Source organism: Lygodium microphyllum, chromosome 30 (assembly GCF_053477565.2).
Source record: "Lygodium microphyllum isolate KBCC chromosome 30, Lygodium_microphyllum_v1.1.10, whole genome shotgun sequence".
NCBI lineage: Eukaryota > Viridiplantae > Streptophyta > Polypodiopsida > Schizaeales > Lygodiaceae > Lygodium > Lygodium microphyllum.
Genome location: NC_141164.1, coordinates 36,300,519 through 36,444,697, shown reverse-complemented (window position 1 = coordinate 36,444,697; position 144,179 = coordinate 36,300,519).

The following is a 144,179-nucleotide window of genomic DNA, read 5'->3' as shown; positions in this document are numbered from 1 at the left end:
CCCTACCAGGTATTTATTTTGTGAGCTTTATTTATTTTGATTATCCCTTAACCACAATTAATTGCTAAAATGAACTATATTCATCCACTTTTCCATGCGCATTCGCGCTAAACACATAGTTTCTAATAATTAAAATAAACCAATCCTTCACTTTGCACGCACTACGTGCGCTTAAGAGGCACCTTAATTTTTTAATAAAAATGAACCAGCCGTCACAAAAAAGCACGCGCTGGCAAAAAAGTGCTCCACATCACCATTAATTTTTAATTAATGAATTTGCATTTAGAGACCCCAGTCTGGGAATCGCAGTCCGGGGTTTCATTAAAGCACTGCTTCACCCTAATAATTTGTAATCAAAATTTTAAGAAGGAACTGCTGTTTTCTTATTAAGGTTTATAACCTAATAAAACATCACCCATTGTTAATAATTTCTTAAAATGAACCCTTCATTAAAACAATTTCCCCTCACTGCACTTTTCCCCCCCTTTTTAATAAACACGCTTCATAGGATGGGTGCGTAAAGTCCTCTTAGCTGAAAGTGTTGGTCAAGGTTATGGTTAGGTCATGATGTAGATTTTTATGGTATTATGGTTTGCTTATGTGCTATGATTACGGGTACGATTTGTAGCTTTCTTTCTTTCTTGCCTGATACGGGGTTTTGGGTGTGTGTTTGTTGTATCGCATGAAGTTTTCGATCGCATATGTGTAGATGTCATGCTGAATATTTTCTAGGATATGGGTTGTTTGGGGTGGTAAATTGGTTAGTTACGTATATATGTGTGTGTCCTTATTTTGATTGATTTCTTTTTTATAGCCCTTTGGTTGTTTTGTAGGCATTTTTTGTGATTTTCTGTGTTGTGGTGTGTGTGTTTTCCATCTGAATGGTGCCTCATGCTCCTCCTCCTATCCAGCATGTCCCGTTGATCAGTAGGGATTATTCTTCCCTACTGGATTTTGAGCCTATAGCGAAAGAATGACTTGCGACTTTCGTGGCTGCTTCATTCCCATTGATTCGAGATTATCCATCCCTGTGTGATGAGTTCCTTGCATCATACAGCAAGAAGTCGGGCCTGGTTCATGCTGCTTCCATGGTATTGACACCCCGAGGATTAGGGAAGGCTTTGTCTCTTCCCTATAAAGGAGAGTCCTTTGTTATAACTAGACAATTATTCTCCAACGATGAGATTTTCAAGCTCTTACAGAAGCTGACCAAAGAGATTCTGGATGCCAAGAAAGTGATAAACACTTCAGGAGTATCTTTTTCCATAATCACTGATCCTCTTTGGAAGTTAGTCTGTAAGTTTTTCCAAGACAAGTTTATGCCTGCTAAAACACCATCCCATTACTTGTCAAAAGAGCTCTTTATAGGTTCCAGGATGGTGTTAAAAGGGGTGGGTATTGATTGGAGTACTTACCTGCTTACAAAGATGGACCAATATTTTGTCAAAGTAACCAGAGGAAATGTCACAAATGTCACCTATGGTTCCTACCTATATGCTTTCTTGACATACTCAGGCCTTAAGAAGGGTGTGCTACCACCTCCTCCATCTGATCTAGTACCTCCCCCCCCCACCTTCAGAAGAGTCAAAACCTATTGACATAGAGGATCTTGATTCCCCTCCTCCACTGGTCATTCAGCGGAAGCGCTTGAAGTGTGTGGCAAATAAAACTCCTTCAGTCACAATTCCTACTACATTTGGCACTGACCTCCCTGCTTACCTCACATGTAACAATTTGTTCAGGGCACATAGAGAGGGTTTCTTGGATATATCAGTCCCTTCACTGAATAGTTTAGTGTCAGGAGATGCTATTCCATTCCTTTGTAAAGACATCCACAACTTTTAGTGTGACAGCTTGTGCTCAACAACCGTATGCTTATTTCTATGAAGAACTAATGCAGTCCAAAGACCAGTTGCATAAGGCAACCTCAGAGTTAGCCTCTGCTAAAGACAAACTTGCAGATCTGTTTAAGCAGATGGAGAAGTAGACCCAAATGATTGAGACCAAGAGAGAAGAGATATCTTCTTTAAAGATTCAGTTAACAGAAGCTCAGTCAGAGGTCACTAAAGTCTCAGAGGAGAAAGACAGAATGACCAAAGAAGCTCAAGAGTTTCAGAATATTTTAGATGCAAAACTTTTAGCCTTATAGACTGCTCATAACACAGTGGAATCACAAGCTTCCCAGATTAAGCAGTTGCAAGACCAATTGGCACAATCACAGTCCATTCCTCCAAGCCCCAATGTTCCTATTATTCCTTCTCTCTCTAAGCAGGACTTGGCAGTTCTCCAGAGACAGGCCACACTGTGTCCCCTGTTTCAAGATAAAGTGGAAAGATTGTAGTCCAGGATGGATTTGTTATGGTCTATATTTGAGCACTTTCAGGAGTATGTTCATCCGGACCATTCTTTCTTTGTCCATTATCAATTGTAGAAGTTGGCCTTCTATATGAAGCTTTCAACGATGGATATTCCTCTTCTAGAGGATGGTTGGAGTGGGGCTTGGTCTCCTGAGTTGCTGATAGAAGTGGTCCATATGGTGTTTGAAGATTCTGTTACGACGGATACCATGTTGTTGTCTTACATGTATTTACGAGGTGATATGTTGATTTCAGATGAAGTAGATATGGCCTAGTATGTGGGGGATGTGGTTTTGCAAGCTGTTTTGTTTGTCAACTATTTGGAGTTGCACATAGATGATATATTCCAGTGTTATTCCTCAAAAGTGGCTACTTGCCCTGCCAATTCATGGCACTTAATGATTGATTCTATGGTCCTGAATCAACATCAAAATACAGCTTCTACCTATGTGCTGAGCACTAACCAACTGAGGGTGGATCTCCTAGCTTATATTTCCAAAAACATCCATTTGATTCATCCTTTTTTTATGCCGATCAGAGAAGATCTGTCTTAGGTTCCTCTATTCCTAGCCTATTGTAATACCAACAAATGGCCCATCGCTATGATACCTATCTTTCCCTTTATCAAACCAATTCAGCAGCTATCTTACCTCTTCTTTTCCAACCTCAAGGTTTTCCTCAAATTCCTATATTTACCTATTGTTCTTTTATCGAAGATCGAGTATTTTCCCCTTCTCTACCATGCCCTTCACCATCTATCCATATACCTTCTACTTTTCTTGTTTATCAATTGACACCTTTCCTTACTGATTCACTTAAATTTTCATCTACTCCTTTATCTTATTCCTCCTTTTATGATTTTGCCTACCCCTCTCTTCATCCTCTTTTACTTATTCCACTTCCATCTCCTGCCACTTCTATTTCTCAACCCCCTCAGTTGGTTAGTGAATATGATGGATTTGATCAACAGATTCCAAGAAGAAGAAGATGGAGCTCGACTGATTCTTTTACAGGACCACAGATTAACTGGCCAATAATTCCAGGAGATTGGACAACTGCCAGTCAAGCATACCAGAATTACCTTCATTTTACTCACCAAAATTCACAATCTCTAGATCCTTTAGTGAGATTGATAGCTCATTTTGCTTGGTATCTAGCATACATGCATAGGCATTCCCATAATGATCAAAAGGCCATTCCAAAACTTTGTATGAATGTCAATGTGAACATTGATTCCCAATAGTTGGATATCCTCTATTTTCATGCCCTATTTCTCCCTAGCAGATATCTTGTTTTGCTAGAAAGGATGTGCTGCTTGCAGTTCTTTCAAAATCCTCCAAAGACATTTGTAGATGAGTCCTTTTCCATGGATCGTTTTCAAAACCACCAAGCCTTCAAAAGGGATCACCTTCATTGATACCTTTGCAATGTATTTTGGATGATTCTTAATGATATATATCTATTTTTGGAGGTGTCATTCAGATGGTTGTGTTAATATTTTGTGTATGTGTTGTAATAATCGTATGTGATGAGTTCGTGCTGATTGAGAATAATTTGTTCGAGAACTCTTTTCAAACTATTGATGAAGGATGGAAAGCATATGATGGAAAGCTGAAGAAAAACCTATTATATTCTTTACAAATTTGTTATGACTTTTTAAATGATTATCAGATGAGTTAATGAATAACGAAAGTTTTCCTTTAGTAGTTTTTTCTAGAAATGCAGGTAATAAGTTGGAGTTGTGGTTTGGTGAGATTATTGAAGATAATATGGAAGATAAAATTGAGCTCTTTAATGAACTTATATTCTTCTTTTCCTTAGGTCATGAGGATGCTTCCTTTTTAATTGTAGGGATATGTTGAGAGTGAACAAAGACTAAATTTTTGACTGATTTTTGTTGTTTTTGAGGACCGAATGATTGATTTTTGATGGATTTAGAGTGATCTATGGTTGTTAAAGGAAGTGTTTGAGAGTGTTTTGGATGATATTGATTATTTTTTGAAAGTTCATGATGATTTTCAGTAGAAATATGAAGCTTTGTGATGTTCTGATAGGTTCTGTTGAGGTTCTGATTGGTTTTGTATACCTTCTATATAGCTTCTATTTTGTTTTGATTTTCGCATAGATTGATGATTGATGAATATTGAGATCTTTTGGAAGCCTATTAAATAGTTTTTGATAGTTTGGAATGGTTTGAGTATGAGTTATGAGGTTCTGATGACCTTCTGTAACCCTCTGTAGAGCCTCTGCCTCTGTTTTGTCTCTACTCTGTAACTGTTCTGTAGCTGCTTTGGTACTGTACTGTACTGTTCTGTACACCTTTTGTAACTGTTCTGTAGCCATCCAAGAAACTATAGGCCTCTTTGCCTGCCACTCTTTCAAGCATGTGCTTGGTGTATGGCAATGGATAATTGTCCCTTTTAGTAGCAGCGTTCACCTTCTTGTAATTGATGCACACTCTAATTTTTTCATTTTTCGTCATCACGATGACTATGGGTGATACCCAATCCGTGTGCTCAATTTCGTAAATGAATTCCGCTCTCATCAGCTTATCAATCTCTTCCTTGATAGCATGAGTGTGCTTTGGATTCATTGGGTACTGTTGCTGCTTCATCGGTGTTGCGTCTGGTGTCATGGATATATTATAGGTTAGTACACTTGGGTCTACCCCTTTAAGCTCTTCCAGGGACCAAGCGAATACGTCTATGTAATATTGCAAGAGAGCGACAAGACTCGTTTCTTCTTCCTCAGTCAAGTCATCACGGCAATGAAGGCTGGTCGGGGTGTCTCCCCTTCCTGGGCTAAGTTCACCTCCTTAACCCTGGCTGGTCACTCAATTGGTTTGCTTGTTTTCCCTTGCCGTTTGGCACCCAATAGGATCACTACCCTATCTCCTTTCTTGAATTTCGTAAATCGTTTAGGGAGGTCCCGCAGTTTTTGATGTTTGTCTGTTTGTGTGTCCCTAGGTTGGTTTTCCCTTTCCTGCTTCAATCGTCTACACCTCAGGTGGACGATAGGTCCCCGTTGGTGCATTGGGTCTTGTGCGGCCTAGGTATTTCTGGGTTGCTATCCGAGCTTACCTTCGACTCAGAGTCGAACTCGCCGTCTTCGCTAGAAGAGGGGGTCTCCCTTGGTGGTCGCAATTCAGATGGTGATTTTGTCCTAAGCACCGGTGTCGCTCCTGGTTGAGCTAGGTCTGCTTGCTCAAGGTCTATCGCTCCTACGTGTTCTAACCAAGTGCGATCACAATCCATGAGTATGATTCCTCGCTCTATTCTATAGACACTCCTTTTCTGTGGCTTGGAGTCTGCCCGTATTTGTTCTATTTCATGTCCCTCAGTGTCGTATTCTACTGCCTCTATCTCACCCTCACTTTTATCACTGAAGGATTAGCAGTCTTCTTACTCTTTATCAGAGGCCTCTGCGTCAGACTGCTCATCGACTCCTAGGGCTTGGTATATCTCTTATCGTTGATCAGGGACTAGGGCTCAACTGTACCTAGGGTTCAAGTCATGCACCCTGGTCCATTGCCACTTGGATTGGCCTAAGAGATCCTAGAGTGGTTTGAAGTTTGCTACTGAACTGTCAGCTAGCTTGTCCGTTAAGTATTCCAGAGCCTCCCGGAGTTCTCTTTTGTTGCTTGGCACTTGGAAGGTGATGGGCTTAGAGAAGCGTTCCTTCCATTATGCAAACTGGTACAGAGGTCATGCCGTCAAACGTGCCCATCATCTTGATGGCCTGTTCATACGCCTCTTGATTTGAGAACGGTAGGTCCACTGTAGCAAGGACATGCATCCAATCTCACTCATCCTCTAAGCATGGGATATACTTGGTCAAGGGCCCATAAAAATTCTTGACTTGAGCGTCACCCTTGAGCATCATGGAGATGGCATCCAAGTTGACTGGTGAGGTCTTCCAAGTGTCCATATCTACCCTCACAGCTTCCGTTCTATTGCCTAGGAGGATCAAGCCATTACCCCAATCTTCAATAGCTCTGGCATTGCGCATCCAAGGTTGGCCTAACAAGATATCGTAGTCCACCCCCTTCATAAAGTCAACAGAGAACTGGACACCTGCGATTAGAAAAATGGTAAGAGAACTTTGAAATAAAGAGCAAAAAGTTAAAGTCGGAAGGGAAGATTCTACATTGGGTGGGATTTTAATGCTTTCATTCAATAAACATATAGAGTCCTTCTTTTTAAACTATGACTTTTCTTAAATTGGAAGCACTAATGGAAACTTGGGATTATGACAGGAACAAAAGATGTCGCAGCAAGATCATGCCCACCAACTTCCATTCGTGGAAGAGAAAAAAGAGCACAGTACAACATCACTCTTGAAAGCCGCACCTACAACCATCTTAAGTTCCGAACCATTCACAATGTAGAGGGTGTGGCGGCCAAGGAGGAAGCGGCCAAGAGAGTCATCGAACAATGCAACTTCACCAAGTACCTCGAAAAATTTGCGCAAGAACCTGACCACACAAAGTGTGTGGAGTTTCTCAGGACTTATGACCTTGACAATGAGTGCAGCACCGTCACGGTAGGAAGGGGAGAAAACACCAAACAAGTACAGGTTCACTTAACCCCTACCTTGGTGGAGAAGGCATTGGGATTGGAGCCAAAGATAGAGAAGAAGTAGAAGAGGGATGTGTACGCCATGCTGAAAATGAAAAAGGAGGATGTGCTAACTAACGACGGCATCAACATCCAGGACATTCCGGATGTGGAAGCCAGAATGCAAGCAAAGCTAGTACACGCGCTCTTCTCTAGCCAGCGCTACAACACCTTAATGCATCAAATGAGCATGCCTGTGCTAGAGAATGTAGTGGCCCACACCTTGCATGAAGTTGACTGGAACGGTTATGTACAAAAAACCATCAACTAGGGACCTAAAGCACTAGCGTTGGGAAGCATACAAGCAGAGGGGAGTCCCCTGCGCCACGAAAAGAAAGAAGGCCTCGTCCAAGGCCTTTTTTATTGCCTATGGAAGCATTTTGACTGTGCTCATCCACGAGGCAGTGAAGGAGACAAAAGATGCAAAAGAAGGGCAAGGAGAAACGCCTGACAGGTCACCCCCTCACCAGGACCAAGAGAGGTCCAACGACAAGAAAGAGACTGATAAGGAAGGGAAGGAACAAGAAGAACAATCGGGCAAAAAGTAGGCCAAGAAACCCAAGAAGAAGACATGACAAAAGAAAAAGAAGCTGGATGAAGGCCGCAAGAAGGAGAAAAAGGATTTGGAAAAGGCAAAAAGACAATCCCTCAAGGAGGCTGAGGAGAGGGAGAAGAAGAAGAAAAAGGAAGAAGAAAAAACAAAGAAAGAAGTCAACATGGCTAAAAAGGTGTCAAAACAGCAGGCCGAGAAGAGGAAAAGGGAAGAATAGGGAGAAAAAGAGAAACTGGAGGAAGAGTATAGGAAAGCTGAAGAAAAGAGGCAAAGAAGAGCTGCTAAGGAAGAAGAGGAACTAAGAAGGAAGGAGGAGGAGGACTTGGCCGAAGCCACATGACGGTCCATTGAGCAGCAATGCACGGTTGATGATCTGGGAGCCTGGAGCCTGAGGGAAGAAGGGCCTAGTTCTAGCATGCAAGTACCAGAAGTCATGCCGCTCGCTGTCCTTGAAGGCAAAGGCAAGGCCCTTCTCCATCTTATCCCCACCCTCATGGTGCCCTCCACCAAACCAACCACCCTCACCCCTAGCATCCCCACCAGCATGGAGTTCTCCAACTTCATGGCCTAGATGCAATATTTAATCAATAAAGAAATGGCCCAAGGAAAGAGAACGAAGACCACGGCCATGGGGCAAAAGAGACCAGCCGCAGATGCTGAGTCGAGACAGGACCAGAAGCGTTAGAGAGTGGAAGACTCGACCACCCTAATCCATACAACAATGATGCTACCAGCCAACTTTGATGAGTACGTCACTGAGTTGCTCGGCTAAGGAGGAAAAGAGGATGGCTGGCTGAGTTGGTGGCGGAAAAGGAGTCAGTAGCCGCTTTCCAGCTTGAAAAAACCCGCACAATAGCCATGCAACAACGACAGATCTTTGACCTCAAGCAGGAATTAAAGGCCAAGGAGGACATGGAAGAGAGCTACAAGTAGCGGCTCGAGGATGAGAATCAAGAACTGGTGCAGATGCAGAGATAATATAAGCTCCTCTTGATGCAACATTGGGAATTAGAGGCTAAAACAGCCAACATTAAGCAAATGATGGAGGAATTGAATGCCAAAGAAGAGGAGAGAAAGCAAGAGAGGAAGCAGCATCAAAAGGAGATCAAAGTCTATGACCAACTACACTTGGGAAGGAAAGAGCACAAGAACATGAGCAGGGAGCTTAAAGCCCAGGAGCAAAAGCTCGTAACCCTGACACAGAAGCAGGGGGAAAGAATGGAAGAAATGAACAAGAGAGCAGATGAATGGGCAGTGCAAAATGAAAAAAGGGTGAAGACACTGGCACGCACCTCAACTTAATGGAGAAAGAAAAAATCCTCGCAAAAAGTAAAGCAGATGCCACCCAGACAGCCTTCAGTGCCTAGCAATAGGCCTTCATCAATACACTATTGAACATGACCTACCCAGAGGGAAAGGAGTCATTGGAGGTGGTACAGAAAAAATTGAGTATCGCATGCAGAGCCCTGCATGCCCCCGCTATAGATGCCACCCCAACCTACAGAGGTTAGGCTAAGCCTAGAAGAGCAACAGAAGTACCTACTACTGGCAGAACTAACCCCCCAAGAAATGGACACAATGGGCATTGAAGAAGGAGCGCAATTAGAAGACCGGAAGGGGGAGGAGGCTGACCTTGAGTTCGTTATGGGGAGAATTAGAGAAGAGGTAATCCCACAACCCCCCTTGCCACATGTCTAAGAACATCAACAGATTGATCCATCCGCGGAAAGACAAGCCGCACTAAGGGAGAGACGTAGAAATTTAGTTGAAGAAACCAGGAAGCAGCTAAGAGCCAAACCCGTTGTGCAGCCATCCGCATCCCTCCCACCGTGCCCCGATGACCTCCTTGTTGGATTCCACACGGAGCTGGTGATTTGGAAACGGCAAGAAAAAGAAAAAAACCAATTCACCTTCAGCTTCCTCATGGCTAACAGCCTCGGAGGGTCCTACCGATCAAGGTGATGGAAGAGGTGATCACAACTAGCAGCCGACTGGGACAGAAATGGTAGGAAGAAAGGGAGAGGAACCCCACTCTGTGGGGAAAGGAAGAAGTAGAGTTTTGGCAAGACAAGGTATTTGAAGTGTCACACACTGTACAGGGATACAACTGCCAACCCCTATGGAGGAGGCGAGTGTGACATTAGCATGCTTGCCTGGATAGCTTTTTGTAACACCCTGCCCTATGAGAGGAACGACCCCACATTCATGGCATATCCTCGTAGGGTAGGTGTGGATTTTGTTGCCACCCTCCCTGGGAGTCATGATTTCCCCATCATCTACAACTCCAATGCTGCCTCCTTCGAACATGCCCTCCTCTTCGACTCAGGAAGCCTAAATGATTCTATGATGCGTTTTCTCGCGGACTTCTCTTCATGCCCCGATCTAGCCTTTATAACTACCTGTAATTATCTTAGGTTACTTAAGTTACTACTCAAGCAGGACTTGACCCCACAAGAATGTGGCCTACCTCCCCTCTTTTTTGATCCTAACGTCATTGACAGCTGTGCCATGGCACGTTTAATGATGAGAGCTAACCTTCTCCCCTCTTTTTGCCTAGCTCTCCTAGAGGATATGAACGACAACCAGTTCACTAGGTGCAACCATCCCTTCCTCTCCACCACCTCCCTCCACGTCTGCATGAATCTCAAAGGATACATGCAAAGCCATCAATTTTTGAGCAAATCCATCCGACCCCCTTCTCCTCCAAAATCAGACGAGGAAGATTAGGTACAAGCTGTTGTTCTACTAGTGTAATACTATTCCAAAAGAAAAACAAACAAACAAAAGACAAAAAGAAAAAGAAAAAGCATCCAAGGAAGAGCAAGAGGAACATTACGCATGGAATGGACAAAACAACTCACTTATAGAAGCACATAGCACCACATCAAGCATGATCACTACGCCTAGGGGTTCTCAAGTTAGACGTGCCCGGTGGCTTCGGTCGGCTAGCTCCGCTCCTAACCCCCTAGCCCTTTTTGCTCCCCCACTTCATGCTTAGGGCCCATCAAGGGTAGGACATACCTAGGGAGGTAACACTCAGCTATGGTTAGACCTGTCACCCTAAGCTACTTGCACTGCACCTCCCTTTGCACAAATGGGGTCCTCAAACGTGGGACATCACCCAGGCTAGCCTGTAGTTAGACCCAACTCCCCATTCCACTAGCACGAGCACAATGCACTACACAATAAGGTAGACACCCCCCTTAGGTAGAGCACCGCACCTTTTCCTTCCAAGCATCACAAAGGCGACCAACCACCGACTTCGGAGGCCCCCGTCAACCACTTGCTATCCGTTTAGCTTCTCCAACAAACCTTATTACCAAGCTTCCATGAGCATTGGAGTTTACACATGGCCCTGCCCTTACACGACTACTTTGCCAACTACCTCTTAAACCCCAACAATCGCCAAGAGTGCCATGGAACTGGCACCCGTTTCGGAGGGGGGTAATGTTAACCCCAAGCCAAGAAGCCAAGAAGGCAGAAGAATACCCAAGCTGAGAAGGTGGAAGAATGAATGAAAAAGCGGGAAGAAGATGGAAAAGGAGCAAAGACATGCAGGCAGCCTTTAAAGCTAAGCCGGGGCCAAAAGTGTAATTTTAAATGAAAGGCATCTCAAAAACTCTAAAAACCCTTTTAAAAGAGCACCAAGCTCCCTCTTGTGCCACTTGTAAAAGAATAGACGGGTATAGGCTTAGGGCATGAAGCAAGAAGAGGGAATTAGAAAAAGGACCTTGCTACAATGCCCGGTCATGTAAAAAGGGATGGCCGCCCATGGGGTTTTAGGGTTTGTATATATAAAGTTCAAAAAGTGAATGGAAGCTCATTCTTTGGTGTGTGGCTAACAAGAGCTCTTCTCTTCTTCTCTTCTTCTCTTCTCCTTACTTGTGTGTGCTCTTGAGAGAGGGAGTGTGAGAGTGTGAGAGAGTGTGTGTGTGGGAGTGAGGGACCAAGAGGGTGAAGCTCTTCACCATCTCCTCTTCTCTTCTTCTCTTCTCTTCTCTTCTCTTCTCTTGCGTGCGCTGCTATGGTGGATGGAGCTTGGAGATGGAGGAGGCTTGAGGATGCTTGAACTAGAATCTAGGATCATGGAGCTACCGGTGTGTGCGAGAGAGAAGGCAACTCATATCGGCATCAAGGTAAGCTCACTACATTCGTAGGATCGACGGCGCGTCAGCTATGTGAGAGGTAGCCATTAGAGCTCACTTGGAATGCTTGAAACAATAAGTGATCTGTGGGTCTTGGCGGTTCGAGCGAAAGCTCCCACACGCAAATAGGTCAAGTTGCCCTTACATCCATATTTTTACTTAGAGTAAACATGCTCATTGGTCTCTACCCCAATAGCCAACCGCAACGAATCCAAAACACTCTTGGGTATATCATTTTCAAACTATGATACATCTTGAAGCTAACTCAGGAAAGCTCGAATGTCGTACCTACAAGAAGAGTGACTATTCGCCAAGTCACATCCAATGCTCACAACTATTTTAGAATGGTAAATAGACTTAGTTTATGCTTGACTTGCAAGAGGAGTAAACATTAATTCCTACTATCTTGAGGGAAGGAAACCCTAGGGAAAACTTAGAACCCCGATTAAATTCTAAAGATGGGAAAAATGGTTACCAACTGACCAAATAAGATCCTATACTGAGATATTAAGATAAGAACCAAAGGATAGTAATCTAGGGAAGCTATCATCCGAAACTATAGCATAATTTCTCACCACTATTACATAGAAGAGAGGTCAGAAGGAGGGTATTCTCTATCCCTTGGAAGATAATGGAAAATGATGCCAAGGCAAGGAAGACCCAAGAAGGGAAATGCTACGCGTTTAAGATGAGGACTCCACCTTAGTAGATGTCCGAGCACTCGCCTTCATTGTTGTTTATGCTTGTAACACTAGATTCAATGCCTATGAAAGGAATGTATGACCCAACTCACAAATAAAATTTGAATAATGAATCAGGTTGAATTCATGGAGGGTGTTCCATGCTACCCCCAACTGGCTACCAACCCTAGCCAAGGGGGTTCTAAATAGCCAAGAGGTCTCTTCATGGGTTAGTTTGAATGTAAGAGGATGCTTGGATGCCAAGTGGGGCTCTAGCTATAAGTTCCCTGCCTCCAAGTCATCCTACTAAAATGATCTACATGACTCAGGATAGATTCGTGAGGCCTTGTTACAAGTACAAGGGTGGAATCTTGGAGGAAATAAGACGCATCCTCACGGATTGCAGAATTTGTCCTTTTTGGACAAGATTTGTATCTTAGTTAAGATGCTGATATAAAGTTTACTTCCAAGGAACTTGTCTGAACTGTTTTTGTGTCAGTGCCATAAGTTACAAAAATGAACCCTTTTCCCTAAAAGGCTTAATTAAGGAAGCCAATTTTAAAGTCACACATAAATGTGATAGGATCTAATTAGATAACTAAAGAACGCCCATTGAGGGAAGTGGATGGGTGGAACCCCTGACGGGTTTGTCCTACAAAAGGGTGGTTCCAGAGAGCTGGGAGGATTCTCACAAGGTTTTATAGTTGTATGACCTTTAGGTAATATTAGGTTGGAACCTGATTCATGCCATTTTAGGGGACCGGGATGGGATTATGCCCTATGGGGGCAGAGAGGTTGAGCGGTTCATCCCTCTCATTTCCCATTCTCTTTGAACCAAGTGTGTCATGGGTCTACTTTGGCTTGGGTATCTATGCATAAAGTAGGATGTCCAGGATCTGCTGATGCTAGAATACTGTTAGGAGACCTTGGCCACTAGGAACCCCAATTTCAGGTCGATCCTAGTGGGTTTCAGCCACAAACATTCTGTTGCAAGGGGACTCAAGAAACCCTATGCGACAAATCCCGAAACATTCCATGGGAGTGTTGGGCAGCGACACTTAGATTTGTTTCTCTATGGACCACTAAAAACATGCTTGGATAGTTGTTATGCAGGCACGTTGTCAGAGGGGTTTTTGTCGAAAGATCGAATTCACCGGGGATCAGAGATAGATGGAAGTAGAGATAGGAGATGGAAGAGAAGATAGAGAATACACAAGTGGTAAACACGACAAAGACAAAGCACACTGAATTGAATCAATATGTATTGAAAGAACGTGGAATCTTTGCACTACTCAGAAGCAATCTCGAGGCATTAGTTCTCCTCGAGCTCCTTCGTAGGACAAAATGTGCATAAAAATTACAGCTTCTTCTCTGCTGCTCGAAACCCAAATTTGATGGCTCCATTGGCTCCAAAAGGGGGGTAGACACCTGCTCACGGATCTCCTAGATCACTCCTCCTTCTTCTTTTAGTTCAATCTATAGTTTTTAGCCTGTTTACAGCCATCGCGACATGCATGATTTCGTCAATCTGTCCTTCTTATGAAAATCCCCTAATTGGTTGAAAAAGCAACTGGCTTTTTGCATGCCATTCTAATCTAGAACTTTTTCAGATTTTTACAATAAATAATATAAAAAATAGTCTAAAATTATCCAAAAATCTAGTATTTTTGGATAATCCATGCAACTCACACTAGTACTAATGGCTCATATCAAATTGACTCTCTAGATCAATAAAGAAGTCGAATGATGATGCATTCCATACTTTTTCACACTGTGTCCTCATAACATCACGATAACGTTACAGTTGGTATCAAAGCAAATAATGAATAAAACAACCAAGATAGGAATAAATTGGGAAGGAAGAAGTTATGTTTTCACTAGGATTTTTTTTTTTTTTTGTTACTCATTTGTGGATTGTTGCTGCTTCCAAACTTATGAGGCATGGAGTAGGTTCCTTATATTTCACATCATGTTTAAGACGGCTACAAACTCGTTAAGTTGTCGATGACGATTGGACATGATGGGGATCATGGATCGAATCTACAACCCTTCATTGCTATATGTGGAAAGTCATTGGACTTGGAGCACCGGATATTGCTTTACAGATGCCAACCGACTCGCCTATCTTCAAAACAACCTGAAGAGGCTAAAATGGTTGGAATACTTGGAGATTATCAAGTTATTCATCTTCCATGAGGCTCGTGTAAATTCCATCCTACACATAGGATGTCGGCAAGTAGAATAGAATCACTACATCTATGACAAGGTGGTGAAAGTCTTGCTAGCAGACAAAATTAAAGTAATGGGGCGAAATGAACATCATGGCTATAAAAAATGGGGACTTCCCGAACTTCCCATGACTTATCGTTTCTTGATAATCCATTCTCCTAATCCATATTACTATTCTGTTCCTGCAGAGCTAAATCCAATAGGGAATTATTAACCTAGCATTGATGTATCTCCTGAAAAGAAAAGCACCAGAGCCAATGTCTATCTATTCTCAAATAATTGTACTTGAGGCTTACGCTTCTTTATGAATAAATAAGAATTTTATGTTCATTTGAATTGTTGTATAGTATCGATGAAAAATAAACTACGCATTGAGATAAGTTGTGAAGAGATGTGTAAATGCAATCTTAATGCGAAGGTTTTAAATTGAAAACCAGATACAACCCCAAGAACAGAACTAGAGTCTTGTTTCCACACTAAGCCCAGTAGAGGCACAAGAGAAGAAGTTTCTTGTCAAACAAATTAAACCCCCATAATTTGACAGAAAAGGGAAGGATGTTGAAACAAATTCCGAAGTATGGATTGAATCCATGGAAGATTACTTCAGTGTCGCAAGAACAACACCTGTGAACCAGGCTATGATTGCCAAGATCAAGCGTACCGGTGAGGCTAGACTGTGGTGGAAGCAATAATGTAAGGACCAAACAGTCTTTGAAAGCACAATAACTTGGGATAAGCTAAAGGAAGTAGTGTAGGGAAGATACATGCCACCTCCATACAGAACTCAGAAGATGAATGAGTTCTTCAAGTTGAAAGAGTTGGTCCTGCCTCTAGAGGTGTACTACTCAATATTTGTCTCCTTGATAAAATACGCTCCAACAATGAGTATTCCCCAACAACTCTTGAAGTTCTATGATGGGTTGAACCCACAAATAAACACTCGGTTGGAATCAATACATCCTTTGGGTTTGCAAGAAGCATTGATAAGAGTAGAACCTATTGCCCAAGAAGTCTAGCCAAAGCCCAGGAATAATAGACCTTGGTCTCACAAAGACCAGAATCCACGAATGTTGAAAGCTCAATTCAAAAGGATAATGTAATGAACCTGGGCACTTCAAAAGGGAATGCCCCAAACTTGGTGGAGATTGTCTCCAAGGAAAATTCAGTGGCCAAGCTAGAGCTACCCACCATGGCTGTGGTCATGCAACAATGGGAAGGGCAAAAAATTCCAATATCTCCACTAAGGGAATTATCAAGGAAGAAGACCCGTCCATGGAAGCTGAGATTGAGAGGGCATTTGTTCATGCCACTCTTCATAAAAAGGGCATGAATTGCCAATTCTTGGTGATCCAAATACCATCAAATTACCAAGGTAAGAAGTTCAAAACCCTGATTGATTGTAGCAGCACCCATTCTTTCATTTCACTAGCTTGTGCAAGAAGGTTAGGAATAGCCACTATAGCTACACCCACTTTTCTTGTCGAACTAGTAAATGGGTGAGAAATCACTTGCACTAGATAAACTACTAAGGTGGAATTCCTACTCGAAAATGAGCCCACATGTGTTAAGTTCAGGGTAATGAATTTAGGAGTCCATGAATGCCTACTCGGGATGGATTGGCTAGTCCCCAATGATGCTCACATTCATTGTGGGAAAGGACAAGTCTCCTTTCGAAATCCTAAGGGTGAGCTAGTTACAACACAAGGAGAAGTAGGTAAACCAAAGATCCAGCTAGCCAAGGCAATGCGAATAGTTCAAGAAATAAGGAAAGGATTACCCATCTACCTTATCAGGCTAAATAAACCGAAACATCTAGAGGAAACCAATGAAGAACCATCTTGGCTAAAAGAGTATCTGGATGTGTTCCTAGAAGAGTTGACTGAATTACCACCACCTAGGGAGCTAGATCATGAAATTAAGCTAACACCAGGAGCTGCACCAGTTGCAAAAAGGCTCTATAAGATTTCTTCCTGAAGCTATTGAGTTAAAGAAACAACTCAAACAGCTATTGGACCAAGGTACATACGCCCCAACAATTCTCCTTGGGGAGCTCTAGTCTTGTTCCAAAAGAAGAAGGATGGTACACTTCACCTTTGCATTGATTATAGAGGCCTGAACCAAGTAACCATCAAGAATAAGAATCCTATCCCAAGGATAGACCAATTACTTTACCGATTTCAAGGAGCAAAAATCTTTTCCAAGATTGATTTAAGGTCAGGATACTACCAGATCTGTGTCAAAGAAGAGGATATTTCTAAGACTGCATTCAACACAAGATATGGTCATTTCGAATTCACAATAATGTCTTTTGGATTGGCTAATGCCCCTGCCACCTTTAATAGGCTAATGCACGATATTTTTAGACCATATCTTGATGATTTTATTCTTTTCTTCTTTGATGATACCTTGGTTTATTCCAAGGAATAAGAGGACCACTAATCCCAAGTTTGCATCGTCCTTGAGACCATGAGGACTCATAAGCTCTATGCTAAGAAGAAAATGTGTGCCTTTCTCAAGAGGCAAATCGAATATCTTGAATATTTGTGTCAAATGAAGGAATCTTTGTAGACCCTTCAAAGGTCAAGGATGTCCAAGAGTGACCTCCACCAACTACTGTTAAATAAGTGCGTAGCTTTCTTGGATTAACAGGTTGGTATAGGATCTTCATTAAGGACTATGCCTTAATCACAGCACCCCACACAAATTTGCTAAAAAAGCAGGTTGCCATGGTGTGGACGCCCACTGAACAATCAAGTTTTGATCAACTCAAGCATGGCTTAGTGACAACACCGATTTTGAAACTCCCTGACTTGAGCAAGGAATTTGAAGTTGTTACAGATGCTAGTTCACTTGCACTAGGTTGTGTACTAATGTAAGAAGGTCATCTTATAGGATATTCTTCAAGGAATCTAAATACCCATGAAAGGAATTATGCTACCCATGACTTGGAGCTACTAGCAGTTATTCATGCTCTCAAGCTTTGGCAACACTATCTGCTTGGTAACAAGTTCTCTTTGGTCATAGACCATAAGACCCTTAAATGGATCTTCACCCAAACTAATCTCAATATGAGGCAATGTCATTGGATTGCGGTTCTGCAAGAATATGACTTTGATATTAGATATGGCAAAGAGAATGTAGTCATTGATGCCTTAATTTGCAAAGCATTCTTCAACTCTCTTATTATGGAGGAACCCTTGATGGTAGAACCATTGGCAACTATGGTGTCAATGCCTAGCAATCCTATCCTTGAATTAGCAAAGGAGGAAGCTAGTCATGACCCAAAGTATCTAAAGATGATGAATGAAATTTTGAAAAATGACCAAAACCCTAAACTCAAGGTCAAGTATCAAGAATTTTTTGTCAATGAGGGACTTGTCTATTTTAGGACAAGATTGTGCATACCCTCAAGCAAGAAACTCAAATAGAGAATACTCTAGGAAGCACATGACTCCCCCTTTTCAGGCCATCTCGGATACGACATGCCGGATATGTCAAGACCCTCAACACAGTCAGGAAGAGCTACCATTGGGAAATGCTTAAGGGAGACGTGCTCAAATATGTCACCAAATGTTTGTTTTGCCAGTGCAGTAAGGCACAACATGTCAAAATGCCTGGGAAGCTGCAACCTCTTGACATCCCCCAAGTGAAGTGGAAATTTATCAGCATGGACTTTGTTGTTGGGCTACCTTCAGTTCAAGGAGGGTACAATTCAATTATGGTTATAGTAGACATGATCAACAAGGTTGTGCACCTCATTCCAGTCAAGACAAACTATAAAGCTTCAGATATTGCCTGACTATTTGTCAAGGAGATATTCAGACTCCATGGGGTGCCTAGAAGGATCACTAGTGACCGTGATTCCCTCTTCACATCTCATTTCTAAAAAGGGATATTCGAGGCCATTGGGACCCAATTCTGTTTCGATACAGCCTATCACCCTCAAACTGATGGTTAAACAAAGAGAGTCAACCAAATCATTGAAGATATTCTTAGGGCATATTGCTATCTCGCAAATCCATGAAATGGATCCAATATCTATCATTGGTAGAGTTCGCTTATAATGCTTCCTACCAAAAAAGCATTACAATGACACATTTTCAAGCATTATACAGGCATGATTGCCATACTCCATTGAGCTTTTTAGATCCTACCTTGAGGGTAGAAGATTCCAAGAAAATGATTGAGGAGATGGATGTGCAGGTCAAGGCCATCAGACAAGACATTAGAGCCACCAAGGATAGGTACAAAGCCTATGTAGATCTAAATAGACAAGAGTGACTCTTCAAAGAAGGGGATATGGTTTTTATTTGGGTACGACCCAAGAAGAGCTCTTATCATTGGGAGAATTTAAGAGACTAAATCCAAGGTATTGCGGACCCTACAAGATCCTCAAGTGCCTAGGCCAATGCCTACAAACTCCAACTCCCTGAGAATGTAAAGGCTCACAATGTATTCCATGTTAGCCTACTAAAGAAATATGTATCCAATCCTAACCATGTACTGAATGATCAACAAGTTGTAATGTCAAGCCAAGGAGTCCTTGAGCTATGGCCAGATAGAATCCTAGACATTCGGGAAAAGATATTGAGGAGTAGAACCCTCAAATATTTTCTCATCCAGTGGAAGGACTATCCAGAGGGGGTTGCCACATGGATTGATGAGATTACTCTCAACCAACAATACCCCCAATTCCTTTCGAGATGAGGACATCTTGATTCCTTAAGGGGGGAAGGATGTAATACGTCACCATTTCGCGAGTGCCGTCAAGATTTTCCCCCCTTTTTGATGAATCAATTAAGGAAAACAAACGAAATATTTTTAATTATGTCTCCCCCTGTCAACACCATTGGTTGGTGGCGGGAGGGGGAGATGAACTCCAAGACAACAGAGGTGAGGGAAGTGACGACATTCGATGGGGGTGAAGGAGGAGATCAAGACGGAAAAAGGAGTGATGTGGTGATAGGGGAGGCCAAAGATCACGACAACACGACGATTATAACGGGGAGGAGGAGCACACGTGTGCCACCTCCAAACCCCCCAATACCCCTTCTTGATCGGTTTCATGGCAACGATCACAATGACTATAAGAGTGGAGGGGGTGGAGGAGGAGATCACGACGGTAGAAGGAGTGATGTGGAAACAGAGGAGGCCAAAGATCACGACAATATGACGATGATAATAGGGAGGAGGGGTACATGTGTGCCACCTCCAAACCCCCCAATACCCCTTCTTGATCGGTTGCATGGCAACGATCACAATGGCCATAAGAGTGGAGTTAAGGATTCCTCATCATGGTCCCTTCTTCCCCCAATAATACCCCTCTCCCCCCCTATATAAATCCCCCCCTAAAATAATAGTTGAGTGAGAGAGAGAGATAGATAGATAGAGAGAGAGAGAGAGAGAGAGAGAGAGAGAGAGAGAGAGAGAGAGAGAGAGAGAGAGAGAGAGAGGGAAGGGGAAACATAGAGAGAAAGGGAGAGAGAGAGAGAGAGAAGAGGCTCAAGAACAAATTCCTTTCTTGGGCGAAGGCTTGAGTATCCTCTCCCCTCATCACAATCCTAGTAACCTATCCATTAACTGCCTCTAATTGACAATGAGACCGTGAAAGTCAAGACAAGGCATAGGGAACTCTAGTGCTTAAAAGTCCTTCAAGAGAAGTGAAGGTCACATTCTAGTTCCGAAATGGCCCCAAAGCGTAAAATCTCCCAAGTAACTAGAAAAGTCACAACTACGGGAGAAGGATCGGGCAAAGATGCCACCATTAACACAAATGGGTTATCCGGTGTGAATGCTAACTCGACACTCCAAAACTAGGTATCGCCACCATGTCTAGTAATTGAAATTGAATATTTAAGCATGGACATCATTAAGAAGAAGTCATACCTTGCATCATGTAACTTACATAACTAGAAAGGTAGTCGAAATGCCTTAATAACCATGAATTGTCGCGAATAGATTAAGCATCTACAGGTTGTTGTAGTAATTAAGCCAAGTATTATGTTCGAACTTTCACGAATGCATCATAGATTGCCAGGGTACATAAATATTCTGTATAGGTCAATTGTATCTCGTAGACCATTGTAGTGAATTAACTCGCATTTACAATGAGCTCATGTACACTCACATTTAAATAATTAGGTCATGACTTATGAATTACGTAAATGCACTAGAAGGAATTTTTATGAATGGGGATCCCGCATTGTATCGACAACTTAGGAAAGACATGCATTTGCATGGCATTATGAATAGCCTCAGTTGCACCACATAATAGGGATGCATCTAAAAAGGTAGATTTAAGATGCGCATGTGAAGTGCTAAGCTTAATTGTAAGGGCCAGTTTGGTAAATGAAACCCTACATGATGAGTGAGGCTAAGATTTAACTCGACTCAACTAGGGTTCTAATCTCAAATAGGTCAAGTTTCCCTTACATCCATATTTTGACTTAGAGTCAACATGCTCATTAGTCTCTACCCCAATAGGCAATCTCAATGGATCCAAAACACTCTTGGGTATATCATTTTCAAACTATGATACATCTCGAAGCTAACCTAAGAAAGCTCAAATGTCGTACCTACAAGAAGAGTGACTATTTACCAAGTTACATCCCATGCTTGCAACTATTTGAGAATGGTAAATAGACTTAGTCCAAGCTTGACTTGCAAGAGGAGTAAACACTAATTCCTACTATCTTGAGGGAAGGAAACCCTAGGGGAAACTTAGAACCTCGATTAAATTCTAAAGATGGGAAAAATAGTTACCAACTGACCAAATAAGATCCTAGACCAAGATCTTAAGATAAGAACCAAAGGATAGTAACTTAGGGAAGCTATCATCCAAAACTATAGCGTAATTTCTCACCACTATTACATAGAAGAGAGATCGAAAGGAGGTAATTCTCTATCCCTTGAAAGATAATGGAAAATGATGCCAAGGCAAGAAAGACCTGAGAAGGGCAACGCTAAGCGTAAGGGGGCTTGATTCTTAACAAAGATTGATTTGAGGTTATGGTATCATCAAATTTTCATACGAGAGGGTGACGAAGTCAAGACTACTTTCAGGACTGATCGATGGCTCTATCATTTCTTAGTGATGCCATTTGGGCTTACAAATGCTGCAGTTACCTTCTAGAGCCTAATGAATAAGATTTTGCAGCCTTTCCTCTTTCAATTTGTCTTGGTTTTTTTTAATGACATTCTGATCTACAGTAAGACTTTACAGGATCACTTGGCACATATGAGGAGGGTTTTTGATGTATTGAGACATCATAGGCTTTTTTCTAAGGAGAAAAAATGTTTTTTCATGCAGACTGAAGTGGAATACTTGGGACATATTGTTAGTGAAAAAGGAATACAGGTTGATCCCAAGAAGGTGCAGTGTATAAAAGATTGGCCAACACCCACTACTACTACCTCTCTTAGAGGATTCCTTGGTTTATCTTCATTCTATCACCGATTCATCAAGCATTATGCGGCTATTGCAGCTCCTTTGATTGATAAATTGAAGAAGGAGGCTTTCTTTTGGGATGCTCTTGTAGATAGTAGCTTCAACCAGTTAAAGGGACTCCTTATCTTTGCTCCTATCTTAGTATGCCCGGACTTCTCCAAATAATTTACCATACAGTGTGATGCTAGTGGCCATGGCATTGGGGCTATTTTGTTATGGGAGCCATGGAGTGATTGCCTTTGAGAGCCGTAAGATTACAGATAAAGAAATGGCCATGAATGTTTATGAGCATGAGATGTTGGCTATCTTGCATGCAATTAAGAAATGGCACCATTACTTGTATGGTAGCCGATTCAGAGTATAGCATGATCATAGGGTTCTTTAATATTTCCTTACTTAGTCCGATCTTACTCCTAAGCAGTGTCAATGGGTAGCTACACTGCAGAATTATGATTTTGACATCACTCATATGAGGGACAAGGAAAATATAGTGGCTGATTCTCTTTCTCGCATGTGGGCTTGCAAAGTTTCAGCAATGACTGAATTACATAATGATTGGATTGAAGAACTATAGGAGACTTATATTTTGGATGAAGAATTCAGCCATATTTTTTAGAAATTACAACAAGGTCTTATGGAAGAAAACTCGCATTATCAGTTCAAAAATGGCCTTATTTGGTTGAAAGGAAAGATTGTCATTCCTTCTACCTCTTCTTTTACACGGAAAATTATGGAGGAACTACATTCTTCGCCTTTAGCTGGACATTTAGGAATTTTCAAGACCTATGACAGGATCAACAAAAGTTTCTATTGGAAAGGACTGTGGAAAGATGTCAAGGACTTTGTCATGAAGTGTATGCCTTGTTAGCAGAATAAGGATAGCACCCATGAGCCAGGAGGTTTATTACAGCCATTACCTATTCCTATAGGTAAATGGACTCATATTACTATGGATTTCATTACTGGCTTGCCTACTACCAAGAAGGGATGGAATAGTATATATGTGGTGGTAGATAAACTCACCAAGGTAGCCCATTTTATTCCAACCAAGATCGAGTTTACTGCCTCTTCAGTGGTCAGTCAGTTTATGGAGCAGATTTTTAGACTACATGGGTTACCACAGGTGATTGTTTATGATAGAGACTCAAAGTTTATGAGTAACTTTTGGCAGGCGGTATTTACATCTATGGGCACTAAATCAGTTCCATCTACAGTCTATCATCCACAAACTTATGGATAGACAGAAAGAGTTAATAAATTGTTGGAGACTTATCTTCGCCATTTCTGCTATGATGTCCAAACTTCATGGGATTCTTGGTTACACTTGGCTGAGTTTGCTTACAACAACTCTACCCACGCTAGTATTGGAGTTTTTCCCTTTGAGGCTCTGTATGGTTACAAGGTGCCCTTACCCATAGTCATTTTTAATGAAAGTATTAATCCTCATGGGAAGGAAGAGTTGGAAAGAATGCAAACCCTTCTTTAGCAATGTAAGATGAATCTTAGGAAAGCTCAAGACCAAATGAAGATGTATGCTGATGAGAAGAGGTGACCATTAGAGTTCCAAGAAGGAGAGTTGGTCTTACTGAAGGTGCCCAAGTCTAGATACTCTACATTAAAAGATGGATCTAGTAATAAGCTTGCTCACAGATTTTATGGCCCCTACCGGATCCTAAAGCGTATTGGAGACTTGGCATATAGATTAGAGCTTCCCTCTTCCACAAAGATTCACAATGTCTTTCATGTTAGTCATCTCAAACCTTTTTATGGAGATCCAAAGGATACAATTGATGACTTGCCACCTATTGATGAAGGTCTTATTTAGTATATCCCAGAGAATGTTCAGCTTGAGAAGAAGCTTTGATCTTGTTCTATCATGGAATATTTGATAAAATGGAGAGGTTTACCACCTGAGGAAGCTTCTTGGAGGTCCGATTTTATATTGGATGAGTTTCCTTTCTTAAAGGATACATTAGTGGTTGAAGCCTATTGATTATGGAGCTAGTTATGGTGCAGACAGGATCAGGACAGCACACTATTTTAGAATAGTTTTTATTATGTCTAATTTTTAGAATTAAGCTATCTACATGGGCTTAAAGTAATCTTTAAGAGCTCCGTTTTGATGTATGGCACACCTCATTTGGACACTTCTACTAGAAGTTATGGCAGATTTGGTCTAGCAGGGTCTGTTTACACAACAAGCTATCCACTTCATTTTGAGATTATTTGTTGAAAATTTTACAGCTCCATATACTCTTGAAGTATTCCAGATCATGTATATAGCTAAGGCCTACTCTTGTTTTTCAATTTTAGTCCATATGTTGATCATTTTTCATTCATTTTCCAATTTGTAAAGTTGTAAAAATAGAGTAGTACTCTGTTCTATCCATCATTTTCTAGTCTTTCAAGTTTGTTTTTTAGGACAATTTTTTTTGGAAAGGGATGGATTGTAAGAAGTTGGGAATAAGGATTTAGTGTAAAAATAATATTGATGTTATGACATATCACACTGACATTGGTATAAAAGGAGAGGACATGTAATTTTTCACATCTTTTGACACATTAATACAATTATTGTCCTTCTCTCCCATCTTGCTCATAGCTTCCATGGCTTCTCTTTCTTTCCTGTCTTTCTCTCTCCAATGCTAATATTTCTCTCTCCTCGTCACTCTATTTCTCTCTCTTACTGCAATCTTTCTCTCTCTTCTGCAATCTTCTCTCTCCTCTTTCTCTCTCTCTAGTTCTCTCTCTGACACTTCTTTCTTAAGATATCATTTATTAAGTAGTACCTATGTATGTATTTGTCAATGTGAAGTCAAATTGCTTTAGTGTTCTATGCCACTTTATAGCACAAACATTAAGTAGAACGATGAGGAAGTAAATGAATCTAATGTGCTTCCTTTTCTTCTTTGTAACTTCAACTAAGGCATCTATGGTTGGATATCTAATAGATTCAACAACAGTAGAGCACAATGATGTGATTCATGTGTCCTTGATAAGAAATGCAACACAATTATGTGTAATACTTGATCTTAATGGTCTTCTTTTACAACAAAGCTTTGCTAAGTCTAAAAAATTTCAAAGTTTTCAAATGGGAAAGAAATGGCTTGTTCTTCGACCAGGCTGTATGGAGTTTCTTGAAGTCGTAATTGCAAGATTCCAAGTGGGAGTTTGGTCAACAGCTCTACATAAGAATGCCATGGCAGTTATTAAGTGCTTGGAGATCCATGCAAAAAGGAAGTATCATTTCTTCATGATTTGGAGCCAAGAATAATGTCATAGACATTGACTCAAAATCATATATAGGCCAGATAAGATGGGAGTAGAAGCAATGTTCAAGCCTCTGAAGTATGTATGGGATCAATATGGAGATGTTTATCAGCATAACAAAAACTATTCTCATAGATGACAGTCCTTACAAAGGATGTCCAAATCTTGTTGAGAATTGCATTTATCCAAAAACATTTGATATTGATCATGGAGACTCTCTCTTGATCAAAGAACTTCTACCATACTTGACTCACTTAAGCAAATACCATGATGCACGTAAAGTCATCAAGTTTGATCGATATGGACAGCAGCCGGTTCAATATGGACATGAATTGTATGCTCAATTCAAGGTTGTCATTGATGAATGGACTAGAGCAAAGAATGATGGCATTTCATCCTCGCCATTAGCATCGCACGAGACCATGATTGATAAAGATAGTATATATGTTCAACCTTCAATTGCTTCTTGCTTCAAGAGACCATCTATTATACAAACATCCTCAACAAATGCCTCACGTCATCCATCCCTTACATTGAACAACTCACAATTATCCATGTTGAAGCAGACTTCTTTAGTCTCTACTTTGAAAGATATGGAAACAATGCAATTTGCTTATGAATTAGGATATGACAAACATTTCATAAATGGTAGTGCAGCTAAACGTTTTATACAAAATCTACAAAAGTTGTGTTTTCCCAATATACATGATGTAACAAGGCGGTGACTCTATATGGACTAATTTTGACTTTCATAATAAATATATCCCTTACATTAAGGGATTTTGCATGGCTATGAAATATATGCTTGTTAGAAATTTAAAGTGCTTTATGTAGTTACCTTGGTGTTTCTAAATACCACTAATATCAATGAGAGAATCTACTTAAAGTTTTTTATTCTTTCAATAACATTAGTTAATTGTGTTGAAATTTCTTATAAAGTGGTTTAAGTCCTATTTTGTACTTTATGGCTATCTATCATACAAACATACTCAACAAATGCCTCACGCCGTCTGTCACTTACATTGAAAAACTCAACTCCTTTAGTCTCTATTTTGAAAGGTATGGAAGCAATGCAACTTGCTCATGAGTTAGGATATCATAAACATTTCATAAATGGTAGTGTAGCTAAATGTTTTATACAAAATCTACAAAAGTTGTAGTTTTCCAATATACATGATGCAACAAGGCAGTGACTCTATATGGACTAATTTTGACTTCCATAATAAATATATCCCTTATAAGGACCTTTGCATGGCTATGAAGTGCTTGTTAGAAATTTAAAGTGTTTTATGTAGTTACCTTGGTTTTTTTAAACGCCACCAATATCAATGAGAGAATCTACTTAATAGCTTTAATTCTTTCAATAACATTAGTTAATTGTGTTGAAATTTCTTATAAAGTGGTTTAAGTCCAATTTTGTACTTGATGTCTTAGCTAACAAGTCTTAATTAATAATAAAATTTATGTCTATTTCTTTGGAAACACAAATTATTGGTTAAGTCTTTGGTCTTAGAAAAATCATAAACTTATAGCTTAGTATATAAATCTTCATTTTATGATATGAAAGCTCATTTAGCTAGTGAAAGTGTGAAGCTAGTTGATTTTGACCAAAGTCAATATCCATCTTGTCCATATATTGTCAAGATAGATAGAAATTTTGAACAAAAGACATTTATATATCATGCATATACATACAAAAAATGCAAATGGGATGAGCAATTATTTAACATACTTGTTTCTATTGGTTTACAAAAAAAAAAAGAACAATCACATCATAGGTTATCCAAGCTTATTACTATATGGTATTAGATCAAGTTATTAAACCATACCTAGTTAGTGGTGACTCTTTTAAGGTCCTAGTTCATAAAACTTATACATGTCACTTTAAATGATACTATATCTAAAAGGGAAAACTCATATCATAATATCTTTAAATCCATAACATTATAAAATTTGGCCATGATAACATATTTTCATATAATGTTTAAGGTTCTTGTATTCTAAATTCTCTCTGCACTCCTTCAAACCTTTGAATTCTTACATTAAACTTGGAAATTTCCTAGGTATATACTAGCTAAGCCTCCTTGATGTTTCCACCACCATACAACATCATATTTTGTTAATATGCTAGAAAAGATAGAGGTGAAATCCAAATCTCCTAATAGAGACATAGCTTACATTCATTACTTAAGCTCTCAAGATGTGTGATCTCATATTTGTAACATACACAGTGTCCTTTAAAGATAAACATTAACATAGTGCTCTACTTCAGTCACAAAAGTAAGACATTCATTAAAAGTGGGACTTGGAAAACTCCCAAAATATCTAGTATGGTGTTAAAGGATCCAAAAGTAGGATTGGTTGGAGTAGTAAGTGATCTCTAGCTTTGGGTTGGTCCATCCATTAGTAGGAATCACAGTGCTGGATCCATTTGCAAACATCACCATGCATTATTGGCAACCATAGTCCGACTTGTTAGATTTTTTAGATTGTGACATTGGTAATAAAGTGATCATTGGCAACTCCTTGGTGTACTTCCTCCATGATATCAGGTTGCTCCATCAGGAGGACCAGTCTCTTTAGCACTTCGAAGAGAGTGCGGTAATATAGTTAGCCCATTATGTGTAACATGTCCCCTTTGTTATCTTCAGAACATGTCTTAGCTGTCCATCGGAAAGGATGTCTAGAAAGCTCCACCCGGCACTCCCATGGAATATTACGGGGTTTGCGATCTAGGACTTTCCGTGTCTGCCACGTAGCGAAAGTATTCCGGCCGTTCCCACTTAGGACGACCTAAATTAGGTTTTTCCCGATTGTTCATTTCCTAACGGTAACTAGCATCAAACCCGAGAAAACTACTTTACGTAGAAACGCCAGGTCAGAAGCGGATTCACGCTGCACTTGGTTCAAGGAGAATGGGAAACGAGAGGGCTGCGAAGCTCAACCTCTCTGCCATAAGGCATAGTCCCATTCCGTTCCCCTAAAACAGCGTAAATCGGGATCAATTTTAAATCTAGGTCAATGCTTTTATTGTTCGTGTTCTTTGACGATCTTCTGGCTATCCATCGTGATTTGAGAAAAGTTCCAGGCCAACCGGGACCACCCATCCATAGGACGGACCTATGGCCACATCCACCGCACTTTCCTCAGGTTGTTTTAGTTATTTAATTACCTAACACATTTAGTTGGACATGTATCAATCAGCTTCCTTAAATTAGCCCGTTAGGCACTGGTTCCTTCATGTAATCATATCACTTGACATAGAAAAGCAATGTCAAACAAGTTCCTTTTTAACAGGTTATCATATTTATCTTTGAAATACATAAAGTCCAACCCATAGGCTTATCCACAATCTACCCAAAGGCTATCCAGCAATCCACATGGATCACTAATCCAAGTTTTCACCTGTAGACTAGTATGCGGGCCTTGAGATCCAATCCCAAGTCATGTTAGCCTCTTGTGCAGGGCCCAGAAGGTGAGGGATTTACGGCCAGAGCCCCCCTGGCACCCAAGCGTCCTCCTGCTCCAAGTAGTGCTTAATGGAGAGACCTCTCGTAGCGGGTTCGGTCCACCTTCCCGGCACGGTTAACAACCCCCTTGATTAGGGTCAGGCAGGCAGTCGGGGGTAATTGAAGCTGCCTCTCCCTTCAGGACTTCAACTTGAAGCGTTAGATATCCATTTATCCTTTAATTCATTGATCAAACAAAGCAAAACAGTGCTCTTAAATCTGTAACAAGGACAAACATTTCCATTAGTCGTTTATTGTTGGCCAACTACTAAGGAGTGAATCCTTCTTTTTGAATGCATTTAGCACTCAATCCGGGATGACTTGCGACTTGGCAAGATCCCCTATATTCTGGGTTAGGACCATACCCTATTAACCCAACTTGGTCAATACCTTAATTTCATATGTTATTCCAATTTATTGGTTTGTCCTTTGCTCCAAGCAATTATCTTTACCCCAGAAAGATACTATATTAGGACGATTATTCATCCTGTTGCAAGATAACTTGCGTAAGAATCTGCCAACCTCATTCCGAGAATTGGCCATTCCCTTGTGATCCAATCATAAGATCATACGACTCTACACTTGTTGCACAAGTGTCGCATCAAACTATTGTTGACATATCGAGCTCCACTCGTGATACGCCAGGGTGACCGTTGTGTATTTATGTCACCGACTTGTCAGTTGCAGACGCGGTTGGTACACCGCCCATGAATAATAGCTACATGATAGCTATCCTTATCTACTCTAGTTCGTGGCTCAGTTAGTATGCCACCTTAGTTAGTTGAGTTTGGTTTGAGACCCATATATAGGGTTCTTCTATTTCTTTGTACTAGAGTTCTTTTTGGCTTACACAACTAAGAAGATGAAAACTGTTTTTCAGCCTCCACCCTTGTGTGTATTCCCCCATTGTGCAAGCAAAAAAGCTATAAGTGAGACTCCTTCCTTCTCTCCCACAATCTTGACATGGTATCAGAGCCTTGTTCGTGGTAAGGAGCTCAAGAAAGCAAGCCAAGCTCGCGGTGTTCTGGTAAGAGGAGCAGTGTTGCTTTCATTTTCTGTTTTGGGAGCAGATCTCTGCAGGTAGCACAGCCGGAAATTGCAGGAGTGCATTGTCTCAGGTTGAGACGCCCTTCGCGGTGAAGCAAGAGGGCAGTATATGCTGCGGGAAAGGGCTTTAGCCCTTGGCGACCTTATTTTTTTGATTTGAGGCCATTTTGGGGCCTGTTTTGGAGGCGGAAGTTTTATGTACGCACTCAGGAAAAGGCCCAGTTTTATGCTGTGCAGCCACTGTTCTACAGGTCGGTGAATAGTTACTGTAGAAATTGCATCGTATGCGTGTGTGCAGAGACATTGGGAGTTACAGATTCATCCTTGTTGCCTGTTGATGTAAAATCGTCACTAGGAAGTGACTGTGTGGTTAAATACCACTTTCGCCAGTTTTGCAGATTTGCCCGTGTGAGGGTGAAGCTGTGTTTTTTTGCAGTGACAGAATTTTTTGCAGTATTCTGTAATGGCATCTGATTCTCTCTCACAGATTGTCACTGAAAAGCTTGACAAGAATAACTTCCAAGCATGGAAGTTTAGAATGACGAATTTCCTTATGGGAAAAGGATATTGGGAATTTGTTGCAGGAAATGAAGAAGAACCAGTTCTTCCTGATGTTCCCAATCAACAGCAAATGCAGGCATTTAAAGCATGGCATGAGAGAGCCAGGAAAGTTATGTATTGGTTGTCTATCAGCATTTCAGACTCTATGATTGTGCATATTCAGGATGCAAGTACGCCAAAGGAGGCATGGGATACTTTGTCAAAAATGTATAGCACAAATACGCAAGCTAGGAAAATGCAGCTCAAGCAAGAGTTGCACAATGTGCAAAGAGAAAATATGAACATCAACGACTACCATATGAAGGTGAAGAAGATTGCAGATGCACTTGCTTCCATTGGGTCACCAGTGGAAGATGATGATTTAGTTTCTGTGACCTTGAATGGTCTAGGAAAGGATTATGCACAGTTTCGGACATCCATTTCAGTTCGTGAAAGATTTCCTGATTTTGAGGAGTTGATTGCTCTTCTAATTTCTGAGGAACAGAGAAATGGTGGTGCATCTTCTTCAGGAGGAACTTCAAAAGAAGCTGTCTTCTACTCAAATGCTGGAAGAGGTAGAGGCAGAGGTAGAGGAGGCCGATTTGGAGGCCGTGGTAGAAATCAGAATATGCAGCAAACTCAAGAAAACCAGTCCTATGGAGGAGGACGTGGTAACTCTAGAGGCAGGGGGAGCCAAAGAGGTCGTGGTGGATGGCAAAGAGGTCAAAATGCAAACAGTAATGTTGAATGCTACTACTGTGGTAAAATGGATCATATGGCTAAAGACTGCTATAAAAAGCAGAATGACATCATGAATGGAAAATTGCAACAAGGGAATTATGCATCTTCTAGCAGACAGGGTGATGACAGAAATGAGCATTTGTTCATGGTGCAGCACATGAACAATTCTGTGACAAGTGCAGAAGAAAGCAATGATGTATGGTATGTTGACTCAGGTGCATCAAACCACATGACAGGTCATGCAGAATGGATGGAGGATGCAAGGAAAATGGAAAAACCAGGATTTATGGAGACTGGTGATGATACTGCACATCCTATTGTGCAGATTGAAAAAATTCCCTTGTCTATGCAGGATGGGAAAAAGAAATACCTGTCCGATGTATTTCATGTCCCGAATATCACCAAGAATCTGATTTCTGTCGGTCAAATGGTTGAGCAGGGCTTGCAGGTCAGATTTAATCCTCATGGATGCTTTGTTGAGGATATGAAAAATAAAGGTCGCTTGATAGCAAAAGGAAAGAAGAAGGGCAGAATGTTTACATTGGATGCAGACATGTCTGAATTGAGTGCAGCAATGTTTGCACATGGGACCGGTGTAGTTGCAGATATTGATATCTGGCATAAACGAATTGGTCATGTTAATGTACAGCGACTTAAATCAATGTAGGCCCAAAATATTGTTGCAGGATTGCCAAAATTCAAGGTTGCAGAAATGCATAAGGTATGTGAAGCCTGTCAGTTTGGAAAACAGGCAAGGAAACCATTTCCTAGACATGTTTAAGAGAGTGAGAAGCCATTGGAATTAATCCACTCTGATGTGTGGACTACTAAAGCTGCATCTCTTGGAGGCTGTCATTATTTTGTCACTTTTATTGATGACTATAGCAAAAAAGTTTGGGTGTATTTTATGAAAAAGAAAAGTGAAGTTTTTGGGCATTTCAAAACCCTTAAAGCTATGGCTGAAAAAGAAACAGGTCTGCAAATAAAATGCCTGAGGTCAGATGGAGGGGGAGAGTACCTCTCAAATGAGTTTGCAAAGTTCTTGCAGGAGCATGGCATAAAGCAGCAATATTCATGCAGTTATACCCCACAACAAAATGGAATTGCAGAAAGGAAAAACAGGCATATTGGAGAGGTATCTCGTGCCATGCTCAATGAAAAAGACTTGCCAGATTTTTATTGGGCTGAAGCAGTTGCTACAGCAGTCTACATAATGAACAGGACTCCCACTGCAGCAATACATGGAATGACTCCAGAGGAGAGGTATACTGGTAGGAAACCAGATATTTCTCATTTGAAAATTTTTGGTTGCATTGCCTATGTACATGTGCCAGATGAGCTGAGATCCAAGTTGGATCCAAAAGCTGAGAAGTGCATCTTTATTGGTTACTCTCTGCAGCAAAAAGGGTATAGATGCTATAACCCTTCTACTCGTAAGTTTACAGTGAGCAGAGATGTTGTTTTTGATGAGATGAGTAGCTGGTATAAACCAGTAAATGTGATTGATGATGTAGATGCACAAAATGGTAATGCTGCACAGAATTCACAGCAACAATCACAAAATATTAGTGGACCTGGAGTGTCTTCTAGCAATGGTTCACATTCTTCGCCATGGACAGGCAGATTGAGATCAGGAGAATCTTCTCAAAGTAATGCAGATAGTGGCATGCAGGTATCACGAAAAGGAAAAGAGAAGGTTGATCAGCCCATGTTTGATGTGAATGCAGGTCACTCTTATGTGGATGGTGAATCCAGTGGCTCAAAACAGAGCATTGATGATGAGTTGGGTATTCCTTCTATTGTTACACCTGGAGTAAGGAAGACCAGGGATGTTTTGAGAGCACCTGGGAGTGAACCTACTTTGCGCAGGTCTATGAGAGCTAGGTATCCTATGGATAGGCTGAAATATGATGGATTTATAGCCATTCACTATGCATATATGGTCAAGGTGATACAGGAACCAGAAACCACTTCTTTTGAGCAAGCCATGGGAAAAGAAAAATGGGAGAAAGCCATGGATAAAGAAATGGATGCCTTGGAAGCAAATGCTACATGGGAATTGGTACCTTTGCCTAAAGGTAAGAATGCAATTGGCTGTAAGTGGGTTTATAAGGTGAAGCACAATGCTGATGGTTCTGTGAACAGATACAAGGCAAGATTAGTAGTCAAGGGGTATGCACAAACATATGGCATTGACTATGAAGAAACATTCAGTCCAGTTGCAAGGATGGCAACCGTAAGAGCAGTCATTGCTATGGCTGCATCAAAGGGATGGTCTTTACATCAGATGGATGTAAAGAATGCCTTCTTGCATGGTGATTTGCAAGAAGAGGTCTATATGGAGCAGCCACCAGGTTATGTGCATGCTGTTCATCCTGAGTTTGTTTGCAGGTTGAAGAAAGCCTTGTATGGCTTGAAGCAAGCACCTAGAGCATGGTCTGACAAGATAGGGCAGTATCTTGTCACTATTGGCTTTCAGATTTCCAAGGTAGATTTCTCACTTTATGTGAGAAAGACAGAGAAAGGTATTATGCTGCTTGTCATTTATGTTGATGATTTGATTATGACAGGTGACAGTGATGAAAATATCCTTCATGTGAAAATGCTATTGAAGCAGAAGTTTGAGATGAAGGATTTGGGAGAGCTGCGTTATTTCTTGGGCATTGAGGTGATTAGATCACCAAGTGGGATACAGCTCTTGCAGAGGCAGTATGGATTGGACATGCTGTCCAAATATGGGATGACAGGCTGTAAGCCTATTTCAGTTCCTTTGGAGCAGAATGTGAAGCTGAGCACAGATGCAGGTGAGCTTTTAGAAGACCCTACTATGTATAGACGCATAGTAGGAAGTTTGATTTATATGACTATTACCAGGCCAAATTTGAGCTATGCTGTTGGATTGGTAAGTCGGTTTATGCAGGCTCCAAGGAAACCACATTTGGATGCGGCTAGACGCATACTCAGGTATGTGAAGTCCACATTGCAGTATGGACTATTTTATGAGACTGGGGTTCAGATACAGTTGCATGGATACACTGATGCTGATTGGGCTGGTAGTATTTCTGATAGACGATCTACCAGTGGATATGTGTTCTCTTTTGGGAGTGCTGCAGTCACTTGGAGCAGCAAGAAACAGCCTACAATTGCCTTGTCGAGCACAGAGGCTGAGTACAGGGGTACAGCAATGGCTGCATGTGAGGTAGCTTGGTTGCATAAGCTACTTTATGATATGCATCAGTCTACAGATGGGCCAGTTGTCATTTATTGTGACAACATGAGTAGTATACACTTGGCAAATAACCCAGTCTATCATGCTAGAACAAAGCACATTGAGGTGCATTATCACTATGTGCGAGAGAGGGTTTTACTAGGTCTTATTGATCTAGTTTATGTCAGCACAGAGGATCAGGTAGCTGACATATTCACGAAGGCATTGGGCATAGAGAAGCTGCGCAAGTTCAGAGACGTGCTTGGTGTGCAGGAATTGGGATTGAGCTCGAGGGGGAGTGTTGACATATCGAGCTCCACTCGTGATACGCCAGGGTGACCGTTGTGTATTTATGTCACCGACTTGTCAGTTGCAGACGCGGTTGGTACACCGCCCATGAATAATAGCTACATGATAGCTATCCTTATCTACTCTAGTTCGTGGCTCAGTTAGTATGCCACCTTAGTTAGTTGAGTTTGGTTTGAGACCCATATATAGGGTTCTTCTATTTCTTTGTACTAGAGTTCTTTTTGGCTTACACAACTAAGAAGATGAAAACTATTTTTCAGCCTCCACCCTTGTGTGTATTCCCCCATTGTGCAAGCAAGAAAGCTACAAGTGAGACTCCTTCCTTCTCTCCCACAATCTTGACAACTATGGGACTATTCTACCCATCAAATGGAGTCACGAAACAATCTATTCCTAATTACATTAGGCTGACGTTATCAGTCCTAGGGTTCCAAGTTCTATCTTTTTAGCGAAAGATTCTTAGGGACAAACCCTAGATCACTTCTCAAGTATGTTCCGTTGTCCCTACATTCGATGAATGTGGGCAAGTATTTAGGGTATAGAAGTTTCAGTTTTAGCAATACGTGCGACTAGGTCACGTATTAAATCCTAGTGAGTTCTTTGGAATTGAATTAACTCTTTCTAAAACGAGTACTCCGCAGGTTTAGGTGTTTAGGTTTATGCCAATTTAACCTATCTACCTTTGAAGATACTTAGGCTATCATTTCCGTAACCACATGACTTATTATCTATGCGTAAGTTGATTTTCAAATCCTAACTTTTCGGTTTAAAATTAAGCATGGGTTAGGTTATAGTCTAATTCCAATTAATCATCCTATAACTTATGAGCAAGATTCATGCTAAAACATGCAGCCTTTTCTAATAATTATGCAGTTGAAAAAACGATATTTATACCAATTGACTAGAGTAAGAATCATTTCATGCCTTGCACTTGACATGCAATTTATACTTCCATGCCTAAACGGAGTGCACTATCTTAATTCCGTTTTGTAATTGTGGACATTAATCTAAGTTTTGTTCATTGCAATGCATAAAAGTACTTGCTAGAAATGCATATCAATTTTCTGCTCACTTTATTTTCTTCATTTAAAAAAAATACTAATGACCGACTTTTCTGTCTCGTGAGCTAATTCTTTCAAAATTAACCTAAGTATGAAAAATGCATCCTTTTAAAAAAAAATCATCCATCGCACGATTGAATTATAACAACATAAAATAAAAATTAGGAAGGAAAACCTAGACTTCTCGTGAGATGTCCAAGTGGATGCTAGGAGACGATCCTCCTGCAGTTGCGCCTTGGGCTTTCTTAGGAGCCATCGCGAATGCAGCCTTTCCAGCTTGGATGCGGCTTTGCGAACTCGCTTTTGAAATACCACCATCCTTTATGAGTCTTCTGTTCCTTCCTTTCGTAGAAGCTCTTTGAAGGGATACTTGTGGAGGAGGGGAGAAACCACATAAAGGGTTTAAAACCCGGGAAGGGGGGTGTTTTAAAAACCTCCGCTAGTAAGGCCCATTAAAGCCACGGGAAGGGCTTAATGGCTTTCTAAGGACCCACAGGAAAGGGGAAGATAAAAGTTGTAAAAGACCCTTACGAGGGTTTTTGTATGGGGGAAGAAGGTGTCAAAAAACCCTTAATAGTGGATTTTCTGTGGGGCTTAAAGAGGGTCTTTTCGTTTTGTGTGGGGGAAAACAAAGATATAAAAGGGCTAAAGAAGGGATTTTTTTCATGGGGAGAAAGGGGCTTAAGGATCACTTAAAGGTCCTTCAATGGCAAATCAGAGGGCGGGGGGGGGGGGGGGGGGGGGGGGGGGCGCGGGGGGGGGGGGGGGGGGGGAAGGGGCCTAAGGGAGCCCTTAGGAGGATTTAAGGTACGGGGAGAAAAAAGGCCTATAAGCCCTTGGGAGGACTTTGGGGGGGGGGAATTAAAAGCTTTAACAGTCCTTATGAGGGGTGGCTTCTTAGGAAGCTTTAGAAGCTTCCTAAGAAGCTTCTGAAGGAGGACGTAGAAGCTCCACATGGATGCTATGGTGGATTGACGTGTCGATGGACAGGCGGCAGTTGGCGGAAGGTAGCAGGGCGGCTCCTCCTCGACAGCAGCTTAGTGCGGCACCCACTTCTCGCTCTACGGCAGCACAGCCATCTCTAGTTGCAGCGTCGCGTCCACTCCTCTCTCTCTACCTCACGGCCACCAGCAGAGTATCTCGTTTCTTCTCTCCCTCACGCAATCAGACGGCATCTCATGGTAGCGCCTTCATTCTTATGGCAGCAGCCACACCCCTCCATTGTCCCATCATCCTCGGTTTAAATAGGGGAGGGGATAAGATCCTCCTTCCCCCACGCGTCGATGCGCATGGGTCTTCCCCCCTTCAAGCTCCAGCAAGGAGCTTAGTGCCCACCCTTCCCTCCCTCTCCCGTAGCTCGACAGTCGGTTGGGGGAAGGAGGTAATAAAAAAAAATTGCCCAATTCAAAAAAAAATATTATCCCTAATAATTATCCTAACCTAAGAGGGCAAATTGCGTTTTATTATTTTGGAGTTGTTACATTATGATCTCAAAATACCGGCTCCAAAGAGCCAGTTGTTTTTGGTGGTCCTTCTATGTTAGAAGAATGGGAGAGAGATACATGCAACAAAGAGTTGACTGCTCTCTTGTTCTTCATTATTCATCATTTCTTTTTCGGACTAAAAAATACACAATAGGAACTAGGTCTAAGTGACCACACTAACTAACCATTGACTACTTGGTTAAGTCATGTACCAACTTATTAAGAACACACATGATTAACAACTACACACACCAAGTTGTCATGTCGGTAGATAGTAGATGAGTGATGGGAGCTTGACTATCTCAACACTCCCCCTCAAGCTCGAGGTATTGTACTCAAAGTAGTTATCTATAGTAATTACCTAGTGACTTGGTAAAGATACCCACTACTTGATCATCTGTCTCCATATGCACAAGATCCACTTTTCCTGCAAGTACCATCTCATGAATGAAATGATAGTGTACTTCATTCTAGCATGGTAAATAGGATTTGTTGCCAGAAGTACACTACTTAGGTTATCACAATATATTGTCACTGCTTATGCAGAACAGTTTCAATCCTAGAGCAAATAACTATTGAGAACTCTGCAACAACCAGTAGATTTTAGTTTAGTATCATGTCATACATTTCCAAACATGTGGCAAGGCATTTAGATGTAATAGCATTCCAAGAAGGTGGCATTGTGTCTGATCAGTAGACATGTAGGCATACACAATATTCAATGATAGACAGCATTATCTAACCACATCAACATTAACTTTACACAAATCAGAGTATTCTCAGCTCAAAAAAACCTCTCCAAGCATAGTAGACATATGTCAATACATTTGGGAATCAACACCCAACCATTCAAGCATCAATTCTTACTTAATTTTCAATGGCCATAATGGATAGTTTTCAGCCAATTCTATATTATGACCAGCAAGGAGTTCTTGGCTATAAACAAGGGTATTCAGACCTCAAAATAGTCAAAAAACATCTCAGAAAGTTATCACTCCATGTGGTAGTTGACAGCCGGGCATCATAGGTTGCATATACATCAAGTAGAGACACATAACCTTCCCATTGATAGTAACCAGTCAACACCCTATTGTAACCAACAATAAATCTATCCAAACTTTGAGAATTTACAACTCATAACATACCATAAGATATCCCCAATACATATAGCAATGACCTGAGCATTCATGAGTATCAATTAAGCTTCAGGAAGCTTCAAGCATAAGTTATGAGCTATCAAATTTCAGGACATCACCCTGTCTAAATTTGTACCTTCAAATCTTAGCATTTAATGTGCAAAACCTTCCATAAGCTATCCAATAACCATGTGACCTCATCCAGGCATGGTTAGACATCAATGCATACTCCTATGAACTCCAAAACTCCAAGATTCATGTTGTTCCAAGATTATGATAGTAGTATGTCTACACAGTGTACATGAAGCTCTATAGCTTCCACAAATGCTTAACCAACCAAAGGTATTTCCATGATCATTGTCAATTATTGTATCCTCTACAAGATTGGCATTCATCAACAATGGGCTACCATTAATCATTGTCAATGCAAAGAGAGCATTAGTTACATTTCAAGCCAGGATAAGTGACCTTCAAGCCTTCTTTGATTTATTCACTATTGTTGCTCAATATCTAGGACTGTTTTGATGCATTCATTGTTGCTCCTCAGTATCTCAATAAAATATCCTCTTCATTTGACTTGCTGAAATCATCTTCACAGTTCATGGAAAAATTGGTGCATTTTACCTATTGTCCACATTGATTTTTTCTACTAGTTATTATCCAAAATACTTAGTCATAAATACTCAAGATGTTGCACAAATGCTACTCTAGAGTAGCTATGAATGACATCAACCACAAACTCCATGTAGTCAACTTGAATATGCACCTTCTCCATGTGCTTTCCACACATATTTAAGGCCACTATTGGCACTATCCACGTTGGATAAAAACACGTGTTGTTGCTCTTCAATTGATACTAGTTACTTAGCTTACTCCTTGAGCTCCATTGCAAGCCATTGAATCCTCCATTTGATGCATCAACATGCCTTGAGAAAGCCACATAACAAATGCATATCTTTTCCAATTGATGCAATGGCAATCATGACATTAATGATGTAGGTCAATTCCACCTCCAACTCCTGCTTATTGCATCACCAAACTCTCTAGCTCTGATACCATGTTAGAAGAATGGGAGAGAGATAGATGCAACATAGAGTTAAATGCTCTCTTGTTCTTCATTATTTATCTTTTATTTTCTAACTAAAAAACACACAACATGAACTAGGTCTAAGTGACCACACTAACTAACCATTAACTACCTAACTATGGTTAAGTCATGTATCGAATTATTAAGAACACACATGATTAACAACTACACACACCAAGATGTCATGTTGGTAGGTAGAAGATGATTGATGGGAGCTTGACTATCTCAACATTCTGGAGAGGGGGTGGGGGTACTCCTGTTTCTAGGAAAGTCATCATCTCTTTATACCAAGACCATGAAGGGTTTGGCAACTCAAGGTCTATGTCAGTTGGCAGTACTATGACAAAGAGTTGTGCATTCGCATGTTGATCATCAATGCTAGTTGGTGGTTCTCTGGAATCAAGGCGGGACAAAAATTCCACAATGACATGCCAATATTCGAGGCGATATACTACTATGTACTCAAATTCCTGTAGCAATAGGATCCATCATGCAAGTCCCTTGGTGATGTTTTGTTACTTAACCAAGTAGACCAATGCTGAATCATGCACATATAAAGTAAATGTATGCTCTATCCAATAGTGCCAAAGCTTTTTAATGGAGTAGATGATGCCCAAACATTCTCTTTCACTAATGAAGTAATTTTTCTCCACATTGGACTCACATAAAACACAAGTAGGAACCATCCATTTTCATCTTGTTATATCAACACGCTTCCAATAGCTATGTTAAAAGCATCAATAAATACATGGAAGGGCTTTTCCCAATTGGATGGAATCATGATGGGGGACTTTTGAGAGTAATTATAGATGGATGTATTAGAATGCCACATCTTCTTCTTCATTCCATTGGTAAGTTTCTTTAGGCACATGTGCCAATGAGTGGTATAGTCAAATGCAGTGAAAGACACAAGTAACAACTATGCTAGTACATTTGGCCTAAAAACTGGAGTAATGCATATGGTAAATATGGTACGATAGCTTGCATTATTGCTGCCACCTTGGTTAGGTCAACATCTATGCCATTTTGTGAAATGATGTGGCCTAGCAAAATACCATCGTGAATAGAAAATACACATTTCAGGGGATTCAAACCTAAACTTACCTCACAACATCTTATGATGTAGAGCCAGAGATGTGTCAGGTGAAGTGTGGCAACCCTCATGAAATCCATGAGGTAGGGCTCAAAGATTTCCTACATGTCTCTCTAGAAGGATGTTGGAGCATTCTTGAGACCAAACCACATCACTATGCATACATATACTCCCTATCCAATGATGAAAGTTTTCTTAGCTTCGTCTTCTAGAGCAAGACACACTTGATTATATCCACTAAAAACATTGAGGAAAGAGTACATCTCGTGGCCAACTACTTCATCTAGTATGGTATTTAGATAAGTGATAAGGAAAGGATATGAGATTATAGTTGCATTCAACTTCTAATGATCCAACATATCCAAAACTTCTTGTCTTTTTTGGGAAAAATGATGATGGGGGGATATCCAATCCACATGATCTACTAGAGCGATGAACCCTAATCTTGGTAGTAGATCAAACTCTTCTTTGACCAATTTGGTCATATGAGGATTCATTCTGTAATGATGCATCTAAATTGGGATAGTATCCTCGTTTCAAAGGAATCCAGTGCTAATAAAACCAAGGGTCCTATCCCCTTCGTATTTGAGTACTCTCTTGCAAACACATCCTTGAACTCGGTTAGCGAATTAATGAGTTGCTACTAGAAATCTAGCTGCAGTTTGGTGCTGATCAGAATTAGTCTCTTTTGGACCAAGATACACCATGTCCAACTCATCCTCTTTGACTCTTGTGACTTTCTACATCTTTGCTTCAAACTCGTGCTCTTGACTCAGGATTTTAGTGATGACAGCATCAACAATCGAGTTAGTGATGATGTTGCCTTTGGTGCAATCTAGGTTCTCAAATCCAAGACTATCGAGACTTTTGTCCTATTCTTGCTCTTCCGAGGCTTAAGGTTGTAGAATCTAGGGTTGCATATATTGTTCACCGATTTTGAGAACATTAATGAGACACCACGGTTGCAAGTCTATATTACTATTTAAGAACTCCTCTTCTTCATCATCACTTAATCCTTTGACCACATTGGTTGTTTCAACAATAGTTGGTCTGATGTGATGCAAGTGGGGTAACATTGGTCAAGAAGACCGTTACCTTGTGTTGGTTTCTCTAGATAGTGTGTTTATCCTTATCCTAGTTTTGACTCTCTTGCTTGGCATATAGTCGAGCTCTTCCCAATAGCATATGCAATAAAATTCACTAGAATGCTCCATGTTCAGAACTACTAGAGATACTAGAAACTACATTGTGACAATTTCTAGAAGTACCAACCTAATGATGCCTAGAGGTCATACTCTCTAGTGATTGGCCATCCATACCAGGAAACAAGAAGCTTTCCAATCTATCAATATTAGTTATTGGAAAGTGGCCAACGTGATGATATTCACCCCTGAAGCAGGACGTTATGAATGATCTTGAGTCTTTGCACCAAATAAGAATTACTAGAATGGTTGGGTCAAATAGGGGGCCTATTTGCACCAGTTGGTGCAGAATTTTCCTCACTATTTCCTTTAGGGCTTGGGCTATCATCACCACTACTTCTAGCTCTAGTAGTCAGGTTGAATCATTTTTAGGAGATAATCTTTGAAAGTTGGGACTAGGTTGAGTAAGTTACCTAATGGGGCAATAATGTTGACAAGACTCCATGCAACTGATGCTTCAAATGAGTTCAGAATAGTCGAAGTGCTTGCAATGTTCCCTTCCATTGATGTAGGATTCATCTCTATCTTCTAACTTCCACTATCACCAAGGTTAGCATATGGGGTGTTGCTCTATCTTTGTCCAGGATGATCTTTGAAAATCTTCTTTTGACCTTTTCTAGGGTTATCTTTCAAAATTTAACTTTTCTACTTGTCAGGATGAGCTTTTAGTGGCTTTTCTCTTTGACTTCTAGGACTATGGCCTAGGTTCTTCACTCCACTAGGTTGTGGGTCTTCTTGTGCCACTTGTTTGTTTTTCTCTTATGGTGGGTTTGATGTTTTAAAGGACAAATTTGAGTTGAAATTCAGAGACTTCAGATGTATGCTCAAGTTGGAAATGCATTGGCTTCTTGCTAGGTGGGGTTGTATCCTCCCACTACATTACATTCCTTGAGTGGACAGGAGATGCTCATTGATTGGTTGCTACTTTGAGCTGCCAATCCAATTTCTAGGTTTAACCTCCAGATTGAAGCATGGGGCAAACACGTTGGTTTTTATCAGCTTAGTCAATCTTGCCACTTGGTGGTGGTGGACTTTCTCCTACTTGACCCACGAAGTGCCTATGGGTTGTAATGTGACATCTTTGTAGGTCTTGTTGGACTAGGTGATCAGTGTCTCACGAATTGCATGGTGGGGGGACTTACTTGAGTTGTTGCACCAAACATACACTGTATACACAAGAGGAAGCTCACTCAAGAACACAAGAAGAGAGATGGAAGCCAAAACATTTTCTTGCTAATTTCTTCTTCTTCTTCCACACACTATATAATATAGATAAGATACAACATAAAGGAAAGTGGCCTACTAAGTCAAACAATGCATAACAGACTACACTAATTGATTGGCACTATATCTTTGCTAGCTATAGGTAGGTGTAACAAACTAAATATAATAAGTGATAATTTAGTGGCCATATGAGTATCATAATGACCACCAATGTGCTAAGTGTAGATGTGCAAACCCATCTAGCCAAGTGGTCCATCATCAATGTCCGCGCATGTTGAGCTTGCCGTCTCAACACTCCCCCTCAAGCTCAACTCTATCTTTGCAACTCCAAGTAAGCTTCAAAACTTTCGAAGCTTCTCTACACTCAATGCCTTTGTGAAAATGTCAGCTATCTGATCCTGTCTGTTGACATATACCAAGTCAATCTCTCCTACAAGTACATTCTCTCTCACAAAGTGGTAGTGCACCTCAATGTGTTTTGTCCTAGCATGGAACAGTGGATTCCTAGCTAGTTGTATGCTACTCATATTGTCACAATGAATGAAAACTGGACCATCTCCCTGCACATCCAAATCACCTAATAAATTTTGCAGTCATACCACCTCACATGCTGCCATAGCAACACCTCTATACTTAGCCTTTGTACTCGATAAAACAATTGTAGGTTGCTTTTTACTACTCCATGTAACTGTTACACTACCAAGGGAAAACATGAATCCACTAGTAGATCTTCTGTCTGCCCAATTTGCATATGTGTATTCAAAGACCTGTACATCCTTACTTGCCTCATAAAAAAGTTCATAATGTAAAGTGGACTTCACATACCCCATTATACGTCTAATTGCATCCAAATGAGGCTTTCTAGGCATCTGTATAAACTGACTAAAAAGGCCAACAACATAGCTCAAGTCTATCTTGTGATAGTCATGTAAATCAAACTCCCTACTATCCTTCTGAACATAGTAGGGTCTTCTATCTCATCCCCAACATGAGCACTCAACTTCACATTTTGCTCCAATGGTACTGAAAGAGGCTTACATGCTGTCATAGCATACTTGGATAACATCTCCAAGCCGCCATACTACCTTTGGGATAGCCATATACCATCATCACATCTGATCACCTCAATATCAAGAAATTATCTCCAAGCTGCCATACTACCTTTGGGATAGCCATATACCATCATCACATCTGATCACCTCCAAGCTGCCATACTACCTTTGGGATAGCCATATACCATCATCACATCTGATCATCTCAATACCAAGAAATTATCTCAACTCACCCAAATCCTTCATCTCAAACTTCTTCTTCAAGAAGTCCTTAACTTTAGCAATCCCATTGTCATTGTCATCTGTAATAATCAAGTCATCCATATAGATGACTATGATGACCAAAACCTGCATCTCCCCTTCTCACATAGAGTGAGTGATTAGCATTGAAAATACAAAATCCAATATTGACAAGATACTCTCCGATCTTTTTAGACCATGATCTAGGTGCTTGCTTTAACCCATAGAGCGCCTTCTTTAACTTGCACACATATGTGGGATGCTATAAATCCTCATAACTTCTTGGCTTCTCCATATACACTTCTTCTTACAATTCACCATGCAAGAAGGCATTCTTAACATCCATTTGCTACAAAATCCAACCTTTGGTTGCTGCCAAGGCAATCACGCATCTAGCAGTTTCCATCCTAGCAAGTGAATTGAATGTCTCTTCATAATCTATGCCATATGTTTGAGCATAGCCTTTTGAAACTAGCCTAGCCTTATACTTGCTAATGAAACCATTTGCATTATGCTTGACTTTGTAAACCCACTTACAGCCAATAGCTTTCTTACCCTTAGGAAAGGGAACCAAATCCCAAGTCTTATTGGCTTCTAATGTAGTCATCTCCTCATCCATTGCTGCATCCCAATGAGCATGACCAACAGCATCCTCAAAACAAGTGGGCTCAACATTCTCAACTACCTTCACCATATAAGCATAATGGTGAGCTACATAACCTTTTTAAAAAAATCTTTTAACAGGGTATCTGACCCTGCTAGACCTACATACCACTGGATCACACTTAGTGGATCCTTTACATTACTATGTGCTCTTTGTACACTTGGTGTCCTGATTGAAGGAATACCAAGCTCATCATCCAAACTCTCTTAATCACTAGAATCTCCATCAAGTCCCAAATGACTAGTAGATGCATCATTACCATCCAACACTTTCTTCTTTCCTTTGTCTTTGCTAGCAACACTTATAGATCCACCTGAAGATGTGGGGCTACTCCTTAGTCTCACAGACCACATGTTTACTGTAGGTATAGTACCAAATGATGTTTCTAGTCCACTAAGACTCCATGATTCTTGCTTTTCTTTCTTCATATAGCTATCATGATCATTATCATCATCTAATACATCACCAGCAGGTGCATAGCAATTGCTCATTTCATAAAAAATTACATCCTTGCTCACTCTGAACTCACCTGTGATAGGGTTATAATAACGATACCCTCTCTTCTCTAAAGAGTATCCAATAAAAATACATTTTTTAGTCTTTGGATTAAGCTTCATTTACAGCTCATCTGGAACATGAACGTATGCAACACAGTCAAATACCTTCAAGTGTGATACATCGGGCTTCTTTCCTGTAAAGCATTCTTTGGGGGTCATTCCATGAACTACAACTATAGGGGTTTTGTTCATAATATAGACAACAGATTTAGACCAAAAATGTTTTGGTATATTCTTTTCAGCCATCAATGCCTGTGCAACTTTTGTAATATGACTATTTTTTCTTTATGCAACCCTATTTTTCTGTGGGCTATACCTGCAAGTAAATTGCCTCTTTATCCCAAAGTATTTGCTGCCACCAAGAGATACATTCTGTGTAGGCACCCAAACATTTGTATACACTATATCAAGTATATTTTTTCCACTTCTCTGTCATGCGAAAGGGTTATCTCACATGCTTACCAAACTTGTATGCTTCACACACTTTATAAAATTTTACAACTCTAAAAGAAGGCAACCCTGTAACCAATCCTTTGGACTACATTAAGTTTAGCCTCTGCACATTTGCATGTCCAATACATTTATACCATATTTCAATTTCTACAACCACTTCTTTTCCTTTAGCATACATAGCAGCATCCAATGCAGGAATTCCAACATCTAAAATGAACATGCAGCCAACTCTACTTCCTTTTGCGACCAACCTATACTTATCATTAAAGTCTTCTACAAAATAACATTTTGCATTGAATCAAACCTGCAACCCTTGCTCTACCATTTGGCCAACAGACACTAGATTATTTGTAATTGATGGCACATGTAATGCATTTGTCAAACACTTTGTCAAGCCATCATGCAAGGACAAGGGAACCTTTCTAGTGTGTGAAATTGGGTGGCATGAATCATCACCTATCTACACGTAACCTAGATTTTGTAAGTTATGCATCTCTCCAAACCATTCAACATGACTAGTCATATGATTAGATGCACCTGAATCAACATACCATACATCATCATTTATCCCCTTTCATGTAACTACATTCATTATATGCTGCATAACAAACAGGTGCTCATTTTTGTATTCATTATGTCGTGAAGATGATGCATAGTCTCCTTGCTATAATTTACCATTGTGAATATCATCCTTCGTAGCATAAAAATGGGCTACAATATGACTTGTTTTGCTACAATAATGGCAAACAATAGTAGAATTTCCAAAACCTCTATTCTGCCATCCACCTCTTCCTCTAGATCTCTCCTTACATCTAAAGTTTCCTCGGTCTCCTGAAACCTACATTTCACCAAATTACAGATTGAACTTGTTTTGCTAGTTATTGCCAACACATCCCATACCACAGCCTCTTGAAGAGAATCTACCTTGTCCCCTTCTTGAACTTGAGTAAAATGCTTAGACCTATTTGCCATTTCTTTCAGAAAAGTCACCTTGCATATTAATCTCTTTGGTAATTATGAGAGAGATCAGCTCATTAAAATCTAGAAATGGCTTCCGTACATATACAAAAGTGACAAATGATTTCTATCCCTTCTCATTATTGAGGTCACTCAAAGCGGATGAAACCAAATAATCATCATTAGGCATTGCATCAATCGTTGCTAAAGCATTTGCAATGCTCCTCACCTTCAAAACATAATCATTGACATACATTTTCCCTTTCTTCAAGGTATTCAACTCTTGCTTGAGTTGAATCTTTCGTGCCTTTGTATTTACTAAAAACATGTTCTCAAAATTTGTCCAATCTACGTGTGAAGTTTTTGCATTCTTGATATGTTTCAGCATAGTATTATCAATGACTATAGATAGGCCAATACATCACCTTTTTGTCTTTGGCATTCAATTCTTTCCATGCCTTTAATTCATATGTAGTCATCAGCTCTGGCTCCTTTACTTCACCTAAAACAAACTCATAAAGGCCCTTTCCAATGAGAAAGTTCGTCACATGAAACTTCCATGAAGGGTAGTTTTTCTTGTCAAGCTTCTCAATAAGGGTATTTCCAGTGTTCTCTGCCATTATCAGAAAAAATGATACAACACAACAAGCTAGTCTTCTACAACCTTTCACAACAAGTGCACAACAATGCACCAAGCAAACTTTTTCACTAATTTCTCAATAGGACATGTAATATGCAACCTGTTTGCAAATTAACCTTATGCTTGCTTTCTAGAAAACACCTCAAAAATTATAGATTCAAAATTTGTAACATGTGCATCCACTTTCGATCAATACAGCCGAAATCACAGTATACCCTGAAATTGCAGTCCGCAACCTTGTGGCTCTAAGACGGGGCCTAAAATGGCCTTAGATGCCCAAAAAACTACAGATTGCTGAATATATAGTGCTTTGCTTGCACACTAAATCTCATAGCAATTTGAGATTTTCACTCTACCTCGCTTCTAGTGCCTCCACAAGCACTATCCAAGAGAAAGAGTGAAAGAATGGGAGAGCTTCTTACCATTGCTGGCTTGCTCAAACCTTGCTTCTTTTCCTTCACTTCATCCTTCAAAAGTAGCCTCTCTTAGTGGCGTGACTCTGATACCATGTCACAAATCACGTGGTGAGGGGACTTACTTGAGCTGTTGCACCAAACACACACTGTATACACAAGAGGAAGCTCACTCAAGAACACAAGAAGAGAGATGGAGGCCAAAACGTTTTCTTGCTAATTTCTTCTTCTTCTTCCATACACTATACAATGTACACAAGGTATAGATAAGATACAACATGAATGAAAGTGGCCTACTAAGTCAAATAGTACATAACAGACTATACTAATCGAGTGGCGCTATATCTTTGCCAACTGTAGGTAGGTGTAACAATCTAAATATAATAAGTGATAAGTCAGTGGCCATGTGAGTATCATAATGACCACCAATGTGCTAAGTGTAGACGTTAGGACCCATCTAGCCAAGCGGTTCATCATCAATGTCCGCACATGTTGAGCTTGCCATCTCAACAATCACATGTGCCTTTGGTTTGGTACCGTTGTATTGGCTCTCTCAACAATCACATGTGCCTTTGGTTTGACACGTTAGGACCCATCTAGCCAAGTGGTTCATCATCAATGTCTGCACATGTTGAGCTTGCCATCTCAACAATCACATGTGCCTTTGGTTTGGCACCACTGTATTGGCTCCTGGCATATGCACTGGGCCTTGTTCTTGTCTCTTCCAAGCATCATACACTTGGCAATATGGGCATTCAGCTTGCTAGTGTCCTTCATGCATACAAAATAAGCAATGTTTAGAAAGGGATAAAAAATTCCCTTGGCCTCTTCCACCTCGACCACACCTACTGCGGCCATTATCAAGTTAGTGGTAGTCCTGATTAATATATGACATGGCTAGGGTAGAAACAGAATTGGCTTGGAGGTTTGTCCATTGACCACAGTTGGTTTCTCTAGTCCCTTTCCATCCTTCGGAATGAGCCATCTAGAACATGCTATTGTACGGGTAGTACTCAATGTTGTATGTGGCCATATTGCAAATGTTACACCATAGGTCACATTCAACCTGGACATGTCTAGGATTGTTACAATGTGTGCACAAGAGGTTGTTAACCTCTTTCTTCTTCGTGTTGGCTACTATTTTCTTTTCTTTGTCTTTCTTCTTACTCTTTTGTTTGTTTCTTTCTTTCTCCTCATTGGAATTACTACTGGAAGCTACTTCTAGGTCAGAATCAAAAGTTGACTTATCAATGTTATCTTTAAGTTGGTGTCTTTTGGTTAACTTGCCAAATTTCTTCATTTTTTCTAGCTTCTCTTTTGATAAAAACGGCTATTACTTGGGAGCTTTCTTATAAAGCAGATTAATGTTGGCACCAAATAGATCATTCAAAGAAAAGGCTTTCTCAATAGGTTCATTGAAACCTTGCACATATAGGATATTTAGCATTTCATCCTTTTGCTATGCATTTGAATCAATGTGACTATTCAGTATTGTGAACTTGGTTGTATATGCCCGAACTGACCTTTTGGTATTGGCATTGTATTGATGCAAGATGATCATCCAATTGCATACTTTAGTTGTAAATTAATGAAACCTTTTGAACTTAAGTATAATACTTATGATAAAGAACTTTTAGCTATAATACATGCATTATGAATATGAAAATATTATTTAATGGACTCAAAATTTATGATTAAGACAAATCAATAAAGTATCAAACACCTTCTTTCTCAATTGAAATTTTTTTATTGGTATATACAATGGGCATATTTCATTTAGTCCTTCCATCCACTAATCCAATATCAGCTCGATAAAGAAAATGTTGTAGCCGATGCATTAAGTTGTAGAACATCTATAAATAATATTTTTGTTCTTTCTACATCATCATTAGATACTATTAATAATACTTATTTGCATGACTTTGATTTTCATGATTCTTGGTTGAATTTGTCTCAAAACCAATGGATTCCTATTAATATATTTTCTATCTCTGATGGATTCCTCTTTTATGAGAAACGTTTGTGTGTTACTCACCCCTTTCGTCATTTTGTTCTCCAAGAAGTTCACAATCTGCCTTATATGGATAATCATGGCATTATTTCTACTCTTCGTAATTTTCAAGAAGATTTTTATTGGCCTCATATGACTCAAGTTATTTCTATCTTTGTTTTTGAATGTCTTTTTGCCAAATGAATTAAAAGACAACATGGTAATAAGTATGGTTTGTTAATGCCTTTACCCACTCCTAATTCACTTGGAAACAAATCTCAATGGACTTTGTTACTAGTTTTCCCACTGATTTCTTCACAAAATAGTATTCTTTGGACAATTATTGATAGATTTAGTAAGCAAGCATATTTTATTCCATGCAAGAAAGCTCTAACTGCTTCACAAGATGCTAATATTTTTCTTAAGCATATCTTCATACATCATGGTTTGCCAAACATTGTTATATCCGATCATCATCTCCATTTTTGTAATAATTTTTGGATAACTTTATTCTCTAACCGTTATACTAAAATTGATTTTAGTTTATTATTACATCTAGAGACTAATGGTAAAACTAAAGCTATTTACTAAAGCTATTAATAGCACTATTCTTGATTTAATTCATGCATATACTATCTCTTCACCCAGCACATGGGATCAATATCTACATCTTTTACAATTTGTCTACAATAATACACCTCATTCTGCCACCAAACAAAGCACTTTTGAAATCATCTATAGTTACAAAATGCCAACACCAACATTTCATGTAAGTCAGAAAATACATTCTACTAATGATTGGACCCACCCATACTCATTCCACTATTTTTGAATAAGTTAAACGATTGATTGCTAAGGCTCTACAAACCTATATGAAATAAGTTAATAAGAAATGCCAAGCTATGCATTTTAAAAAAGGTGATTATGTTTGGTTGCACATTGAGAAACATAGATCGCGTAGTGTTGAGAAGAATCCTAATGTTAAACTTGTCCCTAGGTTTTATGGTCCCTTGAAAGTTCTTCATTATATCAATGCTAATGCTTTTAAATTACAGTTTCTTGCCCATTGGAAAATTCATAATACCTTTCATATTAGTCTTCTACATCCATTAAAGTTTTATTATTTGCCCATCTCGTGTATGATTCTCCACCATTGCTTGGAGATGATTATGAACTTTTAATTCTCGAATCTATTATAGATCCTAAGTATATGATCACCTGTACTGGTAATACCTATCCTCGCTATCTTGTAAAAATTCAAAACCATCCTATTAAGGAAGATCAATTGATTATTGCATGTCCTTTATATAATTCTCCACATTTATTGACTCCATATCTAGTCAATAGCAATTGAGGACAATTGTTATTCCACCCTGAGGGTATGTTGGTAGGTGGGACCTATTCGAGGGGATGAGCATCTTCAATGGTTCTCCCTTGTGCATGTTGATGGGATGAGTGCCTTGAATGGTTCTCCATTAGCATGGGGTATGTTCCTAAGAGAAGATTATTTTTCATCTTGGATGGAAGGTTGATGGGGATGCATATCCTTTTCAGGCACACGAGACTTGTAGGTGTGAACACGGGTGAAGTTGTATGTGGGTGATGCCACAATATTCATATCTCAAGTACTAACATCTACGTGATTTGATTACTTAATGAAATTCTAATGATTACTTGATTTATTATGGCTAGATTTATTTATTCAGTTAATTATTTTTCTAATATGATTTTTTTAATTTTTGATAGCTGATGTGTAGAGCAAGATGAATTGAATAGGGCGGTCACTCATGAATATATTATGTATAATGTAGTTCAAAATAAGGGGTTTTTAAAACACCATTTGCTACATACTGAAGGGTGTCATATAAAAAGGATACTTACAAATTGAATAAAAAAGGATTGTATTTTATTTAAGAAAATTTTACAGATTAGGATATTTATAAATAGGCCATATAGAGGATATAGAATTAGTTGCACAACTCACAACTGTTGAAAGCCATAAAATGTTTCTAAAATATCTTTAATATATCTTCTAAAATATCAAGTATCAATAAATATTTACAATGAGGATGTAAACACGCCTTAGAATAAACGATGGTACATCTATTTAAATAATTTAATAAAAAATATTTGGAATAAATTACGGGCCTATGTTTGGGCAAAGCAAGATTCATTTTAATATTATAAATACAGCATGGACAAGATGCCCAATCCATGTAAGGGAAAATTTGCACCTAAGAGTGTGTCGCTCAACTTTGCTTTAGTCTTCTTTAAGTCTATTTTGAGTTTTATGAGTTGTGCTTTCAATTTTTATAAGAAACGAGAGTAAGGGGGGAGAGCTTCTATTGCTTGCTATATGCAAGTCTTGCATCCGATCTGTGCAACATATCCCAAGCTTAGGATTAAGCATGAGCCATGCTCTGATCGGGGGGAAGGATTCCCAAATCTTGATGACCTAGTCAAGGAGTTTGAGATCCCAAGTTTGATGATTCACTATCTAAATATCACTTTGCTCCCACCCATGACATAATGAAGTTAGCCACTAATGCTCAACTTTGGACTCAACTGGTCAAATTCGAAGCCCTCTCTCTCAAGCACTGGCATTGCATTCATGTCCTCTGTAGTGTGGAGACCATGTAGAAGCATGAGTTGGATAGCATGCAAGCCCACCTTGCTCAAGTGTCCTTCTAGTGAAACAGCTCCAACAACACATTTGGAGTGACATACTTTGCTTGGAGAAGCTCGCAACCAAGCTTGTCTTCCACAATATCCAACTGTCCCTGTGGACCCGCATGGACCTTTGGCTCCAAGAGTACCACCTCTAGTGCAATCCTCTCCCTCTACTAAGGACACAACCAATCGGTCTGTGACATTGGCCCTTGTTAGTATGCCCATGCCTTACTCTTGCCTAGGTTCCTCTCGCTCTACTTTTGGACCAAGACTAGATCTACCAATAGGATGATGTGCTCGACACTGAGAATGAAGGTGATATATTCATCGAGTAATATTGTGGGTTCGAGTCCACCAGGCATGCTAGTGTTAAAGGTAGCAATGACATTAAACATAGGAGTTGCTAATGGTGCATTGAAGAGTTGACAGGAGTAGAGGAGTAAAGGCAACCCATCACGGTACATGAGCAGAGAGAATGTCTCGTTGCCTAACATGGCACATGGGCAGAGAGAAGGTTCCACTACAAGTAGTGACCTATATAATGGAAGGGAGAAAATCATGGTCATTATTGTTGTTCAAGCATAATCATAGTCTTGGAGGCCAAGCAATAGAAAGTCCTCTTACTCAATGCCATATCCTTCTTGATTCTTTCTTCCAATCTTCCTAATTGGCATCTTGAGTGCTCTCTCGCAGTTGAGCTTATATTTCATTGTCCTCAATTATTATATTGGACAATAGTACTGCCTTGGTCATTGTGTCCATTAGTTGTTTAGTCCTTGTTCTCTCAGAGGACTGTGCTATGACCATTTGGTTTTGGATTATTGTATTGACTTTGATTCTAGTAATACACTTCAGATTTAGTCTTGAGTACATTTATATGTTTGATTTCCTATATTGTGATTATGTCTCACTCTTCAACTTGGGATCTGAACATCGAAAGTGATGCCAATGTTAGTTTTGAGTGCACTCGCCATCATTTGTATGGTAGGTGTGCTTGGATACCAATAACACTATCTTTTTCAATTGTAAAAATTGCCCTTTCTAGTTCTTCCCAATTTGTATCATCTTTAGAAGGTCCACAAGACTTGACTGTAGTATGCAAACTACTGCTTGAAAAAAACAATGAAAATTTGAATATCTTGAGAGTTATTATACTCTTCTCTGTAATTTCACATATCTATGCTCAAATTCCTATAATAACTCTGACATTTTTAATCATTTATTGGGTGTAGCAACCCAAAAAATCTTCTTTGATCATCCGTTCTTGTTGAGGGGTGAACTGACTTGATTTTTTGGGTGATTTTTGTTGTTTTTGTGGATTGAATGGTTGATTTTTGATTGATTTTGTATTATGATTAGTTGATTTGGAAGTATTTGGGAGTATTTTGGATAAGTTTGAATAGGTTTTAGAAGCTCATGATAGTTTTAAGTGAAGATATGATGTTTTGACATGTTCTGTTGATGTCTTGTTAGTGTCTCATTGGTTCTATTGAGCTTCTATTTTGCTCTATTTTCTTTCTGTATGAGAGTTTGGAGTGATGATTGATGGATTTTGAGAGTGTTTGAAAGCTCATTGAATGATTATTGATGGTTTTGAATGGTTTTAGTTGAGCTAAATGCTTTTGATGACCTTTTGTATGGTTCTATAGACCCTTTGTTGACCGTCTGTAGAGCCTCTGTTTCTCTTTTGTTATGTTTTGTTCTATATGCCTCTATAAGTGTTATGTGGGATGAATGTGTAGCTTAGGGAATTTTTCTAACCTTGGGAAGGGATGAATACAAGTTCAAAATAGCTCAAAGTGGAAGAAGTAGCTACTAAAGACCCAAGTGAAGATTGAAGTGACAATGGCATTGTTGAGTAGTGAAAGGACACTCTAGTGCCTTTGGTGACCTTTCATAGTAGACATACCTCTTGGGAGGGGTATCCATGACCAAAGAGGGTTTATGGATGATTATTCTTGATTATCTCATTGTACTATTGAGAGAGAGCATGAGAGAGAGAGAGAGAGGGAGAGAGTGTGTGTGTGTGTGTGTGTGAGAAAGATAGCAAAATCTATGCAAAACAATGTATCTATGAGTGAGAGATTGTGAAAGAGACTATGAAGACTATGAAATTATGGAAGATGAATACTATATAATGATATCCATTCAAAGTGGAACATTCCCTTGTGTTCTCTTGTTCTTTTGATGAAGGATATGAAGAATGTGTTGAAGTTTTGTTGTGATAAATCTATGGGAGAATAAGTTACATGCACATTTGAGAAGATTGGTGTTTCTTTCCCTTGTTGTGGTCACATACAATATGAAATGAATGCTTGTTGATGATACAATCAATATTTTCTTGCAGTAGATTTCCTATTTTTTTGGTGTTCCTCTTGGGGCTCCATGTTTTTGGTGTGCAATTGGGGAACACTGCCATCAACAAGTATCAAAAGAATGTTGGGGGTAAAGCCACCTCCGCCTAGCCTCCCCTGTATTACTACAGTGACAGTACTTGCCACTGCACACTGTAGGTGACAGGCGCCCATCACAGTCACTTATTCTTTATTCTTTTAGTAACAGTTTGAAAAAAGGAAGGCCCGGCCACACATTGTGGTTGTTGGAGTTCCCATTTCTTGTCTCTCTCTTTCTTGCTCTTGCTCTCCCGCCATAGCTCTTGCGTGCAAGCTTCGATCCTTCTCACCTTTCAACTAGTATTAGAGCTCAGCTTCCCAACTCTTTAGCTTGGCTCGTGGCATTCTCAGCTTCCCATCGACTCCCTACTTGCATTAGGTCTCGATCTCGGCAGCCATAACTGACTCCCTTGAGCTCTTATCACTCCCTGACTTCCCAAGCTTCTTCCTGGCCTATTGAGGCACCCTCAAGCTCTTCATTCCGAGGTATTCAAGCATTCTTTTGAGGTTTTACTTCAGTTCATAGGTTGCAAGAAATAGGACATACATCGTTGAGCTTTCCCATGGAGGTTTGAAGCTCTCTTTCTCCACTTGGTTTGCTGAGGCTTGTTAAGGCCTATTGTAGGCCACCCTTGGCACCCGTTTGAACCCCCCTTCCACCTCATTAAGCCCACATGCTTCAGCAATATCTCCAGGAGAAAATGCACTAGTTCTTGAAAGTAGCCCCACACTTTTCGTCTCCAGCTTCTTCCCCAAGCCATTGGACACTTCAAAAGGGTCTCATTTGATGACTATACACATGCTTGGAGCTTGATATTGAAGCCTTGAGCACTGAAATTGAATTAGGTCTAATTTGGCACTTTTTTGGGACTGCCGTAATAGTCCATAGGCAGTTTATAATAGTGCTACAGTGACATTTGATGTTTATGCTTGCTCGACGATATTACTATTTGATGCCCCGTTGGTCCCGATTGATGCCTATTGATTCGGGGATGCATGCCTATTGATTTTCCACCATTTTGGAGCTGATTTTGATGCTGAAATATTCAATTTTGCATTAGTGAATCTTTGCTGTACACTGTTGGGCTGAAGCTATTTAACTCATGCTTGATTATGCCTATGTTATTCAGGCTATGTTTCGGGCATACATAGTGATGTATTGATATTTGGGGACTGACTTTGAGCTTGGCTTACACTCTGAATCATTGATTGAGCTTGAGCTTGGATTTGGAAAGCATTTGGATGCTCTGTCTTTGATGCACTTATGGCATGCTTTGGTCTATGCTCGCGATCGCCTTGACCACCATTACGGTTTATGTCACCTATGCATGCTAGTTACATTGTTTGGAGCCTTTTGCTACTGGAGCTTTGTCTTGGATTGACTTTGGATTCCCATAGCTTAATTGGGCTATTTATTGGCTTGCCAAAGTTACATTTGGGATTTACATTATGTCTATGGATGCTGCATATGGATGCTCTACAACCTACATGTTTGGGATGTATCATTGATGCTTGATCTTGGACACTTGTCACTGGTGCTTGTACATGCTTGTTCAAGCTTTGTTGCTTGATATTTATAGCTTTTGTGCCAATGGGAGCATCTTTGGATGCTTGACAAACATTGAGCAGGTGGTCTATGCTATTTGAGCTTTTGAGACTATTTGGGATTTCTTACCCTTTGGGATAATGCATGGTTCATATGTCTTGGTTCCTTCCGATGCTTATGAGCTGACTCTTTGACTTGGGTACCTTTCCTTGTGAGCTGACACCTACTTGTGTTAAGTCTTGGTAGTGGCAAGCACACTTTGCTCCGTTGACTGGGGGGTGTGTCTACTCACTGCAGATATTTCATGACATGTTTGGGTGTTAGATTAATGCTTATCGACTGTTATATGCCTATGTTATGCCCACATGATGCTAGTTATGGTCTTGGCAGTATATGATTGACTTGGGATTTGCTTCTGGCACAATTAGCTCTCATTTACTGAAATCTATCATTTATTACAACAAGCTAAAATCTGTAGATTTTGAGCACTTCTCTGAGGGTAATGCTTACTATTTGATGTTATCTTCGTCATATTTGGTGGACAGGTGCTTCTCTTGGTAGAATCCACTCTTTCAGCTAGTTTTAGCAGTGGTTTTAGTGCACTTTCTGTAATTACAACAACCTGCAATTTTACTGTTTTGCATTGATTTGGGATAGTATGGCTATCATTTGAAAGATATAGCTCTCTTTAACATTGCCAGGTTGGATGGTACCAACTATGGGTATTGGAAGTCCCAAATATGGCAGGTTTTGGTGTAAAAATTGTAGATTAAACCCTTGCATTTCAAGGGTGTCAAACCAGAGGATATGGATGATGATGTTTGGATGGAAGTTGATGAGCTATGCAAGTCTACCATTATTTTGTCACTCTCAGAAGAGGTCCATCATAATGTTGTTGAAGATGAGAGTCGGAGTGCATGGGACAAATGGGAGAAAATTCAGGAGCTTTATGCACAGCAGAGTCCTGTGTCATAGATGTATTAGCTGAAGCAGTTAATGGACCTTCACATGAAGGAGGGGTCATCCCTATCATCTCATTTCAGTTACTTTCATGCTATCATGAAGAATTTGTTGTCACAGGGTATTGAGTTCAACGATAACTTGCACCCGTTATTTCTGCTTGGCACCCTTCCTGAATCATGGGATGTATTCCATACTGCCATATGCATGAACAAGCTTGATGGGTTGAAAATCAAAGATGTTGAGAGTGCTTTATTGACTGAGGAAATCAACAAGAGAAACAATGATGCTTCCCGCTCTTCACATGCATTGACCGTTAGAGGTGGTAGACATGGCAGGCATGATAATGATCATAAGGGCAGGGACTCTCAGAAGTCTAGATCCAAGTCACATGGTCATAGTAAGTCCCGTGGATGGAAGTCTGATCTTATCTGTCATTATTGTGGGAAAGCAGGACATATTAGGCCGCAGTGCCATAAAATGTGTGATGATAAGCGCAAGGAAAATGGAAAATAGAAAGTGATGGAAAAGTCTTCTTAGCGCAGCATAGTACCTACAAAGTCTAGTGTGAAGATAGAAGAGGTTAATGTCATGCATGCCACTGATTCAAATGATGATTACTTACTTGCAGCTTCTTCATGCGATGCCTTACAGACTTCTAAGATACACTCTATGTATCCCCAGTGTTGGCTCTTGGATTCAGGTGCATCATTGTAGAGATTGGTTTCATATCTATCGTACTATGTCTAGTTCTATGCGCCTTGGTGATGACAGGTCTCTTGACATTGTGGGCATTGGAGAAGTTAGCCTGTAGTTTCCTTCTAGCAGCTCTTTTGTTTTGCATGATGTACGCCATGTACCTGCGTTGACTTGCAGTCCTATGTCAGCTGGACAGCTTGATGATGCAGGGTATTTTGTGTCTTTTGGAGACTCTGCATGGAAGATAGCGCCAGATACAAGTAAGGGATAGAGGCTTGTACTTACAAGAGGTGCCAAGTCTGGAAGCCTCTATCCCTTACTTGTATCTGGTGCTACATCGGATCATGTTTTGTCTATGGGTTCTATTCCCCATGTATCCCTTTGGCATGCCCGTTTGGGACATATGTCTCTTAAAGGAATGAAAATGCTCCGTGCTTTGCAGTATCTTCCGTCTTTTGACTCTTCGCATTTTGATTCTTGTGATCATTGTTTGTATGGTAGGCAGACTAGAAGTACGCATAAAAAGTCTAGTAAGAAATGCATGGGTGGGCCCTTGGCTCTTGTGCACTTAGATGTATGTGGGCCCATGCCCTGTCAGTCACTTGGTGGGGCAAAGTACTTTGTTACTTTCATAGATGATTACTCACATAAGGTTTGGGCTTATCCCATAAAGAGAAAATCCGATGTCTTAGACACATTTCAGTGTTGGCTTGCATTGGGAAAAAACCAGTCTGGGAAAAGGATGAAATGCCTAAGATCAGATAATGGGGGTGAGTATGTATCACGTGCTTTTGAGCAGTTTTGTGATGAGCGGGGTATTAAGCATTAGTTGACCACCCCTTACACCCCACCCCAGAATGCTATGACTAAGCGCATGAGCAGGACCATTCAGGAAAGGGTCCGTAGAATACTTAGCCATGCTGGCTTACTACAGCACTTTTGGGCTGAGCCGGTTACTACTACAGTGCATCTCATTAACAAGTCGCCTAGCAGTGGCATAGACTTTCAGGTTGTAGAGGAGGTATGGGCAGGCAAACCCCCCTCTTATGATCATTTTCGTGTCTTTGGATGTGAGGCATTTTGCCATATACCCAAGGACAAACGCAATAAGCTAGATCCTAAAAGTGCCAAATGAATTTTCATTGGCTATGGAGATGCAGGAGAGATGGGTTGCCATCTATGGCATCCACAGGCGTGGAAAGTGTGTAATGTGTCCGCTCGTCCACTTGTGCGACACGTCTTAGCAGCCCATCAGGAAGAGGGTCTAGAAAGCTCCGCCTGGGACTCGCAAGGAATGTTACAGGGTTTGCGATCTAGGTCTTCCCGAGTCTGCCCCAAGCAGAATGTCCGGTCGTTCCCACTTAGGATCGAGCTGAAGTCAAGGTTCCTTTCCTATCAGCAAGGTCTCTAGGAAGTAGCTAGCGTCTAGCTCCAAATGAACCACTTTGCGTAGGAACAACATAGTCGAAGCAGATTCATGCTGCACTTGGTTCATTGAAAATGGGAAACGAGAGGGATGTGAAGCTCAACCTCTCTACCATAAGACATAGTCCCATTCCTTTCCCCTAAAAAAACATAAATCGGGATTCTAACTCTACTAATGCTAGGTCTTCATAGTCTCCTTATCTCGTCTTTTGAGAAAAGTTCCCAGCTAACCGGGACCACCCTTCCATAGGATGGACCCAAGTCGCATACACCGCACTGTCCTCAGTTTTCTTAGTTATCTAATTACCTACCACATTATGTTTGGCATGCAAAAGTAGCTTCCTTAACTAATCAATTTAATCACTGATTCCTTTACCTAACTTAGGCACTGACACAAAAACAATGTCAAGAAAGTACATTGTTTTCAAATATCTGATCTTTATTTATCATAATTCCGGAGCACATCAAGTATCATGTCCGAAGGCTATCCTAGCAATATACAAGATCACTGCTCCAAGTTCCGCCCGTAGACTAGTACACGAGCCTCAAGATCCCATCTTGAGTCACGCCGACCTCTTGTGCGGGATTTGGAGGCAATGAATTTATAGCCAAAGCCTCCCCTGGCACCCAAGCGTCCTCCCACTCTAAGTAGCACCCACGAAGAGACCTCTCGCGACAGGTTAGGTCCATATACTCGGCGCGGCTAACAACCCCCTTAGATAGGGCCAGGTAGACAGTCAAAGGTAACTGTTCTTGCCTCTCCCTCTAGGCTTTTAACTTGAAGCATTAAGTGTTTTCCTTGAATTAGTTCCTTGAGCAAAGGAGTTCAAACAATGTACCTAAGTGTACAATTACGATCATTTCGGAGGCCGTTTGTATGACCAACTGCTAAGGTATGATTCCTTTTTCCCAGATGCTCCCAGCATCCGATCTTGGATCGTTCACGACTTGGCGAGATCCCAATAATCTCAAACAAGATCATACAAGTAAATTTTATTGGTAAGTTAACTTATGTTGACTTGCTCTTCCCCTTAGGTTTTACCTTATGGTATCTTAACCCTAACTCAAGGCATTAACTGGTCAACCAAGGCAATGGACAAGCCTTATTCGCAATCCAACCAAGGATCTTTTATTCTTCTAGTTCTTTACTCATCTCCCTCTAACCAAGTTGAGTTAACACACTTGGCAACGCAAGACTTTTCATCTAGGCCTTCAGGATACTGTCTAGATGCATGCGTCCCTTCCATATGTCTTAGTGCGGTACTATGCAGAATTTTCCAATCAAACTTACCCATCATGCACATGGTGCATTTAATATATTAGTATATCCTAAACGACCTTTAACTCACTTCATACCTGGCAACGAATACTTATTCCTAATGCACAAGATCTCATGTGACTTGTGTATGTGAAAGTCTAGGTTTCTATCCATCGGTGCATTTGCATCCTATGAACAGAAACTAACATTTCATGTGTTATATTTTAATCACTATTGCGAAGATGAATTCTAGATGACTATTCATGCACTGAATTGGTCTAAAAACTATTATTTTATGTGAAATAATGTGAAAACCTTATCATTCTATGTGTGTAAAAGCTATCATTCTGTGCATATAAACTTATGTAAACTCCATGCTCTACCATTTCATGCATGCAACCTATCACTTGGAGTAAAAAAATTCCTAAGGCTCGTTCTTGTTCCATGCATGTAAAAATTTCCTAAGGCTCATTCTTGTTCCATGCATGTAACTACCCCTTTATTTCTTCTTCTTGAAATAATACAGAATTAATTATAAAGTGTAGGATATCGAAAAAACCTGGGTTTGATTCGTGATCGTAGGGGCATTTGTTGCATTGGTCGCTCCGCTTGCCTCTCCTGCATTACCGGTACCATTGGTAGCTCTGGCACTTACACTTCCCGCAACTCTCTTTTTGGGAGCCATTTACCACGTGGAATTTGGATAGTCCTGACCTTAACGGGCCTTCAAGATGACAGGCTTGGGAAAGGAAAGGTCGTGAGTAAGGTGACCTTTTCTGATGAGGGAGGGCTTGAAAAGTGGCTTCTTGAACACGGCTCCTCAAAAACGGCCCTCGACACCTTCTCTACTCACCAATTCTCTCTCTCTCTCTCTGTCTCTCTCTCTCCTTCTTCTCCTCTTCTCCTTGTCTCTCTCTCCCTCTTCTTCTTCTTTTCTTCTCTCCTTCTCCTACTCTCTCTCTCGATCTTCTTCTTCTCCTTCTCTCTCTCCCTCTCCTTCTCTTCTTCTCTCTCTCTCTTCTTCCTCTTCTTCTTCTTTTCCTCATCTCCTTCTCTCTCTCTCCCTCTTGTTCTTTTCTTCTCTCCTTCTCCTACTCTCTCTCTCCCTCTTCTTCTTCTTCTCTTCTTCTTCTCCTTCTCTTTCTCCCTCTCCTTCTCTTCTTCTCTCTCTCTCTCTTCTTCCTCCTCTTCTTCTTCTTCTCTTCTTCTCCTTCCCTCTCTCCCTCCTTCTTCCTCTTCTTCTTCTTCTTCTCTTCTCTCACGGCCAAGGGTGTTGTTCACGGGGCAGGGGAGGGTGCTGTTGCTTGCCACAAAGCTGGAGGGGGGGAGGTGACGAAGCACGAGGAGGGGGAGAGGACCTGTGGTTGAATGCAGGGAGGAGGGGGAGGCTCCCTTATATAGTGGAGAGGGGGGGGGAAGACGGCCACCACCCCTCCCACTTGGGGGGTTGCATGCCCCCCCGAACACACACCACTCCCTCTCTCTCTCTCCCCGACGTACTGTCGATGGGGAGAGAGAGAGGGATTAAAAAAATTTCTTTAAAATTTAAAAAAAATTTAAGGGGGGGTATATTACATCCTCTCCCCCTTAGAGGAATCAAGATGTCCTCATCTCGAGAAGACCTGGGGGTATTGTTGATTGAGAGTATTTTCATCCATCCAGGTGGCATCCTCTTCGGGATAATCTTTCCACTGGATGATGTATTCTCTCAAGGTCATTGACCTCAAATGCCTCTCCCTAACATCCAGGATTCTATCAGGTCGTAGCTCAAGGACTCCTTGGCTAGGCATTACAATTTGCTAATCATCAAGTACACGATTCGGATTAGGTAGATACTTTTTCAATAGGCTAACGTGGAATACATGATGAATTTTTAGAGATGCTGGCAGTTGTAGTCTATAAGCATTAGGCCCTAGGTACTTAGTGATCTTATAAGGTCCACAATACCTCGGAATTAGCTTCTTGTATTCTCCTAAGGACGGTGAACTCTTTTTAGGGCGTATGTGGATGAAGACCATATCACCTTCGATGAATGATCTATCTTGCCGTATCAAGTCAGTGTAAGCCTTCTGTCTATCCTTGGCAGCTTGAACGTCTTGTTTTATTGATTTGATTTTATCATCCATGTTTTCCAGCATCTGTCTTGAAGCTTCTACACTCAAGGTTTGGGTTTGAGAAGTTCATAGGGGTATGACAATCATCCATGTTTTTATCGTCCATGTTTTCCAGCATCTGTCTTGAAGGTTCTACCCTCAAGGTTGGGTCTGAGAAGTTCATAGGGGTATGACAATCATGCCCATACAATTCTTGGAAAGGGATCATCTGAATACTCTCTTGGTAAGAAGCATTGTAGGCAAACTCAACCAGCAGTAAGTATTGAATCCATTTTTTGGGTTCGCGACAGTAGTATGCTCTAAGCATATCTTCAATGACTTAATTGACTCATTTTGTTTGACCATCAGATTGGGGATAGTAAGCTGTACTGAAACAGAGTTGAGTTCCAATAGCCTCAAAGATAGCCCTCTAGAAGTGTGATGTGAAGAGAGAGTCACGATCACTAATGATTCTTCTGGGTAACCCATGTAGTTTGAATATGTCCTTGATGAATAATCTTGCGATGTTTGAAGCTTTATAGTTTGTATTGACAGGGATGAGATGTGTGACCTTGGTGAGCATATCCACTACAACCATAATAGAGTTATATCCTCCTTGAACTTGAGGTAGGCCAACAATGAAGTCCATACTAATGAACTCCCATTTCATTTGTGGAATGTCAAGTGGTTGCAATTTCCCAGGCATTTTGACATGTTCTACCTTAATGCATTGACAATACAAGCATTCCGTGACATATTTGAGTACATCTCCCTTGAGCTTTTCCCAATAACAACTCCTTCTGACTGCATTAAGGGTCTTAGCATAGCCAGGATGTCCTGAGAAAGGGGAGTCATGGGCTTCCCAAAGTATCTTCTACTTGAGAGTTTGGCTTGCAAGGATACATAATCTTGTCCTAAAGTAGACAAGTCCACTACTGACAGAGAATTCTTGATACTTCATCTTTAGTTTCGGGTCTTAATCCTTGATGGGGATCTCCCTTAGAATTTTTTGATAGACTAGGTCATGATATGCCCCTTCTTTTGCTAGCTCAAGAATCGGGTTGTTTGGCATTGATACCTTTGTGGCTAGAAACCTTGCCGTTGATGCATCTTGCAAAATAAGAGAGTTTAGAAATGCCTTGCGACTGAGTGCATCGGCAACTACATTCTCTTTTCCAGGCCTATATTTGATTTCAAAATCATATTCTTCTAGCACTTTGATCCATCGAGGTTGCCTCATATTGAGCTCATTCTGAGTGAAAATCCATTTAAGACTCTTATGGTCCATTACTAAGGAAAATTTATTACCTAGCAAGTAATGTCTCCAAAGTTTGAGAGCATGGATGACAGCCAATAGCTCTAGATCATGGGTAGCATAATTCCTTTCATAGCTCTTCAATTTTCTTGAAGAATATGCTACGGGATGACCTTCTTACATAAGTACACATCCTAAAGCAAGTGCACTAGCATCAGTTAACACTTCAAACTCCTTACTAAGATCAGGAAGTTTTAGGATGGGTGCTGATACTAAGCTTTTCTTTAGTTTGTTAGTTGGTCTGTTGTTCAGAAGGTGACCATACAATTGCTACTTGCTTCTTTAGTAGATCAGTCAGAGGTGCTGCGATCAAAGCATAATCTTTGATGAAAATCCTATACCATCTTGTCAACCCAAGAAAACTACGTATTTATTTGACAGAAGTTGGTGTTGGCTATTCCAGAATGTCTCTGACCTTAGCTAGATCTCTTGAAATTCCTTCCGCTGATACAATGAATCCCAAATATTCAATTTGTCGCTTGAAAAATGCACACTTTTTCTTCTTGGCATAAAGCTTGTGTGCTCTCATTGTTTCAAGAACAATGCGAAGATGGGGTTCATGATCTTTTTCCTATTTAGAGTAGACTAGGATATTGTCAAAGAAGACGAGTATAAAGTCATCAAGATAGGGCCTAAAGATATCTTGCATTAACCTGTTGAAGGTAGCAGGAGCATTCCTAGCTGCTTCAAGTCATAGAATTCATTCATCTTTTGTGTGTTGTAGGCAGGTGGTAGATACCTCCCTCGTATAGCTTCCTTAAGCTTATCCCAAGTGACTGTCCCCTCTGAGATCGCTTGGTCTCTGCACCATTGTTTCCACCAAAGTCTCACTTTGCTTGTAAGCTTAAGTTTAGCGAGCATGGCTTGGTTAGCAGGTGCAGTTCCTTCTGCCTCAAAATAGTCCTCCATGGACTCAATCCAGATCTCGGCGTCAGCTTGAATAGTCCTTCCCTTGCCATCAAACTCGGGTGGCTTAATTTGTTTGAGAAGGAACTTCTTCTCTTGAACCACAGCTGGACTTAGTGCAGGAGTCGGACTTGGAACCTATGCTTGGGGTTGCATCTGGACAATAAGATTCTTTATGTTAACATCTTATTAAACGTTCCCCATATTAGGTTAATATGACTAGCACAACTTTTAGCCAAGTGATTTAATCACTTAATACCTTAGCTAACATTTACGATCAAGATAGACAATTGTAAAAAGTCTTATTTATTCATGAGAGCATAACCCTTTGAGTACATTTATTTTGGATAAGTAGGACAAGCTGATTGATACATCAATTTGGGGAGCATAGGATTGTGTTACAATCGGCTACAGGGGCAGAATAATAATATGGAGTGCGGTCATGAATTTTTAGGAAACGTAAGTCATAAGAAGCTTGGGGTATCCCTTCCTTTGATCCTATTCTTCTCATAGTGCCCTAACACTTTGATCCTGTCGGTAGAGATCACCCGGGTCACTTCTTCATAGACATACTTGTTCAGCTTGACTTGTCGACCGTTAATGTGCAAAGTTGTGTTTACGTGAGCTTCGACAAAGATGAATAGCTTCACGATCTTTAAATCCTCCATCCACTTGATTCTCTTCAAGTTGGTCTGAAGGTACACGAGTCAATGGGCTGCTATGTAGTATATCCCTGAGTCTCCCGTCCATCTCCGTTCTGCATACAGGGGTGAAGGATTATAGATGCGGTCTAGAATATTCATCATGCCAAGCCTCTAGCGATAATTTGAAGCATGCATTGCAGTCATATACATGACCTGGAACACCAAGAACTTGCTCCATGCTTCGTGATTCTGCAACCCAGCACCCATAAGTGCATAAAGAAATGTTTTTAACAGAAAATACTGCTCTATTCTACTCACCTTCCCCTTATTCCCTTTATTTTCCTCTATTATGTTCCCTTGTAATCCTTAGATCCCGTTGGTTTGCTCTGATACCAACTATAATGTGTCCGCTCGTCCGGTTATTAGACACATCTTAGCAGCCCATCGGGAAGAGGATCTAGAAAGCTCCACCTGGCACTCGCAAGGAATATCATAGGGTTTGCAATCTAGGTCTTCCTGAGTCTGCCCCAAGTGGAAGTGTCCGGCCGTTCCCACTTAGGATCAACCTAAAGTCAGGGTTCCTTTCCTATCAGCAAGGTCTCTAGGACGTAGCTAGCGTCGAGCTCCAAATGAACCACTTTGCATAGGAACAACAGAGTCGAAGCGGATTCATGCTACACTAGGTTCATGGAGAATGGGAAACGAGAGGGATGTGAAGCTCAACCTCTCTGCCATAAGGCATAGTCCCATTCCTTTTACCTAAAACAACATAAATCCAGATTCTAACTCTACTGATGCTAGGTCTTCATAGTCTCCTTATCTCGTCTTTTGAGGAAAGTTCCCAGCTAACCTGGTCCACCCTTCCGTAGGATGGACCCAAGTCGCATACACCGCACTGTCCTCAGTTTTCTTAGTTATCTAATTACCTACCACATTATGTTTGGCATGCAAAAGTAGCTTCCTTAACTAATCAATTTAATCACTGATTCCTTTACCTAACTTAGGCACTGACACAAAAACAATGTCAAGAAAGTACCTTGTTTTCAAATATCTGATCTTTATTTATCATAATTCCGGAGCACATCAAGTATCATGTCCGAAGGCTATCCTAGCAATCTACAGGATCACTGCTCCAAGTTCCGCCCGTAGACTAGTACACGAGCCTCAAGATCCCATCTTGAGTCACGCTGACCTCTTGTGCGGGATCCGGAGGCAATGAATTTATAGCCAAAGCCTCCCCTGGCACCCAAGCGTCCTCCCACTCTAAGTAGCACCCACGAAGAGACCTCTCGTGACAGGTTAGGTCCATATACTCGGCGCGGCTAACAACCCCCTTAGATAGGGCCAGGCAGACAGTCAAAGGTAATTGTTCTTGCCTCTCCCTCTAGGCTTTTAACTTGAAGCATTAAGTGTTTTCCTTGAATTAGTTCCTTGAGCAAAGGAGTTCAAACAATGTACCTAAGTGTACAATTACGATCATTTCGGAGGCCGTTTGTACGACCAACTGCTAAGGTATGATTCCTTTTTCCCAGATGCTCCCAGGATCTGATCCTGGATTGTTTGTGACTTGACGAGATCCCAATAATCTCAAATAAGATCATACAAGTAAATGTTCTTGGTAAGTTAACTTATGTTGACTTGCTCTTCCCCTTTGGTTTTACCTTATGGTATCTTAGCCCTAACTCAAGGCATTAACTAGTCAACCAAGGCAATGGACAAGCATTATTAGCAATCCAACCAAGGATATTTTATTCTTCTAGTTCTTTACTCATCTCCCTCTAACCAAGTTGAGTTAACACACTTGGCAACGCAAGACTTTTCATCTAGACCTTCAGGATACAGTCTAGATGCATGCGTTCCTTCCATATCTCTTAGTGCGGTACTATGCAGAAATTTCCAATCAAACCTACCCATCATGCACATGGTGAATTTAATATATTAGTACATCCTAAACGACCTTTAACTCACTTCATACCTGGCAACGAATACTTATTCCTAATGTGCAAGATCTCATGTGACTTGTGTATGGTGAATTTAATATATTAGTACATCCTAAACGACCTTTAACTCACTTCATACCTGGCAACGAATACTTATTCCTAATGCGCAAGATCTCATGTGACTTGTGTATGTGAAAGTCTAGGTTTCTATCCATCGGTGCATTTGCATCCTATGAACAGAAACAAACATTTCATGTGTTATATTTTAATCGCTATTGCGAAGCATGAATTCTAGATGACTATTCATGCACTGAACTGGTCTAAAAACTATTATTTTATGTGAAATAATGTGAAAACCTTATCATTCTATGTGTGTAAAAGCTATCATTCTATGCATATAAACTTATGTAAACTCCATGCTCTACCATTTCATGCATGCAACCTATCATTTGGAGTAAAAAAAATCCTAAGGCTCATTCTTGTTCCATGCACGTAACTACCCCTTTATTTCTTCTTCTTGAAATAATACAGAATTAATTATAAATCTTAGGATATCAAAAGAACCTGGGTTTGATTCATGATCATAGGGGCATTTGTTGCGTTGGTCGCTCCGCTCGCCTCTCCCGCATTACCGGTACCATTGGTAGCTCTGGCACTTACACTTCCCGCAACTCTCTTTTTGGGAGCCATTTACCATGCGGAATTTGGATAGTCTTGACCTTAGCGGGCCTTCAAGATTACAGGCTTGGGAAAGGAAAGGTCGTGAGTAAGGTGACCTTCGCCGATGAGGGGGGGGACTTGAAAAGTGGCTTCTCGAACACGGCTCCTCAAACACGGCCCTCAACACCTTCTCTACTCACCAACTCTCTCTCTCTCTCTCTCTCTCTCTCTCTCTCTCTCTCTCTCTCTCTCTCTCTCTCTCTCTCTCTCTCTCTCTCTCTCTCTCTCTCTCTCTCTCTCTCTCTCTCTTCTTCTTCTTCTTCTTCTTCTTCTTCTTCTCCTCTTCTCCTTCTCTCTCTCTCCCTCTTCTTCTTCTTTTCTTCTCTCCTCCTACTCTCTCTCTTGCTCTTCTTCTTCTTCTTCTTCTCCTTCTCTCTCTCCCTCTCCTTCTCTTCTTCTCTGTCTCTCTTCTTCCTCTTCTTCCTCTTCTCCTCTTCTCCTTCTCTCTCTCTCTCCCTCTTCTTCTTCTTTTCTTCACTCCTCCTACTCTCTCTCTCCCTCTTCTTCTTCTTCTTCTCTTCTTCTTCTCCTTCTCTCTTTCCCTCTCCTTCTCTTCTTCTCTCTCTCTCTTCTTCCTCTTCTTCTTCTTTTTCTCTTCTTCTCCTTCCCTCTCTCCCTCTCCTTCCCTTCTTCTCTCTTTCTCTTCTTCCTCTTCTTCTCCTTCCCTCTCTCCCTCTCCTTCTCTTCTTCTCTCTCTCTCTTCTTCCTCTTCTTCTTCTTCTTCTCTTCTTCTCCTTCCCTCTCTCCCTCCTTCTTCCTCCTCTTCTTCTTCTTCTCTTCTCTCACGGCCAGGGGCACTGTTCACGAGGCGGGGGAGGGTGCTATTGCCTGCCACACAGCTGGAGGGGGGGATTTTCCACCTGATGAGCTAGAGGGGGGGAGGTTTCTAACGGAAGCCCCAGGGGGCATTACTACTGCCACAACGGAGGGGGGGAGGTGATGAAGTACGGGGGGGGGGGGGGGGACCTACGGTTGAACGCAGGGAGGAGGGGGAACCTCCCTTATATGGTGGGGGGGGAGACGGCTGCCACCCCTCCCACCTGGGGGGCTGCATGCCCCCTCGAACACATACTTCACTCCCTCTCTCTTTCTCCCCAACGTACTGTCGGCGGGGAGAGAGAGAGGGATAAAAAAATTTGCTTTAAATTATTTTTAAAAATAAGGGGGGTATATTACAAAGTGATCCGCAACCATGATGTCATCTTTCATGAGGAAAAATTGTATATGTAGCCTGAGAAAGTGGTTGAGGTATGCAGAGTTATCTTTCAGGAGGAGCCACCTGCTCCCATTCAGCCCACTCCACGGAGAGTTAAACAGTGTGCACCATCACCTGATGCTCATGGCCCATATGTTAGACATGCTGATGGTAGACAGGATGTCGGTTAAGCAACAGAGCCTGGATTGAGGCATTCTACTAGAGATAGACATTTTGTGCCCTCTATGGATTATGTACTGGTTAGAGATGCAAGAGAGCCTCTCACTTATGATAAGGCTATGCACTGAGGTGATTGTCACTCTTGGGAGAGGGCTATGCAGTCTAAGCTTGACTCATTGCATAAGAATCAGACTTGGGATTTGGTTTCCTTGCCTCAAGGTAAGAAGGCTTTGCCATGCAAATGGGTGTATAAGCTGAAAAGTACCCCTGGACACCCCAAGCCAGCATACAAGGATCGATTGGTTGATAAGGGTTTTAAGCAGGAGCATGGTGTTGACTTTGATGAAGTCTTTTCTCCTATGGTTAAGATGACCACCCTACACTTAGTCTTGGCCTTGGTTGCATAGCTTGACCTGGACTTGTACCAAATGGATGTCAAGATGGCTTTTCTACATGGGGACTTGCATGATGAAATTTACATGGAGTAGCCTAAGGGCTTTGCAGACCCTGGCAGAAAACACCTAGTGTGCAAGCTAAAGAAGAGTCTATATGGCTTGAAGTAGGCACCTAGGGAATGATACCATAAGTTTGATGCATTCATGCATTCACAGGGCTACAGCCGCAGTGTTATGGATCCGTGCTTGTATACGAAGAAAGCCCGTGATGGTTTTTTTACTGATTTTGGTACTTTATGTGGATGACATGCTTTTAGCAAGGACAACTCATGAGGATCTTGATGCTCTTAAGGCTCAGCTCAAGAAGAGATTTGAGATGAAAGATCTAGGACAGGCCTCTCATATACTTGGTATGCACATCATGCACGATAGATCTCAAGGACTCCTCTATCTGTCATAGAGGGAGTACGTATATAAAGTCCTTGAGCACTTCTGCATGCAGTGCAAAGACATTTCTTTCAATGATTTCAACCTAGACGTAATGATGTGTTGCTAAGGGTCCGTATCGAGCCATCTCGTGCTGCTAGACCCTCTTAAACTTAAATGATAAGCATCCTACATGGTATGCACAAGCAAATAGATCAGGATTTAAAATGTTATCAACCACTAATCACCATCAAAACCCCTCCTTCTCCCTAGCGTTTAGGTTATGCATGGGTTGATAGGTATAGAAGACATTTTTTTCATGTGTTTTTCTTGTAAAAGCGATAAAAACTATACTTTAACATAGAGACAAGGCTAAAATGAGGCTTATCCCTCATGCTCTAGCCATGCCATACATCCACTGACATAAATCATATTTTTTCTTAAATTTCTAACGTAAAAACCTAATTTTCTCTATTTTTCACTATTCTTTTTTTTATTTAGATAAAAATTATAATAATTTTTATTTGTGCATTGGGACTGATTGAAATAATTGAGAATTTATTACATATTCATTTCTAATCCATATAAACCCCAAAATCATAACAAAACTCCCAAAATTTATCATTTCTATGAAAACTACATAATTGCAGATTTTGCATGTTTTGATATAAATCATTATATGACTAATTTTTTTGGATTTCTAATAGATCTTAGCATTATCAATCAAAGGCAATCATTCCCAAAAAATTCCATTTAACATCAATCATTAAAAAAATGAATCTATTACTTACGCATAGAATCACGTTTTTGGAGATGCGTATTTCATGGTTGGTCGTTGATGCTCATTCTTGGCCGCTGACGATCCATCCAACTCTGATTCATGTGTCTCTCCATTCTCACATCATCATTTCACCAAAAACGTCCATGTGATCCCATCCCCCTCTCGTTTACATTGATCCATAAGAACAGTCTACAAGAGGAGAGAGGAGAGAGAAATACTAATTTTGCATCTTCTCCATCAAGCAATCATTGTGCATTTTGAAAGCGGCAATGGAGAGCATAGAAATCAAGAAGATGATGGGATTGATTAGTTGTACATGTTGCTCTCAGGCCTCCAACTCCTCCTCCAAAACATCGCCATGGAGGGGCGGCAGCTGTTTCACGCCATTTTGAACCCCCCCCCCCCCCCCCCCCCCAAATAACATGAAAAATTTAGGGGATTCGGGCCTCCTTAAATGCCATCCCATTTTTTCTCTCCCTTTTGGTCAATTTTGACCTTGGTAATACCTAGCTTCTCACAACTCTTCCATCTGTTGACCAATTTTGAATCCGAAAAATCCTGCATGTCCAACTTGACATCCCGAACAACCGAGAAGCTCTCCTTCTTCAATTCAACCATCAAAAAAATTACTAAAAATCTTCAACCACTACAACGACCGAAGTTTTGCATTTCTGTCTTCCTCGGTCTCTTAAAATTATTGAATCCTCATGTTCCACTTCCATCGGCTTTAAATTCCCACATAAAATTTGCATTAGTCCACTCTATTTTGACACTTATGAGTATTTAAATGTTGCTCTTATTGTGACCACAAGATAGGGCGACTCAGCCCATCGAATCCCACAAACTAATCTACACAAACAATGACCAAAGAAAGCATCAAACTGTCACAAAAAAATACTCAACAAAGCACAAGAACAACTCTCACCCTACCCCCTGACAGAATCAAGGCATGAGAATCCATAAGGGATAAGCCTAGCATAATCTAACAGAAATCCAAAGCGACTCACTAACCAATTGCTCTAATACATACTAACTTAAAAACCCTATCAAAGAGGTCATCCTAGTGGTGGTTTAAACTACCTATCCAACTTAGGACAACTGGACGAGGACCTCCTACTAGGTGAGAACTCCTATAGCTTGGTCATCATATTTTCCTTGTAACACATCTTCCTTCCAAGGTTTCATACTCGGGCATTTAAAAAGGAGAGAGGTGCACGTAGAGTGACCCAAGGGGAATAGGGCATTGGCCTCAAGTCTTGACTCGGTACCCAAGAACCTACCAAGTTCTCACGAGGTGACACTTAATCCTTTTTTAACACTCACTTTTATTTTCACTCCAACCTTCCTTTTTTTTTCGGCTAGCTACTACCCCTAGGAAGATCAGGCATCAGCTGACTCATCCCCCTTAGGAACCTACCAAGCCTCCACAAGGCAATAATCAACTGCTTGTAGGAATTTTCTTCCTTTTTCTTTCTTTTTTTTTCGATTGATGGGTTAGAACCCCTTTTTACACACATGTGTAATTTTTATATTTAGATATATTTAGAACTTACTATTTTGGAAGGCTTCTCTAATTGCCTCACACTACCAGGGACTCCTAGGACAGCTGCCTAGCAAGCATGAAGGACATGGTCACAAGGACTACCCTCTATCACAAGTCTTTAATGCCTGACAATGTCCTAATAGGAGGTAGACGACTACTCCAATCTCCCCCAGATATATCTAACCCAATCCTAGGACTTCATGCCTTAATTAATAGTCTCCACAAATGAAAAGAAAAAAAACCCCACATGCACATATAACACTATTAGCTTAAGGGAAATTTTTGAAAAGGCAATGATACCACCTAAAACAGCCACAAGAAGCTCCTAGGAGCACAACAAAGGCTCCCTCCAGGCACTTCGTCCAACTTGTGTGATGCAATCACTAAAACACAAAACCATTAAACATACGTGTACCAAATAGACATATGGCCCTCTTGGTCTAAAGAGATATAACATTTCACAACCAACAGAACTACCCTCTTGGCCTTATGAAATAAAACATTAGAACTTGACAGAACTGGTCCTCTTGGCCTTATGAAATAAAACATTTTAACTACTATTCAACATAGCATACTGTTGACACAATCCCTTGGTCCTAATGTTACTCAACTAAAGCACAAAACCAACCAATTATAAGGCTTCTTAGGCCCTATACTAAGTGCATGAGGTTATTAGCTAGCCCCCCTGCATAAATAACAAGGGGTGTCTAATGAATATAATGATACACAATCCTATGCATCCATGACAAAGTAGGAAGGCGCTCACTTGCTACCTGACTCATAACACAAACTAACCATTGTCAGTTGAAATATGACGTGTCAACAAGAAGACACCAAAGTAGTCCAGGGCTAATGTTAGGAGGTAAATGTAAGGGCTCCCCTGGGCCACAATTGAAAAAGACATCTTCCACAAAAGCATAGTTAGCCAAGGAATCTGCAAAGTGATTCCATTGTTGAGGAACTAACTGACAAGTCACCATCTCAAAAATATGCAATATATCCAAGGTTGCACAACAATACATCCGTAAGATGGGATCTTGAACACTATAGGTCCCCTTTAGCTTATTGATTACTAATTGTGAGTCACCTTTAACCAATAATCAATGGATATCACTAGATCGGGCTACATTCATCCCCATGATCAAGGCCTTATATTCTACCATATTATTAGTAAAAGAGGGTCCTAAATAGACAAGCCTACATCGAGGATCTTTAAATGACCACACCCATGCTTGCATGTTAAGCGGGCCCTCTGGAAGCTCCCAACCTTATAAACCCAGGCTTCATTGATAGGCCACCCCATAGTAATCAGCTCACTTGTGCGTATGCTAATCAAAATCAAGCCAAGAGAGAGGATGTATAACAGGCACAATCCCTCCTTCCTCGCTAAACTCGATAGGAATGCTAGTCAAAAGTCGTTGACAATGGTGGCAGTAGACCTTAATTTTCCATGTAAAGGATCCATCTTGCCATTCAATAACCTAGTATCCTTTGCACCACCAGATCACTTGACCTTGGTGGTGACGTTGCTCAAGATACAAATGCTCCAAATAGGGAATGATGCATCCCATCCACTTGTCTTGATACCTACTACATGTTAAAGATGAATCCTAAAGATCCTACACAAGCACCCAGCCCAACGTCAATCCTTACACATAGTAAGGCTTCAACTTATTAAAGTAAACTTTAGTCTTAAACTCTACCCCTGCAAATCTGCTAGGAGGGCCATAAAGCCATGCTTTCCTAAACATACAATCTTGTATGGTCCATCCCATTTGGATTCTACTTTTCCTAGAAAGAGCTCCCAATCAACATCATAATACAACACAAGTGACCTTTTGCCAATTTGTACTTCTTAGCCCGAAGATCACGAAGGACTTTCATTCTCCTCTTTCCTACTTCTTGATGTAGTAAAGCCTGCAACCGAATCTCATCAACGCTTCTCCCTCTCCCAACGAATGATTGAGACCAAAATGCATAGTGGGGAGCTCTATTTCTAATGGCAAAACACACTCCTCCCCATACATTAGCTTGAACGGGGTGTGGCATGTGGCTCTCTTGAATGTCCTATTGTAAGCCCACACTGCCACATATAATTTCTTATCCCAATCGTGCTTGCTTTCTAATACTAACTTGAATAATATCTCCACCAGTTATTTATTTGTACTCTCAACTTGGCCATTTGCTTGAGGGTTATACAGGGTAGTTTTGTTGTTCTTAATATTCAAAGCTTCAATCAGGGCCACTATAACCTTGTTCAAGAAGTGTGTCCCTTGATCAAACACAATCTCTTTCGGTGGACTGAAATGGCAAACAATTTTCTCCATAATGAAACTAACCATCTCCTTAGCATTGTCCTTCACCATTGCTTGAGCTTCGGACCACTTTGTAAAGTAGTCCGTTGCTACAATAATATACTACTTTTGTGTAGATGATGAAGAGTATATTGGTCCCACAAAATCAATACCCCATTTTTCAAAGGGTAACGTAACCAAAATGGGATTTAGAGGTCACCTACAATTTTCCCTAGCAATGATGTCTTTGACAGACATCACAACACTTAACATAACTAAAAGCATCTTGGAAAATTGATGGCCACCAATATCCAACACATAGAGATTTTTGGGCAATAAGCCAACCAGCAAAATGTCCCCCACATGTTGAATCATGGCACTCCTCAAGACTAAATGGTACCTCATCGGTACTACAAAACGATGTAGATATCATCTACTCCTCTCCAATACAAGACACCTGCTATAATAAAAAATCATAATTCTTATTGCTTGATCTTTCTCTTTTCAGACTTTGATCAAGTAGCCTCGAATCCTCTTGTAGATAAATAATGCATTATAACTGCATACCATGAAGGAATGGAAGCTGGATTGCTTTTAAATAGACCTTCAATATCACTTCCCTCAGCCAAAATTTCATTTGGCTCCTCGATATCCACAAAACATTCTATAATACCTTGCAACTTCAGTGGCTTGCTCCTAGTCTCATAATCGAACTCCTATAAAGTGATTAACCACTTTGCTAAACGATCATGCGATTGCAACTTTTTTAGCAAAAATCTGAGTCCTTCCACCTTCGTAAAGAATGCTACCTTCTCATAGAGAATATAATGCCTAAATTTCTTCATCGTAAAGACCATTCTAAGGCACAATTTCTCCATGTACATATAATTAACTTCAAATATCCCCAATGATATCATTTCTCCTGCCTAATTTGAGCTAAATAGTAGCAGTTGATACTATACATTGTGGCTATTGAAAATGTATAGAAAACTTCACCTCGTCTGGGTGCTTTTAAGACTAGTGCTTTTGCTAAATCCTGCTTCACATACTCAAAGGATACTTAACAGGCTTCATTCCACTCAAACCGACAGTTAAAAGATAGGAGGTTCGTTAATGGCAATGCTCTTTCTGCTAGTGCATTGATAAATCTTCAATAATATCCGACTGATTGACAGAAAGTTGTGCACCTCTTTTGGAGTTCACGACGGGCTCATAGAGACTATATAAACTTTATCTTTTTAGGGTCAGTAGCTGAACTAATCACATGGTCGAGTAACAACCCATAGGGCACTTCAAAGACACACTTTCTAGGGTTAGGAGCAATATAGAACTGACTACAATGCTCAAAACTTTTAACTCTTCTGGGGAAATATCACCAAAGGTCTTATGAGTTGTTCATTGCCAAGACCCAGGTGCATTCCATAGAGCAAAGGCCATCACATGATACGCAAATGTACTGAAGATAGTTAAAAATGTCATTTTTAATTTTTCTTTTTTGCAATAGCCATCTGGTTATATCCAACAAAGTAATCCATAAACAAAGAGATTTCGCTACCCACTAACTGATCCAAAATCTGGTCAATGAATGGCAATAAGTAGTAATCCTTAACTTTCTACTTATTAAGCTCTCTAAAATCTACACAAAACCGAATCTGATTGTTTTTGTTCTTCCTGATAACAACTGGTGAGCACCATTCTATGTGTTGAATCGAAAATATCAAGCTAGCCTTTCATAGCTTTGTCAATTCTTCGAATAGCCCGTCCAGTCGGCAACGCTTAGATTCGTTTCTCAATGGACCGCTTAAAGCATGCCGAGACAGTTGATAGGTGGGCATGTTACAGGATACAAGAAGTGACTTGATCTTGAGGGGGAGTGTTGAGATGTGCCAACTCAGTATACCTACTACCTACCAACATGACAGTTATGTGTGTGTAGCTATCTATCATGTGTGTATCTTTAATAAGTTGGTAGTAGCTAACTTAACTAGAGTTAGTTAGTGGTTAGTCACTAGTCACTTAGACCTAAGTTAGATGTAATTTGGTTTTTTGGTGTGATGAATAATAATGATGAATCTCACTGAGAGCTATCTACTCTATGTTGTCCCTATCTCTCTCTCATCTTTCTACAAGCCTACCACTACATGACTAACCTTACATCAACTAGGTCATTAAGTGTGGGACAAGACTTTGGGCTTAGATGAGTATTAATCCCTTGACACTTTCAATTGGCACTCATCTAAGAGGGGAACCATTGTTAACCCTTAAAAGTGAAGAACAATGCAAAGCCATGTGAATTTTAAGTGAAGAAGCATGCAAGTCAAGTGTCCTTGAAAATGAATTATTTTTCAAAATTCAACATATTGTACTGGGCACTAGTTGTCCATGATATGAGATTGCAAATTATTCCATCAATGTATTATGGATGTGTGAATGTTATTATTTTTTGTAATATATTTTGAGAGGGTGATTTCTATCTAAGATCAATACTTGAAATCTTGGATAGAGGCACAATGGTGTTGGATGGAAGACTTAGCTTGCAAAAGGCACACGAGGATTGTGTGACTACCTACTTCTTCCTTCAAGGATAGGCTACAATGAGAAGGTATTGGAGAGGTGCATCAACTACAATCTCTTGAGTCATTGAGCTCTCTCTCTTGCATATTATTGTGAGAGAAGAGTGCACTAATTTAGAGATTTGAAGGTGAGTGAGTAGCTGAGAGATAGTTAATTGAAATTAGTAAAAACTCTTGAAACAAATAAGACCTTTATCCATAGTCCATTGTTGAGTGGTCATAGAGCCCAACATCTATTAAAATAGTCAATAATGCCTTTCTCTTAGCAAAAAGTAACTAATTTCTCGTGCTTCATATTCACATGACTTCTAAGGCCCTTAGATGATGTGGGATCATGAGGAGAATGAAGAAAGTTAGTCTTCACCAAGATTGCGTTATTATTGGAAGAAGCAATTGATTCTTAGAGATAAGGGATCAATTATTAATAATTACGAGTCCCATAAAACATTTGTAACACTAAAAGTAAATTTGTGACAACTATTACACTAGCATGTTAACACATAATAGGTTATTCATTTCTCTAATAATAAGTTTTATATTAAAGAATAAAATAAATAATTTAATATGATGCTTGAAATACTTGACAAAAGAAACAAATACAATTACTCCTTAAAGCCTTAGTCTAAGGCCTTTCAAACCTTAATAACAGACTTATTATGCCTTCTTTTCTAAGCATGGCTCATTAGCCAATGGTGTTGCTTTCTAAGCTTAGGTTTGTCTCATGATCTTCTTTGGCTTGTATCCTCAACTTGTCACTACCTATTCTATCATAGTCGAGGTGATGTCTCAACACATTGACAAATAGTATACACAAGCCTCTCTAAAAATCCTCTTTGATATAAAAAATCCTCTCTAAGAATATTTTTGCAAAAATAGTTTTGACAAGGCTTGTGTATGGCTTTTCTAATGTGTTTGGAGTTTTTGCAACATTAAGATGTCAAATATTTCCCATTGGAAACATGACACTGGCATGACTCACGTGATGATGTAAAGGCAAGTGCTACGGACATTGGGCATGGACTACAATAATATCCACACATGTCCCAATGACTATGTGTTCTCTAGGGGCAAATATGAGTTCATGGTCACATTCCCAAAATGCGGTGCTAATGAAACTTGGTAGGGATTGCAAGATCAAATAGTCTTCTTGAATGTTTTCAAACACTTTCCACTCATACCCTACATTTGTCACATATTTTAGAGGAAGAACATGACAAGCTTGTCACTTGTTCAAAATAGATCCATTGATCATATGCAACATATACTAGCAAACTCACAGGCATGGCATCATGTTGACTTTGTGATTCTAGAGTTCACGAAAGAGGTAGGGAATCAATCGAAAAGTAATCAAACCATACAACTCAAGTTGAGACACATAAATCTAACCAAGACCCATGCCCCACCCAATATGGAAATATGTGTTGACCTATGTGAACGTAATGGCTCATTTCAATTATGATTGCTAACACAACAACCAAATTATATCCTTTAATATCTATATTATTAATGCATGAGGTTAATTACATGTCCCCATATAGCACTTACATTCATGTCATATAATAGTTTTTGCATGCACATTCATGTCATTCTTGGCTTGATAATTTTTTGTGAAGAAGGTATAACACTTTTCTACATGTAGATTCATGTGATGAGTATCTCAATAACTCTTTGTAACAATTTTCAAATTATCATTGACAAAGGGTTAAAAATATATTGTAAATTGGTTAAGTACTTGACTGATATGGATTTGGCTAGAAAAAACATTAAAACTTGTAAGTCTTGAGTTTAATGTCTCTCAATTTGTCTTTGGCTTGATACTGGCATCTAAGATTCTTGTAATATTCATCTTAACAATGCTAGTTTGTGAGCATCAAATAGCTCACATTCTAAGAAAAAGATAGATAGTATCAAAGGGATCATAATGGGACTTAAAGAATATTTCTTGAAAAGTATAGCAATAATTGTGGATGGAAAAATGAGTAATAGAGTTTTCAAAGCCTATTTCAATACTTTAGATGGTACAACATTGGGACCAAAAATTGGCCCAATAGTGGCTCTAGGGCTCTAGCTGGGGCATTCTAAACTCACCTAAACAACCCCATAACCTTGCAACTAGGAGCATATAGACACTATAAATTGATTTATTGAAAGAACATGTTTGTAGATATCATCTCTAGATTATAGTCCAATGTGATGCCCTTCTCAACTATAAGCAACCAGAGTATTCAAACATAATAGTGGCTAGCACCTCGCAACACAAACGAAGGAAGAAACCCCATAGCTTATTCTTGTGGCCCCACTACGGCTCTCTTACACCCCAAGGATTAGCCCCAAGATGCATTGTTTCAACATAAAGCACATATGCAACATAGTCCTCTCTTTTCATAAAGCATTCCAAGAGATAAGATAATCCTTGCCACATCAATCCCTAAGGGAAACGAACCCTTGCCACATCAATCCCTAAGAGATAAGATAATCCTTGCCACATCAATCCCTAAGGGAAACGAATCCTTGCCACATCAATCTCTAAGAGATAAGATAATCCTTGCCACATCAATCCCTAAGGGAAACAAATGTACTAGACTGATAGCCTAGGTAGCCTCACACTCTTATCATGGGTCATTTTTTAGCAATTAGGTGCTATGCATCCAGGAGATATCCTCTTAATACCATGTGCATAAATGCTAATACAAAGTGAGTGGACCACATCCTCAAATAATTGTTCTTTTAAAGCAACTAGCATGGATATGCACAAACATTCTTTTTTCAGGCATTTTAACGCATTACTTCGTTGCTAAGGCAACACTAGAACACTCCATGCTTTTATCTTCCTTTAAAAACTTAGAATAATTGGATCTTATATGTCAAGTTATGCATAAAATCATAATTCTCATGATACTTAACTTTCCACAACCCTTTCCCCCTACTGTTTAAGGTTTTGCTTATGGTGGTAGATGTAGAGTATTTTTATGTGTTTTTCTTAAAAGACAAAAAAAAAACTACTGAATCTTTTTTAGAAAATCAATAAATATGCACTATAATATAAATAATGGGGATAAGCTAAGCCTAACCCTCATGCCCTAGCCCCACCATACATTCGCAAACATATTCATAAATTTTAGTAATTTTTTCATATGTAAAACATATTTTTAACCTTTTATATTTTATTTTTTATTTATCTTATTATTTATTACTTATTTTTCTAATTTTCAAACATATAAAGATTGTATGAATCAAGTGTTGAGATATTGGCAATCACGCTCAGCTTATCCTCTTTGTATGGAGCAATGTGGGCTCAAGATGTAGAATCTCATATGCATAGTGGTGGAAAGTGTAGCCTAGTCTATTCCTATAAAGAATTGTACTTGCTCTCTTTTTTAATGCGATGTCATAGTACTTTTGTACTTCCAGAAAAGTGTTTGTGTCATTGTCAATCCACTACACAAGATTGTGTTTATGAGTCCAAGCTTCCATCTTGGAACCTAATTCACTTGTGTGACATTTGGTCTTGATGTCTGTTACCTCATGAGCTCACTCTTCCTCTTTCAACCTCCATAGCCATGCTCTAGATTTGTATGATAAACTTCAAAATCCCTATGGTACCCCTTAACATTTTGAGGTGTGATGATGGTGCCATTAGTTAAACAACAGCAAGCTGGCTGTGGCTTTTTCTAGTACCACCTTTGAGTAATCTTCTAATATCTCTCTACTAGAGTGGAATTTTCTCAAGCCCTCTTAGCTGAAGTAAGTCATCTATATGACCAAAAAATGTCGTATAATAATTTGTGGAATAATACTCACAGTAGGGAGAGACAACATGTCCAATTTACAGTATTGAAATTTACACCAGACCTGTATTTTTCAACAATGACGAGTTGTATGTTGCACAGTGTCAAGCAATTTCGGGTTGGAAAGATGTGCCTTGATCTAAGGAACAACTGTTGAGAAGAAAGCTTTAAGTGATATGGCTTGGTTGAAGAGGTATGGCTGCTCCAATAGAGGTAGCTAGGTGTTGTCTATGGCAACCAAAATATCAAGCTGCTATCTTGAAACTGTAACTTGCAGCCATAGCCACTAGCCTTCAAGCTCATTTTTTCCTTCATTTTCTCTCTTGCTACTTAAACCAAACCTCGGCCACTCTGATCCATTGAGAATTGAAGTTTCCAGCAATATTTCAGTATCCAACAAGCAAGTCTTGGAAAGCTTTTGAAGATTTGAAGTTTTCACTGAAGTACAAGCATCAAGCATAGTGAAATTTCATGCTACCATTGCTTGAGTTTTTCAACACACTACAAATCAACTTGGTTACTGATCAACCTCAATCAAGTGAAGCCATTTTGAAGTTGTTTCCAACAAGCATTTCCCATCAAATCAGCAAGGAGGGGAGAAATCCAAGCATCAAAGCATCAAACTCAAGTGCCCTGAAAGCATATTATCTATTGATACTTATCAAGTGTTATTTGACACTACATTCCTTGTGTCTCTTGACACAATTAAATCTTTTGTTGCTCAAATCTGAGTGTTTTGGTGCTGATTTTCAACTGTTCGATTCACAGGGGTTGGGTCATCAAGCTCATTCTGATGAAGAAGGGTCTTTGGGCCATTATCATGGCAGGGAGAATAAGCATTGAGATGCGGACCTTGTAGTTACTTGGCAAAAGAATGATAACAAAGCACACATTAAGTTGGAATTGGATGATAGCTACATCCACCATGTGGATACTTGTGAAACCTCTAATGATACATGGAAGAGATTAGATGCTTTGTTTGGTGCACAATCAAAGTCAAAGTATAGATTACTGATTGAATTTTTCAGGCTAGATATGAAATCAAACACATCGCTTGCAACTCACTTAAACTATATGGAAAGTCTTTTAACTCAACTTGCAGGAATTGATCTCAAGATGGATGAAGATATTCGTATTGATGTGTTGTTAAAAAACCTACCTCCTAACTATAATACTGTGTCAACTACATTGATCAACATGCCTAGTCCTAAACTGGTTGACATTAAGGCCTCCCTGCTAGAAGAAGAAAAGAAGGTAAAATCCAAAGAATAACCAAGCCCCTCTAAAGATGAACAAATGTTATATATAGGTACTAGGTACAAGGGCAAGAATGATTAACTAATATGTGACTTCTGCAAAAGGATCAAGCACACAGAGAAATTCTGTCATTCCAGGAAGAGGTCCCAAAAGGCCTATCTAGTTGCTATTAAAGAAGAAGAAGACCACTAGGAGAAGGAAAAACCTCATTAGTCCTTCTATTCTGATAGACTTTTATAGCCTTATATTGCCTAGCCCTAATGCTTCTGACAGAAGCTTGTAAACTCCTTATGTAACCTTATACTACAACCTCTGTACACTTTGTGAGGCCCTTATTATAGCCTCCAGATGTCCACCACATCTTTGGTACCCACACTTAGTTTTTTCTACGACAGCCTCTGGTGTTTACCATGTTTGTGGTGTGCCCACACTTTTCTGATTGTTGCTCACTAAAACCTCTACTCACTTTGTACTTCTCTGGTTGTAATTGAGGGGTGTTGAGATATTGGCAATCACACTCAACTTAGCCTCTTTGTATGGAACAGTGTGGGCTCAGGATGTAGAATCCCATATGCATAGTGGTGGAAAGTGTAGCCTAGTCTATTCCTATAAAGCATTGTACTTGCTCTCTTTTTGAATGCAATGTCATAGTACTTTTGTACTTCCAACAAAGTGTATGTGCCATTGTCAGTCCACTACACAAGATTGTGTTTATGAGTCCAAGCTTCCATCTTGGAGCCTAATTCACTTGTGTGACATTTGGTCTTGATGTATGTTACCTCATGAGCTCACTATTCCTCTTTTAACCTCCATAGCCATGCTCTAGATCCGACATTTTCTGCATCAAGAACCAACATGATATTCCATGCAAACCCATATAAACACTATAATAACCATAAAATTTCATAAAATGCTCAATTCTTCCAAAATCTCGAACCAACTAATCATTCTATTTTTTCAAACAATGGAAAACATGTTCAATCATTTTGAGCCATTTCTCATCATATGAACAAAAGATTCATCATAAAACATCAAAATCGAGTATTTACATTATTAATCTCATACAAATACACATGTATTTCAAAGTAGAGAAGCCATTGATGCTCTTTTATGGCCATTGATGCTTCCTCAACCTTTGATCTATGCTCCATAACACTTCAGTATCACCACACGTCCAAAATCTTTCACCTTAGCACACCACTCTCTCACATAGAATAGGCCATATGAAGAAGGTATAGAGAGGAGAGAGATCAAGGATGAGAGAGAAATATTGAATTCAAAGAATTCCATTCCTTGCATTATTTTTAGCATGCATATATTCAAAATGTAAACCTTTTCCCGTAGATTAGACCCCTAACTTTTATCTCTAATGATTTCAATCCGCATGGAGAGGCATGATGTTGGGAATCGAAGGGGCGTAGCAAAAATGCGCCCTCTCCCCCCCCCCCCCTCTTCATGCTAATTTTTGTTTTATTTTAAGACTAATTAGGCTTTCCCATTAACTATTAAATTATCCACTTTAATTTTTACATGTTCGCACTTTCTAGCAAGTGGTGTCGACCTTGTTGGAGGGGTAAACGGGCTCCGACTCACAATCACATTGGATGCTAACTTGTGGCATCGAAATCTATCAATATGGCCTTTATCATGCACTTTTTGGCTCCTAGATCTAATAGTCGCTTCAGACACCATATCCTAAGACCATTAAATAAGGGGGTCCAACAACCTCCGATCGATGAATGGAGACTTGTGTTGGATTCTTGGCATCGAAATCCACCTAGGAAACTCCAACTCCTCGATTCACACTTGATTCATTTTCCATGAAAATTTGTTCTTTTGTGCCTCCCTAGGCCACTTTTACACTTGAAAAACAGCTTCAAAATCCAACTCTCATACAATACAAGGGTAATCTCCCATTTTTTCTAGTCCATGACCAAATAAGTAACTATTTATGAACAATTTTGAAAGCCCCATTCAATACTTTAGATGGTATAATGCAAGGCTAAATTTCCACTTCCTCTAAATAAATATTGAACACATCAACCACATTTTTGGGAGAATTATCAAAGAGAAAATGGGGAATGGCTTTCAATCCTAGAAAGTTTTACATGACAAATAAATCACTCATGTAGCTTTGGCCAACTTTCTTTAAAAAAGGGTTGAAGGGATATTTTTAGCGATAATGCTATGAAAGATATATGGAATCTAAAGTGTTAAGCTTTGTGAATAAGAAGATAGTAAAAGAAACATGTTTTGGAAATGTCTTAGCCATATCTCATGTTCACATTCAAACATGTGGGGAAGGTATCTTATTTGACAATAGGTTACATCAAGATGGGTGTAAAAACTTAGAAAGGTAAGTGCAATGTTAGTATTTGAATTGTTAGTTAAATGCTTTAAACCTTTTCTTGAAATACAATCCATGGATATTTTTCTAATAAATATTTAGGTAGGATGTAATGGTTCATCATATACCAAATTCCAACTTTTTTTGTGTTTTTTTTATAAATGAAGAATGTTAAATTAACAAAATGCAAATTTTATATATTAAACCATTTGATTAGTTCAAGGTTTACGATACCTTTCTATGAATAAATAATACAAATGGCTTGAAAGACATTGATACCCATGTGAATAAATGATAGCACCACAAGGAGTACATGGTGTAGAATATACTAATGCATAGATTGAAGGTATATTGCACACATAATAAATTAGGAAAGCAAAAACTTAGGCTCTCTCTCTCTCTCTCTCTCTCTCTCTCTCTCTCTCTCTCTCTCTCTCTCTCTCTCTCTCTCTCTCTCTCTCTCTCTCTCTCTCTCTCTCTCTCTCTCTCTCTCTCTCTCTCTCTCTCTCTCTCTCTCTCTCATAACACAAAGAAAGCAACAAAGAAAGTGTACAATACAAGATTGAGTACATCCCCTAATGTATTCAATGGTTATTTTTATATTGAATTTCTTTAATGCCTAAAAATTCCCCACACTTAATATATATGGTCAATGTCACAAATAATGGCTAAAATTTGATTTATGGATAATAAAATAATTCTAGTCTCCCATGTTGGATACATGTGAGCTTGGTGTCTTGATAGACATCAAGAGTATATTATAACCCATGGGCCACATAAGGAAGGATATTAACAAGGATATGGTCAAGTGTGCATAGTTAGGTATTGATGAGTTGAAGGTCACATTAGGGCATCAAACTTGTGTCATGTCTAGCCCAATGAGCATACATTGAGCTACTCTCCCCCACACTTGGAGTTGGACTAGGACTAGAGACATCTACACTTATGGTCAAGTATCATTTTCTTTTTTAGCAAAATATTTTCAAATAAGTATCATGTATTTACTTTCTTACCTCTATTATATAGATTTATGTAGGGTAACCCTATTGGACTAGATATGTAGGGTGGAATAGTGGATTAGATAAGCAATCATTGATTAGATATGTGACATAAAGAGATAATAAGATATATTAGCTTTTGTTTGCCTATTAGTATTTAGAATTATAGTAATAAATTCCTATTATATATCGTGTGGCATCAATAATGGATCTTGTCACACTATAGATACTCTAGAGATCTAGCATGCTCCTCACGTATGGAGAGCACTACTATACACCTATACAATCGACCTAGGTTTAGAGTGCCAAATTGATCGGGAAAGTAGTATCATGGATTTAGGGGATGGTAGTATTTTCTTATCTTGGATTAGAGACCTTGTTAATCCCTAAATGCCACATATCCACATACTACAACCATAAGTGATAGTGACTTTATTAGTTTAAATTATGATTGTCTTTAAATAATGTGATTCGTAAAAATGGTTTATATTCATATTTTGTGATTAGAATGAGACAAAATAAAATATGCATTAAGGAAAAAGCAGAGTACAAGAGGACCTCGTAAGGAATAGATTAGCAAACCTTAAACTTGGATAAATCCCTTTTCCATGGTCAACATTGTCTTTTTGTCCCCTAGCTACCCTAGAATCCTAGGCTCCAACCTACTTTTTATGGTGGATCCCATCCATAAAGTAGGGAATCACCACTTATGTTGGTAACTACCATTTTCATCCTCCAAGATGGAATCCACTAGAGGAGTTGCATAACTCTATCACTCTTCCAAAAGCACCACATCAGCAAGTCAAATTATTTTTTCCCCAAAAATGACTTTTTTTAAAAAGGATTCTTTATCTCAAAAGGTTCCAAACATATTGCAAGTTGAAATACTCATTTTTTATACTATGTTTTGCATTGGAATGTCTCAAAGCTAATTCATAATTTCCATCCTCCACACATGCGATCGAGAGGCAATAACATAACCATTTGATCTTCCATTACTTGTCCCAAGTGCCATATTGGCCAAGTGAACTAATTTTCTCCAAAATTTGACTTCTACCTCCTCTCCCTTCAAAAATTGCATTTTTCATCTCTAAAGGTAGTTAACCTTATTATACATTGAACTAAGTAGTTTTCATGCCCAATTTTCACATGTAGTTCTTCCAAACCAATATTTTACTAAGAAAATCAATTATACAATTTTCTAACTTACACTTCCTAATGGAATCACTTAGAGACATAATCATATTAAAAGAGGAAAGCAGATTTGCATGTTTGCCCTTCCATCCAATTTTAATCAAATATTTAAATTTCTTTCCATACTTATCTTGCTACTCACAAACAACCTCTTCAACATAAAAAATCAGTGGTCCAACTACATGATTATTTCTAAATCCCCTCCTATCTCAATCTCTACAAATGTCTCACTATCCCAAGCATATGACTAAACGGTATGTCCCTGCAAACATCCTCCACAACTATATGATCCCTCAACCATCATCATAACATCTTACAACCCTTTTTAAAATGTAGGAAACCTCCTCATTTAGAGCTAGCAAACCATGCTTCCTCATTCTCTTCACAAGCATTGAGCCAAGTAAATATTTCTCCTCATGGTTAGTTAGATACTCCACATAACTTTGAACAAGATTTGCTCTCATAAGTCCAAATTTGGAACCAAAATTTTTTGCATTTCCCATATTTGGTTCAACTTTAACTCTAATTTAGAGCATCCTCATATAGGCTTTCTTCTAAAACATGAACATCTTTTCCATCTAACCCTATGACCTTATCTAAAGCATTTATACTCACTTGAGGGCTTTCACAAACACTAGGTGCATCCCTAAAGCCATGAAAAACTAATAAATGTACAATGTTGTTACCACATTCAAATGTAGCACTATCAACACAACTATTAAGCCTAGGGTTCTGACTTTTAGTGTTTGACTAATCTTGGACTATCCCCTCAACCACACAACAAGGATTTTCTCTAGGGAACCACACCTCTTGCAAAGCAAACTCCCCACTTGCGACACTCCTCTTATCCAAGTCTACCAACTTGTAATATTTCCACAACAAAATATTAAAGGACCTAGATCCCGTGCAAAAGCGACTCAAAGTAATCCCCCACAACAAAAAACTTTGGGCTAAGTGCTCCATCTGCGTGCATCAACAAACACTAGCCCCGCGTCATGTATAGGAAGCCATGGCTCAAAATCCGTAGTCCACCGCGGGAACATCCCTTCAAGGGAAAAAGGATAAATGATTAATTGCAAAAAAAATTTAAAAAAAACACCCTCCCCTTCAGCCATTGCATGGCGGGGAGAGGGAGTATGATTTGGAGTTGTGGAGGGGCATGGGGAGGGGAAGCATGCTACCTGCCACTTGTGTGGCTACCCCCCCCCCCCCCCTTCACACCATATAAACCCCCCCTCCCAAGCTTGGAGGAGGGATTGATTGTGTTGCTGCTGCCCGTTGTGAGGAGTTGCCTATCACCATCCGACTGTTGCCACCGTGCCACCAAGCTGCTGCCACCCCCATCACCTTCATCATCATCATCATCGTCGTCGTTGTCATCCTCGTCGTCGTCGTTGTCTCCCTCATCATTATCTTCACCATCATCATCATCTCCACCCATCACGTTTCCACGTCATCCCTGTAATCCAAAAGCTTGAGAAGCTTCTATTGAAGCTTCTCTAAGCCAAGTTCACCCGTGTCTCCCGAGGTTTCTAAACCGTGCTCCCCAAGGCCTATTTTCCGTGCCGTGAGGGAAATCTCAAGTAGTAGGGAGTTTTGGAAATCGGATAAAGGGCAAGGAGAGTCCGCTGAGTCAAACCCTACTACGTCAATGGCTCCTAAGAAAAAGTGGGGAGTTCGCATTTAAGTTACCTAAAGTACGAGAGTGGACAACACCCCGATAATGAATGCCCAGTTCCGGAAATAGTCTCGCGTGGAAAAGATGCATAAAGCATGTTTTAATTCACATAGGGTAACTTAAATGCATCGTAAATTTTATATACTTGTTCGATTTACAAAGTTCAGCTGCATGACTAACACTTGCATTTGCTTGCACTTCCGTGGTCAAGGGTAGTTGCACTTTTAAACGTGTGATAGATAAGTTAAAAGATGGAATTGTGCAAAGGTGTCCTTGTCGCATCACGCAAAGGACAGGGCATATAATACATAGTGCACTTATGTAATAATTTCCTAGTTGTGACTTGTGTATAAGATAATCGTAGACTACCATTAAATGATGTCCGAATAGTTGCAATGCATGGGAAGGATTTATGAACTTTGCAAATTGCATGCAATGATAGTTACATTCTAGGTTGGGTTAAGTGCTAAAGGAAGGATTAAATCAATGATGGAATCATGGCATTTTCTCATGCATGGAGTTTTTTTATCAAAGTTTGAATTTGGGAAAGGATGGATCTTCATTAAGATATTAAAGCTTTGAATTCGATGCATCAACGTAGGGTTTATAAGAGTTAGATCTGAGTGTCAATCATTATAGTATAGGGCAAGGAAAAGAAAGATCTCTGTAGATTCTTTAGTTGCATAAAGGAAAAAAGATCTATGGTCTTGAAATTGCATATTCGCACGGAATGATACATCTCACACTCCTTGCAGTTACTACATCTTTTAGGGAAAGTACTTGCACGAAAGTATTTTCATCTTTAAAGGAATATCATCTTTAATCGTGGGTTGGTTAGATCAACTAAGTAACTCACGTGTAAATGAGTAACCTACATGAAATTCATAAAGGCGTGAATAGTTAGTGTACGATGAACACCTCAATGTGCTGGGCTAGGTTAAGTTATGTTAAAATTCTGCCTAGTGTCACACTTGGGATGCCGATTTAATATTTTTGATATCAAAGGTCCTACCCACATCCTTGAAATGTTAGGATTATCTAATCACCCGTGCAAGAAAGATCTAGGGTTCTCACCCTAAGAATTCAGTTGACCAAATGCTAGACCTCCACAAGGTATTTAGGGACCCTAGGGCCAAAACGTTTATCAGCCTAGTAGGGTTAGGGTTTTGGATTGGGTCAATAAGACTCCCAAGCCCTATATCTTGATCAAATGTATTCTTGATCAAGAAATACTGTGTGATTAGAAAAATAATCCTACAAGTTAGGGATTGACACCTATCTCGTGCAACAAGCTTTAACGTCATATGCTTTTGTGTCTAAATCACAAAATAGTATTGCTACTCCTTAGACCAAGTTTGGCGAGTTTTAATTGCAAGTTAAATTTCCTACGAATTGAGTAGTCATCCTGCTTCAACACTCTTTCTTGAAGACTGATTTGTCATGCCAAGGTAGTAATGAATTGCCAAGAAAGCAATTGACCAACTAAGTTAGGGCAACAAGGTTGCCCTGGATTTATTGACTATAATTTAAGGAAACCTAAGGTGAGACAATTTGGGTCAACAGGGTATAAACCCTAACCCAAGGAGAAAAGGGTAAACAAGCAACTCAGCTTACGAAACCCTTGGGATCTTGCTACGTAGCGATTGATCCAGGATCGAATGCTGGAAGCATTCGGAGAGAAGGAATCACACCTTAGCAGTTGGCCGTACGAACGACCACTAGAATGCTCGTGCTTGTACACTTAGGTGCACTGTTTGTACTTCTTTTCTCAAGGAACTAATTCAAGAAAAACAACTAATGCTTTAGGTTAAAATCCTGGAGGGAGTGGCAGTACTAGTTACCTTCGACTGTTTGCCTGACCCTATCCAAGGGGGTTGTTAGCCGCGCCGGGTATGTGGACCGAACCCATCGTGAGAGGTCTCTCCATGGGTGCTGCTTGGAGCAGGAGGACGCTTGGGTGCCAGGGGAGGATCTGGCTGTAAATCCCTTGCCTTCGGATCCTGCACAAGAGGCCCATGTGACTTGAGATGGGATCTCGAGGCCCGCATACTTGCCAATGGGTGGAACTTGGAATAGTGATTCCTAAGGATTGCTAGAATAGCCTTAGAGCAGGTTATTTGATGTATTCCAAAGACTTTGATAAATAAGGATCAAATGTTGAAAAAGGAACTTATTTAACATTGTTTTTTTGTGTCAGTGCTTAAGTTGCATAAAGGAACCAATGACTAATTGGTTAATTAAGGAAACTGTCTTTGCTTGTCAAACTAAATGTGGTAGGTGATTAGATAACTAAAGCAACCCGAGGAAAGTGCGGTGGATGTGACTCTGGGTCCATCCTACGGAAGGGTGGTCTCGGTTGGCCGGGAACTTTTCTCAAAGAAATTGGCAGCGAGGTAACAATGACCTAGAATCTATAGAGCTAGAGTCCCGATTTATGCTGTTTTAGGGGAACGGAATGGGACTATGCCTCACGGGCAGAGAGGTCGAGCTTCACATCCCTCTCGTTTTCCATTCTCCTTGAACCAAGTGCAGTATAAATCTGCCTCGACCCTAATGTTTCTACGCAAAGTAGTTCATCTAGGACTCGACGCTAGCTACCTCCTAAAAACTTGACCATTAGGAAAACCCTGATTCAGGTCGGTCCTAAGTGGGAACGGCCACAATACTTCCGCTTCGTGGCAAACTCGGAAAGACCTAGATCGAAAACCCCGTGACATTCCTTCTGAGTGCCAAGCGGTGCTTTCTAGACTTTCTTTCCGATGGGATGCTAAGATGTGTCCTACAAGTGGACAGGGAGACATGTTATAGTTGGTATCAGAGCGAACCAACGGGATCTAATATTTTCAAGGAAACTTAATGAGGGGAAGTAGAGAAATGTTGCCGATAAGTACATTTCCTTACTTTTATGGATGTTGGCATGTAGAGTCGCGAAGTATGGAACAAATTCTTGGTATTCCAGGTTATATATATGACTGCAATGCTTGCTTCGGATTATCGAGGGAGGCTAGGCATAATGAATATTCTAGACTTTATCTACAATCCTTCACCCCTGTACGTGGAACGGAGATGGACAGGTGAATCAGGAATATATTACATAGTGGCCCACCAACTTGCGTACCTTTGGACCAACTTGAAGAGAATCAAGTGGATGGAGGATTTAAAGATCGTGAAGCTGTACATCTTTGTCGAGGCTCACATAAACACAACCCTACATGTCGGCAGTCGGAAAGTCAAACAAAATGAGTATGTGCACGAAGAAGTGACTCGAGTAATCCTTGCCGACAGAATCAAGGTGCTGGGACGTTATGAGAAGAACGGGTATCAAAGGAAGGGATACCCCAAGCTTCCTATGACCTATCGATTCCCAAAAATCCATGACCCCACTCCATATTATTACCCAGTTCCCATAGCTGAATGTAATACAATCCTATTTTTCCCAAACTGATGTATCAGCTTGTTCTACCTTCCCAAAATAAATTTACTAAAAAGGACTATGTCCCACATGAATGAATAAGATTTTTTTTTTCACTGTCTGTCATGGCTGTAAGTGTTGGTAAAGGAGTTAAGTGATTAGGTCACTTGGCTAAAAGCTGAACTGGGCGTGTTAATGTAATGTGAAAAACATTTAGTAAGCTTTTAACATAAAGAATCTGATTGCCCAGGCGCAACCTCAAGTGCAAATTCCTAGTCCGACCCCTACACTAAGTATAGTTGTAATTCAAGAGAAGAAATTCCTTCTCAAACAAATCAAGCCACATGAATTCGATGGTAAGGGAAGGACCGTCCAAACTAACGCCAAGGTCTAGATCGAATCCATGGAGGATTATTTCAAGGCAATAGGAACTACACCCGCTAACCAAGCTATGCTTGCCAAACTGAAGCTTACCGGTGAAGCTAGACTATGGTGGAAACAATGGTGCAGAGACCAAGGGATCTCGAAAGGGTCAGTTACTTGGGAGAAGCTTAAAAAATCAGTGCGAGGGAGATATCTGCCACCTGTCTACCGCACACAGAAGATGAACAAATTCTACGAATTAAAGCAGCTTGGTCTATCCCTGGATGCATATTATTCAAGGTTTGTCTCTCTCTTAAAGTACACGGTTTGGCTATTATCAGATAAGGATCAAGGAAGAAGATATCCCAAAGACGGCATTCAGCACAAGGTATGGACACTTTGAATCCCTAGTCATGTCATTAAAAATGACAAATGCTCCTACTACCTTCAACAGGTTAATGCAGGATATCTTTAGGCCCTATCTTGATGACTTCGTACTCATCTTCTTTGACGATACCCTAGTCTACTCCAAACAAGAAGAAGATAATGAACCCCAGCTTTGCATTGTCCTTGAAACAATGAGAACACACAAGCTTTATGCCAAGAAGAAGAAGTGTGCATTTTTCAAGTGACAGATCAAATATCTGGGATTCATTGTATCAACGGAAGGAATTTCAATAGATCCAGCCAAGGTCAGAGACGTTTTGGAATGGCCAATACCAACTTCTGTCAAAGAAATACATAGCTTTCTTGGATTGACAGGATGGTACATGGTCTTTATCAAAAACTATGCTTTGATTGCAGCACCTCTGACTGATCTACTAAAGAAGCAAGTATCAATTGTATGGTCACCTGCTGAACAAACCAGCTTTAACAAACTAAAGCAAAGCTTGGTATCAGCACCCATCCTGAAACTTTCAGATCTTAGTAAGGAGTTTGAAGTGATAACTGATGCTAGCACACTTGCCTTAGGATGTGTGCTCTTAAAAGAAGGTCATCCCATAGCATACTCTTCAAGGAAGCTGAAGAGCCATGAAAGGAACTATGCTACCCACGACCTGGAGCTGTTGGTTTTCATCCATGCTCTCAAACTTTGGAGACACTACTTGCTGGGTAACAAATTTACCTTAGTGACAGACCACAAGATTCTTAAATGGATTTTCACCCAGAATGAGCTCAATATGAGGCAACGTCAATGGATTGAAGTTCTGGAAGAATATGACTTTGAAATCAAATACCGGCTTGGAAAGGAGAATGTAGTTGCCGATGCACTCAGTCGCAAGGCATTTTTGAATTCTCTAATTTTGCAAGATCCATCAACAGCAAGATCTCTAGCCACAAAGGTCTCCATGCCAAACAACCCAATTCTTGAGCTAGCTAGAGAAGAGGCATTTCATGACCCAACCTATCAGAAATTGCTAAGAGAGATCCCCATCAAAGATCAAGACCCGAAGCTACAAACAAAGTATCAAGAATTCTCTATCAATAGTGGACTTGTCTACTATAGGATGAGATTATGTATCCTGGCAAGCCAATCACTCAAGCAGAAGATACTTTGGAAAGCCCATGACTCCCTTTCTCAGGACATCCTGGCTATGCCAAGACCCTTAATGCAGTTCGGAAGAGCTATTATTGGAATAGGCTCAAAGGTGACGTTCTCAAATATGTCACAGAATGTTTGTGTTGTCAACGCATTAAGGCTGAACATGTCAAAATGCCAAGGAAATTGCAACCACTCGACATTCCCCAAATGAAATGGGAATTCATTAGTATGGACTTTGTTGTTGGCCTGCCCCAAGTTTAGAGAGGATATAACCCCATTATGGTCGTGGTAGATATGCTTACTAAGGTTGCACATCTTATCCCTATTAAGACAAATTATAAAGCCTCAGACATCGCAAGGTTATTCATCAAGGAAATATTCAAAATATATGGGTTACCTAGAAGAACCATTAGTGATCATGACTCCCTCTTCACATCACACTTTTGGAGGGCTATCTTCAAGGCCATTGGGACTCAACTCTTTTTCAGTACAGCTTACCATCCCCAAACCGATGGTCAAACGGAACGAGTCAACCAAGTCATTGAAGATATGCTTAGGGCACATTGCTATCGCGAACCCAAAAAGTGGATTCAATATTTGCCACTAGTTGAGTTTGCCTACAATGCTTCCTACAAACAAAGCATTTAGATGACCCCTTTTCAAGCATTGTATGGGCACGATTGTTGTATTCCTTTAAGCTTTTCAGATCCCACCTTGAGGGTTGAAGCTTCAAAGCAAATCCTGGAAGACATGGATGACCAAATCAAATCAATAAGGCAAGACATACAAGCCGCCAAGGACAGACAAAAGGCCTACGCAAACTTGAAACATCAATACAGATCCTTTGTTGAAGGTGATATGGTTTTCATTCACGTACGTCTAAAGAAGAGTTCTCTATCCTTGGATGAATGCAAAAAGCTAAGTCCAAGGTATTGTGGACCCTACAAGATTTTCAAGTGCCTAAAGCCCAATGCTTATAGACTTCAACTCCCTAAAAACCTAAAAGTTCATAATATATTCCATATCAGTCTATTGAAAAAGTATGTGCCTAACCCTAGCCATGTGCTTGACGATTGTGGGAGCTTTCACTCAACCGCCAAGACCCACGGACCGCTTATTGTTCAAGCGTTCCAAGCCGAGCACTAATGGCTACCTCTGCCATAGCTGACGTGCCAACCATATCTATGGGTGTAGTGAGCTTACCTTCATGCCGATTGAGTTACCTCCTCTCCCGCACACTTCAATAGCTCCACAATCCAAGTGCAAGCTTCAATCAAGATCCACGCTCCAAGCTCCATTTCCGCGAGCAAGACAAGAGAAGAGAAGAGAAGAGAAGAAGAGAGGAGAAGATGGAGAGCTTCTCCTCCTCGGTCCCTCACCCTCACACACTCACTCCCTCACACTCTCACACTCCCTCTCTCAAGCACAAGCTCAAGCAAGCAAGAACAAGAAGAAGAAGAAGAAGAAGAGAGCTACTTTTGGCCACACACAAGAATGAGCTTCTCATTCACTTTTCAACTTTATATACAAAACCCTAAATCCCTTTTGGCCGGTCATCCCCTTTTCCCCTTTTTTACATGGCCGGCCGTAGCCTAGGCCCTTTTTCCCATTGTCCTTCTATCTTCCTAGCTTCCTTTCCACCGCCCATCTACATTTACAAATTGCACGGGTGAGAGCCCGACACTCCTTGAATTAAACCATGATGCGCTTGCGCTCTTTTACAAAAGTTTTGACTTTGTGCTTTTCCTTGTGCACCTTTCTCCCTTATTTAGGACTCTTCTCCTTGTGCGTCTTTGTCTTCAATTTCTCTTTGCCTTGGCCTTTGTCTTTGTCTTTTGCTTTAGCTTTTCCAGATTTTCCACCTTCGTTCATTTGAGGGTTAACATTACCCCCCTCTTAGACGAGTGCCAGTCCCATGGCACTCACCGTCGTAGGTAGCAGGCTGTAGCATGCACCGAAGATGTGGGTGACAAGGACGCATGTGGTTTCCATGGAGGACTATTGGTGGTGGTGTGGAAGAAGGTCTTGGGGGCCTGTTGGTGGCCAAGGTGGCTGGTGGAAGGTTGTTGGAGTTGGTGGTAGGGCTATTGTGTGTTGGGGATTGCTTTGATGGCCATCACAAGTGTTGGTTTGTTGGGGAGTTCATAATGTTCTTTCTCACTTTTACTAAACACCAAGATATCATCAAAAAATACAATAACACAATGCTGATATTTCAAAAATATACGGTTTATCATTCTACTAAATGTAGCAGGTGCATTAGTCAATCCGAAAGGCATCACTAAAAATTCATAATGACCAAATTGTGTTCTAAATGCAGTCTTGAATATGTCAAACTTATCTAATCTCACCTGATGATAACCAGATTTAAGGTCTATTTTACTAAATATGGCAGAACCTTGCAGTTTATCCATAAGGTCATCAACTCTAGGAATTGGATACCTATTCTTTACAGTGATCTTATTTAAAGCTCGATAGTCAATGCACATACGATAAGTATTATTCTTCTTGTTTACCAACAAAAAAAGTGTACCAAATGGAGAATTACTAGGTCTAATCAATCCTCTATTTAGTAATTCCTCAACTTGATTTTGAATTTCTTTTTGTTCTATTTGGTTATGCCTATATGGTGCTTTACAAGGTGGTTGTGTACCAGGAATCAAATCTATTTTGTGGTCTTCTGAGCGTGAAGGAGGTAAACCAGGTGGTAGATCTTCTGCAAAACAGTCTTTAAAGTGTGCAAGAAATTCTTTATGCCTAGGGTGCATATGGTTTTCTTTAACTTGCAATTCATTCACCCAAATGAGATAAGATTTACTACTTTTGTGTAATGCACGTTTAGCTTGAGTATGAGAAAGCAGTGGAAAAGCATTAGATGCATGCATATCATACAATGTAATATGTTTTCCTTGAAATTGAATATTAATTGAATGTGTGGAATAATCTATATCAGGGTTATGCTGATGACGCCAAGGCATACCTAAAATAATATCACTGGACTGTAATGGTACAACTAGGAAATTCCTTCTTTCCGTATATTCACCAATTTGAATTTCTAAATCATGCACCTCTTGTGTTCCATTATACCTTGTGCCTAAGAATGCTGCTTTAATGCGATAATGCGTAGGTACAGTCTGTAATTTCAATTCTTTCACTAGCTTTGCAGAAATAAAATCATGAGTACTACAATCATCATGCAAAATAATCTTTTCTTTTCCATGCACTAAACATTTCATTGTCAATAAAGAATGTGGAGTTGGCATACTTGGTAAAGTATTCGAAGGAGTAGTAATGTCATCTTCATCTTTCGTGAAATCAGGCATTTTTTCATGTTCGTCATCTTCCATTGCTCCAAGGTAATTGATATGGACAGGTGGCTTCTTTGATTGGCAATTGGCTGCTAGATGTCCAGGTTGGTGGCATTTGTAACACACTATAGGTTTGGCTTTAGATACATTGTTTGCAATGGCAGGAAGTCTAGGGATATTAGGATTTGGCTGTGAAATTGGCTTAGGGTTGTGATTGGTATTGGATGGTAAAGCAGGTGGTTTTGCCCAAGTCTTACGGAAAGATGATGAAGGAAAACGACCTTGATTAAATCTTCTAAAATTTGAGTTGAATTGCTTAGATCCATAGTTACCATTGGCTTGAAATTGCTGTGGACGCTTGTCTCTTCCTCGAAGCTTGTCTTCGATGTCATGAGCTAAAGAAATTGCATCTTCAAGAGTTGCAGGCTTGAACATATTGACTTCAGCGTAGTAATGCCCAAGTAATCCAGACATATACTTGCGCTTGTGAGTCGCTTTAAGTACGTCTTCAAGCATGTGTAACTGGAGTAATGAATTCCAAAAGCGTTCGGTGTACTGAGGAATAGGCTCACGATCTCGTTGCTGAAGAAGTCCCATTGCTTTATGGCTTTTTAATGAAATTGTGGAGGAAGGAAATTCTGCATAAACTTCTTCTTGAAATTCTCCCAGGTAGTGGGACAATCTATACTCTTACGAACCACGATCCACCAAAGAGATGCTCTATCCACTAAATGATTAGTGACACACTTGATTTTATCTTTTTCTGCGTATGTTTCCTCATGAAAGTAATCATCAAACTGACTGATGAATGCAAGAACAGTTTTTCCATCTTGGGTGCCATTGAAAGTACGGAATTTGAAATTTCTTTTACTTATCTTTGTTTCTTTGCGGATGGATTGAGCTTCGAGAGTTGCGTCAATGGTACGTCGGATAAGATCTTCAGATTGTGGTTCTTCTTTGTCAGTAGTCGATCTTTGTAAATTGGGCAATTGAACTTGCAATGCTTACCTAGCTCGTCGTTCTTCATCCAACTGCATCATAATTAAATCCAGCTTTTGCTCCATCGTAGGTTCAGGAAGATCGCCTTCAGCCCATTAAATCATCCATATGTGGTTTCGTCATCGTGCAAAACTTCAAAAGAGCTCACACTCTCAAAATCCAATTAGCGGGATGAGCGTAGCTCAAGATCGGGTATACAAGGCTTATATATTTTTGGTGTGTGGCTTTCACAATCTTTGTCTTTGGCTATTGCGGGATTTGTAATCTTTGAAAAATCTGTGTTTTATCCTTCTGCGTGTGTTGAAACTGGTTCAGCAAGCCTGCGTATGCCAACAGTACCTTCCAAAGAACAACTTTGCAGTTCGGAGTTTCTGCGCATGAACAGTCCTTCTAGGAGTTTTAAGCACAAGTCAATTCTGACTTCAGGTAACTTGTCTGACTTGCAGAGTTGCAGACTTATGTGATTTGCAGAGTACCAGAACTTGCAGAACTTGAGTGACTTAGAAGACTTGCAGAATTTAAACTTGGAGGACTTGGGAGATTTTGTGTGACTTGAGGCTTAAAAGACTAAGCTTTAAGCTTAGTGAAACAAATTCGTCGAATTGTAGGGGGGGGCCGTTTTTTCCGCCTGACTGCTGACGCAACATGCCGCGGCCACAGACGTCAAGATTTTAGAGCTTAAGCTATTAAGTAAGATTTTTAAGCTTACTTAAGCTTTTGAATTAAGCTTAAACTTTTGAGGTTATGAGAGCTTATCTCTGTTTCTTGACGACTTGAAGAAGAGGATGTAGGAGTGGTCCTCCGTCATTGCAGGCCGGTCCTTCGCGATCAAATGATGGAAACAGAGGTTCTTGACCGCCAGGAAGCCACCCATATCGACCGTTCACGATGAGATTGACTGTAGAGCTCGATCGTTCCAGGAGCTCCATCTTCGCACAAGATGGGTAGCGATTGGAAGCTCTCAATCTCAGCTTCGCTCTGATACCACTGGTGCGTAGATCGGATGCTATATGCTTGCGTAGTGAATACCGGAAGGTCCCCAAGAACAAAAGAACTCTACTTTTTGCACAAAACTCAAGGTAAAAAGCATGCACGACATGAACAAGAGACCAATTGGGTGCAATCTCCCCCCATGCCTTGTGTGAGCGCTCCACAAAGCATGTATTTTATGTATTAATCATCTTCAAGCTCAAATAATAGCCCAAATTACAAAATAGCAAGCTTTTGGCTTTTGAGTTTGCTTTAGCACAAAATAGAAATAAAGCTAATGGGCGGTGCCCAAAGAGTCAGGCGTACCCAATACAATGTCCAAGTACAAATAACATAATCGTGCGTCCATGCGCATACAAAATAATAAACAAATATCCAACGCCTCAATAAATAGGCGCGAAAAAATATAGGCGCCATGCCTAAGGTATGCGCCCATCAAAATATAAGTGATAACTCGAATACTCGCTATCCTCCAATGCTTTCCTCCGCCACTGCTGCTATCTCTACACATCAACTGAAGCATTCACAATCGTTAGTAAAATAATACAATTAAACCGACAAAAGTGAATACCTAGCACTCTTCAGCTACAAAAATAAATCAACTGGTTAGAAATCAATCCTAACCTTAATTTATTACGAGTGCACACTCTAAACTCATAAACATTTATTAACTTAACATGTATTTTACGGAATCACCCACTATGAATTCACCCATGTACACACTAAATTAGTGAAACGCCCGAAAAAGATAGGCGTCCCTATCAAATTCTCGCACAAAGAATCCACTTTGTGTATAAGCCCCGATCATCAAAGTTTACGGAATCCACCGTAAAATCTCACGGAATCCACCGTGGCACGGAATCCACCATGAAATATGCCTCCTGGCATCAGTAACTGAAGCTGCCTCTCCCTTCAGGCCTTCAACCTGAAGTATAGATATTCATTTAAATTGTTATTAATAAATTAAACAGTGCTCTAAAATCTCTAGCAAGCACAAACATTTCCATTGATCGATCTTGTTATTGGCAAACTACTAAGGAAGGAATCTTTCCTTTTGAATGCATCTAGCACTCGATCCGGAGTGCCTTGCAACTTGGCAAGATCCTTTATATTCTGGGTTAGGGCGTACCCTATTTAACCCAACTTGGTCAACCCTAAAGTTCATTGGATACTTTAGTTTCCGATTTTTTAACCTTCCTTACTTAGAAGGATATCAAAGAATACATCCTTTTTGCAAGATAACTTGCGTAAGGATCTGCCATCCTTGTTGAGGGTATTTAACCTTTGTGAATCAATCACAAGACCATATGACTTCATACTTGCCGCGCAAATCCTGCATCGTACTATGCGATGAAACAATCCATTTCAGTTTCTTTAAGCTGACGTTTGTCAGACCTAGGGTTTCCTAGCTTTTATTATTGCCTTTAAGAAACTCAGGGGCAAACCCTAGTTCTTTTACATTTACGATTTACTGACCCTACAATCAGGGAATGTGGGCAAGTATTTAAGGTATAAACATTTCTTGGATTTTACATCATTCCCAATGAATATTTCGCAGCATAGGTATTTCTAAGTTTATATTAATTTGGTTAACTTTTAGAAGGTAATATCGAGATCACCTCCGCACAATTTGTTATCTATGTGTCAATTGATTTTTCAATCCTAAACTTTATTGATTTGAGGTTAGGTAATTTCAATTAATCTTCCTTTTTCCTTGTGAACAAAACTCATGCCAAATAAGCAATCTTTTCCTTGATAAGTTATGCAGTTAGCAATGATAACTTCCTAGAGTTTAAGCAACGTAAGAAACCTTTCATGATTCGCACCTTCCATGATGACTCGTTATAAAAAGAATAGGGGTTAATAGTGCAAGATGCAATTTTACATCTTCCAGACTTAACCGAAGTATACTACTTTAGTGGGTAAATAATCTTCCTCATAATTAGTTTCAATGCATAATGCTTTTTGAAGGAAAACTATGTTTATACTTTATTTATTTTGCATGTTTAATTCAACTAAATTCCTTCATCGTAAATAACTAGGACAAAATATATATCTTATCCCTAACAATTCATCTTGCATGATTGAATTAAAATTGATATAAAATTAAGAAGGAAAAACCTGGTTTTGGGGTGAGATATCCACATGGATACCGGGAGATGACCCTCCCGCAGCTACTCCTTGGACTTTCTTAGGCGGCATCGCAGTTGTAGTCCTTCGAACGTGGAAGCAGCTTTACACTCCTTTTCGGAATTCCACCGTCGCTTCAATACTCTTCTTCTCTTTTTCGAGGCAAGGAATCGTTAAGGGATTAACCACGAGAAGGGGGTAATAAGACCTTTAAGGTCTTAGTTTCTTCGGGAGGGAAAGGTTTACAAAGCCTAAAGAAAAGGCCCTATAGGGTTATATACACGGTGAAAAGGGTGTGTCTGAGTGTGGTTTCAAAAACATATGAAGGGGCCTTGGGAGATCTTTGGGCACGGGAGTGAAAGGGTATAGGAAGGGGGAACTTGAAGGGATTTTTGGACACGGGGGTAAGTTCCAAGCCAAGGGGAAAGGTGAAGGGTGAAAGGGGGTTTCAAAAGGCACAAGAAGGGGGCTTATGAATTTAAGCACGAGGGGGGGAAAGGTAATAAGACTTTTCAAGCCTTAGTTCTTTTTGGGGGGGGTCCATCCATGGGAAGGGGCTTAAGGGGGAAAGGGGCTTAAGGCTTTAAGCACGGAGGGGGGAAAAAAAAAACTTATAAAGGCTTAGTGACTTTTAACACGGGGGGTTTAAGGTGGATTTGAACCAGAGGAAAAGGGGGTTAAGGAGACCCTTAAAAATGATCTAAACCAGGAGGGGGAAAATTGAAGGGCAACACAAGGAGGTGAAAGGGCTTTTAAGAAGATAAACCTGGGAGGGGGAAAATTGAAGGTATAGGAAGGGGGGCTTAGGTCCCTCCCCTTAGAAACTTCCAAGAAGCTTCTTGGAAGCTTCTATAGGTGGAGTTATCACACGTGGAGGAGAGATAGGATGAATTTGACGGCGGCGTGCTGGGAGGACTGGCGAAGTCAGGCGGCTGGTTCACCTCGTCCGTCTGGCAGCGTCGTCCCTCCACTTCAGCTCCGCCTCGTCCGTCTGGCAGCGTTTGATTATCACCTTCCTCCTCCAGCTCGGCAGCAACACGAGGTTTGGCAGCAGAGCGATGGCTCCTTCCTCTTCTCCCACGACCACCTCCAATCCTTCCCTTCCCCACAGGGGGTTTATATGGGAGAGAGAGAGGTACCTCCCCTACCCCACGCGGTTCATGCATGGGTTTCATCCCCTCTATGGCATCCAACAAGGGTGCTCAGTCATCCTTGCTATTCCCCTCCCCTCCAACACGACAGTCAGCTGGGGGAAAAGGGGGGGGAATAATAATTTTAAAAAAATCCATTATTCCTAAAGTTTATCCTTTTGGCCTCTCTAAGAGGAGGTTCCCACGTAACTAAACGGGTTTTTTTCCCTTTTAACTCATTTATGCAAGTGGAGATCAAGATACGTTGTGGATAATTTGAAAATCACACCATCAGTGTATTTTTTATGTTGGAATTCCCTTGCATGACTATCACATGGGTTAGAAATATTATCAACGGAAATATTACACAAGAGTGGATACAATGCTATCACAACAAGGTGACAAATCTATACTAGTCACGTCCAAGGAGAACCATGATGCAATAACGAAGCCTCAGGAGAAACATGGAAACCCTGAGAGCATAAGAAATCCTAGTGTTGGCCGAACCTGCTCGTCTAGGCATGAGCCCCCAGCTATGCTAAAGTCCAGGTAAACTCCTAGAACCTTGCATGAGATAGCAACCAAGAAAGCCCTCATTGAACATAGAAGTGTCACAGAATGCTTAACTAAGTTGGATGCTAAGCTCAAAGTATTCGCACGTCTCTATGTCTTGGCAGACATGGGTGCATTTCCTAAAGAGCACCTTGAAGAATATTTGTCATTTCCCTTATCCTGGGAAGAGCAAGAACATCTTGACGAGCACTATAACAGGCTCCTATATGAACGCATGCGACTCATCTTTGACGAGGAAGCCGACGAACTATGCGTAACTATCACATTCAATGATGTGCTCTGCCAACCAAATCTCTTAGAGATAGAGCAACTAAATCGACTATCAAAGGGTCAAAGCCAATTTGAATAACGTTGGTGTGAAAACCGCATTGCAATGGCTGAACTAGGAGCCCAAATCATGACAGTCTCAAAGGAACGATTGGCCAAATGGCGGTCTCAAAGAGACCCAACCTATGTGGCACCAACGTCCTTTCAAGTGTTGACTGCCATTCGGGGTACAGACTTAGCTGAAACTAGCCAAGAGAACTCTCTGTCTGATAAGGTTCTCATTGAGGAGGAGTTACATGTTGCCAATAGACTCAGACAAGGTTCCATGCTACTCGATGTTGCAAAATATCTATCAGTATTGAGTAAGCTGCCACGAGTACTAGATGCGTGTGCCACACTCAAGTACAATCCGGAGTTCTACAATTGGATTTTATCCTCGTAAAGTGACATGGATTCATAGATATGTATATAAATAAACAATGACTTTTGTGACCCTGTATAGACAATGTCAACACACACAAGCAATGATAGTCAAGCGCAGGGAGAAAAGTTGGGTTCAATAGGCTAAGCTCCTTAGGTCCTCCTCTCACCACACATTTAGAAGTTATGTGATCATTCCCGCCTCTAGGTGGAGGGCATGCAATCCTCATCACCACCATAGGAAGTTTTGACGAACATCTCTGAGGGTGTGGACAGGGTACCGTCCCTTCATATACACCTTTCCCCTTTATGGTCTATCCTTCCGAGGATGAGCCCTGCCCCGCTCCTTGACAACCAGTCCACACAACTTAGCATAAGCCAAGATCTGCTAATGGTGGCTGGAGGCCAAACGAACATCATCACAGGGGCCATCTCTCTACTACAACCACTGCATGCCTCACCTCTTCCATCCTCGTCATATGTGCTTGATAACCCACTGTATAATCCCTTCCATGCGAATGGTTTTATCTTGTCTCAAGGCCTAATCCTTGGTTCCCATTTTGTAGGTCCCCCTACATAGCAGATATGGAGCACCCAGTGCAGCTGGCTTGCAAAGATGCTCTCTGCTGTCGAAGGGAACATGCTGCACAAGCTCCTCCGCCGGAACGCTACGTGCCTAACCTCAAAAGGTATGCAAAGAAATGAGGTCCCAAGAAACACCGCCCCGAACGTAGGCCGAAGAATCCCCATGCCAAGGGAATAGGAACTCAAGGGAGCACACAAGGCGTGGCAACACCGGTTGTGGGAACCCCCAACAAACTTTTGGGCACCAGGTGCTCAAAGGCGGAGAGGGCAGATCGAGACAAGGAAGAATTTGATGCATTGTTGAAAAGCATTTTGGAAACGATCGGGACTAGGGACTACACCATTCAGGTCCCGGCTGACATCTTCCCTGCCCAACCTCACAGGAGCCCCTCACTAGTAGAGCCTCAGTCGCTTGACCACCCAAACTCACCCCGCCTCGTGCAAATCGAGTAGCCCCTAAAATATATAAGCAACTTAACAAAGGCCATCCTGCCGTAACTTTTTGTCTTTAAATGGTTAAAGGGGCAGGCTCCCCACTTGTACACACTTCCCTCACCTATCGCTCATATATGCCACGTCTTTAACAAGCACCGGAATAGGCATCGCAATCAGCATCATAGGATTTTGAAAAAGTAATACCTTGACATGATTGCATTTGTTTGTTGTACTTGACGCATTCGACTTGCATATACTCTCATGAAGTGACAAGTGGATGTAGGATGACACAGGTCTTCGTGCGAATGTGTTCAATGCCCAAGTCACCGCAAGACCACCAACCTCACAAAGAATTGTGAAAAAACCATGCTGCCAAATGCAAAAAATCACCCTTGCGAGTGCCCACATCGCATGACCCAAAGCATAGTCATGGGCTACGCTCTCTTTCTGAGTCAAGCTCTACAATTGGCTCACGATAGTTGTTACCTCAATTGTACCGACATTGCGTGTCGCAAAGAGGTTTGCAATATCTCAAGTGTATCTCCTCATCTTAACAACTGCTCCATCCCTAGTCCCCTAGCCCCTTAGCATCACCCACAATTGTTCAAGGCACATCAAGGGCAAGACATACCTAGGGAGCTTGTCTCGCCTATGGTTAGACCTGTCACCCTGACCCATTCACATGATTCCCTCTTACATTCTACCTTAATACCATTGCAATCAATTGTGGTAAGCATCGCATGAATGGCCATGAAAAGTACACTGTCCTCATCACGCAGGTCCAATAGCTACCAACTATCAGAAGTGCGGTGTCCTTGTGTTCGATTAGGCTACTTCGTACAGTCACAATGCAAAGGATGTCGCATACACCTCACGTGTATTTCTTCTCAACGTGGACAACTTTGCTTCATCCCCACATTGTTATGAGAAAGTAGTCCGTGGTCTTCTAACTACGTAATATCTAAGTATGCAAGAGCACTCACATAATATCTGTACCAAAATATATACACAATTTGGGTTCTCAAGTGCAGGACAATACTCTTAGCTTGCTTAGAGTTTGACCTGTCTCCCAAACTAATTAAACTATGTCTTGTGCACAATAGAGAAGACTAGCACTACCCCTAGGAGAGACCACCTATGAGAGGTTTTCAATTGCAGGTATTGAAGACTCCAATGAAAGTTTCGTTTGCTCTTCATTGACACCCCACTCTAAATTCTTATCCTTTATTATCCTGCAAGCCCGCCAGGAATCATCATGTGCAGAATCCCCAGCAAACCAACACTTGTGTTGGCCATCAGGAACAGCCCTACCAGCAACTCCAACAACCCTACCACCAGCCACGTAGGCCACCAACCTGCCCCCAACAACCTTCCTCCACATCACCACCAACACCCCTCCACGGCAACCACCAATGTCCCTTCCACCCACGTCTTCAGTGCAGGCCAAAGCCTGCTACCTACGACTGTGAGTGCCATGGGATTGGTACTCGTCTAAGAGGGGGTAATGTTAACCGGAAGACGAACAAGGTAGAAAATCCAGCAAAGCTAAAGCAGAAGAAAATGACCAAGGCAAAGTGAAATGGAAGACAAAGATGCACAAGGAGAAAAGTCATAAATAAGGGAACAAGGTGCACAAGGAAAAGCGCAAGTCAATACTTTTGTAAAAGAGCGCAAGTGCATCATGGATTAATTCAAGGAGCGCCGGGCTCTCACCCGTGCAATTTGTAAATGTAGACGGTGGGCGGTGGAAAGGAAGCTAGGAAGGTAGAAGGACAATGGGAAAAAGGGCCTAGGCCATGGCCGGCCATGTGAAAAAGGGGATAAGGGGATGACCGCCCAAAAGGGATTTAGGGTTTTGTATATAAAGTTAAAAAGTGAATGAGAAGCTCATTCTTGTGTGTGGCCAAAAGTGGCTCTCCTCTTCTTCTTCTTCTTTTTGTTCTTGCTTGCTTGAGCTTGTGCTTGAGAGAGGGAGTGTGAGAGTGTGAGGGAGTGAGTGTGTGAGGGTGAGGGACCGGGGAGGAGAATCTCTCCATCTTCTCCTCTCTTCTTCTCTTCTCTTCTCTTGCTTGCGGTGATGGAGCTTGGAGCGTGGAGCTAGAGGATGGAGCTTTCTTGAAGCTTGACTTGAATCGTGGAGCTACTGGAGTGTGCGGGAGAGGAGGTAACTCGATCGGCATGGAGGTAAGCTTACTACACCTGTAGATATGGATGGTGCATCGGCTATGTGAGAGGTAGCCATTAGTGCTCGGCTTGGAACGCTTGAACAATAAGCGGTCCGTGGGTCTTGGCGGTTGAGTGAAAGCTCCCACACTTTCATTCCTGTCATGAACCATCATTCCCATTAGTGCTTCCAACATAGTTATTTGTTGAAAAGAAAAAATTCATGCTTGTTGAATGAAAACCTTAACATTCCAACATAGAATTCCTTTTCAAACTTTTCACCCTTTATTTCAAAAATTTTGTGACATTTTTCCTCAATTGCAAGTTAAGTGTTTCTTTTCTTTCTATATTTAAGTGTAGACTGAGGTTTTCCCAGCGGTGTGTTTTTTCTCATGTGTTTATGCGTTTGCTTGATTTTGATTGGTTGTGGTTTGACTCACCTTACCCCCTCCCCTTTCGGATTTGAGAAGAATCCTTCCTAGGATTGAAGGCTAGCGGATCAAGGGCATTCAGTGTGCAGGTTGAGTGTTTACTTATGCACGAGCCAAGCATAGAATTCTGGATTGTATTCCAACTGAGCTTCGCGGTCCAAATTGAAGGGTCGGGAGCCTACGTGTGTGATGTAAGTAAGGATGTATGTTAGGAAGTTAGCAAAATTGACACGGTTAGTGATATGTAGCTCTTCCTCATTCAGGAGGCAATCAAGGTAAGGGTGTACTTTGATGTGCTCTTCCATTGGTCGACCACAAATAGTTATTAACACCCTATACGAAGTTGGAGTGACATACGTTGGGTCATACTCCAATGTCTTGATTGCGCGTTGTTGCTCAACGTTGGTCATTATTTGGCATCCTTTGAGTTCCTATTGCAATTGAAGAGTGTATTAGCTCCATAAGAATGGGGATATGGTCTCAGCAAGCCGTTTCAAACTCCTCGATTTCTTGGTCAGTGATAGCAGAAGTAACTCGCTTATCATATGACATGATGAGACATTGTTTGATGGCTTGCTCTTTAGATATCTCAGTGTGTTGAGAAACTTTGTAGCTAAGTGAGGTGCTTTGATGAATGCGAATTCGAATGTGTCACATGAACGAGGCATCGTACAAACTTTGGTTGCAAAGGGCTCTTGCAATAGGTCCGAATCCAGGCGGGAGCCAGCAACATGAATGTGGCATCTAAGCGTTGTAGACAAGCAATCACGTCATCCCCTATGTCTTCAGCTAGATTTGTGGCCAATGTTAAGAATGATTTTTGCTCATAGGAGGGTTTAAGGCCTGCGGGTGGTTGGGGTTTGATAGAATTGGAGAGTCTGGCAGATGGTTGCGGTTTCAGTTGTTCCTGAGATTGCGGTTGGGTCCTTTGTACAATAGGCTAGGACTGGACAGCTAATGGGGTACTGCTACTTGAAGATGCGGCTTCTTGAGTCTTAGTAGAGTTATGTGGTACTGGTTTGGGAGTAGCAAGATGAGATTTGGTCCAATAGACTTGGTTGGTCTTTGTGGGCATAATCAATTGCAACTCCACAGGCTTGGTGTCTCGAGGCTTATGCGGCTCTCAGCCTTGACACATTTTATGGTTGGGTATGGTTAAGCATGAGGGTGGTGTTTGATCAGTACCTTTGGCTATTTTAGTCTTAAGGATCCATATCCAGGCATTACCCTCATAATAGCCTTGCGCTTGCAATAGGGTCTTAGGAACCCACCGCAAATGGACCGTATGTTGCTGTCTGTAGCTTTGTCTTGGCCTCCTAGGTTTTGAGGTTGCGTTCTTAGCTTTGCAAAGGCATGGTTGATTGCTCATTGAGGGCATGCTTTGATATTTAGGTATCCATCAGAACTGGGATTCATGGGCGTTGGCATTGGCGGGTTGCTAGCGTAAAGGCTTGGCGGGTTGTAATGAGTCACAACCCCCCTTCTTAGACTTGGATGCAGGTGTTTCTACCGGTGGATTTACGGATTTGTAGGAGTCACGTAGCCCTTGCTAAAAGTTGCCACCATGCGGGCATTGGGAATGGCTAGGTGGATATGCTGTGACTCATAATCGACATTGCAGTGAGCTTGCTTTTTAAAGGTTTGACCTAGCAGTGACTCCATGCCTGCATCTTCAGTGTTTGGCAACAAATAAAAGATCGTTGATATGCTCTTAGACTCGATAGAAATTATGGCCCTACACTTCCCTAGAAGTGCATATAATCGGCTCCCATATGGGCTTAGTTTGGCGGTAGTGGGCTGTAATTGTGGTTTGCCAATGTGGGTGCAATGATTGTGGGTCAAGACATTGAAGTCTACTCCCTCATTGATCAAGGCGTTGAAAGTGCATGTTTGGTTGGTAGTGACCCTGATGCGGAGGTAAGCAGGTTTGACAGCTTCCTTATCTTCATCGTCAATCTCGTGATTGTGGCTATTCGTACCTTGACAGGGGGTTTGAACATTGGTGGTTCATGCAGAGGATGTGTAGGAGGATAGTACTTCTTGATGTGACTGCCATTGAAGAAACCTATGCCCTTGCCTTCCAAAGTCTCGAGTTCAACATTACCAGTTCAGCTTATGGCACAAACCTTGAAGGCCCTAGACCTTTAAACTTCATTTTCTATTTATGCCTCTTAATGGAGTACAAGAGCACTAGGTCTCCCTGTTCAAAGTTGCGCTACTTGACATGCTTGTCAAACCAGCTTTTGCGTCGTGATTTCTTGCATATGAGTGCACGAGTAGCTATAAGTCGAGTTTTTGAGAGGCATTTGAGTTTAGCTATACGTTCTGTCCTTGCCTCCTTCCCTTCCCATTGTTCATGAAGTGCAATCTTCAAGCTAGGAACAAAGAACTCTACATGTAGAATTGCCTCAGTTCCATAGGTCAACCTAAAGGGCATTTGGCCTCCTACAACCACTTTATAGGCTGTGCGATAAGCCCACAAGGCTGCCATCAACTTGTTATCCTAGTCACTGCGCGAAGCAGTGACTTTGGTTAGGACATTTACTAGGATTTTGTTTCCTGCGATTGTGGACTATTGTATCTCTGCTAAAGTGTCCTCCAGCGATTCCGCTATGTGTCTTTGAGAGCGCATCATGCATCTCATATGCATCTACGCAACAATCCGTCTTGTCCTAGCCTATATAGCTGGCATGCTATCAACTGATAGGGTTGGAGCTTGAGGACGAGTTGCCTAAGTCGCACTTTCTCTATCAGATGTTCACGTAGTCCATGCTCAAGCTGTTGGACTATGTCGTTTTCCCAATATGGCGTCAAGTTGGCTTGAAATAAATCTCTCACTAGATAGACTAAACAGGTGTGCGTCTTACAACTCATCGACGATGCCTTGTCCAGCAGCCTCCCCCGTGGGGATGGGTGACATATGGTTGGCCATGTAGTGCTGCTTTCCTTTTCGTATGACCATGGAGAAGTCAAATTTTAAAAGTATAAGGAGCCATCAAGCTATGCGTCCTATAGCACAAGGTTTGTTTACTAAATATAGCAAAGCTTGATGATCAACAAGGAAAGTGAAAGGCATGGCTAATAAATAATGGAAAATTTTCTTTACGGAAATACCATGGCCAGACCTTCTCTTTCTGTTGTTGAGTAGTTCATCTCACTCTCAGTGAGTCGTCAGCTAGCAAAGCTCACTAGATAGTTGAGATTGTGTTCGCTAGATTGGCACAACACTACCCCCATAGTGAATTTTGAAGCATCAATATACACGTGGAAAGTAACGGTCCAATATAGGGCTCATAGAATTGGTGTTGTGGTCAGAGCCTTTTTCAATTCCTCATAACCACGTTGGCATTCTTCAGACCATTTGAATGCAATCAACAATTTGTATAAAGGTCTAGCAATCAATGCATAATTCAACACAAACCACCGATAATACCCCGTGTGACCTAAGAAGCATTGGAATCCCTTATAGTTGGTTGGGGGTGGAAGATCAACGATGACCCTGACTTTTGAAAAGTTTGTGGCAATGCCATTCTTCAACACCACATGTCCTAGGATACATCTGTGCTTTATCCAGAAATGGCACTTTAAGGGATTCAGAGAGAGGGGCGATATAGGCGACACCGTTCAAAGACTGCTTGGAGTTTTGTCTGAGTATTCTCTCCAGGTCGAGTGAACACACAAGTCATCTACGAAGACTTCTAACTCTTTCCTGAGCATGTCTTTAAATATAGTGTACATAAGTTGATGAAAGGTGACTGGAGCGTTAGTCAACCTGAAGGGCATGACTATGTAGGCAAAGACCCCCCACTAAATGGCAAATACAGTCTTATTCCGAGTATTAGTATGCACCTACACCTGATTGTATCCAGAGAAGCCATCTAGAAAACTATAGGCCTCTTTTCCCACCACTCTCTTGAGCATGTGCTTGATGTATGGAAATGGGTAGTTGTCCCTCTTAGTGGCAGTGTTCACCTTCTTGTAATTGACACACACTCTAATCTTTCCATTTTTCTTCATTACAATGACTATGGGTGACACCTAGTCTGTGTGCTCAATTTTGTAGATGAATCCCGCTCTCATTAGCTTGTCAATCTCTTTCTTGACCGCATGAGCGTGTTTTGGATTCATAGGGTACTATCGTTGCATGACTGGTGTTGCACATGGCATCATGGGCATGTTATGAGTTGCTACACTTGAATCTACCCCCTTAAGCTCTTCTAAGGACCAAGCGAATACGTCTATATACGCTCGCAAGAGAGAAAAGAGACTTTTATCCTCTTCCTCATTCAAGTCCTTGGCAATAAAGACAAGTTGGAGTGTCTCCCCTTATTGGGCTAGGTTTACCTCCTTGACTTTGGTAGGTCCCTCGATGGGTTCACCTGCTTGCCCTTGACATTTGGAACCCAATAGGATTACTACCCTATCACCCTTCTTGAATGATGGAACCTAGAATGGTCCAGCACTGGCTCATGCACTAGCCGGACCTCTATCTCACGCGCTCAACAACCCCACGGCCTCGTGGCCAGGAGCGTTGATGACACATACATTGCCTTCCTAAATGTCTTGCGTTTGTATTACGTCGTTTGTAGTCCACTCTTCTCTCACTCACTACTCCTCAGAGGGAGTCCCTTACACATTGCTTAATGGCACGAAGCACAGACATAGGGGGTCCTCCAACGGCTGAATGCCGCTACCCCTCTGCGACTCTCCTACACCTTGGGGATTGGCCCCTCGGTGCGTTGCTCAATATATAAACATTTCGCACAAAATCCACTCAAGGTACCATTTAATCGTATACAGGAATGTACCACTGTCCTTAATTCTCTTTCCCCCAGACCCCACGACTAGCCTATGGCTTAGGGTGTCCTGCCTCTCACTCAACGTGGGTCAAGGTCCTAATGAAAGCAATTGCTGTGCATCCAGGATTTCTGATACCTTTAAATCTTTCCATGATTTATGCATGTTGTGGATGTCAAGTGCTCAAAGAGTTATGAAATCAATATTGTGCACATGTGCAAAACATCCTTTCAATGATTTTCAGCTACCGTTCTTATGCGGCGTTGCACATACCTAGCACCGAGGAAACCCTCGTGCTACCAGGCTCTCATTTTATAATTATTCACCGACCTATATGGCATGCAAACAAAAACCAGCAACCTTTTCATCATCTTACTCCACATTTAGACAAATTTTGACCACTCTACCCTCCCATCGATCAAATGTTGCATTGTTGTATAGAATTATAAGGCATTTTGCCATCATTTTATGTGTAAAAAACGAAAAAAGACACACTAGAACAAGAAGGTGGGTTTGAACTGAGGAAAATCCTCATGATTCAGTCCCCACAAACATTCACAAACATTGTTCTTAATTTTCATTAATTTTCCGCACCCAAAATGCATTTTTTCTCTATTTTTAGTGATTTTCCTCTATTTTCCTTGTATTTTTCCTTATTTTCTGCATTATTTAATTACTGAAAATTCAAAATAGGTTATGGGCTATGGCCCTTAGTTCCTTCTTGCAACAAAAATGAAAATTTAGTTGGTGTTCCTATTCATTTTTCCATTTTTCTGCCCAAAAACATCATTTTCCCTTGATTTTTCATATTTTACGTGTTTTAGTGTATTATTTTGAGCCGCAAGATGTATATTTTTCTGATTTTCTGATTATGATCAACAAGTACTCATGGAAAACAACAACATAAACAATTTTTAGCTCACATGAACAACATTTTATCAATCAAAAGCCATGAAATCTCAAATTTCCTTTGAAAAATTTGAATTACCGCTTATTTGCGTGTTTCGGGTTTCATGTCCATGGCTGCAAATCTGAAAATCAGTAGCACTTCATGCTCATGACGATCACAAGTCACCATTCCCAGCCCGTGGAGCAATCCGATCCATACCGGACAAGCCTCCATAATTCTTTCTTCTTCCTTCCTCTTCCCACATGAACTTGCCTTTAGAAGAGAGAGAGAGAGGAGAGAGAAAGACTAGATTTCCATCTCAGCATTCAGGCCATCAATTGACGGGCGAAGGGCGGCGATAGAGTCAGCATTCAGGAGGGAATGAAGCCCCGTAATCCATTGGGGGGGTTGTTTGCAGCAGGCAAGTTGCCTCTCCATCCTCCATGGCGCATTTTTCGGGCGCCATCTTCCTCCACGTTTTTTCATCCCTCTTCATTCTCTCTCCACTTTTTTGCTTCATAAGGTGCATAAAATTTTTGGGGGGGGTCCAAACTCAAAAGGCATGCTCAAATTTGGCCTTCCAAGTGTCCACCTTTTCATATCTTGACCATTTTGTGGCCATTTCCCCGTCCGGACTCGGAATTGAGCTCTGAAAAATCCTCGGCGTCCGGCTTGGCATCCCGCATTGGCCGGTAACTCTTGGCAACCCACAAGACAGTCTGAAAAATTATGAAAAATCAACAAGCGTCGCTCGGGCACCTTTAAAGCACTTTGGCGCTTAAAATCGTCCTAGGTCGAACCGCCGCCTTTGACATTGAATATTTTTCCCTTGATATTCATAATTTTTAGCAATTTTTAAGCGATTCCCGGCACCAGAATTCCGCTCTCATTGGCAACCATGGGATAGGGCGACTCAGCCCGTCGAATCCACGAACATATCTGCACATAAACAACCAAAGAAGCATCAAACTGATACAAAATAAATATATAATAAAACTCAGCACAATGCTCCCCCTACCCCTGGACAGAACCAAGGCATGACATCCACAAGGAGTAGGCCTAGCATCATCTAATAGAAGATCAGAAGTGAGTCGCTAACCAACTGCTCCAACACAGCCAAACTAAAAAACCTACCAAAGAGGTTGCCCTAAGTGGTAGTCTGAACTACTTACCAACTAAAGACAACACAACTAGGAGCTCCTACAAGGTGAGGACTCCTATAGCCTGATCAAGGAGTATTTTCTTTCAGTACATGTCTTCTTTTAGGGTTTGTATTTTATTAACATACTTGGGCATGTAAAAAGGAGGGAGCTGAGTGTAGTGACCTAAGGAGAACAGGGCATCGGCCTCAGGACCTGTCTCGGCACCCAAGAACCTACCAAGCCCTCGCAAGGTGATACTTAATCCTTTTCTAACACTCACTTTTATTTTCGCTCCAACCATCCTTGTTTTGTCATTGTTCTTTCCAGCAAGAAGCCACCGCTAGGAAGACAAGGTATCGGCCCCGGGTCTGACTCGTCCCCAGGAACCTACCAGGCCTTCGCAAGGCAATGATCAACGACTTATACATTTTCATTTCTTTGCTTTTCTTTAATAGGGGTTAGAACCCCTTTTTACACACCTTCGTATTTATATTCATCTTTTGGGATGTTCAGGGTTTCTTGGCATCATCATTATTATCTTATGGCAGGCTCCTCTAACTGCCTCACAACTAACAAGAACTCCTAGAACGGCTGCCTAGCAGGCTTAGCAGAACAGGGTCACTAGAACTCCCTTCTAAAACAGGTCTTTTGACGCTTAGCAATGTCTTTACAGGAGGCAATGACTACTCCGACCTCCCTCAAACATACTAAACCGAAACCTCGGGACTTCATGCCTTGGACGCTGGTCCCCAACAAGAAAAGAAAATCCCCCAAAAAGTACACAGACACATATAGCAAAAAAACATGGTACTCATAAATGAGAGATTTCACCTGGATAGGGCCACAAGAAGCTTTCACACAACAAAAGGCTCATTCCAAGCTCTTCTTCGAACCTGTCTAGCACAGAACTAAAACAAGAAACCATTAACCACACCCGCACTAGACAGGAAAATGGCCCTCTTGGCCTAACGAGATCTGGACGTAATCTCCAAAGCAGCTAGCCTTCCTAGCTTAAAACTAGATAGGTCATTTTAGTCCACGTAATACTGATGTCCTTGGCATATACATCACACCCTCTCAGACTACCCAGGGTGCCAAAGATAGCATATTATAAGTCGACTAACCCCATGCTACTCATGCGAGTTAGCTAAAAGCTTGATCTTGTATGGTTTTTTTTTTCTTTTTTTTCCTTTTTAATCTTAGAGTTTTCTTCTTGTAGAGCTACAAGTCCAAGCCTTTCCACAAATAACTCATCAATAAGACCGATCCCTTCTTGGGCACTATGAGCTGAATGAACAACCTTAGTGGGCTCGCATGTTCCACATTTACTATAATCTGAATAAACTGGTTGTTCAAGCAGCTGAGTGGCTCCTTTGGGAGAAATAATCATAGCTTTGTACTCATTCGAACCTCCTCTATTTGGGTTTTCACATAAATCAGTGCTGCGACCCAAACTAGGTAGAGCTTCAAGCCTAGGCACATCACATGGGTGTATCCCAAGGCAGTGTATATGGTCAGATGTATATCCAATCTTATCCTCTTGGGGATTCAACAGAATATATCCAGATGGGATTCTTGGCCTTGCATCCGACATTCCTGCCACACTTTTGGAGATTTTGGGTCTCCAAACCCATCTCACATTTCCCTTTATATTCTTGCACTCCCTCAATTTGCTGCACTGGTCTAACGAACTCAATGCAAACTTATCCCTATGGCTAAATGGCCTCACATCCTTATGACCTTTGTGAAGCACAGGTGAACTTTTAGCATTTTGCATCCTCTTTACAAAAGATGTCTTTACTTGTTTACGTCCATACTGCAAATTTTCTTTCATAAGAACCATGCTTTCACTGGAAGGAACAACATCCACCCGGAAGCATGATTCCAATACCAAAGGTCTCTCAAGAGCCTTACTAGCAACAAAATTAGAACCACACATAGAATTCTTATCAATACTTATAGGCCCATTGGTGCAATCCATATTTCCATCACAACTATCTCTCATGGAAGTGTTGCAAGCCCTAATGGGACTTACATGGCTTGGAACCTGTTCACTGAGAGGCATGTCATTACTACTCATAGGATGGCCATTTTCTGCTTTGAGATTTTGGCCACTAAGGTTCCCCTCATAGGCTGCCTTGGTATCAACAAGTGAGTTGTCTCCTTGCAGAAATGATTGGAAGCTGGGATGCACCTATACTGAGCGGGGAAAACTCCAAAAGTTTTCCCAACATTTCTGAATATGACCCTCATAATCGATGGCATGCATTTTTGCTTCCCTTAATGACTTAGGATTCCGTAGTCCCACTTGGATTTGTGTATTAATCTCTAAGCCATTCAGAAAGAGCTCACATAGCACATCATCTGCTAATGCAATGGCTCTTCTTGGCCAAAGCCTAAGAGTACTATCAAAGGCTCTAGCATACTCTTTAACAGAAAGATAAGACTCTTGTCTAAACTGCATAAGCTGCCCTAAGACCTGAATCATAGGGAGCTGTTTTTCATACTCATCTAGAAATCTATCACAAAACTCCTCAAATGATCTGATCGATCCTCTTGGGAGGCTCCAATACCATTTCCTTGCCTCTCCCTTTAGGGTACTTGGGAATACAAGCATCCGATGTATATCATCGAACCCACTTGCAATGCAAGTTAGGTCATATTCTCTTAAATGAATCATTGGATCCTCATTTGGCAACCCATAAAACACTAGGAGATCCCTATAAAGAGGAAGACACTTAGTCCTCCATTTTGGGATCAACACCGGGCCATTAAAATCTTCATATTCATCATGATCTGGGTCCAGCCTCTTAGGATCTTTAACCTCTTCCATCCCTGCCCTTTCCGGTGTAGGGGGGTTCATATCCTCATTGACATCCCTTTCTGCCAACTCACTGAGTGGTCTAGGGAGTCCTATAAGTTTCAGCATGTCATTTTGATTCCCTCTTAGAGGGTCTTCCATACCTTTCCCTTTAAAAGGAAAGTCCATAACGGTTTTATATAAGAGATTTTGGTCCTTATCTAAAGCAGATTTATCATTACCACTTCTTAAAACTTGGGAACCGTGCCTTTTAAGCAACGGTTTTCCCTTGACAGCTAGGGCTTCTAACATCCTTGTGATGCCTACTATGTCGTCATGGTGGCCCATTACATAGGATGTTTCAACCACAAGCATATTCCATCGTATATCCGCACTCTCCCATGGAATTATGGCTTTAGCATGATGACTTGTTGATGCCACAACTACCATAGTTTCCAACATGCTTGTTTCATGCCCTCTAGGTTGATGGATGGTTAAACCTAATTTCTCTTGGGTAGAGACCACACCAAGGCGAACCTCGGCCCATGCCATCATACTAGAGGATGGGGTAACCACTAATGGGCTACTCTTTTCATCACATAAATTATCTTCTGCAGAGCACTCATGCTCTACATAACTAACTAAGTCCATTAGTAAGTTTTGTATGGGGAAAACTAAGTTTTTCCATCCTTGAACAAACCCCATTTTATGGGTAATTTAGGGTCCCTTGAAACCCTAGATTCAAAAACTGCCACTTATAGGCAGCTCGCGGCAGACGCACCACTAATGGAACCTAGAACGGGCCGGCATTGGCTCATGCACTAGCCGGACCTCTATCTCACGCGCTCAACAACCCCATGGCCTCGCGGCCAGGAGCGTTGATGACACATACATTGCCTTCCTAAATGTCTTGCGTTTGTATTACGTCGTTTGTAGTCCACTCTTCTCTCACTCACTACTCCTCAGAGGGAGTCCCTTACACATTGCCTAATGGCACGAAGCACAGACATAGGGGGTCCTCCAACGGCTGAATGCCACCACCCCTCTGCGACTCTCCTACACCTTGGGGATTGGCCCCTCGGTGCGTTGCTCAATATATAAACATTTCGCACAAAATCCACTCAAGGTACCATTTAATCGTATACAGGAATGTACCATTGTCCTTACTTCTCTTTCCCCCAGACCCACAACTAGCCTATGGCTTAGGGTGTCCTGTCTCTCACTCAACGTGGGTCAAGGTCCTAATGAAAGTAATTGCTGTGCATCCAGGATTTCTGATACCTTTAAATATTTCCATGATTTATGCATGTAGTGGATGTCAAGTGCTCAAAGAGTTATGAAATCAATATTTTGCACATGTGCAAAACATCCTTTCAATGATTTTTAGCTACCGTTCTTATGCGGCGTTGCATATACCTAGCACCGAGGAAACCCTCGTGCTACCAGGCTCTCATTTTATAATTATTCACCGACCTATATGGCATGCAAACAAAAACCAGCAACCTTTTCATCATCTTACTCCACATTTAGACAAATTTTGACCACTCTACCCTCCCATCGATCAAATGTTGCATTGTTGTATAGATTTATAAGGCATTTTGCCATCATTTTATGTGTAAAAAACGAAAAAAGACACACTAGAACAAGAAGGTGGGTTTTAACTGAGGAAAATCCTCATACTTCAGTCCCCACAAACATTCACAAACATTGTTCTTAATTTTCATTAATTTTCCGCACCCAAAATGCATTTTTTCCCTATTTTTAGTGATTTTTCTCTATTTTCCTTGTAATTTTCCTTATTTTCTGCATTATTTAATTACTGAAAATTCAAAATAGGTTATGGGCTGTGGCCCTTAGTTCCTTCTTGCAGCAAAAATGAAAATTTAGTTGGTGTTCCTATTCATTTTCCTATTTTTATGCCCAGAAACATCATTTTCCCTTGATTTTTCATATTTTACGTGTTTTAGTGTATTATTTTGAGCCGCAAGATGTATATTTTTCTGATTTTCTGATTATGATCAACAAGTACTCATGGAAGACAACAACATAAACAATTTTTAGCCCACATGAACAACATTTTATCAATCAAAAGCCATGAAATCTCAAATTTCCTTTGAAAAAATTGAATTACCGCTTATTTGCGTGTTTCGGGTTTCATGTCCATGGCTGCAAATCTGAAAATCAGCAGCACTTCATGCTCGTGACGATCACAAGTCACCATTCCCAGCCCGTGGAGCAATCCGATCCGTGCCGGACAAGCCTCCATCATTCTTTCTTCTTCCTTCCTCTTCCCACATGAACTTGCCTTTAGAAGAGAGAGAGGGAGGAGAGAGAAAGACTAGATTTCCATCTCAGCATTCAGGCCATCAATTGACGGGCGAAGAGCGGCAATAGAGTCAGCATTCAGGAGAAAATGAAGCCCCATAATCCATTGGGGGGTTGTTTGCAGCAGGCAAGTTGTCTCTCCATCCTCCATGGCGCATTTTTCGGGCGCCATCTTCCTCCACGTTTTTTCATCCCTCTTCATTCTCTCTCCACGTTTTTTGCTTCATAAGGTGCATAAATTTTTTGGGGGGGGTCCAAACTCAAAAGGCATGCTCAAATTTGGCCTCCCAAGTGTCCACCTTTTCATATATTGACCATTTTGTGGCCATTTCCCCGTCCGAACTCGAAATTGAGCTCTGAAAAATCTTGGGCGTCCGGCTTGGCATCCGACATTGGCCAGTAACTCTTGCCAACCCACAGGACAGTCTGAAAAATTATGAAAAATCAACAAGCGTCGCTCAAGCACCTTTAAAGCACTTTGGCGCTTAAAATCATCCTAGGTCGAGCCGCCGCCTTTGACATCGAATATTTTTCCCTTGATATTCATAATTTTTAGCTATTTTTAAGCAATTCCCGGCACCAAAATTCCGCTCTCATTGAATCTTGTAAATCTCTTAGGGAGGTCCTGTGGTTTTCATTGTTCATCTGCTTGTGTGTCCTTAGGCTATTTTTCCATTTCTTCCTTTAACCATCCACACCTCAGGTGGACAGGTAGGTCTCCCTTGGTATATCTAGTCTTGGGAGGCCTAGGTATTTCTGGGTCGCTCTTCGAACTTACTTCTGTCTCAGAATCAAACTCCCCATCTTTGCTAGAAGAGGTAGTCTCTCTGGGTAGTCACAGCTCAGAGGGTGACTCTGTTCTAAGTACTGACATGGTACCTGGTTGGGTTAGGCATGCTTGTGCAAAGTCTATGGCTCCTATTTGTTCCAACCAAGCACGGTCACAATCCACGTGCATGACCCCTCACTCTATTATGAAGGCATTCTTTCTTTGTGGCTTGAAGTATGCTCATATATGTTCTATCTCTTGTTCTTCAGTGTCATACTCTATGGTATCTATCTCACCCTCACTCTCATCACTGAAGTGGTGGCAGTCTTCGTATTCGTCATCAGAAGCATTTTCATCCGACTGCTCATTGTCTCCCTAGGTCTTGGTATGTCTCATGTCTTTGATCGAGGACTAGGGCCCAATTGTACCTTAGGTTTAGATCATGCATCCTAGTCCATTGCCACCTTGGTTCATCTAAGAGATCTTGGAGTGGCTTGAAAATTGCTACTGGATTGCTAGCTAGCTTGCCGGTCAAATACTCTAAATTATCTTGGAGTTCCCTCTTGTTGTTTGGCACTTTGAAAGTGATAAGGTTGGGTCTTTTGTGAAGATCTCTTGCCATCAAGAAGATTGGCACCGAGGGTGTACCCTTGGGCTTGCTGATCATTTTAATGGCCTGTTTGTACTCCTCATTGTCTGAGAACGGCAGGTCGATGGTAGCAAGGACATGCATCCAATCTCGTTCATCTTTGGGACATGGGATATACTTAATCAAGGGCAGTAGGATTTCTTGATTTGAGCATCACCCTTAAACATTGTGGAAATGGTGTTGAGGTCAATTGGTGTAGTCTTCCAGGAGTCCATTTCCATCCTTATGGCTTCTGTTCTATTGCCTAGGAAGATGAGACCATTCCCCCAATCTTCAATCACTCTCGCATTGTGCATTTAGGGTTGGCCCAATAGGATATCATAGTCCATTCCCTTCATGACTATAAAGTTAACTGAGAGTTGGACTCCTGCGATTTTCATTGGCTAGTTTTTTAACACCTCGAATGGCTTCACTTTCATTCTGTTAGCTAATATGACATTGAACCTAGAAATCTCGACCGGTGGGTTGCCCCAAGTCTGGAGCATTGTGTGGCTTAGTATACTAACTCCTGTCCTTGTGTCTAGAATCCCTTTCCTTGTTGTGTTGCCTAGGGCTAAGACCAGTAAGACCACATGCATCTCACTGCCTTTCCAAAAAAATTTTAATGTGCAAGGACTTAGGCATGGACTGCAATGTCAAAATCGGTATCTGCATCTTTGCATCACATTTTGTAGGTCTACAGTAGCTTGCCCTCGTGATCCTTCAACCCATTGCTTCAAGTCCTACCATAGGGTTGGATGGTGCCTAAGCATATCTCCCAGGCTTAGTGTCACAGGGGTGATCACTAGAGTGGTGAGGAGGCCATTGGCTGCTCGTATTTCTCCTATTTTGGATTGTTCGGGTCAATGGACGTGACTGATTTGCTAGCCTGTAGCGTTATGCCTTTGCCTAAGTAGTACCACTTGTGGCGCAGTCACGTCTCTCAACTTTGGTCGAGGGGGTGAGACTGGCGTGCTTATGCTAGAGAGATCCTCAATCTCGTCCTCTAAGATGGGCTCAGCATCTTTTAGGTGCTCTTGGGCCTCCTTTACCTACTCCTTCACATTCTCGATGGCCTCTAGTTAGCACTTTGGGTTGGGGTACTCCCCGACCTTAGCACGTCCCTTCTCAGCCGTCTTTGGGGCTGACGTATCTACCTCAACATTAGCAACTTTCTTTTTAGTAGGTAGCATTGTGGCACTCTTAGTTTTGAGCGTGACTTTAGCTTCGGGTCTCTTCTTCCTTTGCCTATAGCTATTCTTTCCTATCGAGGATGTGTCAAGATTCCTAGGACCTGGCAGTGATATGCCACCTTACTTTGTTTGTGTGCGGGTCATGACATGCAATGGGATAGGTGTAGCCACCCCATTGAGATTCTCAACACTTAATAGTCCCAATGGGATGGAGGGTCCATTGGCGGAACTCAAGGATGGTTTTCACTTTGGACAGTCAACAAAGAGATGAGTGATTTTGCATCTAGGGTACCTTAGGTCAGCCTTGTGTCTATTTTGTTGCTCCCTTTTAGGACAGCATGATGAGATGTGTCCTGGGTGACTGCAAGTCCAACACATGATGCATTCTTGGATTTGCCCTCCTCGGCCTCTACCTTGTCCCCTACCTAACGCCATTACTGGTACTGGTTGATAGTCCATAAGGATTTCATTGCCCTCATTGTCATGTAAGATGTAGGGGTATACGTAAGTTTCTTCCTCGGTTGGCTATTCCATGTAGTGGATTGGAGCGTTGCTTAGTGGATGGGTCACATAGGGACCAAGTGGTCTAGGTATCCCCATAGGATTTATGTCCAATCTAGGAACATCCGGCTTAACGTACTTTGGTGTGGAAAGGGCCAATGGGACTCCCCTTCCAAAGAATTGTTGCAGCCTATTCGGTAGGTAGGGTTGACCGTATGATTGTGAGTACAAAAGTCTTCTAGGAAATATACAATGCGCAATGTTGCGACCAAACCTACTGCAATTAGCGCAAGGTCGTGACCTGGGGTCCTGACACTTGATTGGTAAATGGTTTTCGCCACAGTACACACATTGTGTGGGCGTGTTGGTTGTCTTAGCATCTCTTGCATCTTGGCCATTTCCATTTTCATGTTAGCTAATTCCTGGTTGGTGTTCGTAACCTTTCCCTTATCTTGGGTACTTGTGCATGATCGCTCGCTAGATGCTGAAGCTCTCTCCGAACTTCTCGGATTGGTCTCTTCTTGGTTTGAGTTCTTGGAGCTCCTCCTTTAGTTGGTCGTCTACTTGAATGGCTTCTTCAAATACCCTAGCTAGTGTGTCTCACTACAAGCTCGAGTTGCCTGCCAAGGATTTATAAAGCTCCTCATTTCATATTCCACTAATGAATACCGTTGATACTGCTCTTTCGATTGGTCATTTGCCCATCGAGATTCTCTTGAAGAGACTCCTCACATGGGTCACACAGTCGCGCATGTCCTCATTTTCTTTCTATTTGACATTCATAAGTCATACTAGCAGGTTGTCAAAGTATCCGAGCTTTGAAAATCTCTTGATGAAGAGGTTTTTGAGGCCATTGAAGTTTGCTTGCTCTACGACATCTAAACTTGTGTACCAAGTCCATTGCCTAAGCAAAGCTTGAATGCTTGAGAGCGCTGATGTGGGAGCTTTCGCTCAACCGCCAAGACCCATGGACTGCTTATTATTTCAAGCGTTCCAAGCCGAGCACTAATGGCTACCTCTCATATAGCCGACATGCCATCCATATCTACGGGTGTAGTGATCTTACCTCCATGCCATTCGAGTTACCTCCTCTCCCACACACTCCGGTAGCTCCACGATCCAAGTGCAAGCTTCAAGGAAGCTCCATCCTCAAGCTCCACACTCCAAGCTCCATCACTGCGAGCAAGAGAAGAGAAGAGAAGAGAAGAGAAGAAGAGAGGAGAAGATGGAGAGCTTCTCCACCCCACGGTCCCTCACCCTCACACACTCACTCCCTCCCACTCTCACAATCCCTCTCTCAAGCACAAGCTCAAGCAATCAAGAAGAAGAAGAAGAAGAAGAAGAAGAAGAAGAAGAAGAAGAAGAAGAAGAGGAGAGCCACTTTTTTCCACACATAAGAATGAGCTTCTCATTCACTTTTCAACTTTATATACAAAACCCTAAATCCCTTTTGGGCGGTCATCCCCTTTTTCCCTTTTTTACATGGCCGGCCGTAGCCTAGGCCCTTTTTCCCATTATCCTTCTATCTTCCTAGCTTCCTTTCCACTGCCCGTCTACATTTACAAATTGCACGTGTGAGAGCCCGGCGCTCCTTGAATTAAACCATGATGCATTTGGGCTCTTTTACAAAAGTTTTGACTTGCGCTTTTCCTTGTGCGCATTTCTCCCTTATTTAGGACTCTTGTCCTTGTGCGTCTTTGTCTTCCGTTTCTCTTTACCTTGGCCTTTGTCTTTGTCTTCTGCTTTAGCTTTTCTGGATTTTCCACCTTCGTTCATTTGAGGGTTAACATTACCCCCCTCCTAGATGAGTGCCAGTCCCATGGCACTCTTCATCGAAGGTAGCATGCGGAGCTTGCACCGAAGACGTGGGTGGAAGGGACTGTTGTGGTTTGCCTTGGAGGAGTTGTGATATTGGTTCGAATGAAGGTCGTTGGTGGCACTTTGTTGTTCTAATTGGCCGGTGATATGATTGTTGTAGGTGGCGATAGGGCTACTCTTTGTTGGGAATGGTCACTCATAGCTGGCACGGGTGTTGGTGCTCTTGCATGATGAAGGACAAGAGTTTAGAGTTGAGTGTTGATGTAGAGCTGACGGCACTTTCGTTGGAGTCTTTAATACCTACAATTGGAAAACCTCTCATGTGGTCTCTCCCTAAGGGGTAGTGCTAGACTTCTTATTATGCACAAGACATATTTTGATTAGTTTGGGAGACAGGTCGAACTCTAAGCAAGCCTGGAGTATTGTCTTGCACTTCAAGACCCAAACTGTGCATAGGTTATAGTGTGAATATTAAGTGAGTACATGTGCGTATTTAGGTATTACTTAGTTAGAAGACTATCGGCCTGGTTCCTTGTATAGCAATGGGTCAGTGAAGCAAGGGGCTAAGTTGATGGAAAATTTTGTCGATAAAGACGGGGGAGTACACTTGAAGATTGCTTGAGACATCATTATGGTCTTGTAAAGGCAATGTAGCATAATTGAGCTCCTTGATGTCTTAGCTTTTTGTAGCTAGTGGCTACTTGTAGTGCTTGAAAAGTATGGTGTACTTTTCCATTGTCTTTCATGCCTTGCTTACCACTGTTGATTGTAATGGCATTGAGATGGAGTACAAAAGAATTGTGTAAGTGGTTCAGGGTGACAGGTCTAACCATAGGTGAGGCGAGCTCCCTAGGTATGTCCTGCCCTTGATGTGCCCTGAAAAATTGTGGGGGATGTACAAAGGGCTAGGGGATTAGGGACGGAGCCAGCTGACCAAGGTCACTGGACGTACCTAATTTGAGGACCCCTAGGTGCAGTGCAGTGATTGTGTGTGCTTTTTTCTTTTCTTTTTTTTTTTGGAAAAAATGAATACAATCAATGCCATACATTGAGGCTGTTAGCATTTCATTTGGATTGAGAAATGTTGGGATCCAAAGGCTATGAAGAATGGATATTACAAAGATGATTGTGTCACTAGCCTTGATGCTAGAGGAACTGTTGTTGAGATGAAGAGATACACTTGAGATTTTGCAAACCTCTTTGTAACATGTGAGACATCGAACAATTGAGGTAGCACTTGGAGTGAGCTGTGCATGGACAAGGACAGAGCATCTTGTGAATTGAACCCTGGATGATGAAGAGACGTTTGCCCTTGTTGAGAGCGTGGCTCTTGCTCGAACATAGAGTTTGGCCGAGAAGGAGGAGGTAATCGATGATTATGCTTTGGCCGTGCTCAGTTGCAATATGTGCTTTCTGCAGAGGTGTCATTGGGTTCTCATCCAGTGGCATTTCCGTCATGGCTTTTGTTTCTTGGTATTCCTGTCACTTCCTTCATAATGGTTCTTTGTGGGGTTGGTGGTCTTGTGGTGATCGGGCATTGAATACTTTCGCACAAAGACTTGTATCATCTTGCATCCACTTGTCACTTCATGAGAGTACATGCATGGTATATGCCGCGACTATAATAAACCAGTGCAACGCAAGGAGACATCACTTATTTGAATTCCATGGTGTTGACTTAGATACTTATCATCTATGCTTAATTAGCTTTTTCTTTTGCTAAAGATGTGAAATATATTAAATGTAGATTTGAAAAGTTTGTACAATTGGGGAACATGTGAACACTTAACCATTTAAAGATAAAAATTCATGGCCAGGTAGCGTTTGATAAGCCTTTTATACAACATGGGGCTACTCTATTTGTACGAGGCGGGGTGAGTTTGGGTGGTCGGGTGACTGAGGCTATGCTGGTAAGGGGCTCCTGTGAGGCTGGGAGGGGAAAATGTCGGCTAGGACCCAGATGGTGTAGTCCATGGATGCAACTGTTTCTAGAATGCTTTTAAACAATGCATCAAATTCTTGCTTGTCTCGAGCTACCCTCTCCTCTTTCGAGCACCTAGTGCTTGAGCGTCTGGTAGGAGCCTGCACGGTTGGTGTTGCCACGCCCTGTGTGCTCCCTTGAGCTTCTATTCCCCTGGCCTGGGGATCTTTTGGCCTACGTCCGGGCCGGTGTCACTTCGTTTCTTTGCATACCTTTTAAGGGTAGGTACGTAGCGTTCCGGAAGAGGCACTTTTGCTACATGCTCCCTTCGACGACAGATAGCGTCCTTGCAAGCCATCAACTGCACTGGGTGCTCCCTGTCGGCTATTGTAGGGGGACCTACAAAATGCGAACCAAGGATTAGGCCTCGAGGTAGGATAAAACTATTTGCATGGAAGGGATTATACAGTGGGTTATCAAGCGCACATGATGAGGAGGGGAGAGATGAGGCATGCAGTGTTTGTTGTAGAGGGATGGCCCCCATAATGATGTTCGTTTTGCCTCCAGCCATTAGTAGATATTGGCTTATGCTAAGTTGTGTGGACTGGTTGTCATGGAGTGGGGCAGGGCTCATCCTCGGAAGGATAGATTGGAAAGGGGGAAAGATGTATAGAAAGGGACGGTACCCCATCTACACCATCAGAGCTGTTGGTCAAGGCTTTCTATGGCGGTAATGAGGGTTACATGCCCTTCACTTGGAGGTGGGAATGGTCACACGACTTTTAAATGTGTGATGAGAGAAGGACCTGAGGAGCTTAGCCTATCAAACCCAACTCTTCTCCCTGCGCTTGACTATCATTTCTTGTGTGTGTTGATATTGTCTATACAGGGTCACACAAAAATCATTGTTTATTTATATACATATTTACAAATCCATGTCACTTCATGAGGATAAAAGCCAATTGTAGAACTCCAGATTGTAGTGAAGTGTGGCACACGCATCTAGTACTCATGGTAGCTTACTCAATATCGATAGATATTTTGCAACATCGAGTAGCATTGAACCTTGTCTGAGTCTACTGGCAACATGTAGCTCCTTCTCAGTGAGAACCTTATTAGCCAAAGAGTTATCTTTCCTAGTTCCAGCTAAGTTCTTACCCCGAATGGCAGTTAGCACTCGAAAGGAAGTTGGCGCCACATAGGTTGGGTCTCTTTGGGACCACCATTTGGCCAATCGCTCTTCTGAGACTGTCATGATTTGGGCTCCTAGTTCAGCCCCACTGCAACACGGTTTTCAAACCAACATTTCTCAAATTGACTTCGACCCTTCGATTGTCACTTTAGTTGCTCTATCTCTAAGAGATTTGGTTGGTAGAGCACATCATTGAATGTTACAGTTAAGCATAGTTTGTCGACTTCCTCGTCAGAGATGAGTCGCATGCATTCATGCAGGAGCCTATCATAGTGCTCGTTAAGATGTTCTTGCTCTTCCCAGGATAGGGAAAATGGCAAGTATTCTCCAAGCTGCTCCTTAGGGAATGCACCCATGTCCTCTAGGACGTAGACACGTGAGAACACCTTGAGCTTAGCATCCAACTGAGTTAAGCATTCTACGACACTTCTATGTTCAACGAGGGCTTGCTCGGTTGCTATCTCATGTAAGGTTCTAGGAGTTTGCCTAGGCTTTAGCATAGCTGGGGGCTCAGCCCTAGATAAGCAAGATTGGTCAACGCTAGGATTGCTTATGCTCTCAGGGATTGTGCGTTTTTCCTGAGGTTTTGCTGCTATTTTGTCACGGTTCTCCTCGGATGTGACTGGTATAGATTTGTCACCCTGTTGTGACAGCATTGTATCCACTCTTGATTGGTCAATGCGAGTTCTATTGTTGGTGGATTGAGTGTTGAAAGCAATTGTTGATGGCAACAGCTGCTTTGATTTTTTAGAGCACATGGATGTGTTTGAGGTTTCACCGCTATTAGGAGAGACATCAATGGGTTCATTGGTGGATGGACTTGATGCTTTATTCCCCAACTCTCCAGCGCTCTTGGTCTCAATGCTCTTGGGGTCCACAACCACCTGTAGCTGCTGTTGTTTTTACTGTTTTCTCCTCTTTTTCTTGGTCAGTGTAGGTGCATAACTTAATGACTCAAGACCCTAAACTAGGTCAGCTATTGATGTGCTTGGTTGGGCCTCAACTTTCCCATGCTCTGATGTGTCCTCATGGGACATAGCCGTGGCCTAGTGAATAGCCTTGCTAGGTTGTGAGGGTATAACTACCTCCCTTTTTGGAGAGTCTAGCTCTTCCCTTCTGTTTAACTCCTCCAGTATAGGCTTTAGGCGCTTTGGAAGTGCTGGAGTTGTTAATGAAGTTGGTTGCGATGCCTCCTCCACAGGTAAACTACTAAGGACACGTTTCGCAAGAGGCATTGTCACGGCCAAGGGCTGTGACTGCTGTGATCTCTGATTTGAAGTAGTAGCAACTAGTTCAATGGACTTGATACTATTGGTGGATTGCGGTGTCAAGTCCTTAGGGCAATTGGAAGTGGTCGTGTCTTTTGTTGCCCTTAGAGCATTCACTTGTGTAGATCGAGTATCAGTTGAGCTAGCCACGGTGGATTGCACAGGCATATCCTTAGGTTGAGAGCTAAGGGTGGTGTCGTGTCCTGCCTCTTGGACATTTGGAAGCTCTGATGTAGGTAGATATTGGGATTGAGTAGCCGCACTTGATGAGTGTTGTGCTTCCTGTGTCCGTTTAGGGGAAGAGGGTGTAGGAGACTTGGGACTCCTAAGTGGATTTGACACTGGCTGGGAGATTTTCTCGTGGCTGTTAGATGATTTTGCTATTTGCTTTGTTGAGCATTTAACCTTGCCATGAGCAATGTTGTGTCTATGATGCTTGCTATCCTCTTGGGGAATCAAAGGCTCTTTGGGTACTAGTGGCTTTTGCATATCCTCAATGATTACATCTGATGTCTGCTTGTCAAGCCCGCTAGGCTAAGGATCTACCCTCCAATTGGTGCCATTGGGTTTCTTGAATTCGACCATGAGGGGCTCGGTCACTCCATTGTTTTTGACTTGAGACTTGGTTTTTCGTTTAGATCTCCTCCTACACTTCTTTGCTCTTGATACGATCTGGCCTTTAGTCAACAAAGGAGGTTTAACAGGGGGTTTTGGTACCCAAATCCATCGATTACCTGCATAATACCCTTGAGCACGTAGCAACGCTTTGGATATCCATCACGGCGTTGTATTGACTCTCCATCGATGCCTTCGTCTATAAGGCTTGGGCTTCTTTTGGGGTCTTCTACGATATTTGTAAGTCCAAAGGCCATCCTTGGCATTTTCTCCTGACCTTCTTGTTTCAGGCATGGCCTCACTCACTGGTTATCGTTGTTCGACTTGTGCTTGTATTAACTCTTCCAATAAGTCCTTGCTCTCGTCAACAGGCTTGATTGTTATGTCAACACCTTGCTTGCCTTTCCCTCGAGGTTCGATGAGGTCACCCTTGCTAAAGGTCGTGACTATCCTTACACCCGGTAGTGTCAAGTGTATCCTTTGTGCTACATAGTTGGCCTTACACTTGGTCGCCCTTTTGAAGGTCTTCCAAGGAGGGTTCCCTTCTCAAAATTAGCACTATTTGAAGGAACATGAAATATGATAGGCAAGCTTTCAGTTTCAATTGTCACAAGGATTTTGCACTTCCCTATGAGTGCTTGTGGGTGTCCCTCGTAAGGGCTAAGAGTTGCATTAGTCGATGTGAGCTCTGGTTGGCCTAATAGGACCCATGCTTCATAGGTCAAGACATTAAAATCTGCTCCTTCATCAATCAGAGCATTGATAGTATGCTCTCTTTTCGTAGAGAGTTTGACCCTAAGATAAGCAGGTGGTACTATGTCTTCATCTTCCGAGTCTTGGCTTATAAATTTAAGCCTTCTAACAAATGCCCTTGGGTCCCCAATTGCACGACCAGATGTGGATTCTCCACTGATGTCTTGCATGGCCTGTGCAGTGCTATTCAAGGTGCATCTATCATTAGGACTGTCATATCTAGTCATCCTCGCTGTTGTAGCTTGATGTTGTTACTTTTCGCTTTGACCAGATGCAGTCCTAATGCAACACGTACGTGTTTTTGTAGTGTGGCCCTTTTGCCCTTGTTGGCTAGATTGGTCCATTGAGGTTCTAGGGTAGCTATTTGTCTCTGTTCGGGTATGGGCTTTTGGTTGCTGTTTTGCAAGTGAGAATCCATGCTTGTGTAGAGCCATTACTATACTAGGGTCCAATTTGGAGGACCTGTCACAGCACACGTTTTCTCTCCAACCTACTTGGGGGAGCTGTGGAGGGGGCAAAGCCCCCTCTGTGGGGGTATTGGGGGGGCAGTCCCCCTCGGCCCGAAGGGCCGTTACGGTAAACACTATGTGCAATTGGGAGGACCTCTGGTAGCTAATTTTTGAACTATTTGCTGTGGATTTTAGCCTAGTGATAGATATATGATGTGCCTTTGGCTCTATACAATTTTTGGAGTCTATTTTGGTGGTGGCAATTCAGTTTCTAACAAAAATGGAATTCTGAAAAAATTGCAGTTTTTGGACCGAGTCCCAAATTCGGCCGGCCGAGGGCCGAGGGCCGAGGGCTGAATAGGTGTGGGCCGAGAGCCGAGTGGGCCAAGTGCCGAATCTAGATGTCTGAGAGGGCTGAGTGGGTCGAGTGGGCCGAGTCAGTGTTAGGGCCGAGTTGTCTGGGCCGAGGGCCGAATGGCTGAGCGATCCAAGGCCCGAGTCAAGTGGTCCGAGTGGTAGTGGGACCGAGGGCCGATTCTGGGACTCCGCCCAGAATCGCCGTCACTCGAACATGCCGATCATGGCGCGTTTTTTGCTGGCGCAACAATAAATCGTCCGAATCACACGATTCAAGTCATGGCCTGTCATACACACCTCTAGATCAAAGCTATGGATGGAGGGGAAGAGTTGTATATACCTGGAATAGCCAATAAACTCCAAAATGAAAATCGGCAAATGAATCAAACCCTCATGCCCTGTTATGACAGTAGAAATCCTTATGCTTGTTTTTCTTCTTTTTCTTTGTTTTTTCCTACCCTAATGCACCCAAATCACAAAGTAAATACCTACACTACTCCATCTCACAACATAAATCTCAAAAAAGCAAAAAACCTACTTGCCAAGGAGGTCGAGTACCATCTTCAACCCCCTCCCTTCCTACCTATCTCAAGCACCGGTTTGAGGAAAACCCTTACTTCAATGCTCGATTCGACATGTGCAAGAGCTCAAGGCTTGAATCCGTTGGTCCCGGCAAACGGAACCAAAATGTGGGAGCTTTTGCTCAAGCGCCAAGACCCACGGACCGCTTATTGTTTCAAGCATTCCAAGCCAAGCACTAATGGCTACCTCTCACATAGTCGACGTGCCATCCATATCTACGGGTTTAGTGAGCTTACCTCCATGCCGTTCGAGTTACCTCCTCTCCCGCTCACTCTGGTAGCTCCACGATCCAAGTGCAAGCTTCAAGCAAGCTCCATCCTCAAGCTCCACACTCCAAGCTCCATCACCGCAAGCAAGAGAAGAGAAGAGAAGAGAAGAGAAGAAGAGAGGAGAAGATGGAGAGCTTCTCCACCCCACGGTCCCTCACCCTCACACATTCACTCCCTCCCACTCTCACACTCCCTCTCTCAAGCACAAGCTCAAGCAAGCAAGAACAAAAAGAAGAAGAAGAAGAGGAGAGCCACTTTTTGCCACACACAAGAATGAGCTTCTCATTGACTTTTCAACTTTATATACAAAACCCTAAATCCCTTTTGGGCGGTCATCCCCTTTTTCCCTTTTTTACATGGCCGACCGTAGCCCTAGGTCCTTTTTCCCATTGTCCTTCTATCTTCCTAGCTTCCTTTCCACCGCCAGTCTACATTTACAAATTGCATGGGTGAGAGCCCGACGCTCCTTGAATTAAACCATGATGCACTTGCGCTCTTTTACCAAAATTTTGACTTGCACTTTTCCTTCTGCGCCTTTCTCCCTTATTTAGGACTCTTGTCCTTGTGCGTCTTTGTCTTCCGTTTCTCTTTGCCTTGGCCTTTGTCTTTGTCTTCTGCTTTAGCTTTTCTGGATTTTCCACCTTCGTTCGTTTGAGGGTTAACAGCTGAGTCAAGTCGGTGAGATCGTTGGCCTCGCAGACCTGCTCGAAGTGCTCTATGAAACTATATGGATCATCATGGGGCTGGTACTTATTGAGCTACTTAGCGACAACTGGTATTTTAGGCTAACTCCTGGAGCCTTGGTTCACCCCCAACCTTGCTAGTAGTGATGCTGCTAATACTGTAGCACTTTGCTCTCTGCTGTTGTGTTGTTTGGCAACTGTTTCATGAGAAGCTCACTCAGCGTCAAATCTTCTTCTAGCGCTCTCTCATGGCTAGTTTGATTCATGCGTGCTAGGTTTGATGGATCTCTTGCATCTCTGTGTTCTGCCTCAGGCTCCTAGTTTGCTGGCCTTGGTTGTATTCCACTATGCCTTGCAGTGCTTTGTGGGCTAGCTTCCTTTCCTCCTCTAGGTCAGCTATGATGGCTTTTGCCATTCTACCGCGGTGTTCATACTAAGCGTGAGAATCATAGCTATTCACTAACTGCTAGATCACTTCTAGGAAAAATCCTAAGTCAAGTTCCTTGTTCTACATGCGGTCTGAGCTCTCTTTTGACATGGTTGCATTCTCGTGCTCCACCAAGCTGTTGATAAGGTTAAGGAGGTCGGGTAGATCCACGTCTTTGTCACTACGCTAGGCTCCGATTGCCCGTCTATGTCTTGGGATCTTCTCCTATTGGTGGATTCCTTTAGGTTCTTTTATCTAAGTAAGTTCCTTAATTATTACATACAATGCTCAAATTACCTCCACTCAACGTGTGTATTTGTGTGTTTTTTTTGTGCACGTGTGCTCAATCAAGTTTTTGGCTATTCTTAGGTGTACTTCAAGTGCCAGAAGTCAAGATGAGTACAAAGAACAAGTGTCTAAGTGGCTTACACACTCTTGTCTCTCGTCTTAGGCCTGATAGGCTTGTCCGATCAAATTTTGGAAATTTTTGGCCATCTTGATAGGTTTTAGGGTTCCTTGCTGCATTGTCTTACTCATTTTAGGTTTGTTTCGGGGTTTGTGACTCCACTGGCTGCTGTCACAGTGCTGAATCTCTCAACAACTCGCTCAGGCTACTAAGCTATTGTGTCTTGCGAATTCACCTACTCCTTGCGCTAGAATCGAGCTCTGGGCGTCGAGATGGCTCACAAGGTTTGCGCGGTTGAACTCTAGCTAGGTCTGGTGCAAGTCTCCAAAAATTTTGCAAAAATCTGACTCGGACCAACTTGTCCAAATTGCAGGGGCCGAGTGGTGGACTTGGATGCCCAAACAGGAATAATGGCCAAATTCGTGGATTGGATGGCCGAATAGATGTGGCCGAGGGCCAAGTCAGGTTTTTGGGCCGAGTCGATCGTTCGGATGGGCCAAGTCAAAAAGGGCTGAGTGGAAATGGTTGAGAAGTTTGGGTTTGAACCAAGTTGGCTGAGGGCCGAATCCACACAGGGCTGCATGGTATACTTAGGCGCGCCGAGGGGCGAGGGCCGATGACCAAATTTAAAAGTGTTGGCTGAGTTGTCCATTCGGACGGGCCAAATTGGCCACATGCAAGAGGGCCGATTCTGGGACTCGGCTCAGGACCAAGCCACTCGGACAGGCCGAGTCATGTGCAACGTTGACAATGCCGAGTATGATTTCGTTAAATCTAGCAATCCAAGCACTCACCAAGCACACATGCTTCCAAATCACAACCAGGATATAAAAGGAAGGGCTGGATGTAACTGATGGTGTGCAAAGAACTTCCTGATGGTAAGATCGAATTGAATCACCAATGGAAGCTCTCTCTTCCTCTCTCTCAATGCTTGGGTGAAAAATGAGCTCTTCTATGGTCTCTTGACCCTTAAACCCCCTCGCAGGCTAGGTCTTGCTATCCCCAATCACTCAGTTATCGACATTAATAATCTCAATCACTCTTTTTTCCCGTTTACCACAATTTGTGCCCTGTTTTGCCATGTTTTATAGCAGTAAACCCTATGCTTTTCCAATCCGATTTCTTAATCCTAACCTATGCTAAATGCAGCAAGAATCGAAAGCAAATAATTGAAATGATTTCCCATTCTTTTCCAATCATCAAACAACCAAAATAACCAAAATACTTACTTGTATCGAAGATCAAAAACCCCAAACTTCCTACCTATCTCAATCTCCATTTCGAGGATGAATCCCTTACTTCAATGCTCGACATGAGGCACGCAAGTGCTCAAGGTTGAATTCATTTGTCTCGGCAATGGAACCAAAATGCAAAGAGAGCTCACAGTCAACCACCAAGACCCACGGACTGCCTATTGCTTCAAGCATTTCAAGTGAGCTCTAATGGCTATCTCTCACCTAGCCAACGCGCCTTCAAACCTGCTAGTGTAGTAAGCTTACCTCGATGCCGAAATGAGTTGCCTCCTCCCTCGCACACATCGATAGCTCCACGATCCTAGATGCTAGCTCAAGCATCCTCAAGCCTCCTCCCTCAAACTCCATCTGCCATAGTCGTGCGCGCGCGAGAGAAGAGAAGAGAAGAGAAGAAGAGAAGAGGAGATGGTGAAGAGCTTCTCCCTCTTGATCCATCACTCCAACACACTCACTCCCTCACACTCTCACACTCCCTCTCAAGAGCATACACACAAGCAAGGTGAAGAGAAGAAGAAAAGACTCTTGTTAGCCACATACCAAAGAATGAGCTTCCATTCACTTTTTGAACTTTATATACAAGCCCTAAAATCCCATGGGCACCCATCTCTTTTTACATGACCGGCCATTGTGGCAAGGTCCTTTTTCCTATTCCCCTCTTCTTGCCTCATGTCTTAAGCTTACACCCGTCTATTCTTTTACATATGGCACAGGAGAGAGCCTGGCGCTCTTTTACAAGAGTTGTTAGATTTTTTTGAGGTGCCTTTCATTCAAAATTGTACTTTTTGCCTTAGCTTAGCTTTAGGGGCCGCCTTTGCGCCTTTGCTATTTTTCTGTCCTTTTTTCGCTCTTTGCTTCATATTTCCACCATCTCAAATTTAGGTTAATAGAGGGGGTTTAAAAAAACTTTGTGACGGCGAAGGCATCACGGAAATTGGATTGTTCGTTCAGGAAAATGACATTGGCACAGACGCATCCACATGCGAAAAATTGCAAAACGCGGGTGTTTGCATGAAAACACACGAAACGGTAAAACACTAAGTGCAGAAAAATTTAATAACAATTAAATCGAGCATCATATAAATGGATAGGAAAAAGCAAAAATAGGCCGGAGGAAAGAGGAAGAGATCAGAAAAATGGAACGGGAGGTCAGAGGACAAATAAGGACGTTCGCATGGAAAAAATGTAAAAATTGGGCGTGAAAATACACACGAAAATTAATATCCATAAATTCATCAATCAAAACGAAGGGAAGCCAAAAGGAAAAAGATCCAGGAGGATGTGATGGACGGGCATGGCTCATCAGAACACGGGTCTAATAGGGATAATACCCATTGGCATGGGAAAATGGACAAAATGCACTTGAAAATAGGAATAAAAATTACTATACAAGAATCAGGCAGTTGAAACCAAGGAGAATGAAAACAAAAAATGTTCATAAGAAAGTGACAAACATGATGACGGGTAAGGTAGAACACGGTTTTGAGGATGGTAGGGCATGTTCGCATGGGAAAAATAGAAAGAATACCAACAAAAATAGAGTAAAAAATTCATATGAGAAAATATGTGCATCAGAATGGAGTACAACAAAAAGAAAAAATGTTAGGAAAACTCTTGGGATAGGTTTGTCATGTCAAAATGCATTTTTGGTAGCATGAAGGGGTGTTCACATGGAAAAAAGGTTAAAAGCAAGCATAAAAATGCATAGAAAAATTAATAAAATAAAATTAGTGGGCTGAAATAGGAGGGAAAAAAAGGAAAAGCATGCAAGGGAGCAAGCTAGATAGAGCTATTAAATGAGAAGTGAATTTTGAGGTGATTAGGGCAGGTTCACATAGAAAGAGAGTAAAAAATGCACGAAATTTTCTAAAAGGACAGAAAATTTAATAATGGACAAACCAAACATCGCAATGATGGGTAGTAAAAAGTAAAAATGTTAAAGGGAAGGTGGAGGTCAAGGCTACGTCATTAGATCACGGTTTCGAAGTGAAAAATATACATTCACATGAAAACACATAAATTTGGTAAAAAATTCATTAAAAATTAATAACTCATGATCTGTGACTTGGAATAGAGGGTGCTAAAAAGGAAAAATGGCCAATTAAAAGGGAAACACATCGTTGTAAGATCAGATTGTAACTTTAGTGAACATAGAATGCATTTCCATAAAAACGTGATAAAATAAAGGAGAAAGGCAAACGGTCAAGGGACAACCCCAAGACGAGTTGGAAAGAGGATGGGTGGCTTGGCAAGGGACCCCATTAGGGCAAGATTAGGACTTGATATGCTTAAATTTTCCGATAGGGATGTATCCATGAGGGCATACAAAGTGGATGCATAGGGACGGGTCCCCAGACTTGAAAACTTAATATATCTGATTGACTTGATCAATAGAGACATGACACCTTATCACAACTCATACACGTATATCCCCACACTTAAAACAGGACTGACTCTAGTAAGCAAAAGGGGTAAGGTTAGAAAAACTTGGCTCAATTTGCAGATGGTCGAGATGAACCATCGCTGTCACACCAAGGACCGTAGTCGTCGATAGGAGGTACCACAACTCGCCACATCACACTCATATAGCATGATAGGGACCACGCATCAATTACCTAGGGAGGTAGCTTTGTTGATGAAGCATTGGGTCGATTGTCAATGGCAAGGTATCCATCATGCGGTCCTAACAATTACTCTTGTTCAAATGATAGATTAGTTACTCACCCCATGACTTACATCACTCGAAAAATAATGATTGAAATCCGATTTAGAAATTGACAACAGGAATGATTCAAAGGGAGTATGTCAACATGCATAATGGATGATGCAACAATGCGTCCCAACCCATTTGGCATAGGTGCAAGAAGGAAGACCAGGGAGCCTGATCGTACAGTGTGCCAAACAAAATGAGGTGTATTGTGATGGCGAAGAATACCCATCCTATGGGTGCATAGAAAAATGAGAACATACCTATCTCCAAGTGTCAGAATGTCCCTCAATCCTCACCTCTCAGTTGACAAAGGGAAAATTGATCACACTTAGCCCCCCCTCTATCTCACGCTTTATTGATAATTATAGGAGGGCAACTGAGTTTCTCACATCCCATTGATTGAATCCTCATTGCCATACACTTTTAACTAGGTTGCCAATCCAACTCTAAGAGTTGTTACACTAGATAGGTGATATTTGGCACTAATCTCGTTAACTTTGTCTAGCCTTTCCTGATATTTATGACACTCGTTACTAACCTAATGTCTAGAACTCAATAAGCTTACTGAGTCTTGCACTTCTTTCTTAAATCTTCATGGCTAGGTCTCTATACTGGGCACTAGAATGCTAAGCCTAGGATGACTATGGTTTCCTCCCATCTTTCAGGGACAACTCCTCATAAGTTTACCCCTGCCATACTAGTGTTGGTTTATCCATGAAGTTTTGCGTTTGACTTTAAGAAGATTAATTTCAAGGTATAGATCCAATGGATCTATTAGTACATCTCCATTTAGGTTCCTTTTAAGTTGTTTCCTCTCCACCTTTATCCAATTAATTCCTTTTATATACTTACTTATCAACAAATATTCAAAACAATAATCTAACGTTCCAAAAATTTATAATTCTTATGTCCCTATTTAAAAGCGTAATCCCTCTCCGTATTTTGCAATTCGTTGTTGCTCCTTAATGTTTAAATAATTAATTCATTGTTATTTTCCAATGGTAACGTCATTCTTCTTCTCTTCTTTAACTAATGTCAAGCAAGATAAAGAGAGGTTCCTTCCACACTCTTTCGTGTACACACACAGTTCATTTTAAACCCAATGTCTCCCCTTAATTATCAATTATCCTAGTGGCCCACCACTCTTTATCTTAACAATAATCTGAGCATTGTTTATATGAATAACATGTAAAATTTCAGCATAGATGTTGAGGCTTTCCCTCATGCCATCATATAAATAAATTGTAAGTTTTATGTTGTTTATAATTTTTTAATGATTGTAGTTATTTCTAACGTTAGCAACAATCATAAAGTACCTTACACTTCTCTTTTTGCTCCCCATATGACATAGATTAACACAATGTGTATACTCTTAATCGTGACAAATTAGAAACATCATGATTTATATGGATATTTTCTTTAAAAATAACATTAAAATGGTTTTTTTCTTTCTTTAATTTCTAGAAAATTCACTAAAGTATCAAAAAAATTTGCTTTCAACATTTCCATGAAGAAAACACAATTTTTATTGATGTAAAACACAATTTTAAAAAAATGAAAACTGTAATTTTTACTCCAAAATAACTTTTTTTGAATTTTAAAACATGTTTAAAAAATTCCAAAAAATTTTGAATTTTTTTAACTAAACTTTTAACAGTATAGACTTCATGAGAAAAATATTATATCTCATAATTGTTTAACCAATGAGTTTATAAAAAATTATCTATGCCATTTTAAAGCCATTTTAAAGTATTTTAAGCTATTTTTGATTTTTTAAAAATAGAATCAGACATACATAAATAGTAACAACCATTCAAAGTGGAAAAATAGGTTTTAAGACATTTTATAAAAATTCCAAACCAAGAAAATTATAACTTCATACTACTTATTTTTATTAAATGGATTAGGCACTTACTTGAAAACATGCAAGTCGAAATTTTATCTTTGGAGGCATGCGTCCCGTAGGCCAACTCAACCCAGTCGTCTCAAACACGAGCTCTTCACTTATTCACTTCCTTGTAGCTCCTCACTTATTGATTGACTTATCACAATATGAATGGCCCTTAAGAATTTAAACCTATTAAGCTTTAATTAAAATTTTAAAATCCATGGCTATGGCTTCTTCACAAGCGACGTCTAAATGAGGAGAAGGTAACTAATTCAATATCTTGCCTATCTCTCCTCCAAACTACGTGCGAGGTAGGGCGATTTGAAGATGAGAAATCCTTCTACCATCTTATAATCTCAGTCTGCCCAAGTATATTGAGACTCCAAATTGGCCATTATGAAGAAGAGAGAGTGATGGAGGAGCATAAGAGAAATTTGGATTCCATTGGTGTCTATGATTATTTATGAATCCTATTTGGGCTTTAGGAGCATCAATCGTGTGGTCTTTGAGCCAAATCATCCCTCATTGAAGGCGCCCTCTTTTCCTTCTTCCCTGGCGATGTGTTCCTAATGGTTCTCCCCTTTCATAATCACCCCCCCTTCTTGCTAAATGGCCCAAGGTTTTATGTATACTCTCTCCCTCGTGTTTTCTGCTTCTGCTCTCTCTAATTCATGGCTTTTCCTCTCCCTTTCCCCCTCTTAATTCATGGATTTTCCTCTCCCTTTCCTCCTTTAGTTGTTGGTGCTCCCTTCTCCTTCTCTTCTTGGCATCCCCTTCTTTTTTATGACATCTCCCACACCTTCTCCTCCATTCAATCAAGGAAATAAAAACTCCAATGCTCTTTCTGCTTTGAGTAGGATTGTGATAAAATTTTATCCCATGCACCTATTTATGTTGTTGGAGAACAAGATGGGGGTGACTTGCAATATGATCAAATATTGTTCTCTTCACGAGAGTATTAAAGCACATGGATCCTTGAGTGTTTTCTTACAATATGCTAATCTTCTCTAGTTGGCATTGCATATCTTCTTCCCACTTAGCCCTCAACCCTTTTTGCTCCTCTATTCTACATAGAAGCTCCACTTTATCCACATTCATGCCCTTTGAATTAGGAAGCTTTAGTCCATATGCTTCCCTTAGCTCATTTGTAAGATCATCCTCTATTTGTTCCATCAAACTCACTTGATTTGTCAAGGCATCGAAAGCTCATTGCACCTCCAATACTAGTCCACTTGTTGAAAGTGGAAAAGTTTGAAATAGATTTTTTCATTCTTTGTAACCTGCTCCTATTGGCTTGCCTTGCAATTTATAACCTCTATGAAGATTAACAATAACCCCTTTTTCTCCACTATAAATCCTAAAGCACTATGCTCAATGTAGCATCCTTCCTCTTACTAGACTGCTAGACCGTCCTTCAAAGACAATAACTACAACCACATATGCATAGAATTAATATAAAAATTTGATAACAATGTACTAATTGTATACAATATTGCAAAGTTTTTTTGCAATGTTTTGGCATCTTTCTAAGTGTTGTCACTGCCACTTGTGCAAAGGTTGTATGCCTTGTGCGCACTTTATGGTGCAATAGTGCGTCCCACTCCATATTAGGATATGGTGCGAGAAGGAAGGCCAAGGAGCCTTATAGTGCCATGCATAGGAACAAGTTGTGCTTTGTGCTTTGAGAAGCCCATCCCATGCGTGCAACACTGCATTCACACATCTCACCTATTTGTTGGATATAAAGGGCAAGGATTGGTCACTCACCCCACCCTTTATCTCTCACTCTATTAATGAATACAAAGGGCAACCCATATTCATGTCCCCATCCGGTTAGGATGAAAGCTCACATCACTCAAGGGTTGTTGATGAAGATCTTCATCTGGTTGATTATATCAACTTGTGTTGATTGATGAAGAGGCATACCCAAGGAGGTAGCCCACAAGTCAGATACTTGGATTGCACTTAGGAAATATCGTCTATTGTAGGATGAAAGATCACATCGCTCAAGGGTTGTCGATGAAGAGCTTCATCTAGTTGATGATATCAACTTGTATTGATTGATGAAGAGGCATACCCAAGGAGATAGCCCACAAGAATCAATGGGGTTGCAAGATTCAGTGCACCAAGGGAGGCAGCTCTAGAACTTCTTCTGGAAGAGTTCTGCTAGTAATTCATTTGTCCTGGACTATAGGGTGTTGCCACCTTTTCCACAACTAGCTTCCCATACAAGGTTTTTTGCTACCTTTTCTTGGAACGAGGCCTATTATGACAGGGAATTTTCTTCATTTTCTCCCATAATAATTTTGATGTTTTTTAAATAAAATTATATTTAGCCCTACTCCTGAGGGTGTTTCTAGCTTTTCTTGAAGAATAGGTCAGTATGACAAGGATCTAAGTCATTTTCTCCCATAACTAATATATGTTTATTTTTTTCTATTTTTCTTCTTTTTAAAAGAGGAGAATGGTAGGAGCACCATGTATCAAAACCATCTTCACCACCTTTGCTGGATTAGATGGAAAGGAAGCTAAGGAGGGGTGGAAGGTGCCTGGGAGGGGAATGAGGCCATCTCATGAGGACTAGTAGGAGGGATATCAGGAGCAATAAGTAAAGCCGTACCAATCGACGTGCAAGGAATGAGGGAGGTATTGATGGTGATTGGCAGGATCCCCAGGGAGAGTAATACAACTTGAGGCGATAGCCATTAATCAGGAAGAGATCATAAGAAGCATAGACTGTGTAAGCCATTAGGATTGAAAACAAGTACCTTATAGGGACCCATCATTCGTTGTTGAAGCTTGCCTAGAAATCAAAGAATCATAGGCTAAGACTAAGTCACCTTTCTTGAACTCATGCTTGATGAAGCTATCATGATAGGCCTTTCTGTGAGCTTGCGTGGCTTCCATGCTGTGAAAGATGCAGGATCTAGGACATGGCAGTGAGTTATGGTGGATGGAAGGAGAAGTCTGGACTCATGATGGAGAAGACAAAGACACTGTTTGTTACACAAGTGAATTAGGTTCCAAGATTGAGACTTGGACTCATAAACACAATCTTGTGTATGTGGACAATGACGTTGACACTTCACTAAAAAGAAAAGAGTACTATCATTGCATTAAGAAAAGGAAGCAAGTACAATGCTTTATAGGAAAGTAGGAAACTGCAGTAGGCACCACTGTGCATATGGGATAGGTTAGCCTGCATGTCCTTGGCCCTGAAGCTCCATACAAAGAGGCTGTCAATGAGTGTGATTGTTGAATCTCAACACCCCTCCTCAATCACAACTAGAAAGGCACAAGGTGTGTAGAGGTTGTAATGAGAACCACCTGCAAAGTGTGGGCACACCACAAACATGGTAGACACCAGAGGCTGTCGCAAAAAAGGCTAAGTGTGGGCACCAAAACATGATGGACATCCAGAGGCTGTAAAAGGGGCCTCACAAAGTGTACAGGGACTGTAATGCCAAGTTACATGAGGAGTTTACAAAGCTTATGACAAGAAGCATTAGGGCAAGGAAATACAAGGCTTTTAAAACAGTCTATCAGAGTAATGAGAGTAGAAGGACTGATGAGTCTTGTCCTTTCGATCGTGGCGGTCTTCATCTTCATCTTCTTCTTCATCTTTTGGTCCATGGTCTTCTTCTTCTTTCACAACTACAAGATAGGCCTTTTGGGACCTCTTTCTAGCATGACAGAACTTCTCAATGTGTCTGGTCCTTTTGCAAAAGTCACAGAAGAGCGGTTCCTTTTTACCTTTGTATCTATTGTTTACATATAACATTTGTTCATCCTTTGAAGTGCTAGGCTCTTCTTTGCTTTTAAGTTTCTTTTCTTCCTCTAGCAAAGAGGCTTTAATGTCAACAAGTTGAGGATCAGGCATATTGGTTAGAGTGGTTGATACATTATCATAAGCAGGAGGCAAACTTTTTAACAAGACACCAATACAAACATCTTCATCCATTTTTAGCTTTATCCCTGCAAGTTCAGTAAGCAGGCTTTCCATGTAGTTCAGATGGGATGCTAGGATGTATGAGGCTTCATATCAAGTTGGAAAAATTCAATCAATAGACCATACTTAGACGACTTTGACTGTGCACCAAATAAGGTATCCAATTTGTCCCAAGTGTCATGGGACGTGTCACAGGCATCCACATGATGGATGTAGCTGTCGTCCAATTCCAGTTTAATGATGGCTTGTGCCTTGTCATCATTCTTCTGCCAAGTAACTGCAAGGTCCGCATCTCGAGGTTTCTTCTCTTTGCCATTTGTGATGGCCCAAAGACCCTTCTTCATCAGGATGAGCTTGATGCGAGTTTGCTAGGTGTGAAACCCGACTCCTTTGAATCGAGCATTTGGAGAGTCTTTTCCCATGTTGAGGTTGCAAGATCAGCAGCAAATCAACTCCAGCATTCTGAGATTTTATCAGTGGAAGAGCAGATTACAATGTGTCAAGAGACACAGGTAATGACAGTGTGAAAACACACTATGTCTGTGCTGATGTTGAGTTTGAATCTTCTTATTCGGGGTCGTTCGGTCATTCTTCAATCTTCTCAGGTCCTTCCCCTCCTTGATTTGGTGCTAGGACAGTGGGTTAGAGTGGGCTTTAGCTTGGTTTAGTGGTAGGAGTGAGAAAATGAGAGAAAAAATGAGCTTGGAAGATTTTGGCTATGGTGGAA